This window comes from Scleropages formosus, chromosome 23 (assembly GCF_900964775.1).
Source record: "Scleropages formosus chromosome 23, fSclFor1.1, whole genome shotgun sequence".
Classification (NCBI taxonomy): Eukaryota; Metazoa; Chordata; class Actinopteri; order Osteoglossiformes; family Osteoglossidae; genus Scleropages; species Scleropages formosus.
In genome coordinates, this window is record NC_041828.1 from 2,552,109 (window position 1) to 2,696,287 (window position 144,179).

Sequence of the window (144,179 nt, forward strand, 5' to 3'; positions counted from 1 at the left end):
GGATGTACTGAATTTCAACAACTTATAAACAGCAATGTCTGTTGGAAACCACTTCAAAAATACAATGAGATGCACCAATTTTTGGTCATGTTTAATTTCATACATATAGATTCCCTAAGATTTGTATCTCACACAATGCAAAGATTGTTCGAATAACAATGTCTGCTGACCCAAAGTCAAAATTCAGACAAATGCTTTCACCCAAAAATAAATGTAATTAGGGACAATCTGATTCAATCATTTTGACAAAGCCAAAGTTTCACTTAAGTTCAGCTAAAGAGAAATATGTCAGTACAAACAGAAAAGTTATCATGTAAAATCGAAAATCATCTGCTGCAGGCAGCTTGTTCATAGGTTGTATATCATTGAGATGAAAGCCTAGCTGAAATGCGTTTCTGTGCTCCGCTTGGCCAGCCTCAAATCACATAAAATGACAGTCACGCATTTTCTGTCACGGATCTAAAACACATTAATGAGCCAGGAGAACCTCTGTGGCCCCATGTCAGTGTGTCAGTGACTAAGAAACAACAGCCAACAAATCATACAGCATGAGAGCGGAACAATGGCAGAGTGATCATTTTGCTGATTCTGGACAGCATGTGTATGTGTGGATACCCTACGAGTCGGATTCCGCCACCAGAAAGCACAACCAGTGCTCTGGATTGCTCTCGTCCTGTGAGCTGGAGCTCTTTGTGAGCAGGGTAAGGATGACATCAACAAATGTGGAGTGGTATATGTCAGACTTCCCCCATCTACCTCCTCCTGATGCACCAAAGAGGGCCTGGCGAAGATCCACCAGACCAGGCAGAACCCTATCTGACTGGCTCTTCTGCATGAATCTTTCAGCACAATCACATTACCCACCCACCCTCCTACTGCCTCAGTGAAAACAGAACTCAATCTGCCTGCAAATTCAGGCCCGCTCTGCATGTATTATTAACCAAAGGCTGCAGAGTACCAGGAGGGATACCAGTCCTTTTCACTACTCTGCAGTGTAGAGTACAAAAAACTGACCACCATGTTCTCATCCTATGCACCACAAACAAAACATTGTTGCTTTTGTCTTTTTATTCCCACAGGTAATCCACGTAATTCTTTGTCAGCATGGTAATTTATTGACAAGGTCGACAACTGCTGCAAGGGAGTTGTCTGACTCCAAGGAGCAGCCCTTTTCACGGAACCGGTGCAGCCAGCAGTCATTGTGTTCACTCTCACTGTGGCTGGTATGGCCTTAGGCACACTGCCTCCTCTGTGCTGGTGAAAGTTCCTTATTCTTCATCAACAGCTTTCTCCATCATCAATAAATGTTTGCTTCTCAATGGCTGTTTTATGGTCACGGAAAGTGCGAGCTGGTCGATTTGAAAGTGTGAAGGAATCAGGATCATCAGTATTAATGCCTGACAGCAAAAAGGTATCAAAGCAGCAGCATTTCGGTTCACAAGGACAGGAAATGTTAGAAACCCACTGAAATTCATTACTTCCAGATTATAGCATTTGAGCCAAGAAGGATAATGTAGACATGTCACCTAAAAGGTTGCTGAGTATAGTCCCAACAGGAGTCTTCTTGTTGTACCTGTTAGAATGATGCTGAACATGACATTTCTTCTGTAAAATATCGAGGTATATACACTGGTAAAACATGTCACTTTATAGCAATTTACAGAATCCCATACTTTCAACAACAAAATTTCCCACTGAATATTTATCTTTCCCTTTTCTCATTTGAAATCTACAGCACCTGTTGGGCGGCTTGGCGGGAGTGGAGTGGCATATGTTGTGGTTGTTTGGTCAGAGGCTGCCAGCTGGAAGCTGAGAGGATCTCCAAGACAGCACACTGACTTGGATTCAAGTCATTAAAATTCTTCAAATAGTGGTATTTGGGTGGTAATAAAATGCAAACACATTTGGCCTTCAACTTCTACTAGCATGGGAGGAGATGTCACTGGTTTGTCTGGTCTGAAAGGGCTACAGGCAGTGACATTGTTAGGCTATGTATTTAATTAAAACCTTCAGATGTTATGTTGACCACAAGACAGAAAAGTAAAGCATAGTCTTGCATTTGAAGATGGGGAGAGAAAAAAAAAAAAATGCAAGAATCCAACACTAATAACTACATTGCCCTTTTTCTTCTGCAGGAAGGTTGTTTGCTCTGGCAATATCGTTCGCATATATTTCACTGGGTTTATTTACTTTGATGGACATTGGTTCGAAGTTCCGGCATAAAATATAAGCAGTTTATCTTGTGGTGGAGAGGAACTCAATACAACAGAACTATTGTATGAGTGCTTCAAGGAGTTTTAGGCAGTTGATGTTCACTTTTGTTCTTCAGGATGTAGTTGGGTTGAACAATCTCGCCACACCCCTATGACCAACGGAGAAGTCAGCATTGCCAAGTGAACTGGGCTCAACTGGGGGGCCCTGAAACTTTGCTAGCATGATGGTTACAGTCCCCCAACCGATGTCCGACTACTCGACTCTTAAAAACATGTGAAATCTGCATCTATAAGAAGCGCAATTCCCCTGGGCGCCAATTAAAAGTTCCCTGGGCAAGGAAGTTGTTTTAAATTCACCATTGCTGCTGCTAAGTTGTGCCTTCTAACAAAATCTATGAACCTGCAAAATACCGACACATTAACAACAAGACACTGTTATAAAGCGAGTAAAGCCATTAGTAATGCATTAGGCAGAAATTAGTGAAAAATTTCAAACATTTACATTGTAATCGAACATCTGCTATTCTTTAGTCACTGTCACATGCTGGTATAAAATTAAGGGGCTGAATCCAACTTCCTGACAGCACCACTTGTTTAGTAGCCAGCCCTTGTGGAGTTGAGCAAACTTTGCAGTGTTTCCATGGAAACCATGCATAGGCTTGGGCAGATGATGCCCAATCACAGGAAATGGCCTACATACCTGTTGCCTTCAGTACAGATGAGCGTCCAGCACTAATGTAAGTCAAATATCCTACCTCTGACATTTCGCCATTATGAATATTCACCATGGAACCCCTGGAATACTCCAGAAGGAGATTCTTCCTTTGTTTTTGTACAGTGGCCTTATTACTTACATTTATTCATTTAATTGATGCTTTTGTCTAAAGCAACTCAGTGTTAAGGTTGAAATTATTTACCCATTTATACAGCTGGGTAATTTTACTGCAGCAATTTAGGGCAAGTATCTTGCTCAATGCTACTACAGCCAGAAGAGAGTATTGAACGTGCAACCTTTTGGATCCAAAGGCAGTAGCTCTAACCACTACGCTACCAGCTGTCCGACTTCTTCTTGGGTTGTAAACTTTAATGTGAACATTTGTACAACTTAATTTTTGCGTAACCTTGCATAAAATTATTGCTGAAGCATTATGTAACTATACATTTATTATACAGCAACAGAAGAGCTCATGCATGTTTTTGGTATACGATTTGCACAGTGATAAAGCTACACATTTAACAGTTTTGCCTCATACCTGTAAGTGAAATTCACAGCAAAGAAATGGCTTGATAAATATGGTATTAGCATCCTTTTCATTCAAAGTGCCCAAATCTGATAGCGACATTATGATGACTGATTGCGATCAGTTCACATTTTCCTGCATTTCACACAGAGCTGCTGGAACCCCTCCTCAATTTTTTCTTTTTTTTTTTATAAAGATGATTGCTTAAGAGAGATTGGCTGTAAGCACAGTATTGCCAGTGATTGCTTCGTACTGCAGCAGTTTCATTCATTGTTTACAGGGTTTTTCTGTTCGTCACGATGGGTTGGGTGAGGGGAGATGGGCATACTTCATGACTGACACTTCTGCTGATGGGGGGATGACAAGAGACCTGACAAAGCTGTGTCAGAGGTGATAGAGATAAGGACCCCGAGAATAGATGCAGACAGTGAGGCTGGTAACTAGAGCAAGCTTATCGCATCCGTAGCTGCTCGCACACTCTTGCCGAGGGCCGGTTCCAGGGAGAGACCCCCACAACATGCCACAGGTGCCACTTGCCACCCGAACCTTCTGCCACTTGCATCCTCTACCTTCCCCCCCCCCGTTGACTTCTCAAACTGAAAGGAGTACAGCAGATGTTCTTCCCTACCACGTGTGTGTGTATATATATATCCCTACCACGTGTGTGTGTGTGTGTGTGTGTGTGTATGTGTATATATATATATATATATATATATACATACATATATACATATATATATACATATATATACACACACACACACACACACACACACACCGCTACTGACAGGAAGCACTTGGCACACTTGAAAATGTCACTCGGAAATTTGGCAGGATTTCTAGACATTAGATGAGCATCTCATCCAAACCTCCCTCCCTCCCTACAACCCCTCCTCCTCTTGTACCTAGGGGTGGGGAAGGGATGGTGGGTGATATCAACAGAAATAAAATGGGAAAAACTATCCACCGAAGGGGAAGGATTTATGTTCATTGGCAACGCAAGCTGACCTGTTAAATAAGAGAAGATGCAGACTGATCTTCAGTAGATGTAATATATGTGATCTCAGCACGTTTATGACTTCGGCACAACAGAATCCACTGTTAATTATTTTATTTCCTTTTTAGGTTTGTACACCAAGCCAGCGATAATGATTTTTCAATTCATACTTGAGGGTCATTTTTATTCTATCATTTTAAGGTAGGAACTTTGATAAAAGGCACCAGAACAGCATTAGAACCCAGGTCCTCTGACTGAAAGACAGTGCTTTTAAGCACCATCTCACCTGCTTATTAACAGTGAAACCACCCAGGAAAGAGAATGGGGTTTGACCTTTTCCTTTAATTTCAGCTTTTCCTTTATTTCAGCTTGTTTATTGAGTTGATGCATCCTTTTTAGACGTTTTTCATATGAAATCAGGCTTTTTAAACTCGTTACATGGAGGATCATGTGGCATGTAACAGAAAAAATCCCAGTCTTTGGAGCTCTTAGGGTTGAAAACTCCCTTCAAATCATATTTTCAGAATACATAGAAATGTGCCACTGTCCATGAGGAAGCAGTCAGCTAAATAAATGCAGCCCAGTGAACATTTACATACATTTATGGACAGTGTAAAAATAAACATATGAAATATGTTTGATTTATAGACAACTGGCAGCCCTGCTCTCTGCTGCCAGCTCGTGGAGTCACCAGAGCTCATCTCCATGTGCACCGGGGCCGCCGCGACGGCCTGTCAGATGTCAGCGCCAGGCGCCAATTTAACAGCCATGCGCTGCATTATTTAGAGAGTGGCTGAAACGGAGTAACGACCCTTACTGTCCACACGGTGTAAACAACAATGGGCTTCACTGCGAACGTCGGAAACCCAACCCGGCACAAAGGAGGGCTCGCACCTCTGCCAGCGATTGCTTCCAAGTCAAGCATGGCCCATCAAGGCAACACCAAAGCCCCTCGACCCAAATCAACCCAAGTGACCCCACACACGGATTCAGCCACCCAGCTGAGGAGCCACAAACAGTACTTCTTACCGCCAAGTCACACACACACACACACACACACACACACACACACAGTCTTTGATTTTACCCCTCGAGAGGTCAGATCATCCAAGTTAGGAAGGGGTGTGTGTGTGTGTGTGGTTGCGCGGTTTCCTGCCGCTTAGTGCTCTGTGAGACGGCCCACTTTCCTTGAAAAACGCGTGTGCTGAGAAGCTCAGCCTACACAGGTGTCACACACTGATCTCCCTTGAACATTGACCCAGCACGTTGAGAACTTTCATTGGGTGTATCACAGCTTTCATCCCTTACAGTGTAAAACATCTATTCCTGCAAATAAAAATAGACACACACATATACACACACACACACAGGCAACAGTCTTTTCAGACACTGGCAAGTTTTGCCTATACTACTGTATTTTTACATTCAACAGCAGGAAAAAAAAAAAAAAAAAAAAAAAAACTTAGTCATAATTGGGAAATAACCCCACCCCCATATTTGACTGATTATTTTATTTATTTATATATTTTTTTTTTTTAATTCTTGCAACATGAGTGATGAGGTAAGGATGGTATTTGCAAGTAAACCCATTTAATTCAGCCTCTAACAAACTTAATATTTGCATATTGTAAATTGCAGCATTTAAAAAGCAGCGCTGAAAAATGAATAGTGCATGAGCTGCATGAACAAGATACGAATCGCAAACTTCAAACGTAAATTCTCAAAATTCAATTCATTGTCATTTTCACTTTTACTGAAATTCTGGAATAAGTCTCCCTGGGAAAAAAATCTTTAGTCTCAGAAAACATAGAAATGGGGGGGGGGGATCTCAGATGAAACTAAAAGCGTTGAAGAGGATGAACCTCCAGAGTTGACGAAAACTGCATTTGCCAAGTTCTGCTGAAATTGATTTCAACGACAATTTAAAAACATAGTTCTGCAGGTAAAAACAACTCAACTTATTTTTGTTCGTTTCTAAAGTAAACTCGGATGTGTTAAGCAACATTTCCCATCTCCACTGAATCTTACAATAAGCCTTTCAGGGTGAACAAGAACAGCAGAAATGAGGTACAAACTAAAAGAAAGGGCAGAAAAAAAGAATTTCAACACACAGGAAGAAAGCAAAGGTCACAGTAATGGAGCAACAAGGGCGCCGTTATTCTACAACATTAGAGAATAGGAGTAAGGCTGAAGAACGCACGGTCTCAGCCTGTTTGATTACTGGAAGGAAAGGCAGTCAAGGTTGAAAACACGGCAGGCCACAACAAGTCGGAAAAGGAAACAATATGGCAAAATATTATAACAGAAAGTGGTACAATAGAATATTGTTCGGTCCAGATTATTGATCCATAAGGGAACTGTACAAAGTTATCCATCTGTTTGTGTCAATTTTTTTAAATTTTTTTTAACATGTACAAATCACCCCATTTCATGATTAGATTCGCAGGTGATGTTGAACTGCAGACAAAAACAGGGAAGTTCATCAAGTTCATGAATACCAGTTGTAATCATTAAGTAATCATTAACATTATCATTAATCATTTATTAATCATTAACTAATATTTGCTTTTATGCATTATGCATTTCAGTGACACTGTTCTCTGAGGAGACTTACGGTGCAAGGTTTGTACACGCAGCTACTTTGATTTACCCATTTCTACAGCTCGGTAATTTTTACTGCATCTGTTCTGGGTAAGTACCTTGATCAGTGGTATTGCAGCAGGAGGTGGGATTTGAACCCACATCTTTTGACTTGAAAATGACCCAGTACACTGGCTGCTCAACCCCACAACATTTACATTTATTCATTTGGTAGATACCTTTTTCCAAAGCACTATTCAATTCAGAGTAAATTAAAGTGCAAAATCCAAAATGTATCATTACGTCATCACTGAAATCTGTGAAAGAAAATGGAAGTAAATGGAGAGAACATTCCAGATTACCCTTGGTTCTGAACCTGGTCTGCAGGGTTCAAAAGGTATGTGGACCAAGGACAGGGTGGTAGGAAACATCAGGCAGGAGAGAGGAAAAAAAAAAAAAAAAAAAAAAGAAAAGCGATGGTGGATTTGAAATCACAAGAAAGCTGGCAGATCATCAAAATAAACAGAGCGGCTTTAACGGCAAGAATCGTTTAAAAGTGTTTACACCGGCCATTAATAGTCATGCCCAACTGGCCCTGCAGAGATATCCACAGATGGACGAGTCATGACTAATCAATAATAACGATAATTACCATGGCCGTGAAACCATCAAGGATCCCCCATTCGGTCCAAAGAGGAGCAGATGTTAGGCTTTAGTTTCTTCTAAACAAAACAGGAGAGCGTAAAGCCCTCTGGTATCCGGTGAACTCGGCTGACCTGCGCTCCTTTCTTCCGTGTCTCCAACATTCACCTTTAAGGCCAACTGACCTCCTCTGTTAACTTTTCTCTACCAAGGGGGTAGCTATTAGGCCAGCGGCTGCTTAAAAATAAAAAAATAAATAAATAAATAAATAAACGCGGTGAGGGCACAAGTAAAATAAATCCAGACATAAATAGCAAAAAGTCAATATAACAGCAGTATGTTCAAGCCAGTAAATATCGCAGGACAACTCAATATTTCCCTGCCGTCCAACAAGCAGGATTTTTCCGTCCTGGGGAGCTTGTTACAATGCATGATTTCGAGCATCACGCCTGTTAGTGTGACATCCCTGCAACTCCTGGGTATATTTCATAAAGGGAGGGCCAACACAGAGGCAAGGCAGGGAATTAAAGTGTCACTCAGACAGACGGATGTTTGGGAGGTTATTTAATGGGGACAATTTAGCCATGCCATTCAGCAGCCAAGCACATGTCAATAGGAGCTCTTCGAAACCATGCTAATAGGGTTAGGGGTAAATGTTGCCCATCTGAATCCGATGCATGGTAAGCACCCGCGTGGTTCTCATGCTAACGAAGGGGAAGAAAGTGTTGCCTTCCTCACATATCCTCATCACGTGTCAGATCGGATGTTCCCCCCCCATCTCCGCAGTCTCCGCACACCTCGAGGACGTATCGCACCTGAGGTACCAGCACTACTGCCGCACCACCGTGCCACTAAACCACATCTATAAAGGCGGCTTAAATTTTGACGTTTATGCAAGTAAGGCGTTTATGTCATGAATTTGCAGCGATGGACACCACTGAGAAGAACAAGTCTCAGAAGCGAGCTGATAAAACATCCTGGCTGCAGAAAGGAGCGGTCTGACTGGTGTAAAAGCCGATTGGTCGATAAAACCATAGCTGCCAGCTCATGAGAGTCAGCTAAAATAGCTTGACTTTGAATTGCTACACAAGTTCAGACGAAGCCTGCAGATAATCCTGGTTACATCACAAGACCACTCATCTCAGTCCAGACCACCACCGGCTGAGCACCGCAGGATTTAGGGGCTAAATCCACATTCACATCATATCATAACAAGCACTGCTGAGATCCAATTAGGAAGAAAAGAGCCATTCACCTTGTTTTGAGGTGTTACCAAGAGACATGCTACTGTTCTTTGTTCTATCAAGAAGAATTATTTAAAAAAAGAAAGGTTTTTTTTTTTCCCCATTGCAAGACACATCTATGTGGCGGCATGTAGTGTCGTGGATGCATGAGCTTCCTGTGCACCCAAAGGACCTAAATTTGAATCCCACCTTATGCTGTAGTTCAAGGTCCTTACCCTAAACCATTACAGTAAAAATTTTACCTTCTATATAAGTGACTAAATAGATATGTAGGTAGCTTAACACTGAGTCGCTTTGGAGAAAAGCATCAGATGAATTAATAAATATGTAAATATGAATCTGATTCCTGAGATAAGCAGAGAGTTGGTCAACTCCTAGAGTTTTTGTGACACAGTGTAGTGAAGCGCATGGCGAAAGACAAAGGATGATGCGAACACACACTCAGCGGCCAAAGGTTCATTCCTCAAGAGAACGTAATTACATTATGGGGAATGGAATCACCATGTCTGGAAAGGCAGCAGTTTTCAACCGAGAGCTGTGGAGCGTCGCACCCACTAAGCTCAGTGCACTCCTTATTCAGACAGTGTAATTATGTGGAAATGTCTCCATGTTGCTGCGTCACAGGACAGCAGAAGCTAATTGGAGGTGGGCACCAAATCCACAGGTGCACGGCTCTACATCTCCAGGATCGAGGATGTTCAGCTGGAGTCCCACGGCTGAGATTCGGAAGGCAACGCTGACTTGGGTTGTGGGCATCAACCACCGAGCACACCAGCACACACATACTCTTCTCCATCTGCCTCAATATCCCGCAACCATCTCTCTGCCTTATAGTTCTGCAGGGTTTGGCCTTCAGCTGCATCTCTGCTTGCACTGACTACAGAGGAGGTAAAGTCAGAAGAGCCCAGATCACCTTCTGGGGGGGAGAGAAAACTGAAGAAAAAAAAAGACCAGAAAAACTGCATTTGAATTTGCGCTGCCAGCATATATCTCCAGGTTCTCTCCCTCAACGTGTGTGTTGGGGAGGAGGGGAGGTGTGAGACACCACCGAGCCCAGAACCCAATGGGTGACAGCAGTCGATCCGAAGTGGCGCAGCTCTCCTCACTGCACTGCGTGTGGCCCGTTCACCTGTTGGATTCCTCCTCTGACTGTCTAGCAGTACCGCGGTGCCACCAGGGCCTCGCTGAAATCTGGAGCCCTGGCCGGCAGCCCCTCGCTCCCCGTGTCACGCTCACCGTCAGTAATCGCCCGCACACAGTTTGGGCACAAAGCGGGTGGTGCGGCCGATTCCAGCCAAGCGTGGGCGCTGCATTCGGAGCCAGCCGTTCCACAAAAGCGAGCGCCGACACTGAGGATTTGGGCTTGAATCCCGATGAAGGGAAAGCTGATATCATTCTGAGCACGCTAAACATCCCCAATAAAACACAAACATCTGAAAGAGCAGATCACCTTGCTGAAAGCTTTTATTGATCTGTTAAGAGCCGCAATAAGAGGGAATAGAAATCCCATGGGAAAGAAAGAAAAAAGGAACATAAATACACTGTTCCTTTACATTCCGCACTGGAGGCGGCTTCAGGCCTTCAGGTTCACAAATACTGTAAAAATCTTTTGGTGGAGAAAGTGTCAGACGACAGACCAAAGCAACACAGTAGCAGGGAAATAATGAGAAAAATCTGTTCACCTGGCATCAGTCAAACGGAGTCAATCCAATTTCAGATCAGGCGAAAAACTGGAGAATCAGAGATGAAAATTATTTAAAAAAAAAAAACTTTATAATTGCCATTTGCTTTATGACAGAATTCATTATTGTGACCTTTTGCTAAAATAGACCGTGAAACTGACTCTGAGTATTTTATTTATTATTGCTTCTCTTACTATTTCAAGAGTGTAATAAAAGTATTTAAATGAGTTCTTAGCATTCTTTCTGGGAGGCGCAGTGGCCAAGCAGGTTTGGCCAGGGCCTCCTCTGTAGTGGGTCTGAGGTTCAAATCCTGCTTGGGGTGCCATGCTGCGGACCGGCATCGCGTCCGGGGTGTGTCCCCTCCCCCTCCGGCATTGCGCCCTGCGTTGCCAGGTTAGGCTTTGGTTTGCTGCAACCCCGCTTGGGACAAGCTGTTGTAGATCTTGTGTGTGCGCGTATTCTTTCTGCAGATACAATCATGAAGCCAACGGGAAGACCATGGCTGAGCCCTTAACAGAAAACAATGACACCTTCTGAGCGTTCTGGGCTCAAGTAAATAAGAATGACTAAAATATCATCATCATCATCATCATCAGTAACGTGAGCATGGTGCAAAGTAGCAATGTGTTTGACGTCTCCAAATCTTGGCCCCTGGGAGCTCTTGTTCAATTGCCGCAGTTTCTTCACAAGGAGCTACATGTTCATCGCTCTCCCTTCCTCACCAGTAAGGTGCCAGTCAGATGTCCTTAACTTAGAGCATTACAGTGCATTCAGTGAAAATGAACAATGAAAATTAAAATGAGGTTGGTGGGTGCTTGTACCTTTTCCCAGTGTGGATGTTGTCGAGTTGGAATTCTCTCAGACACAAGAGAACTTTCCTGCTTCACCAAATAGTTTCCATTGAGCTATTGACTCACTCGTGTCTCCATGTTTATTCTCTTACAGGAATGATCTCAGTTCACTTGGGCAACCAATGCCTAAAACAGGTTTCCTTGGATTTCGAGGACAGTCTCTCGGCTTATCTACCACTGCAATCCCCCTCGAACGATGCCGCAAATACCAGAAAGTATTTATAAAATAGAATATCGTGTAACGGTAACGCACATACACTCAGAGTGCATCTCCCCAAAGTCAGGGAAAGAAAAGGGAAGACAGACACAGTATATCAGACTAGCTGTTGTGTGAGGTACACTTCTGGCTATAAGTTCCTGAAGGAAGGGAGGATGTCAGCAAAGGAGAAGAGCAGCCACAGGCCATGTCAGAGATGGACCACCATGAGCGGCATAGTGACGGGAGCACAATATCACTGATTACATGTCTTGCTCTGTGAGATTTATTGTCAGCTCAGTGCTTGGGCAGCGGGGCAACTGGAACCATTAGCCATCCTGTTAGACAGCATTAATACAGGACTGGCAAGAAGCTCATGGCGGCAAAGATAGCATCGACAACCTGAGCGGACATCCGAGCAAGAAAATCAACCGGCTTTTTATGAGTGTTTGTGGACGGCTGAAGTAGTTTTTCCAAGTTCGGAATTGTACTCATGGAGGTTTGCCGAAATCTGTTGGACGCCTCCTTCGAAGGCAGTTCACACTGAAATAATTTCAACTTCACAATGATTTACCTATTTACGCAGTCAGTTATGTCAATTCAGGTCAAGTACAGGACCTTGAGCAAGTTCACTGCAGCAGAACGTGAATTCAGATGCCATCACCCATCAGAAGATTGCAGCACAACAGCTCTAACTGCTATGCCACCCACTTCCCCTTCTGGCTTTACAGTGAACCTATTAAAATGAACAGTTACACCCTAGGATGTAGCCATTCAACTAATCAGAATTTCATTTCAACACCCGTTTCATCTCATGGGGTATTTCTTCGAATTTACGAGGACCGGATTCATATTTTGCATTGCTTTTGATAGCTGAGTGACACAAGACATTTACGTTTGTTCATTTAGCAAAAGCTTTTCTCAAAAGCAGCTCGATGATTTTTAACGAGTATTTACTGCTATTCATTTACATTGTTTTCATTTGTTTCTTTCGTCTTCACTCCGTTTTGCTGTTTGTATTAACAATGGTATGAATACAAAAACAGAACATAATACGTATTTTTTGTCAGCGTTTATTAATTGTACAGTATGTAAGAGGTCCAACAAACAAACGTGAAATTTCTGATAACATAGAATTGTGTTTAAATAGATTTGGTGAGATTTTAGCAGAAAAGGTATCAAATTTTGGGGCTCAGCAATGCAAAAAAAATGTTTACCATTCAAACAAATCCTAATTACATCCTAGATTTATGGGAATTCATCTTACAAAGGGTTTTTCAGAAACAGATTACCTTTGCAAGGTGGGGGAAGAGTGTAAGTAAAAATCACTTTAAAAGCTCTACTGATGAAAAGTGCAGACCAGCTCAGTCAATTACACTGATGGGTAACTATAAAGGTTGCCTAACATTTTTCCCCGTTTTTAACTTGGACATTTTTCCCTCAAAGATACTTTAAAGAGCTTGCAGTCCTGTGCATTTATCCAATTATTTTCCCAAATACTTACTGAAGCTTTTAAAGAACTTTACTCAAGGTTGCCTGGAATTTAAACCAATGACATATGAGTCAGTCGCTCATGTGTTCTTGAACAGTAGACAAAAAGACAAGAACAAACCGCTAGTTGGTACAGAGACATTGAAGGTAATGATTTTGTCTTGCTTCTATTTGGAATTGCTTAAAGATTAGGTTCATTCCTTTCTTTTCTGATTTATGCCACACATTACGTGTCCTGCAGAGCACTCATGCCCACATTTCCACAAAATGTCATGTTCAGTCAATCCATCACAGTCATAAACAGGGAAAGGAAATTCTTGTGATTTAAGAAATGGGCCTATATAGATAACAATGTCAACGTCCTTCCTGGAGCAACAAGGTTACTCTTTCTGTGGGAAAATGTGATTTATATGGACTATATGGAAAATACTGTATAGCGCTTTTTGTAGGAAAACATGATTTATATGAGCCAAACATAAAATACCATACAGTTCTTTTTGCAGGAAAGTGTGATTTATTTGAGCTATATTGCATGTACAGTTACTTTACTGCTGCTGTTACGCCACCATGTAAAACATCAGTTTATTCAAATGGCCCATGACATTAAGAGACAATGTGAAAATTTGAGCATCTAGAAGTAGTAGGCTACCAAAATGTAACAAGCATGAAGTCAGAAGGTGATTGAATAAATCGAAAGCGAGTTTACATTTATCTGATGCTTTTCTCCAAGCGACTTACAATGTTAAACTACTTACAATTATTTACCCATTTATACAGCTGGGTAATTTTAGGGTCAGTGCCTTACACAAGGGTACTATGGCCAGAGGTGAAGATCAACCCTGGGACCTCTGGATCTAAAGGCAGCAGCTCTAACCACTATGCTACCAGGTGCCCCCACTTGGCTAGCAAACCACAGTATGGATGTTTTGGAAAAGTGGGAGGTTATTGTAATGTGACACCAGTAACATCAACAACTGGTAGACCAGACCTCCAAAAACCCCTCCAGCAAAATTCACACACTTGGTGTATAAGTGGTGGAAATGCCTTCTGAACATCCATCATCATTTGTTATATCTTACCACAGCATCATGTTAGAACAGCACTAGAATTTGCCTGGTTTAAATAAAACGTAAAGAAATTAAACACTTTTCCATGGTGTTACATTTTGCACGACTGTCTTCCCCACAACAAATTTTACAGACGTGTTCAGACAAAACAGCGAGAGCCAAATAGACCCCTTTTTAGACTCCACTTTGGAAATTCAGTGCATGGGTGGTGGTTTGCCTGCTGTAGCACCTCCAGGTCAGAAGCCTGTGCCAGGCGAGTAAACTCACTCGTCCAGCTCGGTCCCACTTGTCTCCACCTTTTCTCACCAAGAAACCAAAAGAACAGAGGGAAAGGTCCATCAGCTTTGCTTTATCTCCCACCAAAACTCAAAATTTAGGCATAAAATCATTGCACTTTGAACAAATCCTGGGCATCTTCACAAAACCCTGGATTTCATTCGTTTCATGTCTGAATTACTCTATACCCATCTAGTGGCGAGATGTGTGGACTTTGCATTTCTTCAAGCCGTCGCACGTGCACCTCGACCGCAGTTTTTCCTCCACATAGCAGCAGGGTATATTCAGGGTGTGTTTATGGGACTGATGACCACTGAAAACACCAAGAGAACATTCATCTCAAAAAAACATTAAGCTCTAACATTTGAGGGTCTACTCTGCTTTGTAGGTCACCGCCTGCAGGTCATAAATTAACATATTAATAATTAACGCTTAAAGCTGTTGTAACAAACGAGGAGATGCCAGGGAACAAAAACACGTAAATTGAGGTCCCCCCCCCCCCCCCCGGCACCTCATATTGTTATAACGCCTGCAAAATACGCAAGAATTAAAGATGTCATAGCAGGTACACCGTTTCATAAGTGACGCTTTAGTCATTTCTACTTTGGAATTCGTTCTAATTATGGTGAAGAAAAGACAACTGTGCTTTAGCTTCCATTAAAAACAGCATTAAATTCTATTTTAACTCCAAATTAAACATGTCCGCTTAGAAGCCCCGTTAAATCAACTCCACTTCATCGCCTTGGGAGGCTGCAGGAAGCTATTAGGAATACATTTGACGGTAATAATTGATCAAAACAGCCCAAATTAATAATTAATTCTGGTAATATTCATATTGCATGTTTTTTCCTAAAGAAAAAAAGAATTATTAAACCAAAGATTTATCATCCACATTACTTAAAAATGCATGGCACATTTTAGATCTCTCCTGCATTGATTAATGTTGCCCCCCAGGCGCCCAGCTGCGTAGATTGCAGTCTGGCCTGCAATAAATTAATGCCATGATGCCAACGTGCACGTAAACGCTTTCTACCGAGCATCTGCAAAAAAAGAGACACGCCGGGCCTCCCGCGAAGCGCAGAAATGGGCACCGCCGATGCATCGCCGAGCGGCAAATATTTTGAGAGGTGGACAAGTGGGGAAATTAGCAAAAGCGGAGAGGTTCGGTCTTGACTGAACAAAGTCATTAAGTAGGGGGCCCAAATATTTGGAAGTGTCAACAGAAAGCAGGGCTTCCGTGCTTCTACAAGCGCCCCAGTGTCGGGTGCCGCAGCCGCCGCGGTTTTTCTGACGAAGAGCAACACTGCCCCCAGAAGGTCGAACCAAGAAAGGGGTGGGAGGGGAAAAAAAAAAACAGAATTTTACATTATTAATAACCATTATTCATCCCACTGCTCTGTCCAAAGTCACTTACACTGTAAGTAACAAAGATGATATCAGAAGGTATGTAAGCTTAGTGTAGAAACTCTGCATGTGTTAAATACCATAAGTTATTACATTCATTTATTTATTTAGCAGATGCTTTTCTCAAAACCGACTTCCAATGAACTCTGTTGTGTTATCAGCCCACACACACACACACACACCTTACTCGCCCTTGAGACTTACACTGCTAGATACATTACTACTTACAATAGGTCACTCATCCATACATCAATTAGATGAGATCAATTATTATGAGCACATGAGGAAATTCAAACCCTCACTGGGGTTTGGAGATCTGTCTGAAGTCTTGAACTTCAAGTGCATGTTAGATGCTTGGCTGTGGAAGAGTGGCTCAGTCACTGTGATAAGGAGTAGTAAATCAGTGCTTCAGTTATTGCACATCACTTTTTTATTAAGGGAAAAAAGACCTTACTATAAGTTCCCCACTGGTTCTGCAGCAGTTCTAGTGTGGTCAAATGTGCGAGAACCGCCCATTCTCAAACTCTGTATTTTCAACATGGGTACTGGTGTGACAATTCAGATACTGAAGTTTGCATATTTAAATTTAAATATAAATCCTGAGCACAGAGCAAACGAAAGAAAGCAGGCATGGGGGGGGGGGGGGGGGGGGGGGGCTGCAGACAAAACGAGGTGGAAGAGAAGCTCGGGGTGAAACTGGTGCAAAGCAAGGCCACTGCTGCACACACTAGAGCGGTTAAAGATCACAGTTCACATGCTGCATGTTAACCGCCAAGAGCGGGGGGGGGGGAAAAAAAAAAAAAAAAAAAAAAAAAAAAAAAAAAAAGAAAAAAGCCCCTTCAGCAACACAGGGTTCATTTTACAATCAGCTGAATCTAGACTAGTGCCTGTGATCTTATCAATGTGATGTTATGGAATTTCATCTTTTTGTGTAATTTATAAAATCACATTTCCCTTCCCTTTATGGTCAAGATGCATTTATACCTAAAACAAAATATTTGTCATATACATGTCATACACTGCATTATGCAAACTATAGAGATATATTTACGTGTATTTATTTAGACACTTTTCTCCAGAGAGACATCTCATCGAAAGCACAATGTGTTCATTACAATCGCAAGAAGAGACACTTAGACGCTGACGTGTGATTCTTAGGTACCGTGAGAATCTTTCCACCATATGAAAGAATGTTCATCATACAAGGAGCTGCATAAAAAGTATAGAAAATTTTCAATTTTAAATTGTACAATAAACTTTATTTTTTCTACAAGTTTTACAAAATTCAGTACAGTTTTATAATTGTATTGCCCCACTTTTATTTTCAAAATCTAAATATTTCACTTTTTTCCAGTGGCCCCCAGAACACTCACTCACCCAACCAATGCGGGATGAGATTAAGTCCCAAACACAGCTGATAGTGGGTGAACCACGATTTGCCCACTTTGCATTTAAGGAAAATGGGGGGAGGAAAAAAAAAAACCCAGCAGAATACAACTAGAAATCACAATTTAAATGAATAAATTACTAGAAGAGTTTGACAGTAATGTATAGTCTGATTTCATTTGAATGGTACAAAGATTTCCAGTTGCTGAACTTGCATTTACGCTTATGAATTTTAGGTGATACAAATTTGTTTTTGTATACCTTGTAGCACTCAGGTCATCTCGCATATGCTCGCATGATATGCACATCACAAAAGCAGAAGGTTGAGGGAATGGAGAGGGTCCATCTCATCCAAATGCACCCCTGCAGGGGAACATGGTACTCCATCAGAGGTCTCCTCTCCACACCGTGCAGGGGCTCATTAAAAATGTTATACTTTCCAAATGATGTCCAATAATTCATAGATGACAAACTGTCTCCTAAACTCAACTTTTTAAGTTATGCGCTTCTAAATCGTGTAGGAGAAAAATACAAACATAAGCACAGGGCTTTATTTGTTTGGCTGCTTAACTGGATACAATGGTTAATGAGCAACAGAAATCAGTAGCACGGTGGCACAGGAAGTAGTGCTGTCGGCTCCCACTGCCTGGATGTGGGAAGAGGGCGTTGGTTTGATCCCCACTGGGTGGAATTTGCCTGTTCTTTGTGTGGGTTTATTCCGGGTGCTCTGGTTTCCTCCCACAGTCCAAAGACATGCTGTTCATGTCCCCCCCCAATCATCATGTGTGTTCCACTGATGCATAGATGAGTGATCCTTTCCACGTAGTGTATCTAGCAGTGTAAGTTACCAGCCCACACACCTTATTCACAGTGGTAACACTAGAGTTCATTGGAAGTTGCTTTGTAAAAAAAGCATCTGCTAAATAATTATAAGTGTAAACCCTGGTTTTAGTTTCTCCAGAATAAGATACCTTAACTTGTGTCAACATATATTGCAGACTGAAACCTCATGGTGGCGCCGAGAGACTGTCTGAAAGACCATGTTGCTCGAAAGGCTGTAAACGATCAGAAAATATTGCAACAGATCACGTCAAAACTTCAATACGAACATGGAGTGCTGGCTCAGCAGGTAACACTGGTGCCTCACTCATTGGCTCAGGGTTCAGACTTTGGGGACTTTTTTCCCCCTGACACCAGTGCAGTTTGTGAGGACTTTGCCTGCATTTGGATGCTCTTGTTTCCTCCCACAGTGGTGGGAAACTTCCCCTTAATGTGTGCGTGAGAGAGAGAAATAACCCTGGAACTAACTGGTGATTCACCTCAAATTATCCAGCTGTTACAACTGGAAGAAATAATTTCTCGTAAGAGTAGCCGTTAAGGAAGTGTCTACATCCAGGGTGTGTCCTGCCTCACACCTATATTTCCATGACAGGCTCTGGACCACCATGTTCCTGTGTTTGTTTATAACAAAACAATTGTAAAGGGGGTTTCAGCCACACAAAACCAGAAACACTGAACCATCCCACACAACCTCCTAGTTTGTCAAGCACCGCCTTTCATCCCACGTCCAGCAAAAACATTGACGCTGCGCCACCCAACGTCACACCAGCTCATCTGATCTCCTCGGGTCCATCATCGGCATCCTTGTGAGCAAACAAGGGTCCGTCGCAAAAGGAAGCCTTCGCTGCCACCTGCAGCACTTAGACTGGATGCTGCCGTCTTTCTTATCCCACAAGTTCCAGCAAAACCAGTTCAACCGCTCCCGTTTGAGTGTTTCACCATGAGACCAGTTCCATTCCAGTCCCTGCAGGTCATGCATTAATACCACAATGTCTTTGTTGGCAGCTGCATTGTTTACCTTTTATACTGTTCAAGAATACAGTGACAAAGTAGGAAGAAATACTACAAACAAACACACATACAAACATTTGTTCAGCTGACACTTTCCTCCAAGGAAACATATTACAATCCCCCCCAATTTAAACAGGGTTTTCCCCCCCCGCCTTCTCCTGGGAATCCTAATGCCACAAAAATGTAATATGTCAAATATTAAATTTTAATATTTACAAGCTATTTCAGCATTAAAGATTCACCAACTTATACAGTCAATTCTTTTTTTTCCCCCAGGGTAAGTACCTTGCTCAAGAGGTAAAGAGGGGAATTCAAACCTGTGAGTCAAAAAGCAGCAGCTCCAACCACCATATTGCCAGCTGCCCCAAGAAATGATTACTTCCAAGCATCTATGTGTGTGTGTGTTGCTAAGCAGTATGAGCACTGAAACAGAAATACTGGAGTGAAAAATAACTTGACATTATGTAAATTAATGAGTAATTGGCAACTACATTGTAAAGTCTTCATGGGATTCTGCAGCGTTGAGGAAGGCCTAGAACACACAATATCCCATTTTCTCTCGGATGGGCAGGGAAGCATGGAATCGCACCTCCTTCGTGACTCAACACAGCACTTACGGTCAGCCGGGCGGCCCAAGGGCTCACGAAGGTTGGATCGGGCGAAGAGTGTGTCGTGTGGCCCGATGGAGCCGCCAGCCCATGAAGCAAATTGAAATGTGTGCAACCTACACTGTAGGTGTGTGGTACTTCAAAAGCCATAGATGACGATGTGTTGACTGCCTGTAACTCAACTAGGAGAAAACAGGTCTGTAGAAAAGGAGGGATTTTATTAAGAGCAACATCATTAGCAGAGACAGGACACCTGACGAGGTAATTGACTCCAGAACGAACCCGTCAAGCTCCATGTTACTTATTGTCACGTGGGAGGAGTTTTGTTTAATAATTATAATAGCGGGTGAGAGAAACAATACAATTCGGGCTCCTTGGAGGCTATTTCTGAATGATAATAAATAGCCACTGATTCCATTATTGTTATGACGGGTGTGTCTTCCCAAAAATCTCTTTAAAGCACAAAACAAAACAAGTTTCACAGATTTCTTCTCCAAGTGGTTAAGTTGCAGTGGTAAAGGAATGCGGTTCCTGACTGCAGATACAAATTACCGCTAAAAAAAAAAAAAAAAAAAAAGACTTTTACTGAATGAATGTATATTGGAAGGAACTTCCATATTATGGATTGTCTGTACTTATTATTAAACGCATTATAGCGATTATGTGCAACATGGGAGAGAGCAGGATGTGTTGTCTTAATAAACGTCCACGTGTGGTAAACCGTCAGGTAAAAATGCAAAAATAGCGAACTAAGAAACTATGGTAACGTGAAACACCCTTCTCTTCAGCTGAACTTTCAACTTTTGGGTCAAGAGCGGAATGAAGCGACCAAAGAAATTACTTAAAAGATGGTAGAATGAAAAGATGGGATCGGTGATTGATGGGATCTTAATGTGTCGTATGGGGGGGGGGCGGTGGTGTGGTGGCGCAGTGGGTTGGACCGGGTCCTGCTCTCCAGTGGGTCTGGGGTTCGAGTCCCGCTTGGGGTGCCTTGCGACGGACTGGCGTCCCGTCCTGGGTGCGTCCCCTCCCCCTCTGGCCCTACGCCCCGTGTTACCGGATAGGCTCCGGTTCTGGTTCTAGGGTCAGTGTCACTACTGGTAGCATGAGGCGATACCTGGACCCTAGAGAGGTTGCACAGGCAGTCCGACTCCTCCAGGACGGCACATCAACACGTGCCATTGCCAGAAGGTTTGCTGTGTCTCCCAGCACAGTCTCAAGAGCATGGAGGAGATTCCAGGAGACAGGCAGTTACTCTAGGAGAGCTGGACAGGGCCGTAGAAGGCCCTTTACCCATTGGCAGGACCGGTATCTGCTCCTTTGTGCAAGGAAGAACAGGATGAGCACTGCCAGAGCCCTGCAGAATGACCTCCAGCAGACTACTGGTGTGAATGTCTCTGACCAAACAATCAGAAACAGACTTCATGAGGGTGGCCTGAGGGCCCGACATCCTCTAGTGGGCCCTGCGCTCGCTGCCCGGCACCGTGGAGCTCGATTGGCATTTGCCATAGAGCACCAGAATTGGCAGGTCTGCCACTGGCGCCCTGTGCTTTTCACAGGTGAGAGCAGGTTCACCCTGAGCACACGTGACAGACGTGAAAGGGTCCGGAGAAGCCGTGGAGAACGTTATGCTGCCTGTAACATCGTTCAGCATGACCGGTTTGGTGGTGGGTCAGTGATGGTCTGGGGAGGCGTATCCATGGAGGGACACAAAGACCTCTGCAGGCTAGACAATGGCACCCTGACTGCCATTAGGTATCGGAATGAAATCCTTGGACCCATTGTCAGACCCTACGCTGGTGCAGTGGGTCCTGGGTTCCTCCTGGTGCACGACAATGCCCGGCCTCATGTGGCAAGAGTATGCAGGCAGTTCCTGGAGGATGAAGGAATTGATACCATTGAATGGCCCCCACGCTCGCCTGGCCTAAATCCAATAGAACACCTCTGGGACATTATGTTTCGGTCCATCCGACGCGGCCAGGTTGCACCTCAGACTGTCCAGGAGCTCAGTGATGCCCTGGTCCAGATCTGTCGTCTCATTAGGAGCATGCCCCGACGTTGTCAAGCATGCATACAAGCACGTGGGGGCCCTACAAACTACTGAGTACCATTTTGAGTTTCTGCAATGAAATTTCAGGAAAATGGACTAGCCTGCTGCATCATTTTTTCACTTTGATTTTCAGGGTGTCCTTGAATTCAGCCCTCTGTAGGTTGATAATTTTCATTTCCATCAAACGATGTGGCATCCTTTTGTTCCTAACGCATTTCCCAGTCCATATCAGTATAGATATCCAGCATGATTTTTTTCCCCATTGAGATCTGATGTGTTTTCAAAGTGTTCCTTTAATTTTTTTGAGCAGTGTATATAGAAACGTCTGTTAAAAAGGGCTGGCTGAACCTTCTTGGAATGCAGACATACAAGCCATGTTCAACATGCAGCAGGATACTGCATATCATTTCAATAGGAAACACACCACACCTCCCTGAGAATCTCTCCTAAAGCCGAAACATTCAGGTCTATGAACGAGGAGGGAACGGAAGGTGTTGCACCATGTTCACGAGACCCAGCCTTAAATCTGTTTTGTACTGTATATGACATTACTGACTTGGAAAATAGTGTTTGCATCCGAGGGTGCACCTGGTCACATTCCTTGAGCAGCCCTGTGCACCAATGACTCATGCCAGACAGCTGCACCTACCATTAAAGACTTGCCTCTATGCTTAATGGCAACCAAGAGCTGAGGGCATTTTTAGACAACCCCCAAACACAAAACCGACAAAGGAAATCAAGACTATATAACTTCTCCCCCCCAATGAGGGATCCAGGTTATGAGTTTTTGCACGTTGACCTTGGATACCAGCAGTTGTCCAAACTGCAGCCTTACCATAAATACCAGATTTGTGAAGCTCACACAGTTTTGTTTAGACTGGGTCAAAGAGGTGTTGATTCCATTCTCTGGTAATTCTCAAGGCCCTTATTCTACTGATTTCACCATCTAGGCTGTTAAGTGTCCCTCTATGTCTCTTGGGCAGCTTTGACCTACAGTTTCTGTGTTGCAGTTTTTCCTTGCACCCTTCCCCTTGAGTGAATAAATTTAGCCATTTTTGTGACTGATCCATTGCAAAACGACTCAAAGAACTCAATATCAGAGCTCTTATTGCTGATGTATTGGGAAATGGAATACAGTAGACCCAAGTCGCAGGTGCTTTTGTGCATGTACTTCAAGGTCAAATCTTTGTCCGTTAGCACGTCGACCCCCTTACGTAGAAAATTTCCAAGGGTGCAGTTTAAATTTTAAAGAAAAATCCAATCTTGACTTAAGATGAATGAAATACTGTTCAAACTCCTCCAGACCTGCCAAACCACTCATTAATGGTGTAGTCCACATAATGCAAACACCAAGTCTCTTTCTGCTGATGGAACATTTTATTTTAATAAACATATCCTTCTCCAGTAATTCTACTTGCATTAGCCCCATCATAATGCAGCTAAACTGGGTCTATTAAAAATTAAGGGAAAACAATACAAATTAAAAAAATTTCCAGGGAAAAACTTGATTCATTCCAGACTCATTTTCAGAAATCCAAAGTTCATTCTGAGCAACGCATTCCTCAAGATCTGGTACTCAACTAGGATCTGAAACAGAAGCTACCTGCTAAACCACTGATAAAACATATGTACGGGGCTGAAGATTAAAACGGTCACAACCAAGATGAGAATTTACTACCTTGGAAGGTGATGTAAAACTCACCCACAGCGATTCGAGTGGTTTGTTGCGCTGGATGACAAATCTACAACTTGATGACAAAAGAAACATCAGAATTCAAAAAAAAAAAAAAAAAAAAAAGTTGTACACCTGTTGTCAAAACAGGTTGCCAACATGTTTATCTTCACACAAGTTTACAGGCTGAGAATGAAACTAGTATTTGCCTAATTTACATTGATTCACTGAAATTATCCAGCTGTTACAACTAGAAGAAATCATTTCTTGTAAGAGTAGCTCTTAAGTGTCTACAAGCTGTCTGAACGAGAGCTGCTGAACCAAGTAGATGGGCACAGGGGCCCAATGTCCCTCGGGGATTTTAAATGCACTTATCTGAGAATAACAATTTTTACATACCTTCCCACCTCATCTGCTCTGCCTTTGAAACAAACACTGCGAAGATGTAGAGATTAGACGTTCCTTTACAAACCATTAAATAACCAATCAATGAATACCTTTGGTCTTCATGGAAGAAACCTATTTGTCGTGCACCCATAATTGGGACAAACTGAACCCAAGGACATCTTAAAAGCAGAAAAAGTTCATTTTATTTCAAATTTTAAAAGCAATAAGAAGGGGGAGGGTTCGAAAGGGACAAAAATTCATAGGGGATCCAATCATTTTCATACATTTCACTTGGTTCCCAAAGAAGGACTCAGGGTTTAAATTAGTTAACAGGATTTTTTTTTTTTTTGTTTTTTTTTTTTTTCTTTTTAATATTGTGGGGAGGGGGGAGAGACAGCACAGCTGTAAGTGTGTCCTATAGTGAACCCAGCAGGAAGAGTGAGGTTACAGTGAGCAGGAAGTACCTAAACATTGCAAAGCATCTTCCCGTGAGGAACGCGGGTGCTCTGTAGGACGGTCACAGTGGAGAGGCTTCCCAAGGTGGGCTCAATATTGCACTCCCAACAGAAGCATCAAGCAAAAGTGAAGAGGGGTGGAATGTTCCCTCCAAACCCAACAGAGGTGCCATGTCTGGTAAACACAGTTCATTATACATAAAAACCCTGGAAAACCTAACTTTATAAACAGGACTTGAAAAGGGGGGGAGAAGGGGGAAGGAAAAAAAAAAAAAAAAAAAACCAAACTTACTGCATCCGAGAGAAATTTTGTTTTGTGCAGGATGGAAAAAATGTCCCCAAAGTAAATAAGACATTGACATTCTGTTTGAACTTACGGGTTGAGAGAAATGTATAGTGTGTATAATCCATTCGCCTGGACCATTCATATGATAATTTATATTTATATTTAGATAAATATAAATTATATATTTAATATAGAGGCATCTCTACATCTCTTCATCATTGTTCAGCTGTTACGTATGAAAAACAAAATGAAAAAATAAAGCTCCCATGACTAGACACTGGTTACCAGACGGAACTGTGCGGAAAACTCTTGCCCATTACTGGACACTGGTAAGCAGGTGGGCCTTCCTGTGTGCTTTGACCTTTGACCTTCTTGTTCAGCTGGTGAATCCACAAAAAAAAAACCTTTGCCTTCGCTTGTCTGTAATCAACTGCCATGTGAATCATTATTACAATTATAATAATTAAAGTTGCATTCTTGTTTTCCTGTCATCTCACTGACACCCTACTGAATGCAGCAGTTGGGAACATTGCCATCTTTGAACTTGAGGCGCATCTTGGGCCGGTACTTCTCGAGGTAAAGCAGTTGTTTGGAGTTGAAGGCGCCACGTCTTTTCCTCAAGTGACGATGAGGAACGGACAAAAAAAGATGTAAATAAATTTGACATTTTCATGGCATTCGAGAACAGCAAGTGCATCATGGGCGCAAAACCAAGAGGAAAAGGAACTTACTGTCGGATGAACTGCACCGCATCTTCGTACTTCATCCCACACTCGATTAAGGCTAAAGCCACCAGGACAGGTGCTCTGGAAGAGATCAACAGAGAGCAAGGGCTTGTTAAAAGAAAAAGAAAAAAAAAAAAAAACTTGCTAAAGAAAATAAAAGGTCGGAGCACAAACAGGAACATCCGTTTCCTGAAACTTCACGGCTCCTAGGGAGCAACAGGAACAAGCTAACCATTTGTGACCTGCTTCCGAATGTGCTGCTGCCCTGTAACTCATTGACTCTTCTGGGTCTTGCCCAGAAAACTTAACTTCAAATGTGACCTTTATTGTGCAATGATGCATGAAGGGTCTAGGTCAAGTCTCCCTCCACCAAAGATTAAAATACCTATACTCCTGATACCATAAAACCGGAAATCAGAGCCGTAAGGAGGCAGCAGGCGGCACATCGGCTACAGAGACCAGAACTTGTAACTTGAAGGTTCGGCACCCGCTCACAACCACTGCTTTAGTACCCTGGAGCAAGTTCTTCACCTACATTACTACAGTGAAAACACCTAGCTGTACAAATGATTCAGACATACCTTAACTGACAAATTCTGTGAGCTAATTAAACGTTAAGATGACGAGATGGTCAAATGAACCCAAAATATCCATCATTCAAATGTTTATGGAATTTGTTTCTCCTCCCCCATAACCTACTTAGTAAATCCCTAAAAATTCTGAATGAGAAGTAGATAACACTGCCCACAGCAATACTAATCTCGGCTAACTCAATCACTGCAGAAATGCTGAAATCATGTGATTTGCCCTCACCTAAACGTACTACTTAATAGCTTCCACGCCTTCACAACTGAGTAGTCCCCAAGGACGGTTTTCTTCTGTTAAGTGCCCTTGGGGTTTTTTCCAACAGAAACGCATAACATCCAAAAGGTTTACGGCCACAGAGATGGTGAAAAAGTAACCATAACCATTCTGAAGGACTTTAAAACACCAATGGTGTTTTAGACAGATAAAAGAACGTGTGACCAGGAACTTCCCCATGTGAAGTAAAATGCCAAAAAGACTAGTAAAAAACAGATAAAAAGAAAATAAAGGCATCAGATCAAATGTTGGATACATTCTAAGGACTAATATGAAGTTTCAGAGCAATAAAGGACTTTGTGCAGACAGCCAAATGTTCGATCTGGATAGTTATGGTTAGCTATGATAGTTATGGTTTAGGACGCAGACGTTTTGGATCATGAATGGGAAACAAAAAATAAGCATCAAGCCAAGCCAATGGTCAACTACATCAGCTGTCTAGGCATATTAAAAAGCTTGAGGGGTGACAGCTATTAGTGGTCTTCAGATCATTGTAGATCGATACAGAATCCTGAAATCAGCAGCACAGCAAGTAGTGCTGCCATCTCACAGCGCCTGGGAGATGATCCCCGCTCAGTCTGTGTGGGGTTTGCATGTTTTCCCCGCGTCTGCCCGGGTTTCCTCCAGGTGCTCTGGTGTACCATTCTGGTACACCCATAGTGTGTGAGAGCGACAGAGTATGTTCCACTGATGTATGGAAGAGTGACCCATTGTAAGTAGTGTATGTAGCAGTGTAAGTCACCTTGGTGAATAAGGTGTGTGGGCTGATGACACTACACAGTTCATTGGAAGTCGCTTTGGAGAAAAGCATCTGTTAAATAAATGTAAGTGAAATCATTTACATTTATTTAGCAGATGCCTTTCTACAAAGTGACATACAAATTAAAGATTTCTGGAAAACCAGGCATGCGAATGCAGCACCCAACCCAACATGCCGAAAGGGTGCGATCAAGCTCTGCTCAAATAAGCGAGAAGGGCACCATAACTTACCGGCCCAGTCCAGCAACGCAGTGCACAGCGATGCAGCAGCCCGGCTCCTCGCGGAACTTCACCTTCAGCAAGTTCAGCCAGTCATCGACAATCTGGGTTGGAGGGGGGGCACCATCGTCGAATGGCCAGTCCTGCAGAAGGAGGGGTGCAATGAGGCTACAGGCTTAATACGTAGCCTTAAGAGAGGCTAGTTAAAGCTTGGCCTCAAGATGACAAACTGACAATTAAACTTCAGTCTACATTTATTCCCCAAACAAACCTGAGGTCATGAGGCACAAGTATGTTCTCTCACCAGCAGCTGAACAAAGATGGGAAAACCATCATGGACAGTAGGAAACAGACCCTGTCACCTCGTGATGTGTTCACCAACTGTGGTTTTCGTATCATTTAAAAAGGTTTGAAGAGTCTGACCTCTGACTTCGTTAGTAAATTCACGGCTGTCAAGCAAAATTACGGGTAACATGCAAATGCACAAAAGCCATATAATCACAGCATCTCCAGTGAACTTAAATTGTGCATGTGGCTGTCATACTTCATCGACAAGCAGAAAGGTCACTCGGGCCACCACACACCATCAGCATATGAGCGCTTATGATTATCCTCCAGCTTAGTGTAGCCCAACCCTGACATCAGACGAGAGCTGACACTGTGGGCTGGTGTTGGAGAGCAAGGCAGTGGATAGGGGGAGACAACTCCAGTCCAGCACCGGTGGTGATGGCAGAATTCCCATTCCTGTTCTCATGGACCTGCCCCAAACTCTCACACACATCACCATTAGACAAGTCTACGGGAGACAATATCTTACAAAAAGAAATGGCATAAGAAACAGACAAGACTGGAGGGGCCAATTAAAATGCACAAAAGACTAGTATTTTCTCCTTCATAAGTGGTGAAAATCCAAGTAAGAGACCCAAGTTCACCATCAAATATCAATGCAACACTGCTCACCCTACAGGAACTGGATGAAGTGCTCATATTTCAGATCTCCAACCAAGGAGATATGCAGCATTACACATGTCTTTATTATGTTTCTTCACTGGGGCCCTTCCCACCATTCTCATACTTACTGTTTCATTCTACGCAATGGCAGTGTTTCTTATAGCAGGGACCAGTAACATGGGTTGAAACTGAGATGGTGGAAAAGGGAAAAGAAAGGGGAGGCCTGGGGTCTTGTTTTTTTGCTGTTAACAGTGATTCCCACACTGGGGATTCCCTCTGGAGGAATCCCTATAGTTCTGGAACCATCTTAGGACACAGGTAATGCATGGGGAGAGACTAAGATGCACACAGTGCAACTGCGTAAACAGTCGGTGTTGCAGCGGACCCCCAGCAAAACGGCCACTCTGTTCCTTTTCATTTTTAATGGCCCCCTCTCCTGTGTTCTCAATTCAAGACTAATCCTGTTGGGAAGTTGCCAACTGCTCTAAAGGAGGGGGGGGGAGCATTATTTTCTAACTTCAAGCTTGTCTTTCCTTAATCCCTTGAGGCTAAGATCTTCGCAGAGCTTTGCTTAATTTTTTGCTAGGAAAAACAAACACACCAAAGTATTTGTAACCCTCTAAGGAGCTATAATGCAAACAAAGCATTCAGGTACCAATAGATTAGTATGACTGTACAGAAACTAATACAGTTCATATTAGGCAATATTTTTAAAAAAAAAAAAAAAAAAAAATACTACTTCAACATAGAAGTATAAACCCTGCAGTTTGATGGCCACAAAACCACTTCCCCTTGCTGGCAAGAAGCGAGTATCTCATAGTACGTTGCATGAGATCCGGCAGACTGCTGACAAGCAAACGCTGGCCTGATACCACACACACATCACTTCTTCAAGAAGAGGGAACGACAGCAATCGGGGCGACCCCATGATGAGCTGATCCGAGCAAGAGCGTGTTTGCGCACCTTTAGAAGGGCGTGACCACCCACAGAATGGCTGTGTCTACGCACTCCTGTTGTCACAGTAAGCATACAGGCTCTAGGGGTCTCTGACTCAGACACAAGATTATTTTGAACACATTTTGAATCATGCCTTGATCTACACATCAGCATATTCGCACAGCAAGGACATTCAAGATGACTCTGGGTGAGTGGGTGCAATGCATGCATGAACGTGTGAGAGAGGAAATATATATTTACATTTATTCGCTTGGCAGACGCTTTTGTCCAAAGCGACTTACAACAGATACTATGTAGTGTTACTAGCCCACACACCTTATTCACCAAGGTGACTACATTGCTAGATTAACTCCTTGTAAGTAGTGTCTCATCCATGCATCAGTGAAACACACACACACACACACATACACACACACACACACACACACACACACACACACACACAAGAGAGTTTACATGTTTGTGACAGCGATGCTTGTGCATTTGCCCTTCTGCCAGGCAGAGTAGGGGTGTCACGAGCACAAGGGGGAACGCTGTAAGAGACCAGCGGTATGTGTTTTGGGTTGATGTTGCAGTAGGGATAGCTACCGTGTTCAGCTTCATGGATATGTGCCATCATCCCGCTCTCTTCCTTTCCACCCCAGACAGAGAAACTCAGTGCCGCCACAACGACAGTATGGAAGGGGCAGAAGGACAGCTGCTGGGCGGCTTTGCTCGCTGCTGCATCCTACTTTGTTTAAACAGGCCAGGATTTTCTCCTATGCTGCAGCGGCAGGCTGTCGGTGTTCCCGACTGACCCAGATCTGGGCCAGGACAGCAGCCTGCAGCCAGCAGCGCCAGTTCAGATTCAACGCAAATCTTTTACTGCACGAGTGTCACACTACTGAAATGTGAGCACCCTTAAGTCTCACTCCATCCACTTGATTAAACCCCATTTCTTTTTTGTGGTGTAAATCACCACAAATAGATCACAGGTGCCACACCAAGGGCACAAGACACCCATTACAGAAAGAAACTGACCAACATGTACCATCATTCAAGTACATTTAAAACATATGATATATTTTGAATGGCATTAACATGTATATTGTGACATACTATTGATACATATTGGTATAAATTGTGTGTATGATGGAACGTCTTGTATATAGTGAAATGTGTATTTTGTGTATCACCTGAATATTATGTGCCCCACAATAAGTGCATAGTGAACACTAACCCCGGTTTACTACGCTGCCACTTATTGTGACATCATACATGCTTGTATATAATTAATGCTTGGAGAATTGCCAAGGCAAATTCCTGGAACAGTTGGTGATCTAGGATAACAACATGATTCCGATCACTTGTAAAGGTGAGTCGGACTAGAACTTGGAGCAATGGAGTACAGCAGAGCATTTCTTGTTACAGATTCTGGATTGAGCCTACAGGGGTAAGGCTATTAAAGATGAACTTCAGTATTCCTCAGTTCCAGCTTCACCGAAATGCCACTGATGTTACACCTGGAATTCTCAAGTGTGACTTTTTGTGGAAGGTGAACTGCTCAGTTATAAGAAATGTTCCACTGATTTGCATTCCTTGATGTTCCAAAATTCATTGCTCAATTGAGTATAAGAAACATAGCAGACATAACATAACAGAAGTTAGCATGATCATTTCTCCTTTCTAGTAGAGCAACAGTCTGCAGTGAAAAGGAGACTCACCAGGACCTCAATGCCTTCCTTCTCCACAGGTCCTTTGTCATAGGTGGCCTCACATACCCGGACCAGAGTGCTCACCTTGAACTTTTTCAGCTCCTGAGTGAGTAAGAGACAGAAGCACACACATTTAAGCATGGAATGTTTCCAATGAAGGAAACTTAAGCAACTCTCCATGTGGAAGGATCCTGCTTTACTCAAGAGCAATCTCCACAGTGGACACATGGAAACTTACCTCAGTGAACTTGTTGAGCGTTGCATTGGTGGGGTTGTGGGTGATGAGGAACTTCATGCAGTCATGGGTGATCTCAACGGCTGCGGGGCGATTCATGTTGGCAAGACGTCTGCAGACATCATACACAGATTAACACAAACTTAAAATGAGGGAGAAAAACCACATGGACAGTGGGAAAGTTACACATTATTTCCACAGTTCTCAACACAAGTACAGCACGGAGAACAGTGCAGTTTAGAGCAAATCATTTAACTATTCATCTAGATTACTGCTGTAGATTACCCCATTCAGGAGAGGTGTTCCGATTGACTGACGACAAAGAAAGCAAGAAGCAGTCAACTTTACTGGTAGTATATAATGCCTGAGCTGGGAACTGGGGAAGTTCTGGCCAAGGACTACGCGTGATCCCAGGGGGCAGTAGAACAGAGCAGCTTCAGTCCAAAGAATGCTGGTCTTCAGGGGGGTTTCTGGGTAGCGTAGTCCTCTGGGGGGCCAATGATTCACTTGTCCGCAGAGGCGAGGTGCTGTGCCTGGCAGAAGTCTCCGCTGACACTCACAAACGCCATAAATGGGCGGCCCAAATCAACACAGAAACGCTGCAGGAAGACAAAAATGAAGACAGCGGGTTAAAGAAAAACACTGACCAAAACCAGGCAAAACTGACACTGTCACAAGATCTTTTTAAAAACAAATACGAGTGGATAGCACCCAAAGGTCACACTGTACGGAGTGGGCTGCAGTCTAGGATTCTTTGTGATTGCTACAAAGGCCATCGGTCACGATGGTCTTTTCAGTGTCACTGAAAAGGCATTAAACCTGAATCCTGAACACAGTCTGCAGGAGTCCTATTAATCAGGCTATGGCATGGTCCGGGTAACCAATATCTGCAGAAGACGAAGACACTTTTGCAACAGCAAGAACCTCACCCACCCAGCGTCAACCAGTTCAGCCAACTTAAAAGTTTCACGACATTTAAAAATTCAGGAACTATATGTTCTCAGCCTAAGTCATCTGGGTCCACACCGAGCTCTGTGGGTACCCACTGGAGTCTGAGCACAAAGAAAGGCAGTGTCCCGCTAGCTGCTGTTACGAACTGCACGCACATAGAGGGACAGGGCGCGCCTGAACTCCCTGAACTACGGCTCAGTGTCAGAAGCTGTCACAAGGTGAGGATTATATGAGCGCAGGGCTTCAAACTGGTCCCACGCTTTTCATGCGCCCCCACCCGCCAGCTCCGCTTCTGCCCTCAAGAAACGCAGTGGACTTCCTTCGAAGGAGGGGAAAAAACATCTACACTGAAGGGTCTTGTGATGAGTCTGATTTCCAGTGAGTTGGCCCCACCAAAAGGTAAATTCAGAAGGGAAACTTTCCTCCCTTTCCTTAAGGTAACAAAATGTCACACGTGAAACAGAAGCAGTAGGTGGCAAAACAACTAAAGAACTGGATACGTTCCACTTCCAGCAAAATGCTTGTCCTAGTAGCTTTGAATTAAAACATTTACACTTTAAGTGTGCGCACTTTTCCCCTTATCCTTTTCTCCCCAACTCACAATCGGGCCTTTGAGACACACTCATACTTGACACCAGGCGCACTGACAACTTATCTGTTGAAGAGCACATGAAAGCAAAAGGTTGCGCTGTGCCTTCTTGTCTGCTCAAAGGAGGCCTCTGGGTTGAACACTTTGATGGAACTGCCATTGTACAGAGAGGCCCACCTACAAGGGGCACAGTTTACCTCAAACTGCATCATAAGGACAAAATCTGAGCACAAACCATTGTTCAGCAGGTGGTACAAAGACATTTTTAAAATGACTAGAAGAAAAGTTCACCCAACACAGTAAACGTTCTGCCCAACAGCAAAATAGCAAGCAATGGTTGATCACACACACGAACATAAATTCCACAGTGGCTGACTCAAAAAGCATCAATGCTTTCGACATCAAACTAACATCTAAATGCAAATGTGCCTGCTGTGTAAATTTGAAAAGTCTGAAGAGAACCAACTGGCAACCAAGAATGGCTGAGTGCGTTTATGACAGTAAGAGCAGAGCTACATCCTCCCTTTGCTCGGAAAACCATGCAAATCAGACAGCGACTAGGAAGTCGGCTCACTGCTGCAGCACAGCAGGGCAATCTGCAGAACGCTCTCAGAGAATCTGCCTCAAACCAGAAAAGGCAAAGTTACCACCACACACATACACTCGATCACTTCATAAACGGCAGCAAGACCCAGAGGATCAGCGGGGCAGAAGCACAGACATCAAGTTTTTGCCACTGTAGTCTCCACTTGCACTGTAACTTGTACTCATCCAAACTGAGGGAGAAGATAAGTCCCGTCTCTTCTTCGCAATAAGCTAACACAAAGAAGCCCGGACGGGTTCCATCATTTCACAATATGCTACACGATCAATGCTCTGGGCTAGTCTGAACCAACGTGAACTTTCCCCACAGCTGGCAGGATTCGGCAGGATTCAGCAGGACATATCAGTAAACCAACGGCTTTCTGTCCTTGATCACGAAAAGCACATGATAGCTGACATTTGATTAGAGAACTTGGAAGAAGTACTAATTACGTCAAAGCGCACATTTCACAAAAACAGAATATTGCCACCGTTCCAAATACAGCAGTAGTAGCAAAATCAGACTGGGCTACAATTGCTTTTATAAAATGCCAGACCAAAACTGAAAAATATATTCTCAGAAAAATAGCTAACTGATGAGCTGAAAAACAAATTTAATCACATACTACTACAGACAACTGGCTTTCAGATACAAATATGAGGCAACCGGTAGCGTAGTGTTTAGCGCTGCGGCCTTTGGACCCAGGTCTCACCTCGAGCTGTATGACCCTTGAACAAGGCACTTACCCTAAATTGCTCTAGCAAAATTACCCAGCTGTATAAATGGGTAAATAGTTGTACGTACCCCAACATGGTAAGTTGGAGAAAAGCATCGGAAAAATGCAGAATTTCTCCACATTAACATTAGGGACCGAATCTATGTACTTGAAACTATTAACATAAATTTAACCACACAAAGTTAAGGCCTAAACATGGTAGCACACAATAGCAAAGATGTCAAATTCATTACATTTTGATTTATCCAGGATCAATTACTGCCAATTTGTACTTAACAGGAATTTCATCTACTTAAACCACGCATAGACTGCTCAGTTACATTAGTTAACACCACTTTTCACACTTCAGACACTTTATTAGTAGTTACATTTTTCATTTTCTGGTTGCAACATTGTTTGATTACTTGCTTTGGGAAAGCAAACGGCTCGGCAGTGAAGGACCTAAATTTTGGCCATTGGCCGAAACCTTAGAATTTTACCACAGGAGACTTTTCCACAGCCTGAAAAAGCAGTAGAAAATGGTGAATTAAAAGAAGCAGGTACCACTGTGATTAGTGTCACTTCCTTCCAGGTGAAGGCCCAGACTCCAGTCTTCACTTCTGCTGTAAAACCCTTGAGCAAGGCACCTAAGGGCACTTAAGCTGACAAGAATTTCCCAGCGTAATAAATGGATCAATCATTTTAACAAGTTTTTTTTTTAAAGCCTCAGCTAAATAATTGTTGAGTTGTATTTTTTTTTTTTTAAAAAAAGATTTTTATACAATAGATGTAATTGTATTTAGGCCCGTACATAAAATTACATACTCGCCCAGGGGTCTGAGAACATCCTTTAGCACCATGAGTATGATCTGGGATTGCTGGGGCCTTTTCCGACGCAATAAATTCCACTCCCAGTCTGCTGAAAAGTCCCAGGACTGAGCTTCAACACTGCCAGGCTGCCTAAAGGCATTGAAAGGGAACAGCACCGACACCCCCCTGTACAAGCAGGTGACCTGGCAGCACTAAGCCAAGTCCTTGGCTCTGGGGTAAGGGGAGGGGGGCCGTGGGAGAGATAGGGTGCCTGCCAACCAGCCCACCCTCTTGCAATCCACCCCGCCCACTGCTGTGCACAGCGCCTTGCTCAAAGTCACCAGACAACCGGATCAAACAGGCAGAGACTCCCTCGCTCTGTGGGCAAACCCTACTGGCAGTAGCAGGCTTTGAGTCACGGGGATAGTACATTTGTACGTTCCACCCGCTTTCCTACAGCGTGCCAGTTATTTCACATAGTGCTGGGCTTATAAATAATTGTGCGAAGGGAAAGAAACGGACGTAGGATTACAACTTCAAGAACTCCGATATAAAAAAAAAAAAAACATTATTCTACAATTAAAGCCTTTAAAGAGGATCCCCTTCTAGTAAGAACATTTTAACTGTACATTATTGTTCATGAAACAACCTACAATACTGTACCAGCTGTAGCATAAACTGGTCTTGCTGGGTGGGGGAGACAGACACCCACAGCTTCATACTGTCCAAGATCAAAACACCCACACATGACGTCAGCCTGCTCCCAAACTCCACACTTCTCGAGCACTCGTGCACACTTCATGAGTGTGGCACAGTATCAGGCCACACTTTTTAGCAACCCACACTGAGCAGAATACAGCAGGAGGAAGCTGTGCCATGCTTGCTGTTGCAGAAGGCCACAGATCAGATGGCTTTGCCGGGCCAACCACCTCCAATTTCCTTCCACCCTTCATCGGGCGAGTGCTGAGTGATGGAATGAATTCTAACTTCAAAAAGCTTCACACCACTACTGGTGCCTCACAGAGCCATGTAGGGGGAGGGCTGGGCTGGGCTGGGCAGGCGGTGAATGTTCAGGACTTCCGACGTTACACTGGCAGGAAGTCACTCATACAGACAACTAGCACATGCAGGTGTCCTTGCCAACGGCAACAGGTGAGTCACAGTTTCACATGCAAAGTGACTAACATTTCATTTACACAACAGAAGCATGAATGAGTTGCACAACGCAATCATGCTGCAGACACTCATTTGGCATCTCTAAAAAGGCTACTTCTCTGCACAAAAACCAGGGCGGTATGCTAAAACAGGACATGACCACCAATACACAAGGTTGTGTTAGTCAAAGGTGCTAGAGAAATAACTCTCACCCTTTACAGCAATGGGTATACAGAAGGGATTAACTACAAATTAAAAGTGTAGTACAACACTGGCTAACATTCTATGGGCCACTGTTTTGCCCTCCATAGTAATTAATCGATTTGACTAACAACTAACTGTCTTTCATCCTCTTACCGTCTTATTGGTCCTACTGCCTAACACCATCCCGAGTACCCTCAGGGTTCAAACGGCCTAGTGCACCTTGCTCTAGGCTGCTCAGGCTCCTTCCAGCCAATCAATGTGCAGCAGCCCCTACCCTCAGCCAATGACATTTGTGTAAAATTGAAGCGACAGACAATCCAAAGCACCTACTTGCTCTTTACTTGGAAAAACTGCATGCACTGAAGATGCTAGTCTACTTAAGAGCATAGAGCAGGTAGCCATTCAGTGCTATTCAACAGGGACACAACACAACTCAAGGAGGGTCAGCAAAGGCAGCCAAACTCTAAAGAATGACTGACAATAAAACATCACTGAAACATAAGGAAAACTAACCACCCAGCAATTCCCGCCACCACAACAAGGATTAACAGTTAAGCACACCTTCACAAACATGTCAGAACACTTAAAACACAACTAAAAAAAAAAAACAAGCAGAAAGGAGTGATGGGAACTCCCTCCTCACCAAGAATCAATACAATATAAACCCTGCAATCAAAATTAAACCTTGGCTCCACAATTTCTATCATCCATGAAGGTAGACCAATTCCAGGGTAGGGATGGGAGATAAATTTAGGTTTATGAATTTTTATGACAAAGTTCTTTGTTTTCATCAATTTTACATTAGCGAATTAAAGACACCTTGCAATGGACTGGCGTCTAATCCAGGGTGTGCCTCCCACACCTTCAGCCTTGCACCCAATGTCTCCGGGATAGGCTCCAGTTTACTGCAAACCCACTCAAGTGGTTACTGAAAGTGGTTGGTAGAAATTAAAGACAAACAGCGCACATTTTCTGCGTTTTAAGTTGTTTATCATCATTAAAAAAGAACCGGGATCTTAATTTTTGCACACATTAGGCCATTTACAGGGTAAAACGCATTTTGGCTGACGTCTGAATCGGTTAACATTAAATTACTGAATGAATTAAGGACTTCTACGAGGGTACTACTCTATCTTCAGAACTTCCGAAAAACACAATCCAGTGTCAAGGAGGCATGCAAATGGTAGCAACCAAACACCAACACGGACCCCATGCAGATGCGCATCTTGGAATTTGTGCAAGTCCAGCTGACAGTCAATAAGGGCAAAGAAAAAGACTAACTGGGAGAAGTGTGACACTGACTAACGTACCACTTAAACGTACAATAATTGTAACAAACCATGTCTGAAGAAACTTAAAAGTTAAGCAGGAGGATTCCAAAGTAAATATCCACTCCACTCCCTACAAAACATCATCTGATAAAAGCAGGTGGTTCAAGTTACCTGCTGATCTCTCAAATGTAACTTCAGGTGGAAAAACATTTCTCTGGAAAGGAAAATTTGTCAGTGGTTACATTCCAAAGAAGCCCTAGGAGCCCATCCTACTAGGGCAACACCCAATCACCATAATCTATGAAACCTTGTCCAAAATGCAGTCAAATTCAATCACTGGCTGTGCATAAAATGCCACTGACTACATGGAATTGTAAGAAATGGGTAAATGCACTAGAGGAAGGGTGAGCCACAGACCTAGCCACTGTTTCCTAGTGCTGGACCAAACCTTCTGTAAGCCACAAGACACCAAACTTAATAAAGAATCTTTGCAGACAAGGGTTATAAGATTGGGGTGTGCAGGCATTGTGGGTACTGAGGTTACAGACACAGATTCCTTGGAGTCATCAAGGCAGGATTAAGGATACCATGTGAGGTCCAAATCAAGAATCGGAGTACAGGGAACTAGCACCAGAATCAAGAAGACAAGAGCTTCTCCACTTGTATCATGAGCCTAAGCAATTGCTTGAAAAAGTAACCCTGCTAACTAGATAAACATGTTGATTAAATCTGGAATGTTCCACAGGAATGATCCTGCAGTGAACATGTGAAAGTTCACTTAATAGCTAAACCTGATCTGGCAAATCACAGGCAGGTTTGAGATAAAGAATTATGCATCCAGGCCAATGACTAATGACCGTCATACTACCAGTTTAATAAGAAAATAAATAATAAACATGGAGTTGGAAACAGTAACAACACTCTTTAGGGACTCTGAATGGTCTGAAAATTCACTACCACTAGGAACATACTGAGACGACAACAGACAACATGGTAAATTCAAAGTGTGTAAACATTAATTGTAACGTTTGCAGTCTGAGCTACTTTTCAGTAACACCAGGCAATGAGATCAAGATGAATCACCAACAGTTTTGAAACCGCCAGACCCCCATTAACAGCAAGGACCAAACAAATCATAAGCTTGCACCGACTGCATGTTTAAGAGTTATTACTGCTGTGCCAGCCTTATTCTGGGTGCAATTACACAGCTGTGTTCCTTGCTACAGAAATGTAGTGTACATTGTGAAAGACAGCAAGAGGAACTGACAGTGGTAACTGAAGTATCTCAAATTCTTCACTGCAAGGCAATGGAAAAAAGCACATAGAAGTGGTTAATCAAGTCAAAGACAACACAGAAAAAGAGCAAGCAGCCGAATTTAATGGGGGGAAACCCTGAGGAAACACAAAAACAAACCTACAAAGCTGTTGCCAAAAAGCAGATGAGTAAGGGCTGCTATGACGACAGAGGGACTCAACTGACTGCAAGCTATTGGTAAGGCATAATCTCCTGTTGCAAATCTAATCAGCTCCTTTGAGAAGATCAGGCACAAGCTACGGCACCAAATAAGGGAGGCTGTAGGCTATCTTTAATGGGGGGATGGGAGGTGGCAGGCAGTAAGGTGATGGCAAGCTCAAACCCAAATCTCACAGCTCAACAACAACCTGGCACATAGTGACCATTTGCAGGGAAGTGGGAGCACGGCATTAAGCAAATGTTGGGCAATTCCTTCCTATCCTTTCTCCTCTGAGAAGCAGCTTTTAACCAGAGAATTTTAACCTGAAGTCAGATGTTACCACCCCAGGTTTCTCCCAGAAAATGAAACTCTTATGGGTGCCCGATGTATAATGTAGAGTGAAAAAAGAGGAAAAAAACAAAAAAGGGGGGGGGAGGCAATGTCTTCTCAAACAATCACTGAATGCTTACCTCACTGGAAAGCTTAAAATGAAGCTTAGGAAAAAAAGTAGTCTCAAAAACATAAGTCAGCTAAAAATAATCATTTTGTACTGTAATGATGCCAGTGGTCACTGCTCTGAAACAATAATTACTGGTACTGTGTGGCCATGTGATACTGGAAGAGGCCACTGGCACAGTCTACACCTAGCACATCATGCAATTTTTTCGTCACACAACAGCCACTGTCCGTCACTGGGTGGACCTGCTGACGCTGATGCATGGCGTGGATCACCGTGACCCTGGCTTAATCTGCAGCTGGGGCAAAGTGTCTGCAACAGCTTGACCCAGCTATCAGAGATACGATCCAGCTGGTCAAGAGAGGGCGGCAAGGAAAGCAGCCATCAAATTCAGGGCCATAAAGAAAGCAGCAAAAACCTCATATGCTGAAGCAATCTGCGATTGCTTCTGCTACACATCAGGGTTGTGCACTTCCCAGGAGACAAGCTGCTAATGCTAGAAGCAGAACACAGCTACAGGTGAGCACTGTTCCATACCTCAGACGAAAACTCGCAGTATCTTTAAACACAGAAATCTAGAAGTTCCTCATTGTGAACCACCTAGAAAACTCTACAAGGCACAGTTATCAGCTCCAAAGAACTAAGGGTTTCAAAATGAAACTAAACTTTTAGGGTCTTACACTCGCGCACACCAAAAAAAAAAGAAAAAAAAAAGAAAAAAAAGCCAGCTGTCAAACTGTCAAGAGTCAACTGATGTAGATACTTTGAGTACACAGCATGTTTAAAAAGATGTGATGAAAAGGTCAGCGACAAAGTGGCCTGCCAGATTAGACACCACCTGAAGAATACAATTTGGGCAAACGCTCATACCTTCCTGAAGAGGTTACCAGTGAAGTGTCAAAACCGCAAGTTTCTGTTGCAAAGAACTTCACAGGTAAGACCTACTAAGCAGGTAGTGTGGTAGCTCAAAGCTGCAGTTTTGAGTTCATACAAGACCTGGCAGAAGTACACCTGAGCAAAGGACTCCCAATGCAAAGGAAGTTAACATGCACATGCTCTAGTAAAAGCTGAGAAACTGTTCACAAATGCATCTCTCAGGACTTGCTGAGTGCACTGCCATTTTCTAGAAAATCTAGCAATTACACTCTTTGCAAATGTCAAGTCACCCAAACATTCACTCCACTAATGCTGAAGACCAAAAGTAAGATGTCACTACACATTATCAGGAACAGAGACTATTTGGTCCTTCTAAGCATTTTAAAAATGGTTGATGAAATGACTAGCCTTCAGGAACACAAAGCCATTCCTTGCTCCCTGATCCCGTGACTCACTTGACCAACTTCTAGCCATAAAGTAGCAGCACTACAGCTTCGACATCTGTTCACAACATCGACAGGGAAGATAAAAGAAGCATAACTGACTTATCAGGAGTAGCTGCAATTGCCAGAAAATATTTTTACAAGCAGTACAGGAAGAGATGTCAGACAGTGACAATCATTAACACTATGCTGTATTCACAGATATTTATAATGTGTATCTCTCTCCCCCCCCCCCCCCATAATTAGATTAAAAAAAAAAAAAAAAAAAGGAAGCTGCTGAGGAGTTCACTCTTAACAGAACATATAGCTCAGGCCTATTTATGACACAGCAACCAGCTGAGGAACTAAGTGCACTAACAAAAGGTAATAAGGGGTACTGAAAACATACAAATTATATGTTCTGTTATTTTACAACCGTTGAAAGTCGTAATTGATGGCTTTCAAAAGGTTGAGAGATCCCTACTGTTCACAACAGAAGGGTGTGTGTGTGTGAGAGACCACCATCACTTGAGATGATCAAGTTTGGGGGAATTAAAAGGTACCGCTGACAGCAATAATCTACTCTTAACGATGTACCTCATGAACAGTTTTAAATGTGGTTATGAACACAGATCATGGAGGGTTAAGAGTGCTGGTGGGGTTCATAACTCAAGTCAGCATCTGTGAAACAAACACCAGGGTGAGGAAATCCACTGAGCTGTTACAGTGAAAGCTGGTAAAATAATGGTTAGGACTGCTGCCTATGGAAACAGCTTGAATCTCACCTCCGGCTGTAGTACCCTTGAGAAAGGTACTTACCCTAGATGGCTCCAGTAAAAGTTACCCAGCTGCACAACTGGGTAACTGTAGGTCGCTCTACATTATAAGCTGCTTTGGAGATAAGCATCAGCTAAATAAATGAATGTAATGCTAACACTAAGCGCACAACAAATAAGATATTACCTTGTTCTGTCATTACCTGTACACTGTAAAGTTACACAGTCTTGGTCAAATTACAGTTTACAAATTAAAAACTAGGTCTTACCACAATAATACATGAGATAAACACACAAAGACAGACAATATAACAGCAAAAATGGTTTCTCTTCTCAGCCAGCAGGTGTGCAATGGTTAGAGCTGCTGGCCGTTGGAGCCAAAGGTTACAGGTTTGAACCCCACCTCAAGCTGTAGTATCCTCGAGCAAGGTACTTACCCTAAACTGCTCCAGTAAAAATTACCCTGTTGCATAAACTGGTAAATAACACTGAGTCACCTTGACTTGAATTAAAGCGTCAGCAAATGTCCTAATGTAAATGGAAGGTACTTACCCTGAACTGCATTGGAAAAAAATTAACTACCAGGTGACCTGTCTAAATGGGTAAATTAGAGTAAAAATTATTATTTACATTAAGAGGCAAGCTTTCGACAAACGTCACGTGTGAGGTAAAGAGTAATAAGCCTATAAGGCAGGATCTGTCTGATTTGAGTTTGGAAAGCCGGTTCCTGTCCTTTGAGCAACCATTTCAACACAGCGGTGCGGTGGCCATGTGCTGTGCTGTGCTGTGTGTGTGTCGCTGATCCAGTCCAGACGCTCGTGTCGGGTTACGCTCGTGTCGCCCGTTCCGACAGCGCGCGAGCTTGTAACGGCCCTGCCCTCGTGTCACTGGAGACGCGACCCCGCCGCCCGGGTACTATAGCGTCACGCATGTCATCGACACGCCACGCGGGCTCGTGACAGCGTGGAGCAGGGCTGGGAGTCGCATCGGCGCACGCGCGCAGAGACAGACGGACGGACACACACACACGCACACACACACACATTCCCCAGCCCACGAGGCTGCTCCGTCGCGCCGCGAGCAGCACGAGCCCGGCGGCGCGAGCCTCGCGCGCTTCTTTCGCACGCGGTCCGTCACGAAACCGAAGGACTGAATCAAATAACGGGGAAGTTGTTAAAAATTAAACAAATAGTAAACAAATACATAAAATCAAAAATGTCAAGACAGGAGAAGTGACTGCGACGTCGCACGACGAGAAGCTGACAAACCACTCGAGAAAAAAATTAAGACGAAGGAACACGCGCAAAAATCAAATCATGTCACCAATTTCACCGGCAGAAAACACAACGTCGTCGAAGAGAGTCATCATCATGGCTGAGTGAGTAACAAAAAATTAATACCAACCAACCAAGTATGAACAATTGAATATAATATCCAGAAAGCTGACTAAAACGCCATTACTGATTACAACAATAAAGAAGGGATTAAAAAGAAAAACCCCGAACGTTTTCCGTACGAATATGACAGAAAGTTCACCGTGCGTGGTGGGACACGTTCTCAGTTCTGTGGAAATGAAGAAGTGTTGTTAGCTACGTAGCTAAGCTAGCAGCACTTGGCGTAAAGTACACACACAGCAGGTCGTCAAGGTGAACAGTTAGTAGTAGAATAAACAAATTACTTCAACGGCCATTAGTGTAAACTAAAACGGACCCGTCACCGAGGGACTTTTACGTAGAGTATGGCAGGCGACAGGGAGATTATTAAACCAGGGGAGAGAAGCTCCTGCCGTCCATACCATGGCATGGCCGCCCGACACCACCCGCCTCTCCTCCCCGCGCCGGCCGCCAAATTCGACTCTCCTCCAACAAACTAAGCGGCTCGTTCGCTCCGAAAAGAACGCAGAAAACCCGCCGGGTACTTACAAAGAGCAGGCCGCACATTGAACTCCCGTGACGGAGTCAGAGAAAGCGGACAGACGGCAGAGAGACAGCGATGAAGCGCTGCGGTTTCTTTTTGTTCCCCCCTTTCGAGTTCCCCGGGAGGAGCTAGCGGGGCCGCGCACGGCCTGCACACGTCATCCAGAAGCGTGCGTCAACGAAGTGCAACGTCACACCCGCTCAACACGGTTGTGATGAAACCTCGGAACTGGAATTTCAAGGTGGAAAATAGTTAACGTAGTATTGTAAATACAAAAAGAATGTGCTTTAGCAAAGGAAAAAATATTTTTGTCTTTTTAGTTAATATTTTCATTTTCGATGTTGTATTTTGTTCAAGTTCATGTACTGTTCTTCTATGTGTTACCAAATAACTTCCTCTGTAAGTAACAAATCAACTATTATTAACAACAAAAACAAGTCTGTATGTCTTGATAGGAGACAAAAACAAGGTTTTTTTTTTGTTTTTTTAAGTTCTGAGGAAACTGACTTTTTCAACAAAACTATTAACATTTTAATAGATTATATTTGTGAAATAAAAATTTTAATAAAGATGCATTTTAAAGTTAAAAGTGCTCTAATACCATAACTAGGCCATGTTTAATGTGTTTTTCAAAATCGGAACCAGGTTGAAAGATCATATCAAAAATTTTCGACTGGTTTGGCACAGGTCACATTATTTGGGCACGATGAGGATGATAGTGGATGTGTGTAATTTCTCCAGACCCACCATTTGATCATGAAACATTGTGCATCTTAAATCTACTTACATGTCATGTTCCTGCACTCTAGGCTTTGACTTCACAAAAATTCCCATAAGAAAGTTCTTAAAACTCACACTCATTAAAATGAACATCCCTCACCTGTCACTTTCACAAACTGTATATTACACTGTGATGAGCACAATATTTAAAATTATTTTTAAAAATTTAAGAAATACCCCCCACACTCACCTTTACTCCTTTAAAATGGTATAAATGTCTGTAATCTGAAGGTCCTTGGTTTGAATCCTACTTACGTATGAACAGGTAAATCACTGTAAAGGTGACTCTATATCTCTGTAAGGTGCCTTGGACAAAACAGATAAACAATGATAATGTCAATAATGAGTGATCCCAACCAGCTCCAGCAGGATCCGGAGCACAGAGCAGAGTATATTACACAGCACCGCCGGTTTTCCTCACCTAGAGCACCAGGTACAAACCCCCCAGGTGTGTGGAATCCACGTTGAGAGTCATTCTGTCCTCTACTATCAAAGATCAGAATCACATTTTCCCCTTTTTCCTTATTTTCTAGTGCTTTAACTCTCCTGTTAACAGCTCCTTTCTATGTATGTAACACGCTTCAACACCAGTATTCAATACAACACCGTACCCTAAACATAGCTTAAGTAAAAATCGACTGTTGCAAAGCTTTAAATGTTCCTCAAGCGGTTAAAATTAGCATCAGTATATCGATTCACTACATACAGTACCATTGTGTATAAAGAAAGCACATTAAAACACCCAGTCATACCAGAAAGTATTTATTGATGTTGTATCAATACTATCAACTTCTTTAGATTTAGTATAAACAGACAAAACATCTTCAATCAAACAAGAGTGCATTTATACCCAGAATCTATTACATACAGTGTATGTAACGAGCATTGACAAAGAAAAAAAAACTATAGTTTGATACATGGTACATGAAACACAAAAATGGGAAAAAAAAAATAATGTACACAACGATTATCCTTCACTTCACAAACAATGCTATAGTGCTAACTAATAACTGTAAATGCACTGTACTTGTCATTGTTGTTAAATACTGTATTTATCTTCTGGGTTCGGTGGTCATTCTGGGTATTCCTGTTAACTTACCACAAGTGTATAAATAAGCCTTTATTTCATCTCATGTGCAAAATGGGAACAGCCACTTCATTTTGTATATCAAAAAAAAAATCCCTTAAAGCCTAAGCAGGCACTTAAATTACCTTTTTATAAATTTCTTCAATAATCAAGAGATCATCGCTGTTGTGTTGTGTGTTGGGGCTTTTTTGTCTCCTTTCCTTGTGCACATCTGTGGCAAAGAATGCAACAATTCAACACTGCATTTGGTTATGTTGGTCATTAAAAAAGAAAGAAAGAAAAAAGGAGCCAACGTGGAAATGCAGTATTGCCACTTCATATTTGAAAAGACGACGACAAAAAAGGTTTAAGGTACACAACAAGAAGAAGCCCTGCTTTGTCAAGGAGATTCACAACAGTTTTAATTACACATTTGATGCTCAATGCAAGAGGCGGAGGGAAATAGACGGGCAAAGGAAAAGAGGAGACAGTGCAAAAACTGAATATAAATACTGTCTGTATGGCAGTGGCTCTGTTACACCATCAGCCTTTTTGCAAGGGTGTTTTTGGTCACTTTAAAGAAAAAAAGAAAAAAAACACATGGCTGCCTCGTGAAATATTTAACTGTAATTAAGTGGAAATTACAATGTTCTCAGGGAAAAAGTAGAATCCATCTACAGGCAGATGAACATTTTCCCAAAGGAATATGTTTCTCTTGAAATCACCGAGCAAACGCTGATATTTCATATTATAGTTTAAAACAATATAAATGATTGGTGGATACATCTGTTCAAAACAGGAAATTATGGGATTGATAATCCTGGGAATCCAGCCCGATTTGTTGACTTCAGCTGTCTTCAGTCAAATTTTTTGCATTTATTTCTTAGTGAAACTGGTTTAACGGGTCCTTCCAAAGTATAGCAGAACTTTTCTAGAATGTTCTTTCCTTGCACCAAAAAAAAATAAAAAATCCTCTTCTCTTGAGGTGAGCTGGCAGACCGTTTTTAGCCTGCCCATAAACAAGTGTGCGAATGGTGAAGGTCATCCTGAAATAACCCAGCCTGCAGATATGATAATGCAGGCGCGATCCAGCGCTGCTATTTCCGCAGGTTGGCTACAAGGGCCTTCGTCTACAGTTCATTCATGAGCAAGATGCACCTTCGAACGGTCTTTTCCTTGAGGTGTTTTGTGAGTGTAGAAGTTCGTGACCCTAACCAGCCTATTGTTACGAGCGGAACGATCTCCGAGGCAAAACGCACATTCATATCGACAAGAGGAAGGTTCGGGATACAGCCGATACTAAGCAGGAAGCGCAGTGACATGGCTATAATAAAAATGACACTTTAATAACTCGTACAAGTGAGTTAAAGGTGAATCCAGATATGGATCGGCTCCTCATTTACAGTGAAAGTTATGAAATGTTCTAAAAAAGAATCACAGACTAAAAACAGCAATAGCAAACAAGATTCTTCAAGGAGCTTCTACAGCCAGCTTCCCTTTTGGAGGGACTCCTGGAAACAGGTGTCAGGTGGCAGGAGAGGCTCTGGCAGGGAAGGTCACTGGGGTTTGTAACACATGCACCTAATACTGAGCATTTTTATATCATTATTATCATCACCATCATTTTCAAAAAGTTTACATCTTTTAGTAAAACAGCTGTTCCTCATGACTTCCACTCATCTGAATGGAAGAGCTGGTTCAGACTAATCAGAGAACCGCAGTCCGGTTCTTCTTGCTTTGATAATTCATGCTGTAAGATGTAGCTGCCAGATCTTTTTTTTTCTTCTTCTTCCCTATTTTTGCAACCTTACAGGATTCGGTAAGTGCTGGTTTGCGTGAAGGTCACACAGTATAAGACCAACGACCATGCGAAGGAAAGAGGACACAACCCGGAAGACGTGTGAGGGTATCGAATGAAGGAGAAATCGGGGTAGGTCTGGGGAGAGGAGGCGATCAATCCTCTGCTATCCCAAATGTTCCTCTCCACATTTGCTCAGCTCAGCTACAATTCCACGTCCCGTGTTTTAACGTGGTGTTTACCTGTGCTCATGACTTCCTCTTATTCTAGCAATTTTGTGCCATGAAGTTTATAGTAGACACCTCCCTTATTTACCTCACTCTGCCACTCCACCCTTTTCTTGCTTAAAATCCCTCTGCACAGTTTTGTTCTGTACTCCTTACTCCAGGCTAAGGAACCTCTTGGATCAGATCATCCATGCTTGGGGTTTGCCAAACGGTCATGTTGATGTGAAGGGTATCCTGATGTACGGTCCATCTAACGAGCATCTCAAGATCTGCTCAGCTTCCCTGTTGCAAATGGACTGAAAATGGAACATTAGCTTCCTGAGGGACTCTCCAATGACCTTTCCTAATTCCTGTAGTTACTTGACCGCGGTGAAGGGGAACACGGGCAATTCAGGTTCAGTGCAATGCTTCTGGGCTGCCTGGGGATCTCCGTTTCTGTTCATTGGTTGTAAATTTTCCTTTAAGGGTAACTACCCTGAAACACACACATATGTTTTTATTTAGGTGCTTCTAATTAATTAAGATTCTTGGGTCAGTTAAGTGTTACGGGTTGGTTAACTACGATCCCAACCCTAAATAGTACAATTATGATTATTTTTCTAGACTGACGCATAATGGACTCATTAAATATGTCCTCAGTATTTTGCAGAACAACGATAGGTCCGCTCTAACACAATAGACCCATTACAGAGAGTCCAGGGTTTGTCCAAATCCACTTTGCTGACAGACGCAGGATCGAACCCGAACCCAGATGCAAGACACAAACAAGAAGCAGGCGCAGGGCTGCCTGCGTCTTGCTGCAGAGCAAATCTGAGTTACACTACATTAGGACCCAGGCTTCACAAGTGTGACATGGGCAGAACCTGCTGTGTACCTTGCATTCCATCTTGGCATTATCTCTTGAAAGTCTGACCTGCTCCAGAACTGGGCTCATGGTTCAAGACACCGAAGACAGCAATCAGATGGGCTGAGAAATCTGTGCACACAGCTACTGCGTTCACAGGCAGTGCTCAGCTATAATATTTCAGAAGAAATACCGTTAAGATTGAGGTTAAGGTTGTTGTCAAAATAGCCAATGGATGGTGTGTCTTCTGCAAACAGGAAGTTGTTGTAATGACAAGTGACTTTGTAGGTACCCAACATGTTCCCATTGCCTGAATGATTGGGAAGGCAGCAACGGATCTTAAATTTTTTTTTTTTTTAAAAAAGGCAATAAATAATGATTTATCTGTCCAGACTTACAGTACATGGGTCAGAAAGGAATGCGCTTTACAGTACAAAAAAAAATAATACTTAAAAGAAAAATCAGAACAATGGTGGGAAAGAAGGTCACTAATCAGAATAAATATGATCAACCCATTAGATAATCCATATTTACTGGTTCATGTATGCATTTATTAAAGTATTGCTTGCAATGTAGCATCTAAATGTCATTTGTGACTTCAAAAAATTAGGCTGGGTTACATTGCATACAATGGTACTGTGGTGAGTTCTGCTGCCTTTATACTTGCGATGATGAAAAAAGCATTGAAGTCAAGTACTATACAGTAATCACAACTTTCAGCGTCCAGCATTGTCAGACTAGTTACTGTGACATCAGGCCAACGGCCTTTAAATACCTTATAAATACATCCCAAATGTGTATTTGTAATCAAGACCTATCCCAGAATGCAATCTTGGAATGACCAAAAATGCATATAATATACTGAAAAAAACACAATGGTGTAAAGACTGGGTCTGTTTTTCTAATGTTAATTGTATTTATGTGTGCAAATTTGTAACATACACGAAATTATAATGTACAGATGGAGGACAGAGACACTGGGTTGGTCAAATGTTTTTGACTGCAGTTAATAAAATGTATTGCTGTTATTTATTTTTTTTTTAGCCCTCAAGTTGTGATCATATGGTTCTAAAGGAGTCAAAGGTCAGGCGATGTGCAGTCACATGGGTACATCTGCGAGCGGTCACATGCATATCGCAAAACAAGGTCCTCAGTTGTCTGATTCAGCTGGATTTACCTAAAGCAACAAAAATATCAATGTTGTCCAAAAAAAAGAACAACAGCAAAAACCAATAATTATAACAATAATAATAATAATACAAGCTAGAAAACAAAACCAATGCTGGAAAACAAAAGTCAAAGCCAACACTGAAAAAGGGAGAGAATAATGGACTCGGTATGAAGAATTCCTCCCCTGCTCTGAATTGTTTTCTTTCTTTCATTCATAAAAGTCACTTTACGCTGTGGGTGTTTTATGGCTGATGGTTGCGGCACTGGAAGCAGGGCTGGGAGGGTGGCGTTATGTGGGGCACAGCAGGAATCCTGAGAAAGAGGAGTGGATGTACTCGGTAGAGTAGAGCCCGTTAGCCTGGTCGGAGGGCATCTGGACCCACACCTGGTCATTCTCTTTGAGCTCCAGCACAGCGCTGCCTGACGCCTGGTCCATGTACCCTTTCTTGTACTCGTCGTAGGTATATGTGGCAGGCACATTGTTCTTGTACAGTGCCACCCAGAGGCTGGTCCCCTTTACATGCACATGGTAGGAGAAGTAGTAGACACCAGGGAGTGGGCTGGTGAAGATGCCTGTGGCAGGGTTATAAGCATTCTGCCCATTGTGGAGGGTCCTGTCGAACTTTATGGGCATGCCAGAGGGTGGGAAAGGCGTGGTCAGGATTGCGGTGAAGGCTGGAGCCACTGTAGCAGAGAGCACGCCACGTCCAAATTGGGGGCTCCCATTCTTGCCTTCTGGAACTGTATCCCCACCGATGTCAGTCCCATGAAGCCCAGCGACCTGCGTTTCTCCATTGATGATGGCTCCTGGTAATCCAGGTGGACCTGGTGGACCTGGGGGCCCTGGGACACCATTCAACCCAGCAGGTCCTGGTTTCCCAGGTGGACCCTGTGGCCCAGGGACTCCTTGGTTCCCCTTCAAGCCCACTCCTGGGGGTCCCGGCACACCAGGTTCTCCCTTTAACCCTGGAATGCCCTGTGGTCCCATAGGCCCTGAGGGGCCCTGGAGACCTGGAATTCCTGACTGCCCTCGAGGCCCTGGTGGCCCTAGGATACCTGGTTCCCCCTTTTGTCCTGGTACACCTGTTAGTCCTGGGTTCCCAGGCAGACCTACATGTCCTGGTTCTCCTTTAGGACCTGGCTTCCCTATTGCTCCGCTGGGACCAGGCAAACCCCTTTCTCCTGGGACACCCGCCTTTCCTGTGAGTCCACTGGGACCCTGATCTCCCCTAATCCCTGGTACTCCAGGGGGCCCCACAGGGCCAGCTTCTCCTTTCAAACCTGGCATCCCATGCTTACCTGGGAGACCCATAGGGCCCTGAATTCCTGGGGGTCCCGGCTGTCCATTTAAGCCAATCTCTCCTGGTTGTCCATCCATCCCAGGCTCCCCTTTCTCCCCGGGGGCTCCTGGTAACCCAGAAGGTCCACGGTCACCCTTCTGTCCAGCTAAACCTGGTTTTCCATAGCCAGGGGCCCCTGGAAATCCGGGTGCTCCTCTCAACCCTGGCTCTCCTTTTGGTCCAGTGGAGCCTGGCACTCCAGGCAGGCCATCTACCCCAGGTTTTCCTACTCCCATTGGTCCTGGTTGACCTTGTAGTCCGGGGGGGCCTGGTTCTCCTGGTTGTCCTTGGTCTCCGGGAAGTCCTTGCTCACCTTTTGTTCCGACTGGCCCAGGTACCCCATTTAGTCCTGGTTTCCCCACGCCAGGGATACCAGGAGGGCCTGTAGCTCCTCTCAAGCCATTAGGTCCCCTCGGTCCAGGAGGTCCTGGAATTCCATTCCCATTCTCTCCCTTCAGCCCACGCTCTCCAGGAGCACCTGGCACCCCTTTTGGTCCCGGTTCTCCCCTGGAACCTGGGGGGCCCCTAGTGCCCGGGAGGCCTGGTTTACCATTCAGCGACAGGCCTGCTGGACCAGGAAGGCCCGGTTGCCCCTGTAACCCCCTTGGGCCAGGCTCCCCTTGTAAGCCATGTTCACCCTTGTCTCCAGATATGCCCTTTGGCCCCTGCTTTCCTGGAAGGCCTGGAAGGCCTGGCTTCCCAATTACAGAGAATCCGGGAGGGCCCTGGGGGCCAGGCTGACCATTCAGCCCTGGTTTACCAATGCCTGGCTTCCCTGGAAGTCCTGGGGGACCCGGTGGCCCTCGAGGACCGGGTTTACCTTGTGGGCCAGGCTCTCCTTTCACCTCTACCATGGGTGGAACATCTGCAATGAAAGCAGGGGGAAACATAAGTCCTGCTGTCAATGATTAACTAAGCATTCACCTGTTTCAGAACATGATATCTGACATTTATACATTCTGACATTTCATAATTAAGGGACATATGAATCAATTACACACACACACACACACACACACACACACACACACACACACATTTTCTGAGCCGCTTGTCCCATACGGGGTCGCGGGGAACTGGAGCCTACCCGGCAACACAGGGCGTAAGGCTGGAGGGGGAAGGGACACACCCAGGACGGGACGCCAGTCTGTCGCAAGGCACCCCAAGCACGACTCGAACCCCAGACCCACTGGAGAGCAGGACCCGGTCCAACCCACTGCGCCACTGCGCCCCCCTCTGAATCAATTATAATTGACATTAATTCAAACCTCAATTTTTGGATGACTCCGGAATCCGGTAAAATACTGTTTTATGAGATAAGGGTCATACGGCAATGTAAGAAGTGAATAATCTTCTTTGCACAAAAAAAATGCATTTGATGAAGTGAAAAAAAATTCTTGGTTGCGCAGTTATGTCAGTTATTTCATAACGTTAGAACTGGGATCCAAGGAGAGCTGTGAGCTCCACTATGACGTTTGACCGCTGTGGAATTCCAGTAATGACAATAATGATATTTACTGTGATGCTTGAGGGAGACATGCTGCACTCCACCACACCCCCACTGCAGACAGCAACCCAAACTACCTGTTTCACTCATGGGGAAACCTTGCCCCTTATCACACTTTTATGACACACTATAAACCCTTACCAGAAGTTCATATATCTTAGTTATACTCATTTCCAGATACCATTGTAATTCACATAAAGTAAAATAGGTCAAGGCTGAAGGAGCATAGACTCAAACCTTCTGATGTTATTAATATCTAATTAATATCTAATTTAACTGATGACTTACGGTGTCATGTCTAAGTCAGTACAGTAATTTCCCCTTTCAGAGAGCAAAGCAGTTTTTACTATATCAATTCAAGGTTAAGTACCATGATGAAGGGTATGACAGCAGGAGCACGGATCCAAACCTGGGTCCTTCGATTGTAGGGTGACAACTCTGAGTATTACACTACCTGCAGCCACTAATGTTAAGTACAGGTTCTTATGCTACTATTGTACCTGCTTTGCTCTTTGTCTCCTTCACGTGAGCACCCAGCACAAACGATAAGACACATTGAACTACAGGATTAAGAAGACGACTTCGGTTATGACATATTAGTCATTATTTATAGACGTATGACATACTAGTCACTTCTAAGCCAATCCATGTTATGTAGCTTCTGTAATTACACCAAAGCTAAATGCCAGAGGTATATCCCACAGTGAGCGACATAATAGGTGGTGCGTTTAAAGGTATGTATCATTTAACTGAGGTAATTGAGCTTGGAGAGTTGTGGTATTTGTTGAGGGTGAAGGGCATCTAACATGTGTGTGGAGGGGAGTGGGTCTGGGACGCCAGACTGCACTGTTGAGCCTTGTGGAGATTTTGTGGGCCTAATTCAATGAAACACCGATGAAAGGAGGTACCCACTTGACAGTCTCAATGAAGTACTCATGTTGGTACCCTGTAGCTGTGTTGGGAAGGGAAGGAGTTAAGCTTCTTGGTCTCGGGTTATGGAGATATATTCATTGGCAAGGCTGAATGTTGTTCTCTGTGGCTTCAAGGAGATGTTGGTCGGACTGGGTCTTTGTCCATAGCCGTTGTAATATACGCATGGAGTGTAACATCTATGTTATGTTATGAATGTAATGCTGCAAAATTACATTCTGTGGGTAGACTCGATGAAATGAATACGTGAATGGCAGTAATACTGGAGTGAAGAAATGCATCACGGGAATTTTCACAAAATCTCAAGTCACTGAGGACTGGATAGATGATTCGAAAGTTTTGACTGTTTGGTCTTCTGATGTTAGGAGGAACAGCGCTCATCCATCTGGACATAACCGAGGTCTACTGTTTATTTCTGGATTCACTGCACACCTCCACTACCCCTTCACACTGGTTTCTCACACCCCTTTGCTGAAGTTTGGCATCCCACTCTACAGGAATGAGGCTCCCTGAGCCAGAATTCCTTGAAGAATCTTGGCCTTTCTGAACCCATGACCCTGTGCACTACCACCGTCTTCAAATTCCCGATCCCTAGAACCTTCTTTACTTGCCCCCCCCGCCCGATCAGCTAATACACAACCCCTCTTCGGTGAGATGAAAGATAAATAAAAAATTAATAAAGGAAGGAGGAAAAAGACAGCTCCAAAAGTTTAATTTCCGGTAGGGATGGCTCTCAAGCAGACAGATCATGGCCGGCAGAGTGCATAGGGGAATTTGCTGCAGATGGCTCAGCTTCACACATCTCATGCGGCAGATCACGTCTCCCTGATGTGTCTCAGGTTAGCTATCCCTGGGAAGTTTGTATCACAGAAGCTTTTTTTTTTTCCTCTTAATTCGCCTGACAATGGAATCATTGTTCCTCGGGTAAAGTCACACCTGTAAATCTAACTGCTGTGCACTAACACGGCTTCACGGCCAGCTGCTTTCTTTGTCATATATAAAGCACATGGTAGGACTATGCTGCTACACCAGCTACCAGAAATGCAAAGAATGTCACACAGCTGCATTAAATGTTCAGCTGAAAGTTGGATCACATTTATATGAGTGTTTTTTTATTCATCTTGATTCTTTGCCTACATATGACCACAAATGTTTACCAGGATTATATCCTTTCATGTATTTATTCTGCTTTTACTTTTCGAACATGAGGCTTGAGAAGACCCAGCCAGCTTCACTAATGCACTATATGAAAATGGAAACAAAGTTAAAAATAAGTATTATTCTGTCATTATGATTATGATTATTATAATTAGTCAAAAGACATGTATTTCAAATGGACCAGACTCCAAACTGACTGTAGTGTGTGTGTGTGTGTGTGTGTGTGTGTGTGTGTGTGTGTGTCTAACCTGTGACTGGTGTCCCGTCCAGGGTGTACCTTGCCTAGACTATTGCCCTCTGCTTAGGATAGGCTCTGGACCCCCATGACCCTTCATTAGGACAAGAAATTAGTGATACTGAGTGAATGGGGATGATGACAATAAAGATGATGATGATGACCAATTAATAGAGAACCATTTCTTCTTTATGAGCCTGGACCCTAATGGAACAACCCGATTACACCCAGAGAACTTCAGTCAACAGTAAACTTACAGTATAAACTTAACAGCCACAGAAAAACTCGAGGACCTCTCGAGGACCTTTGTCCATGAGTGCCATATGATATCCATGGGTCAGACCTTCCACAGAACTTCAGCCCCTGACTCGCCTCCTCATAGCAATTTACAAAACCAGAAATTCCTCAGAGGTCATCAGTGCAGAACACCAGACCTCTGAGACAAGCAAAGAACCCCAAAATGACATGTCTACAGGGATCCAGTGCTCATGAGTGCACTCCCAGAAATACAGCCATATTGTAATAAATATACCAGTATTGCATCAGTATTGTGTCTATCAAATTACAGTATCAACTGCACTTCTTACTTTCATCTCTAATGAAGTCATAATATAAATGCACTGTATTGCACTGACGGGGGGGGCGCAGTGGCGCAGTGGGTTGGACCGGGTCCTGCTCTTCGGTGGGTCTGGGGTTCAAGTCCCACTTGGGGTGCCTTGTGACGGACTGGTGTCCCGTCCTGGGTGTATCCCCTCCCCCTCCAGCCTTACGCCCTGAGCTGCCAGGTTAGGCTCCGGTTCCCCGCGACCCTGTATGGGACAAGTGTTTCAGAAAATGTGTGTGTGTGTGTGTGTATTGCACTGATTGTTGTGTATCACTTGTCTTTATTTAGGTTTTACACACATAGATTGTCTTAAGCCGCTTATCCCAAGCGGGGTCATGGCGAGCCGGAGCCTAACCCGGCAACACAGGGTGTAAGCCTGGAGAGGACACACCCAGGACTGGAGGTTCTACACTATAAGAATAAATACACACTTTTAATGTACTTAATTTTGTGGATTCCGTGTACCTATCTCAACAACATTCTGGAAATGGGTGAGAAGATAGCAATCTGATTTCCACTACATTTTTAGAATAATTCATATCTTTAAAAGAAAGTCCTTGGGAAGTACGGAGTTATGGTAAAATGTGTCTCGTCAAATAAGTGGGTATAGATTATGGATTCTCCCCGTGAAGTCCTGCTGAAGCACTGAGAACCCCTTGCTCAGCAGGCATTTGCAGTTAACGGTCTGCATGGCGCTCAACAGATGGACGTGGTAAAGTTCCTGCGTTAATGATATGACTCTGAAAGGCCCCCCAGCGGTGTACCTGTCAGAAGTGCGCTGTAATCCTGTGTTAATCTGCGAGAGATCCAGAATGTTCTCGACAGGCAGCTATGCCAGGCCATCTGGTAAATTCCATCCAAATCGACGGAGCACTGCTGACAGAGCAGCACCCGTGGCACGATGGACATGGATATCCGCACTGACTCTTTCACATGACCATCATCCATCATTCATGACTGCTATCCATCTCCCATCCTCAGTAACCCTGTCACATGACCACAAACTATGTCACATCCCTCCTAACCATCTGACATTCCCACTAACCTCTTCACACAATAAAAAACTCGCACAAGGTCCTCCAACTGCACCTTAAGGAGAGAAAAAAAAATCTGGCCTCTGCACGTTTTCCCAGGTGTTTATGCAGAAATTCTGCACTTTTAATAAATTAGTCATATTCCTCAGCAATACAGTGGCATTTCTGACATGCAAAACAAAAACTGATGTGCCCGTCGCATTCTTATTCTCTCATTTATTCACAGTTACAGCATGAGCATCCTCTCAAGTGCATTTACCCAAGTTAATTATTCCGCTATAGGGCGCAACAGAAGCCAACCTCTTCTGGCTATAATCTGCAGCTTTGGGTCTCGTCGTGTCATTTATTCCATTGCATATTAAAACAAAGTTAAAAACCACCTCCAGAAATCCTGCATGAGAAAAAGCATTAATCTCAGTTCATTCCATCGATTTCGGATTGGATTTGAATTGCTTCGAATGAACCTTTCCTCAAGACAAAGCAGGATATTGTTTCACAGCCTGCATCATCTAATTCTTGCTCATCAAAGTAATTTTTTACAATTAAGATGCAATGGTAAAACATGAGCAGTGTGGAGCCACAAAGTAACTGAGGAGCCGCATAATGTGCTTAAACAAACAAAAGCGGAAATAATGTTTAGCTCATATGCAATGTATCTCTGAGTCCAGTAGGGGGAGGTAGAGACATGCACATGTTTGGACTTCGCAATGTAACACTTGCTCGGTGTTGTCGACTTGGGTCGGGGGGGGGGATTCTGTACTCCTAGCAGGAACTTGTTCGTCGAGCGTGTTTGTAAAGGCCGACTGCGCCCCATCGTACCAGCCTTCCCCATTGTGATGCCGATGACCTCACCTACCGCAAAATCGAGGAATGTGGCGGCAAATTGGCCCTGACATGCTTTCCCAAAAACAAGACATAAACAAGCTGCACAGATTATGAAATAAAACCAAGGGAGAAAGATCCAGAAGCTCAGCCAACACAGGTTCCACCGTTGCAGAAGGTGAACTTACAGCCCACACACCTTATTCACCAAGGTGACTTACACTGCTAGATACACTACTTACAATGGGTCACTCTTCCATACATCGGTAGAACACACATACACACACACTTTCTCTGTCACTCACACACTATGGGGGAACCTGAACAGTATGTCTTTGGACTGTGAGAGGAAACCAGAGCACCCATAGGAAACCCACAGAGACATGAGGAGAACATTCAGACTCCACACAGATTGAGTGGGGATCGAACCCACGTCCTCTTGCACCACCCAGATGCTGTAAGAGAGCAGCGCTACTTGCTGTGCCACCGTGTCAGCCACCTTGTCTGTTGCCGTGAGTGACATATGGAGGGGGTTGAAGTGAACTGTGCCAAGACAGAGGTCACTGCATGATCATTTGATGACTGTTTCCAACAAGAGGGGTCTATGACAAGCCCCGCCTACATGGCCTTAAAATCAAAGGATCTGGGTTCAAATTCCACCTCTTGCTCTTGTTCCCTTGATCAAGGTACTTAACCCTGTACTGATACGGTAAAAGTTACACCTCTGCATAAATGGATAAATCATAGTAAGCAGCTTTTTGTATAAACCTAACACTGAAATTCACCTTGCACAAAGGCACTGGAGAAATAATGATTGATATTAATACTCAGGAGGAAAAAGTGGGGTATGGAGCACGGTGAAATAACAGGGCCCCTGAATGATACCCTCAAAAGTGACAAGAAAAGGCACACACTCTCAGACACATGCGCTGCTCACACACACACACCCTCATTCTGACAAGTGTACATGAAAAGAAAAACACTGTTAAGAGCTACCAGATGCTTCCGAAGGTCCGGTGCTTGTTTGGCTCTCTGATTGGAGGGCAATCGTGGCTTTGTCAGCGGGCCTTGTATGCCGGGGAGGAACAGGCACACACACTCGCTCATCCTGTTCTGAGCCTCCCTCCATCCGGAGGAAAACCCAACAACGGGTCTGTATGCTTCCATCTGAGCTCCTGGCCCATCCTCGACTCCATTCGCCATTCACTTCCCACTTAGAAGCGAGCGGCTGGCACAACGGCTGAGAGTCCCACTTGGAGCTCAGCGTTTCAAGCCCTGCTGGCTGTACCCTTGAGGAAGATAACTGACCCAAATTGCCCTCGTTAGGTATCTAGCATTAAAATGAGCAGAGCTGTAAGTCATTTTGTTTGAAAAATGTCAGCTGAGAAATAAAACAGTAACTTAGATGATGCTCTCGACCAAACTGATGCACACGATCTCATGCAATATGCACTGAATACTATATGTATGAAATGTGTCCCAGTACTTGCTGGTAATCTAGAAAAATACATCAGATACATTTTATTGTCAGAGTAAATTATAACCGGTGGGACAAACCCAAGGACACTGTACCACCACTATCAGACTATATATCAGAAGCAATTAAACCATCACGAGCAGTAGATCCACGAGGTGACTCCTTAGTTGCCATAGGAACCAGTGCTATAATCATTTCATTGACTCATTAAACTGAGGGGACACAAATGGTGAGTAAAGCAACCTCTGCCGCTGGTTTAGTGAACATGGTCGTGAGTATATATATATATATGTGTGTATACATATATATATACACACACCCCACTTTTCCTCCTCAAATGTGTCAGACACATATGAGGAGGAAAAAGTAGGGTATGGAACACGGTGAAATAACAGGGTGCTCGAGTGATACCCTCAAAAGTGACAAGAAAAGGCATACACTCTCACACTCTCTCTATATATGTAGAAATGCCTGGGAACTGACCCAGGCCGGCCCCCCACCACTACCACAAGCACAGCTCCCTCCCCCCCACTGTTACCTGATGAGCACTGCAAAACATCCATAATGTTCATCATTAATCTATCCAGCACGGAAAAGGTCAAACAAAGGATTTCATTCTTCTCGTTGTTCATCTGTAATCCTCTCTCCTTCTCTTTCTCTCAAATTGATGGCTTTGGTGCCCGTCCCAGGTGCTGTACTGGGATTCTTTGTACTCAAAGCCTTTGACCCTTTAGGACCTCTTGTACATTTACATTTATTTCTTTAGCAGACACTTTTCTCCAAAGTGATGCACATCTCAGGGAATACAAAGAGCAAGTGCACAGACCACAACAGATGCTGTTGGACTCATTATGAAGGGAGCTCTGAAAGAATTAGGTTTTGAGGCCCTTTTTGAATATTGGGAAGGATTCGGCAGCTCTGAGGGACAGAGGGAGTTCGTTCTATCACATTGAAGCTAAAACTTTTTTTTTTACTGAGAACTGACTGAACTTTGACATCTGATTTTGAATCTTTCATGAGCGGGACTAACAAACGGCGAGAGGTGGACAAGCACCGTGCCCTTGCTGGGGTGTAGGAAGCGATCAGGTCCAATCGGTACCTTTGTCTCTTTAGGCACTTGTATTTACGCCACTGCTACATTTCATATGTGCTTCCACCTTATCATCACGTGGTTCCACATAGTCATCATCACTATTATTATCATCATATGCTTGCAAATGAGACGACCTTCTGACTACAGCAAGAAACACTTACCTAGATACTGACCCTTTCCTTCCCGGAAAGGAGGACCAATTGGCCCCTTCATCATGGGTTGCATGTACTTCATCTGAGGCACAGGTTGGTATCCTCCACCCCGTGAGCTCCCTAGCAGCGGCAGCAGCACAAACACAAACACCAGGAGCATGGTTGAGAGCCTCGCGAATTCAGGGTTGGCAAACCTGGAGTATTAGGGCAGAGAGGAAGGAAATCGTGGATCATTAATCAAAATCATGATGACATCTCATATTCATGTCCATTATTATTCATCGTTAAGCATATATCACTCTTGCATTAACCGTAATATTAATACGTGTATGCAATTTCAGCCGCGATTTACCTAAAGCACATAAATCATGTATGCAACAGCCTTTGGCGTTTGGGGGAACTTTTCATGCCTGCCAGATGGATTAATAATAACGATGGGCTCCAGAACGAATTACTTCTGCAGGCGGATCAACACGTCTGATAGTTCCCCCAGCAGCGTTAAAATCTGATGATCTTATGTAGCATAAGCAAATGGTTTGACCTTTGACTCCAGCTTCAGCTGCACATGGGGCACAGCGGTGTGGAACTGAGCTCTGGATCACTGCAGAGGCACACCAAATGCTGCACAAAAGGCTTCATGACGGGTTAGTGGAGGGACTTGTCAAGGGCTATTATCCTGAAGGGAGATTATTCTACTGAAAAAAGAGTAATAGCTAGGCTGCTAATCGTTCCCGTGCAAGGGAAGAGGTAGCAAGCGTGTAACAGTACGGGCCCAGAAAAACAAGCGCTGGGAGACTGGTGATGTTGACTGGACCACCTGGGTTAGTTTAGAGCCTCCCTCCAGGATGGCATAGCTATCAGATGCTCATATTGTATGCTGGGCATTGCCAAGCCACACTTTCCCTACCCTCCCCGACACCTGGATCCATTGACCTCTGTTGATGGAATGATAATTCCATTCTTATGTTACCCACATCATGTATTTACACAGGCCTGATAAGGTGCATGGGGGTGCCTGCTGTTTTTTTGCTGTGCTCAGTTAACTCATGGTCTCATATGACAGGTGAGGACCAGAACTGGTTTTAAGGGGTTTACTAAATCCACGTGGACCTGGAAGTATCGTCCCACTCTCTTCATTAAGTAAAACACTCGCTTGATTGACACCCACCCTCATCTGTTCTTCAAAGTTTCAGGTTTAACCCTCCCCTTCCATCACCAACAAACATTTGTATCTTTACCCTGAGTAAGTGTGACAAGTGCTGTTGCAACCAAACAGTAGATGGCACTCAAACCTATCTCATCCCTCGACCCCAGTCCAGGAAGGGCTTGGCTTTAGAAGATCCAAAGAGTTCCATGCTTTGGAAACCCACTGGAATGAGGCGAGGCAAAACGGTGGGAAACAATCCCAAAAGGATTTTTCTAGCAGATGGACCCCTTGCCATTACCTTCACATGGGGAGACTGTTAAGTACTCTTATTGGCTGCTGCTGCAGAGGATTTCCCTCCCCTTGAACCTGAGAAGATCATGCAGATTAGTTGCCAAGGTCAGATATACACTACCAAACACCTGCAGAAATCACAGATGAGCTGCAGAGTTATGCTCATTCAGCTCTGCATTCCTTCTGATTCTCCTTTTGACTTTACGATTTAATACCTGGAGTTACTAACTTTTGGTTTGGATTGCAAGGCTGACAGTACTAGATGAGATGAAAACCTCATTTTCTGCAAGGAGAGGACACAGAAGAATAATATGTGCTCATTACACCTACTGAGGAAATATTACTATGGAAGGTGCTGGATCCTCGATAAATACTGAACTAAAGTACAGCTGGTGTGAAGCGGTGACCTGAGGCTGAAACACATTTGTAGTTAAACCTCACATTACAATACATGCGGTTACAACTGTGAGTACTGCCCTAATTATACCTCATTTCTTTAAAGATAGGGGGTATAAAGAAATACATTTGTTCATATTAAAACTATTATTCCAGATGCAACTATCAGTAGCTGAAATTAAAAACACACCATTTTTATAGTGATAAGCAATTATGAAGCTTTTAGTTTAGAAGCTAATTTTAAGACTTGACTGGGCCAGTCTCTTCAAAAGACCATGACATCCAGAAGAGAGGGTGCTTGGGTAGTCTGCACTGGGATGTACAGTGATGCATGTGTTTGAATTGAAGTGTAGGCTATACCTGGGCTCACCATGCTCAGTGTGTGTGTGTGTGTGTGTGTGTGTTTGTGTGCTCTAAGGGCATGGGGGGTACATTATAGGGACCCTACCAACCCAATAACAGAGACCTGGAATCCTGTCCTCGGGCCCCTGAGCATGAGGGAAAACGAAGGCAAAAAATCCTTTGCAGATCTGTTGTGATTCCCCCGTCCCTTCCCCTTCTCTTTGGTTACTTTCATTTTTACTCTTATTTTTGCTGGAAGCTAGAACCACCACACTGCTCAAACCTGGGTGTGAGACAAGCCCAGTTCTTGTTTTAGACTTTTTATTCCTTCCAATTTAATCTTTGATGAGCAAATCACCTTGCGGTTGCCATCTTAAATCTGTCTCCATTTGATCGATAGGATTCAAAGACTCAAGTGGGGACACTTGACCCGTGTCGTTTTTGAGGACAAAACTAGCCCTCCGTCCAAAACTTCAGATACTGAACACGTGACAATACTTCAACAATAAACATGGCGGCTGACATGGCTTTAGAAAATTCTGAGAAACTAAATAACAAACTAACACGAGTTTTTTTGCTCTTTGACACACCCCCTGCTGTTCCTCGTTCTGCTTCTGAGGGCTGCGGGTTTCCGGGAGAAAGTAGTTTAGATCTTAACAGCGTATCCATCAGTGAGCAGTCTACCCACAAAGTCAGACATGTCTCGTGTTTCTCTGAATCTGTTTATCAAATGTTTTCCCTCCAAAAAAGCCTGGGTGAAGCCGTTAAAATGTCTCACGCAATCTGTCTGGCCAACCGTTAGCTCCCGTAGCGCGGCACTCGCTCTCTGAACCGCGGTGGCATGCATGCAACACCCACATGGGTAGTCATAAACAACTGTGAGACAATCAAATTTTAAAACTGCGGTAAGTAAGCTGCTGCCTGCTGACCACAGCAAAATAATAAAGAGAAACAATGAAAGGTATGTTGCATCTAAAATGAAGAAGGAAGCCTCTTAGCTGGCAGACAGCAGCTGGAGTTTATTTAAAACAGATTTCCGAAGAAAGTGGGGAAAGAAATCAAGACTTGTGTGGTAACAACTGCCAAAATCCTAAACAGCGAAGAATACAGCTTTAAAAATGAAAAGAAATGATAAAAATTAGGTTGCCCCAGCGAACGAGCCACCACCCCTCGCCATGGTCATTGAAAAAGAGCCACACTTAACACAGTTAATGGCCAGCAGGAGATGAAGTATGAAACAGATGATACTCATAAATTACCTCAGCTTAGACCCATGAAGCTGACTAACATCTCCACTAGGATGGCTGCAGTGGTGAAGCAACTGAGCTGCTGGGGCTCTAGGCTAAATCAAATCTAGGATCTGAGGTGACACTTCTCTAAGAGGCTGAAGACTGAGGAATGACCACAGAGGGGGCTTCTTTTTTAGAAACTGCACCTACATTTGTTTCTGACATTTAAAGGACTTATTATGAACAAATGATCCTTTTAATGCTGTTAGGACCCAGGACAGGCATGACATCGATGCCAACACAGCATCCCAAGCATCACCTCTACAGGAAAAGCTGTTTCATAGCGCCGGACCGGTTGACAAATAAGCCGTCAAAGGAGCCACTTCCAGGACTACATATTATTATGAGCGTAAAGTGTCACACAAGAGGGCTGAATATTTTGAAAAGCGTATATTTTTACGATTCATTCATGTTGTCAAATCCGCTGGTGGTAAGATCTGGCCTCTATTTTAAATAAGATGCATTATTGATTTATGGGAGACAGTGATTCAGGGCTTCTAAACTATGGCATTTAACCGGTGAATCTGATGTAGATCTTCACTCATAATAGACCACTTAGAAGTATGACACCAAATACATTGGCTTCACATTCATGACTCTTTTCCAGGCCAGAGCAGACGACCGAAACCCGTCTATTCGGCAACTACTATTCCTATTCCCTCTCACAGTCTCACAATGTCATTGCCACCACTCTCTATCCCTCTCTCATTGTTTTTTTATTTCCCCAACCCTTCGTCCTGGATCTACAGTTAGACTGAGGGGTAACATTGAGAACTGATAGAGGGAAACGGGTGGAGGGAAGATGATCCCTGCCTTGGAGCAGTCATCTAAGGAACCTTGAGAAGAAGCCACAGATCCACAGTCTCTCAGAAGTGGCCACTTTAATTCACTGCATGTACTGCAAGAGTGAAGAAAACACTCCCCGCACTGCCAAGATCTCATTACAATGTCAGCTGGATCTCTTTGCCATCTTTCAGTTTCCCAGCTCTCAACCTTAACAGAATGGAAACTGAACAACAACTTGCACTGGAAAATATTTACAAATAAGAAATAAATATATAGATGAGAATTTACAACACGATGGCTGCTTTTTCTCACTGCCTCTGAACCATGGAAACAGAAAATCAAAAATCATGGAACTGGAAAATATGGAATTGCTAAATGTGAAGGTCCAGCAACAGATTACGTGATGCTACATTCAGGCCAGTCGAGACTTGGTCATCAAAGGCCAAGGTGCTAATTCTCTAATCTCTGGCTGGAAGACCAGTTCACTAAATCCTTCTTTTGGTCAACAAATCCCTGGACAGGTTGGGGTCCCATCACCCTGCTGACTCTAGATATGATGTTGCTGCTCGTCTTTCTTGTTTTCTAGCCACAAATTGGCCAAGACGTGTGATAATCCCCCTCCCTTCCCTCTCACTGCTGACTGGCAGGAGAAAACTGACCCTCTAATGGGGTTTGAGAGCTGGGTGGGATTATATTTTAATAAGAGCCAGGAAATCTTAGTGAAATCCCCTGAATGGGATGAAATGCCTTCCTGTTCCAGGGTTGGAATAAACCGCCATTTTGCTGTTGCTCATCCAACGTCAGGTTGGAGGGGGTCAGAGAAAAAAAAAAGGAAATGTTTCAACAGTCTTCATGCAGAGATAGAGATGCAAATGTCACTAGTGTTAATCCATCAATGATAACAGGAACGTGTGGTGATAAGAAACTGACATTCTACACAAATCCTGCCAAACAGAAGAGTCTAGTACACAGGCCCTGGGTAGCCAGAGGTCTGTATATTAAACTTGAAAGTTAACGATAGGCATTACAGTAGGAGGGGAAATACACAAGACAGAGTTGTGTTGTGAAGTCACCTGAGACTGCTTCTTCCATTCTGGTCTTTATCACCAACACCCATATCAACAAAAGCAAAGAAAGCTGACTCTTGCATGCAAATGCATAGATTTACCATCCATCCATCCATCCATCCGTCCATCCATCCATCTTCAGTGACCATTTGTCCTGATCAGTGTCGTGGTGATCCAGTCTCAGAAGGACTGGGCGCAAGGCTGAGGGGGGTACACCTTGGACAGGACTGCACTAAGAGCAATTTAGTCACAGTTCACCTGAACTGCATGTCTTTGGACTGTGGGAGGAAACAGGAGCACCTGGAGGAAGCCCACGCAGACACAAAGAGTACATGCAAACTCCACGCAGACTGAGTGTGGATTGAAAACACGTTCTCTCGTATCACCCAGCTGCTATGAGGTGGCAGCGCTACTCGCTGTCACCCTGCCACCCTGCCACCCTGCATTAATTTCTCTTGGCATTCAAATGAAATTTGACATTTCTGCTTTCCAGACCCTTTCTAGTTTCGCAACACTGCTGTTTCACCCAAAGTCTGATGTCATTTCGAGCAAAGCGACCAAAGCTGTGACCGACATGTGCACAATGTTCACACCTCAGTGCAACCCTTACAAATCTACTAATATCCTCATTAAAAACGCCCCGTCTGCTGGTGTATCATGGAGGTGGATAGGAATTCGGGAACTCAGAAATCTTCCTTAGTACTTCAGGTGCATTGGCATGCCTTACAACAGATCACATACACCGTTCTTTCAGGTGCCCATAGAGCCACGCCCTCCGCTCCCACACACTGCCATGTATTGTTGCTCTTAGGACGCAGAGCCAGTAAATGGACACCGCTAGCCTCGTCTTCACCCTGTGCTAAAAAGGTTGTGAAACGCTAATGTAAATAGCGAGGGGAATGAGATCTGTGCCATCTGTGCTCCCGGGGCCGAACAAGAGAGCATTCCAATGAACTGCACTACATTCTGGGAGATGTTCCAATGGCCGGCTTACAGTGAAAGACCTCAGTGACATGATACAATGCTACTGTCTGTGTTTGTGTGTGCATTTGCTTGGCATATGACAAAAAATATTATGTGTGATCTTACTTATTAAAGTTACTTCTGTAACTTATGGCTGGTGTCCTGGGTGTGCGCTTCCTCATATTCTATGTTTCCAGGGTAGCCTCGGGACCTCCACAGCCCTTCATCGGAACAGCAGTTATTGATGATGGATGAATGTATAACTCGTGGCATTCACAAGTCTAAATTTTAGTGAAGCTTTGAAGAGAAAAACCAAATATTTGAAAAAAAAGGAAGTGGAACAAGTATAAGATGATGCAGGGGGTGGGAGATAAAGGAATATGCACTGGGTACAGAGGAAGCTGCAGGTGTGATCTGGAGGTGTTGATCAATGTCTGCCTAGACAGTGCCAAGAACTGCTGACAGCATGAAGACACATCACGACTCATGTCTGTTGGGGTCTGCAAGCGGAGCAGAGTTAAGTCTGAGGTCAAGAGCAAAGAGAAGGAGTCCGCCTGCCCTAACTGCTTAACACGTCCACCGAGGATATGATGATCTGCTGTCTTTCTGCACCAAACCTCTCACCTTCCCAGTGTGACATTATAGACTCTATTGTTATGGTCTGGGAAACTCCCAAAGAAGACTAGATATACACTTAAAGAATACCTGGGACCTAACCCTAACCCTAAGGAACAAACTACACAAAATTTTTGTTTTAACACCTTTTAAATTTTTAAAAAAAAAATTCTCAGGATACACAAAATTTTTATATTCCATTTCTTCAGTCAGCTTAGAATAAATTTTAAATCGTCCACATTCGAATACTTAACTCTAAGAACAGATTACAGAAGATGGAATTCACCCAGAGCACTGCTCTTTAGATGAATAATGTGACTTTACACATTTCAGTAGCTAAACAAACACGGGTGAACGGCGGCACTGAACCGCAAACCCTGAGCAATTACTGCTTCTGCTGAGCGTGGGCCTGCAGGACAAGGGGGAGCCCCGCCGCTCCGCTGCTTCATGGCGAACCAACATGCTGCACAACGCTGCATCCAAGATAGGGAAGGAGATGAGATGAGCCGGGACGAGACACACGATCGGGTGAGATAAATCTCAGATAATGGCCAGGTGAAGCGTGGCTGCAGGAGTGAGGGGAAGTTGGTTTTTGGCTGCAATAACGCAAAGCAGGATGGTTGGAAAAGTGTGTATGGATGAGTGACCCATTGTAAGTAGTGTATCTAGCAGTGTAAGTCACCACGATGAATCAGGTGTGTGGGCTGATAACACCACATAGAGTTCATTGGAAGTCGCTTTGGAGAAAAGCATCTGCTAAATAAATAAATGTAAATGTAAAAGTAGGACAGTTAGCCCTATGAGGGGATGGAGGGAGAAAAAAGAAAATGACAAGACATTACTCTGATAATGGGAAAATTGGCTAAGGGTGACATCCATGATAACTCTACTTTTTTTACGGGTGCTCAGTGGAATGGTAAAATACTGCAGAGGTAAAGGGAAAAAGTCAATCCAAGACAGGCCAATTACAGAATGGGTCTTTAAATTTAAATGTGCTTGGACTAATAAATAACATTATTTATTTCACAGCCACAGGTGGAATCATTTTCACATCTGCTCTTGTCATAAACAGAAAGAAATTAAAACAAATTTATGGGTAATGGGGGGCTAAAATGTCTGGGCCACACCCAAATGTGTTGCTGTCTGCAATGAAGAAAGCAGGCAGGAAAAAAAAAAGTTTTAATGACAACAAGCATAGAGAGATAATTACACCTCTCCCAGCCTTTTCCCACCTGCACCACTGTATTTGCCAAGAACCAGCAAAGCCGGCGAGCTCAGCCACCAAGCAGCCAGACAAAATAACATGTGTGTCAGCTTATTTTTCCTCCAGACTTTTGTCTGATTAGGAAACGAAGGAAAAAAAGTACAACCGGAGGACTGTATTTTCTTACAATTTTTAAGCAGCTCAGAATGTGGTATTAAACCTCGTAATCGTAGTTTGAAAGAGCGAGAACTGCAAGACACCTTCTTCGGCAGCCCAAACATTCTCCCATCTTAAGTTTAAAAAAAAAAAAAAAAAAAAACTGTGTGTTATTCGGCCCGAATGTAAGCCCCGTCCTACCAGGCCGAGCGTTGGTATGGCAGATGGCCGAAAAAATTGACGAAACGTCAAATTTCCATCGTTAAACTTCCCCCTCCCCTCCGTCCAGCAATCTCAAGCATAAATAAGTACTTTCTTGCCCTGGTAAGGGGGGAGGTCAACTGGCTACCAGCCTGAATAAACTGTAAATTGGGAGGCAGTGCTGGGATGATCGATGGCACCAATTATTGTATGCAGCAGCCCGCTTTGCGAGGGCTTGGCCGGGAATTATGGAAGACCGAAAGGACTTTACGGCGAAGAAGAAAGGAAGCAAAACTTCAGACTCATACTGAGATTTACCACAGTTAAGGACACCCTGGGAATAAATTTAGCAAAAAGAAAAATTGCTGAATGAATAAATAAATGAATAGATAAATAAAAACATGAAAGGAAACATTTTGTTAAATGCAGGGCCAAAGAGCTCTCCCAAAAAGCAGTGTCCAGAGAGCATTTCCTGAAGAAGCCGCACATATTCCAACCTCAGACAAGCCATTGGAAAATGAAAATGGTTCTTTTACTGAGATTCCCCTTACATGAATGCCTTGGCTCTCCAAAACCCAAAATGTGCATGTGCTGCTTTTTGTTTTCTTTTTGGTGTCATTAGTTAAAAGTTTGTCAGGAGGCCAAGGACTCCCAGACAGGATTTGGGAAACAGGGCTCTTGGTCTTTGGCCCTATCTGATTTACTGAGATGACATTGCTAAGGAAACAGGTGAGCAGCTCTACTTAAACATGGGATATGCAAAGGTCTTTGTCGTCGGATAAATGGTCTGCTACACCCTACCTTCCTGACTGTAAATCTCTGCGAGCTGAGAGTTTGAGCTCTCCAGAAAGACCTCAAAAGCGGGACCATTGCCATCTAACCTTCTTGCTGTCACTCAAACGCAAGACCCCCCATGGGGGGCCAAAACACTATCACCCCATCAACTTACACACATTCTGTGATCATCCCAAAGGCAGACCATGCACTGCAGTCTCTTCCGAATACTTAGGGGCTCTTCTGAAGAGCCCTGATGATGCTGCAGAGGCAGATTTAGTAAATTCTAACAAGTCAAACATGGAAGGCAGAAATTCAGAAATGTTTACTCAACTTTTTTCAGATTCCTCTTTTTAAAATTTTTCCCCTGCTCTGATGGCCAGCACTTTCCCTCTTGTGCTTGTTGTAAAATTCTCCCCGTGATTTATAACTTCTTATGTGAATCCCACCATAGCGTTTTGAATGAGCGCCTAAACATTGTCTGCCAGGTGCATAACTGTTTGTTGGCCCTTACACCCCTGTGCGTCGGGGGAAAAAAAAAAAAAAAAAAGTCGGAATGTCATGAGAAATTTCCTCTTCGGGGGCTTTCGGGCCCTGCCGATAACAACGTGCTTCATGGATCAGTTACGTAAGAAAATACAAACAAAAGAACAGAGAACATGGGCATTTTCGTTTTCTTTCAACTTTTTTATTCTGGCAACCTGCTGCAGTGGTTTATGTGAGTGTTGCTCTAAAAATAGAGAACGCCCACCCCAAGCAATCTGAAAAATAATATGATAATTTGCACTTCTGCCACAGGTTTTGAATGATTCGACATATGCAATTCAGTCACAAGCATCTGTAGTGTATAAAACGCAAAGATGTGAGCAGAATATTTTTCCAGATCAAATTGCTTGCAGAACATGCAGCCTTTGTCCTGTAGGAGAGTGCCGTAACTGTGTTGGCACGGCTCATTTTTAACTGTCAGAGTGCCTGCACTCGCTTACTACTACGACTTTTTAATATTAATGTGTGTATAAATATTAATAAGCATAAATTTTTGCAACAGTTCAGGTGCTTTCTTGTAGATATTTAAGACGTAACTGTGTCCAGTTGAAAATTTCTGCCCCAGAGCATCATAAAGCACAGCCCTGACTGCACTTTTTTTCACTACAGCACATTGTTTAACATGCAATGGTGAGAATATGGCTAAACCAAGCACCTCTTAGTCACGGGTGTTGAACAACCGCTACCTCTGACCTTCTTCTGGGCAAGCTTTTGACCTGTCGTGACCCAGAATGTACTGCATATTAAAATAAACTTCCAGAGCTCAGGGGTCATGGCAGCCATACCTTGCAGTTGTGAGTGAAAACTAATTTCACTCTTTTTCCACTTGTTCGTTTAACCTCTTCTGTTCAGTTTTACCAAGGGTATCACGTAATATATGGGGTGTTGGAGGTGCACGTGTTTGTCTTTCCTGAAATGAAGGAAGGGGTGTTAGAGCCATCACTTTGTGTTCATCATCTGTTCTCTGTTCTGGTGACTTTTTCTTGCTCTGTGATGACAGCTTTCTTAGGCCACCCAAGCGATGCCAGACATAGAGTCTTGGATCCAGCTGCGAATCCAGTTGCTTAATACCCAATAAAGCGCTCTGTTGACAGTCGTCATCCGACTTCAGTTAGTCATGGACAGGAATGTTGTGGGGTATGGGTAACCGTTGTGATCATAAATGTAATATGGTTACCCAAGACTGACACCAGGCACCCAATTAAAAGGAAACCAGCTCTGTTTCTCATAGGAAAAGGGTTCCATGGTTTTCTCCTCTTCCCATACACTGAGTCCTTCTTCCACTCGATTACCTTGAGAACCATTTTATGTATGCAGTCATTGCAACCAGAAACTTTAGTGGGAAAATGCCATAAACTAATTGCTGCAAACGTCTAATCCCCCTCTCCAGGCCACAAACCCTGAATGCAGATGAAATCAGTGCATAGCTTGGGGAAGGAAGTCTGACCCTTTTCAATATATTGAAGAAAAAAAAAAAAAATTGAGAAAGACATAAAATTGCCCTAGTCTGGAAGGGGAATCATCATAATGGGGAATAAGATGATTATGATTCCTTTGATGTAATAAGGTTGCAATAGGCAGAACCCCACAAGCTCATTCCAGATATATGGATTTGCATGTGACGGGGTGTTTTGGTCCACAGCATTCCGCTGGATTTGATCTTTTCCCGCAAAAATTTTCACAAGGGCCAGTTTTTTTTTTTTTTTAATTCTGCCATCCAAATACCTCTTAGCTGAGACCACTCATCAAATGGTGGTTCAATTTACTTAGTCTAAACTGCATGCAATACTCTGGTCTCCACCACTTGGTCCAACAAACATCATATGTTGGTCTAGGTCGTTCAGTTGCGACCACAAGCTATGAAACGATGACAACTTGCCTTACAGCCATCTTGACAATTCTGCCTTGAACATGTGAAATAGTGAAAGGTGGCTACCAGTGTGAAACTTTGATCCACAGCCTCTCAAATCATAACTGAATATCTTATGTCAGCATGGAGGATTTGGTAACTGAGATCCATAACTTCCAAAAAGACAGAGCCACTTTTAATAAAGAATGTGAGCTTGTCTCATTTTGAATCCCACTTTAATTCTTCCTGAATCAGACTTTTAAGCAGCTTTTCAGAGTCCTAATGCATGGCTAAGTCTACCTCACACTTGCTTGCGAGCCCAGAATTTGCTAATCTAAATTGCCTGAGGTTCCCTTTCTACCCTGACTTTCAGGTGTATTTTATAGTAGGATTTGATTTTTATTCGGGGGGGGGGGGGTGTTGCTAAAACCATAACCGTCACAGGTTTCACTGTGAATTGAAATAACAACTCACTGCCAGGGGAAAGATCCATCTGGAACTGGGATCCTATCTCCCTAATGGCAGCTTTGTCCAAAGGGAAACTGAGAGGTGGCAGGACAGGGACAGGGTGTGCATGGGAAGGGTATTAAGGGGTTCTGTTAGAGCGATTATGTTCGTCCAAAATAATCTGGCATTTTATGGAAATCCATGCCCAGTGCCAAACTGCACCCCTTTGCCCAGGTATGAGCTATTGAGCAGACTACTCTTTTATTTGCAGCAGAGAATATGGACTTCAAAGGATCTTCTTGTAGGGACTGAGTATTAGTTCCACAGGTGCTTTGAAAAGAACTCACTTAAAATCCCCCCCCCCCCCGCCCCCGCATTCCTTCACTCCCATTCTCTATCCAACAGAAAAGCGTTCCTATCAGCCGCGATACTTCTGGAGCTCAACGACAAGGCTGTGAGGTCATTTTTTATGTTCTGGTTCACAAAGTTGAGAGGGAGTAAGTCCACCGAGCCGAGCGCCTGCCATCATACAGCCGAGACAGAGGCGGTTTGCGGCCTAGTTGCGTCCACAGCTCGATTATCGGACCTTTGGGCTCACTCCAGCAACAGAGGCACAGGATTTGAGCAGACGCCACATCAAATAGTCAGCCCATTGTTCTCCAATTGAGCAGCAGAGCTCCGGCGAGTGAGAAGGCAGAAAATGCCACCGGCAAACCCATGCCTCACATAAATACCCCCCGAAGAAAGGGCGGCCGGCATAGAGAAACACGCACATTCCAAGTTAGTGGACTTGGAGGCCAGTCAGACCACATCATGAGCAAGATAAATACCACCACCCCCGCCCTTCTGGGAAATGGGCTTCGTGAAGAACTTGAGGGTTGAGGGATGCTTGTGGGTGTTCGGAACCAGACAGTAATTACCTGGGGACAAAAGGGTCCAGTCCTTAACTATCTCATCTGCACATGACAGCCAGCACATGAAAATTACCCATGAACCTCCTTCAGGCCTCAAATCATTCATCTCAGCTTAGAAAGCATTTTGATTTTTTTTTATAATGCCGTGCTTCAGTGTGATTTGGAAAAGATCGTGGTTACTTAGGTTAGGGAAGCAGAGGGTAAAAGAGAAAAAAGAAATCAATAGAGGATTTTGACAAAGCACTTCCCCCTGTGCCTGCCATGAGGTTTAAAGGAGTGATATATAGAGTCCTGTTGGTCCCAGAAGGAAAATTATCGCTGGGCAAAGATCAAGGCGCCTGTCGGCAGTGGGGGGGTGCTTAGTCTCCCCATGTCTGCGATCCCCGCCAGTCCAGCTGCCATGGAGACAGATGCTGAGAGAAAGCCACTCTACATTTCTGACAGATTACCTGGTTATTCAAGGTCCAGTGTAGTTGCTGGTGTTGAACGTCCATTAAGTTGGATCGTTTCATTGCAGGCCACAAATCCAGCTCCCCGGTTGCTACCCTGGCAGCATAACCTCAAGACTAAGCGGAGTAAGAAAATGGACCCGGCCTCCTGACCACATCATTTTGCAGCTCACTCTGTAAGCTGTTTGAAATGGTGCCGTGGACCTGACCGCTCTCAGAACATTGCGGAGAGAGCTGACTGCAGCTCTTCCGTGGTAAGACTTTATATTGCCTGAGGTTTTCTCCTCACCTCAGCAGCGAGCAAACGAGTGGAAAGTGCAGCTCTCTCTGGTATGTGCTTGCTCCGCCGTTATGTAACCACGCAAGCCACACCTCAGTGGTTAATGTACACAGGCTGTTTCTCAGGTGTCACCATCTCCTCTGGACGCTGCAGGCGGCTGAGAGGGTTGCGGGGGTGTTTGCCTCTCCGAGGCCTCGGGAAATGGATATCCAGAGAGGACAGAAGAGGGGACGGGGGGAGGGGGGGACAACGACCACATTCTGGAACAGAACAGCTGCTGACACTTGCATTTCTAGGGTCTGGAGGTAGAGAAGGATTTGGGCCGTCTGGTGTCTTAATCAGATAACACCGCTGCTGTTTTTGAGGCCTTGACCAGACTTGACGCGAATGCAAATGGAAGTAGACATTTTGTTTCGGTTCCCCTTTCCGACACTGGCTGGGGCCATTTCTGGGTCCCTGTAAGGGGGCAGGGGAAGGCTGCAGCCCCAGTTGAACCTGACCCATCGCAACCCTGAAACTTCATGCGAATAACCAAGAGGGTCGAGTCCATTAGGGGACCCAACGCAGAGGAACCGTAGCATCACGTAACTCAAGAATGTGCATCAGTTTGAACAATTTATGTGGTCCGAATTAGGTCTTGACTCGTGGCAAGCACTGCCTTCTAGAACACCTCGGTCAAATCAGCGCCAGCTCCTAGAGGCTAGTTGAACTGGTACTATTATGTTTAACCGCAGGTCATTAATAAAGATGACAGAGCTATGCACGAAACACTTTGATTGCTCGATTGGAGCCGGATTTCCAGAACGAACACATAAAAACACGCTTGTGGCACTGATTGCTAATGGAAGGATTTTGTGGGTGGGCCACATCATTCACTTTGTGGAGATTTATTCCTCTTCTGTACGCACAGCGCTAATTAGCCGCGATGGAGCAGAACCGTTTCTTCTGCCTCAGCCAGGATGAAGTTTTAAGTGACTTAGAATTTCACCCACTTGTACAGCAGGATATCTAACGGGAGCAATTAAGGTTAAGTGCCCTACTTAAGGGTTCTACAGCAGTGCCTCTTCGGATTAAGTCAACATCCTTAAGCGCCATGGTACCTGCTAGAGTGAACTCAACGATCCACATGGGGGAGGTACCAGCAGTACCAAGGCCCAGCAAAAAATCTAAAGAGCAGAAGCAGGCAAATAAATTTGTCACCGTGCAGTTGGTTAATTTTTTTGTCATTCCCGTTCTAATTTTCTTTGTGTGGTGCAGTTTTCAAGTACCTTGGCAAACATCTTTGACCCTTGAACGGGAAGGCCAAATAAAGCACATCTGAATGAATGCCTGGAAGACAACAATTTAATACGCGGCGTCAGGATTACGCTGGCTTTTTTCTATCCTCCCCCTGGAGAAAGAGGAGCAGAATTACTGCAGGCTCGGTGAACTCCTCGCACCCTCCCACGCACACATTAAATCTCACAGACACCATTCAGCACCTTGAGAAACCGGGGGTGGGGGGTGGTCGGGGGAAAAAGAGGAGAGCGGGACACAGGGGGAGACAAGAAAACAAACACTGTCTGACTTCTACTTTTCTTCTGCTCTCCACAGCATGCGGTCCAGGGAGACTGCTGCTTTCGCTGCAATGACTTAAACGGCTCCTGATAATTCGCTGGACCAAGTCGGTATGAGTCTAAGTGTTTGAGCAAAGCTCTGCATGTATGTACCGTATGTTTGCATGTCCAAATTTATGTGCATGCATGTGTGCAGCAGGTGGCGCAGTGGTTAGAGCCCTCACCTTGCACTCAAGGGGCTCAATTCTGATTGCCATTCCTTGATTAACCCCTTATCAAGAAACTTACCCTGAAAGTTAAAAAAAAAAAAAAAAAAAAAAAAAAAAAAAAAACTATTTGCTGTAAAAATGGGTAAATTTCTGCAAGTGGCTGAGCGTAAAAGATGTCACATTGGAGAAAAGTGTCATTCAAATTAATAAATATAAATAATGCGTGACCTTGTGAGTTTGGGTGTCTGTGAGTGAGTTGCTCTGCAAGAGTGAGACTCCTCACTTTTATTTTGCAGATGAATTCTATAGATATGAAATATGAACAGGCTGCAGTCAGATTTAGGGGTAATATAATCCGCTGACTAGGGGCATCCAACCACCTACTGCACCGCCGTAAGTGGGTTCCACATGCATCTCGTTTCCCTGTATAAACAAACTGCTGGGTGAGCCCGAGTGCCAGCTGAACGTGGCTTTTTACATATCCGCTCAAGTGTGGCAGCGCTCTCAAACTCCTCTCTCTCATACGCACATGGCCTGAAGCCACTTAACCAAATTTCCACATGGTGGTGGAGGAGAAAGGTCGCAGTAGGGTTATGTCTGAGATGCTGTGTTACACCGGTCTTTATTAATAAGCCCCCAGCCAGCCCCTTGCTCCTTCCCGAATCTCACCAGAAGCAGACAGCTGTCTGACCTGAGGAATACATTTAAAATAAATTAATTAAAGTTTTGTAAAGAATGAGCTAAACTCTGCGAAATCACACCGTTCACTGCAGAGCCCCTCGTGGCGGGACTGTGTGTGTCTGACTCTGTGTGAACATTAAATTCATCTGAGCGCATTTAATCAGTGCTTCATAAGCAAAATCTTATAATGTAGTCTCCTAAGGAGAAAAAAGAAAACGATGAAAGGAAAAAGTCAAAAGCCAAGAAGGGACAATGCGATATCTGTTACCAGCACGGTGAACAATGACTGCATGCCTTGCATAGCCGAAGGACTGAGAGCGCTGGGACAGGAGGACCGCGCAGGCCGACCCCTCAAGGTTCACCTCGTCCCACATCCCAGGGCAACCACATGATATTGAACCAACGCAGGCAGCAGGACCACGCTGGACATACAGTATCTAGGGATCTTCACTTTTTGCTGAATGTTACCAGGCGCCTTGACCAAAGACAGCAAAAGGAGCAACGAGAAGTGTGCGCGCGTCCTTGTGTGTGTGGTGGGGGTCACAAGAAGCAGATTAGCATAGTGATTAAATCGGCTTCTCTGCCCTGCATTCCTTCTCCTTGCTATAAACTTTTTTCCATGGCACTGCTGATTGAAAAATCAATTTGGATCGTGCAAAATCAGACAGGTTATATCTCGTTAAACATATAGACAAGAGCAGGTGCAGCTGAATCGATCACTTGTTAGGTCATTACACACACACCTCAATGAAAGTAGAGACCTGCCTCTGTATGTGGAATAATACTAAAAACATGTATGAACTCCACAAATACTGTACATTAATTTGCCACGGTGTTGACAGAAGGACATTAAGGCAAAAAATGCAAAATTGGGTGTTAAATGACACCAAATGGAGTAGGTGTCATTTTGATATGGTGACCTCTGGCCATTGAGGCCTGGAGTGAAGATTTATAAATATGAACCTGCCACATCTTTCTGTTCCATTTCTCCTCCATTCATCACCTCTGTGTGTCTCCTCGGTCCTCTTTCGACTCTCATCGACATTTGACATCGTCAACCACTACCATCCTTTTTTTCCTTCATTTTGACATCTTGGACTCTAAGGCATGGATCCCTCAGAAACTGTTTTGCAACAGCTTTACAGATCTTGCTAAGTATATTCGGAAACTTTGGTCATTAGAAGACAAATAGATATGTACCTTAGGTAAACAATGGCTGAAAAACGGATGAAGAGAATGAAGGTCAACCAAATTAATGTCATTTTGTTATGTCATCTCTGCGACTGTGGATATGTTCTTTTCTCTTAACAAATATGATTATAAAAAAGGTAACAATACATTGTTTTTTGTGCAATTTGTGTGTGAACATGGCAAGCAAGCATCCTGCTATGAGTGACAGTGGTAGCAGTGATTCAATGCATACATGCATGGATGAGTGACCCACTGTAAGTAGTGTATCTAGCAGTGTAAGTCACTGCGGTGAATAAGGTGTGTGGGCTGATAACACTACATAGTATCCACTGGAAGTCGCTTTGGAGAAAAGTGTCTGCTAAATAAATAAATGTAAATGTAAGGACATTGATACCTTTAACAATGAAGTTAGATGTGATAGCATGTTATGAGAAAGGCATGCATAAAGAGAACACAGTCTGAGAAACATGCAGCAATGGGATAGTTGATGTATTCTGTGTATGACAGATCCAATTATTCGTGTTTATAGGGTGTAAGTAAGGTCAAAATTATGTGCATTTTCCATCATTTTTAATGGGAAAAAGTGTTGAAAATATTAAAATTTGAAATATGTTTGGGTTTCCAGGATGGAACTCTCTCACAAACTGAAAATCACCTTTACTTTGTTTTGGAGGAACGCATCTGCCACATGAAGAAATGCACATGCATGACTATTCTTCTTTTGAAACTATTCAATCGGCTAATTCTAAGATTTCACGCAACTGTTCTACAACCCAAGCTGGTTATTCTTGTATTTACTTTCTATCCAGAACAGACTCATGAAGCTACCACTGCCTACTGCCAGCCTGCCCACAACATCTCCACTCACATCTGGAATCCATAAAATCCTTTTGAGATTCTGGGCTCGTCCAAGTTTCAGGTGACTGTTGCACAAGAGGCTCTTGTAATGCAATACGCTTCATGCAGTTACAGTGTTAACCTGAAAACAAGGTGGGTTGCGATTTCTACTTGGGTGGTACCTGCCATCAGTAGCTGCCATGGAGCGTAGCTCTCTTCCCTCCCTTTAAAGAAATGGAGGTGCAAGCTGCAATGAATTCTAGGACGGATGAAGTCTGTCTCTTTGGCCTGGTCTGCACAACATCCTGTAGAGTTCATATCCTCTTACAGAGTCGTGTCGGAATGTGGATAGCTTAAGAAGAACATACAGCCTGACTCACAATCCCCAGAGCAAAAGGAAAGCAAAGAGTCATGAGCCATGTTGACCACAGTAAAGAGGTAAACGTCATTCAGTTAACATAACGATCATGCTGCAGAGAGCTATGGAGGTAAGCAACATGGTGCTTCAACACAACATACCTGTTTCACATCATCCATGACTTGATAATAACAAGCGGCAGGTCTGGCATGGCACCTGGTAAATTGTTCCCCTTCACTTCCTCTCAGCTATCCTGCACAGTTGACCTATCTGCAAAGGAATACGGTACACCACTTCCCTACAAGAAATTTCAGATGGTTATCGTAATCTCATCAATCAGTTGACACTTCACATGTGTGACATGAAAAGAGAATACCATACTAACAGAGATTCAGTGTACTGGTACAGTACTAGATGCTGAGTTGCTGATGTCACCCCTTCCCAGCCTGTCCCACTCCTGCCCAGAAAGGCGATATGCTCTTTAGGCTAATATTCCTGAGGGCAGCTGCACAATACCTGAAAGGGTGTGTACTTGTTCTGGGAGGGGTAGTACATCAGACCGGCCAGGTTTGCCCTTGCCCTCCTCCCCTCTTGTTCCAAAGAAATCTGATGGCTATGTTTAAACTGTAACAGCAGGCACTTCTACTCCAGTAGGAAAAATTTCAACAGGTCAAGCTATCATGAGAAGACGGAGCGATGGAGATAATTTCTTGTTTCTGTCCTCGAGGGAAATCGAAGGGGGAATAGCGGGCAGGAGCAAAGCACCTGGTTCAAAGAGGCAGTGTTTTGGACCAGAACAGGGCAGACAATCACACCTTTGTTGTCCCTGGGGGGTGTAGCACAGTCTAACGTTACAGGTCACTTTCATCCATGGGCAACAACCCTGGCAAAGGTTTGTCATCAATTTAACAACGTTCAAGTGATAAATTGGTGGGATCAAATTTAGGCCCGGATGTGGAACAAACACGAGGCGTAGAGAAACAGGCAACGACACAAGAGTTATTGTACCCTTTTGACGATTGTACTCCACATGGTATGGCTGGCTGAAGTACTGATCTAGAACATGGCTGACTTCTGCTGTGTAGGGTAGCTGAGCAAAATTTAGCAACTTTTTGCAGATCATCTGAATGTATCATCTGTATGTCTTTTAAAAAGCCCACGTAATAGGAAATGAACCTGCCAATTACACTGGCAGCTTACACAATACTTGTGCCACGTACCTGATAGCTTTCTTTGCCCACTCCAGATTTTGAAATTAGGGTGCCAAAATTGTTTTCCAGCATACTCGCAACTGTCTTGTGCAAGAACTGTAATGCTGTAATTCGGTTATCTCTGATTCTCCTGCAAATCTGACCCACACATCTCCTTGGTTACCGGAGTGTCACCACAAGCCGAAAGGATGGTTCTGCAGAAGCCCGATAGGCAGTGAAAACAGTTAGGACTCATGTTGAACATTGTCTGGATCATGATCCTTTTAGCTTTAACAAGTTAGGGGCAACGGACTATCCAGTTCTAACAGGAGCACCTGTGAGATGGAATGGGACATAGTCATAGCAAGCTCCTGTACCTATCCCTCTGTTGGTGTATGGGAAAGTTATGAAAAACATGGATATGTTTTCACTTCTTCTTCCTTAACTGCTTGGATCTCATTCCATTGGTCATGAAGAAAGAGAGGGGCAGACAGCAGGACAGATATCGTTAGAATGAAACAAATCAAGAGCAAGGAAAGCACAGGAAGAAGTGTTCTTGACTTAGATTCACCACATTTTTGTCTTAACCGCAAAGTGCAACAAATTTGCCAAACCGTAGACTCAAATAACAAATTGTAGGAAACAGAGTAATGAGAGGATGAACCTTTAATCAGGTTACAAACTTTGGTAATGGGCGGAACAGAATAGCATGGCACGATGCTCCTGATAGTACTTTAAACCTTTGGCCAGTCCAAAGCCAGCACTCGCCACCTGCCAGCACACCTTAAAGACGATTGTCTCTGCGATTTCCGAAACATGGGTGCATTTCCCGTGTCCCTACTGCTGGCCGTGCAACAGGAAGCTCAAGGTTGGGTCTTTTTCCTGGGTCAGTAAAGGCAGCAGCCAGGTGAAGAAACCAGTCCGTGTCTGGGCTTCTGGTTTGCATTAGACCCATAGCAACAAAACAGGGTTTTTATTACACATAGTAAAGGGAAGAGAGGGAAAGTGGAGAGCACACTGCCATCTGTAAACCACATGAAGCACGCCAGTAATTGACTCGAAGCTCTGACTAATTAACCATTGTGTTTGTTGGCCAGAAGAAGGTCTTTATGTATTATTGTAATTCTTTTTAACACAAAAAAATGGCTAAAAGATTCTTGACTGAAGGAAGAGAGACAAGGGTAGAGAGCCACTGCATTCCATAAGTTCATCCAGACAAGATTAAACTTTGGCTGGACATGTGGTGCAGCATCATTTCTGGAATTTCCGTTCCACAAACATTCCTTGATATCACAGTTGCTTTGACAGGAATGTTGAACCGATTTAATTAGATCAGACTGTAGGGTACTTGTTCAGAGAAAAAGTGGCTGTCCCACGACATCCCGGGCTATCGCAGCAGCTGCAGAAGTTTGCCAGTCCTGCTCCATCTAAGACAATGTACACCATCTGCCGCACAGTAATCTTACGTCATTCGTTGTTTTGTTTCTTCCACTTTGGGGCCATGGTTCTGATCTTCTCCAACCCTTCTGCTTGTTTACATGGATTCCATATGAACGCATTTCGTGGAGGACCTGAGCATGTATGTCACTGTTGGATACAGATGGTCGACAGCCTCTGACCCTTGATTTCTGTTTGGATGTGCTCTTGGAATAGCATCACGCTAAATTCTGTTGAGGCCTCAAGATGTCAGCTTTTGCAACCTCAACCCTCAGAGTTGTGAGACTTGATCATCAAATAAGGTGTCTCTGTACTGTGGGAACACAGTATGCAGTACAGTGTAAAATTGTTCAAGGCAACTGTTCACATCCTGTTCTTGTCCTGCAGTGTTCAGGGTGAAACACAGAGAACATTGCATGCAGTTCAAAAATTACCATTAACCTGATTTTCTGTATTAAATATCCATCTTGGAACATTAGTAAAACGCAAAAATCTCTGAGTTGCCAAAGCATGCCATGTAATTTCACATTTCACAGCGCTATGCAAATTATGCATCCAATTATGTCTAAACTCAGCTTTAGGAAAAGGTTAAAAATTTACACGCAATCCCACCATTTACACCTATTTCTCCACAGGCTAAGCAGAAACAGCTGACTGTACAGGAAGGAACAGTGGAGAATATGAATTCCCCCGCCCCCACCTCAACAGATTACAGGAAATGGACACAATTAGCAGGGAAAACTAGAACGACTCCAAGACCTCATTTGGAACGGCCTTGCTCAATATGTGGAAATGCTGAATTCTCGACAGGACCAGTGGTTGCAGAGCTTTCCCTGCAGCTCACCCTGGCCAAGTGCAGTCCTTCTGATCTTCTTGTGTTTCAAGGTGCTGGAAATCATCATGTAGCCCTTCAGCTAATGCCGAGGCCTACGAAGTCTACTCGGTAAATCTCAACACCAGCCAGGACCCATTTTTCCACAAATGATCACCCACTGTCTACTACCTATCCTCACAAGTGAAACCCTCTGGTAACTGTTTTTGTGACTTTGGGTTCACATAATTCAATTATTCCCAGAAGGCAAATCAACATCTGAAAAATTTCACATGAGAAATTACACATATCTCTCCTTGACATCTGTTGAACTATGACGTTGGATCCATGTCATCTGACAACTGAAATACATCTCTTAGTTAACTCTTAAAGTAAAGATTGGGGCTATAATCAAACTTCTGGTCCTTTTGATATTAAGGAGTACTATCTGAACCTTCCCTGGCAAATCACCTGCAAGATGTACAGACAATGTCTACACGACAAGGAAGAGGACATCTTTGACTCATTGTGGGAATACTTTGAGTCAATAAATCATTCCACAGTACCCACAGTGCACCTATCATTTAGCAACTCCAGCAACTGTTTACTGTGGAGAAAAATAATGATATTGTATGTGAGACCTTCTAAAGAGTGTGTTCTTCTTTTGAACAATGCATGTTAGATACTGCACCTGGTCAAGTGCAAACATGGCCTCAGCTACCAAGTTGCACATTAGTGGAAGTGTCCACTTTAAAAAAGTTCCTCTCTTCAAAACTGTGGTTAAACAGTAGCTGGTTGAGGTCAATAAGCAAAATATTCTGAGGGAAAAGGGAGAAGGTGGGATTTCAAATTTTGGAATTGAGAAAGTGGTAGAGCACAGGTTCTGCAAACTCAGTCTGTTGAGGGCATGGAGACCCATGAGCCTATACTGTGTCTTGAACATTGCTCAATGGCAAGATAGAGTTGAAATACAGAGATGTGCCCACAGGAAAGGCAGGATGGAGTGAACAAGAATCCAGGAAAGAAATAGAGTTTAGTTTTTTTTAGCAGGACCCATGTACATGCATAACAGAGAACTCTTCCTTTGCAGCCCAGTTCTCAGTGAAATGAGGGCCTCTCAGCCCTTACCTCCTAGAGACACCCATCTGTTAATCTGGAAAAACGTTGAAAGAAATCACCCCTCTCCATCTTGCTGTTAAGGCTGGGACATAAACAGTGGAAAATATTTCCATGTACATTATCACCTACTGAGCATATTTATTCTGAATAGTGTTTCTGTACCAGGAAGGACAAAAAAAACTTGGCCCTCAAGTGGATGGATGTGCACTGTACACAGTAGAGCACTTAAAGCTAATATGTCTCTGAAGCAGCTCTTTGAGTTTACTGCCAGACATTGAATGAGAGGGCAGGAGAGAAGCAGAAAACCAAAGAGACACATCCCCAAAAATACACCCTTATCCCAGTAACCAATCTGAAATTTGTTCCTTTGGTTGATTTAGGCTCTCACGCACAGGTAGAACTGTCTCAATCTGGTGTTGAGGTCCCATTATGCACCCCAATTGTCACCAAGTCCTGTGACACACACAATGTTTATGACTGTTTATCCCAACCGGGGTCGTGAAAAACCGGAGCCTAACCTAGCAACGCAGGGCGCAGGGCTGGAGGGGGAGGGGACACACCCAGGACGAGATGCCAGTCTGTTGCAAGGCACCCCAAGCAGGATTCAAACCCCAGACCCACCACAGAGCGGGCACCGACCACACCCCCCCCCCCCACCCCCATCAAGTCCTGTCTCCACACCTAAAGACTCCTTCTAAGGATAAACATCGTGACCACAGTAGTCCTACTAAACCTGTTGTCACATCAACCTGCCACATCAAATCCGATAGGATAGCAGCCTCATCATTAGTGTACTCTTCCTGTTTCTCAGGAATGTGTACTTGTATTGGGCTTCTCAGTTGGTACCAGCTGGAAGTCAGTGTCACCTTGAGGTCTCCTGCAGTTTTGTCTCTGCACCACATGGCAATCTAAGTACATAATTATAAGAAATGTGCTCTTGACCGACAGTGAGAGTTAATAAGTTCGCAAGGACAGCTTTTCTGTGAGTACAGGTGCTCATACGTTCGAACGAGAAGACCAGATTCCGTGCATTTGTTTGTTAGTGATCTTCTCTGTGTAAGCCAGAGGGCCCATATACCGATACTGACGCAGGTGTCTGTTTGATTCAGAATGCCTTGGCTTGGTTAAGTGCTTCTTTCAAAGTTCCAACAGCCAGGATCCCATTGAGCATTTGGCAAGAACTCCTCAGGTGACAGTGCTGAGGCCCAGAAACACTCTTTAACCAGTATGATCTTTGTGCGAGATGAGGGAGAGGGTGTTTAGCTACAATGTGGGACCCTTCCCGTTGGCTGGTTCAGCCTCATTTACAGCCAAGGCTCCACAGAGCCGCCAGAGGACGGAAAGCTGCTGCTCTCTGCTCTGTTTCTTCAAGGGCTGTTCCAATCCAACCCAACCAGCCAACCCCCCCTCAAAACACACGCACTCCAGCCACAGTTTGCCCGATGCCCACGTGTCCTCTTGTCCCATCCCACCCATCCTTCCAAAACACTTCCACTGATAAAAGCCCCTTTGGAGTCTTGCAGCAATGATGTTTAGAAGACCCGGCAATAACAGAGTGGCTGCTGACAGACCCAATGGTGAGCAAAAGGAAAAATAATAACAGCCGCCTGCCAAGCACCCCCATCTCCTGGTGCTGCCAGCAGAACGGAAAAACACTCCCTCGTCCAACATGGTGGGGTGACAGAATTGGGGGGGTGGCTCTATGAGGAAAGGAGAGGGAGGGAGTGATGAAAGGAAACAGGGAGAAAGAGAGTGAGGGGCCAGAGTTCCTTTACCGTGCTCAGTCTACCTACACTTTGTCTAGGTGTTTTCCAGGGAAAGTGACCGACCAACGCCTGTTCACTGAGGCGCTATGACTTACGGGACCGTTTTGGATTCCACCCTATTCTGAAGACTGACAATGCAACATGTTTATTCTCCTGTTGTCCACGTGCCCATGCGGTGTACATGTCTGTCAGAGCAACGGAAGGATTTTAACCGACTTTCTAGTTCCATGATCAGTTTTGCTCTTGGTCCTGCCACTTTTCTCTACAAGCCTGCCCCATAGTCCATCACCATCTCAGTCAAAGGCATGTCAACTTTCATGCATATCCTACATGCATTTCATCCTACCCTTGCGGAAAGGATTTGTGCAGCCAGGACTACTAGCTTCTGCTATGCTGCCATACACTGAAATGACCCCAAATTCTGAACAGGATCTAACTGAACATCAGAAAAATGGTAGCATAAAACATATTGGGAAACCAAGAGATACATATTACATATGTAAATTAGCTGTCATGAGGAGCCATTGCCCACGATGGAGGATAACGCGTCAGATTTACAACGCAGCTTGTGTCGAAGAACAAGGTTTTCTAAATCCTGCCAAATACACACAAAGATATGTAGACACACACAAGGCAGGAGGAATTGAGCACAGCGTCTAGGGCTGAGAAAATGCCTGTGGATCTCAGATCCTCGAAGGCAGGCGGGTGGGCAGACCGGGCATTGGTTTCCTCACGAAGAACAGTAGGCATTTTGCTTAATTTCCTGTTTCAGCTGCACGACAAAACACATGAGTTAGAGAGGCTCTCAAAGACACATACACACACACACACACACACACACACACACACACACCAACACACTGACTCTCACATCCTTGAAGTCTCCCTATCCATTTTCACACACATATTCACACTGACATGCCTTGAAATGCAAACTTTTTCAAACTTTCCTGATCTGCTTTTTCTGACGCTCATCGGACTATTTAAAAATATGCTGACAACTGGACCTCCGCAACAACTTGTGTATAATTACCGAAAACAACTAGGATCAAAACTTTTCTAATGCGTTCCTGAATTAAGTCACTCTATTTAAAGCAGATTCTGAAAGCATGTGTCAGCAGCTAGCTGAAAAACATTAGAATTGATCCCAATTTTTGCAGTTTTTGGGTGCTGCTCACATTTGGCTGATGGGTTGTAAATCTGTTGTAAATACTGATTTCAAAAGTTGCACACACCAGCTAGGACAGTGCCAGTAAAACGTTTCCACCAGTCCCCCAGCTCCGACCCCGTGCGGGAACTGAAAACAAAAATCTGTGTTCAAAATACTGCCCCCTCGTGGCACCGACTGGAACGGCTCCACATGTCCAGCCAAGTCGCGTTTCATACTGAGCTGTAATGAGGTAGAGGTTCGCTACCGCAGATGTGTCACTGTGCACATGCCTGGCAAGAGATCGGCGATGGCAGGAAATCATAGGGTTTTGCGGCGCTGAGTGGGCGAACACCGAGCCCCACTGTGTCCAAATCGCACTAGACAAGGCCTTTATGTGCCTGCTCCACCTCCACCCTGCTTGTCATGTTCTTCTAACACCCTCAGAGCTCAGGTTGTTAGAAATATTCTCAAAAGACCCTGTGCACACTCCAGAACCACTGCTAACTTCTGTTTCCTGCTTTTAACATCTTGTCAGACATGGTTTCAAGCAGTAGATATACTACGCAGCTGATAACAAGATCTGTTGCCAGTGGGGACCCCCGAAGTCAGGAGCTGCTGGACGGGAAACCCTGGTGAAGACAAGGCCGCTGTCTCAAGCCAACAGTTGAGAAGGGAAAAAAAAAAAAGCAGAGTCTCTAGTGGTGTCTATTGCATCGACGGAACACCAGTGCATCAAATGTTTACCACATGCTTCCAGACGCAGAACAGACTGATTTTCACCCATCTGCCTTGCTGGACTGATCGGGCATGTGCAATGAATTTAGTGTCATTCTGCCGAAATGTGAAAGTGAGAAACTACTGGGACTGGGACCTGCAGTGAGTTGTTGCAAAAAGGGACATGGATGTGGAACATGGATGTGGAATATAGCCTGGGGACTATTGACTCAGTGTACCTTAGAGTGCAGAAAGCTGCTCTTTCCTGGTCCAGCAATAGTGCCAACAGGCTTTGTTTTGAGGGGTCAAAGGCCAAAGCCACCTTGCCTAGGACAAAATGGACAAACTGTGTAAAATTGATCAATGCACATGTTCAGCGAATACGCAGACAGCAACAAGTCCAGCAGTTTGAGGTTTTGCCGTAACCAGAACCAGAACTTGTTTGTTACGATGTAGATTTTTGTGACCTTGAGAGTCTACAGCACTCTTTAACAAAGGGGTGGAAAAAGTGCCCAGCAGACCACAGCCGGGCCGAATAGCAAAACCAGGCTGCCTGGTAATGGCCCGTCAAAAGGGGCCGGTCGTCGATGGTTACCACACGGTCCCTCAGTTACCGCTTCCCAGTGCCAGAGAGGTCCGACTCACAGTGTGGTGGGGGAGAAGAGAGAGAGCCTGGCATAGTTCACTAGGGCAAATGGACACCCTATATTAGTTTTATAGGCTGAGACATGTCTGTTGCATTATGACTGTGACATATTCCCATTGCAGAAGCCAATTAGTGGCTGTACTCAAACTCCGCCCACCTTTACTGGCCTTTATCCAATCATTTGTAAGGAACAGAGTGATGCATTTGCATACCTCCTTTCAGCTTTCCTAAGCCCTCCAGTCATCTCACCAGGCCTCCTCTAGCCATACCTATCCCAAATAGGTGTATATATATATATATATATATATATATATTTTCTTGAACCTTCAGAGTGTAGCTGTTATGAATCTGGGTCTGTTTCAGGTCTGGAGGAAACCTCGAAACCTCAGGCCGCCACTAGACGAGAGGGAAAAGAAACAAAAATGCACTGCCGAATCTTATTCCCATGTGTTTGCGTTGGAGCGCATATTATGAAAGCACTTTATTTTTTTCTTCTCCAGGCGGAGAAAACAAAAAGAAACGTCTGTCTGACCTGTGGCCTGCCCAGGCGCTCAGATGCAGAACGTATCACGAAAACGGTTTTGTTTTTCCCGGTGTATGACAGATTCCGTGAGAGCAGAAGAAAACTAAAAACCTGAATTATTGTGCCAGCATTGCCTGGAGAGCAAGGAGCGAGCAAAGGGTAGATGGGAACAAGGGGGTCCAGGCAAAAGAGGATCAAGGGACATTTGGTGTCATCTTCTAATAGAAGTCAACCCGCCATCTCCCACACATACAAACAGATGGGGTTTGTAACAAACCGCAGTTTCACCTTGACTGAGAACCCTCGCAGGACAACATGCTGAAAGAAACTTTTGAGAAAAAATAAAGACCCAGCAAGGCAACATAATTAAGGGGTAGAATCCTCTTCCAGCCCTGGGAGTGAGCCGTCTAAAATATTTTTGTGATATTAAGGGGTCGGCTTGAGCTAGAAGTCCAGGTGGCACCTCTTGAAGCCCAGGGATCCTCAGTGCGGTGGACCAGAGAGGATGGAGATACGAGAATGTAGGGTGCCATTATGTAACCCCAGAGACCCCCCCCCCCCCCCCCCCCCCACCAAGACACACCTCCCAACCCATCACCCGATGCTCAACGTGGAACATCTTGTTGAAAACAGCTCGTTCTCGAGTCTTCCCCCCTCCCCCGTAACACCCACCCCCCCGTACACACACCCACCCACCCACCCATCCAACTGCACCAGATGCATCAATTGCATCCCTTGACACAAAGCTCAGGCTGAAGCTTAATTACAGAAAAATAGACAAAAAACAGATGATGACGGAAACAAGTGAGATGTCAAAACCGCAGCCCCATAATCAATACCATCTCCCAGCGGAGGAAGGCTCCGGGGCCAAAGACAGAGGGGAGATGGGGCAGAGAAGCAACTTTGAGAAAATTTTTTTTCCTTTAAGATTGACAGGAGAAAGCAGTGCAAAGAGGGTTGCATTTTGTTTTTAATCTTCTCAGAATTATTCCTTGCCTAGAATTACCGCAGCGCCGAGAATTATGCAGGTCCCATGACCAAGGAGTAAAGACGTCTGTTATTCCTTTCTCTTTTTCTGTTGCCTTTGGCTTTTCTTCCCTGGCTTTGGGTAGCATGTGATATTGGGTAGAAATAGGAAAATGACATGAATGCAGATGAGAAGAGAGAAAGAGGAGCAGACACGGCGGAGCTCTTACCTTTCGCTAACTTCTAGTGAAGGATAATCAATACTTCTTGATCTATCAGTTGGCTTTTCCCACCAAGTCTCTTCTGTACCTTTTTACCCTCTCAAGGGCTTAACTGTCCAAAAATTTAATCTATGAAAGGAAAGAAAAATGTATATTGCTGATGCCAGAAATTCAGAGGAAATGAAATAGAATATTCGTATACTGAAGGAGAATAAATCTTGTTTACTGCTGCAGGTGGGAGTTTTTTTTTTTTCTTAATTTGTTTTTCTTTTCTGAAAGTTGAAAATTTAGTCCATATGCTTTTTGCAGCTTGCAGGTTTGTAAAAAAAAATAAATTAAAAGTTTCTGTTAGTTCTGTCCTCGGGCTGACTGCAAGTCGATTTGAGACGCACCTTCGGAATCGCGGCTCTCGCTCGCTCGCGGGTAGATGTAGGAGAGAGAGGGAGCGGGCGAGAGGGAGAGGGAGAGCGAGGGGAGAGAAGAGTGAGAGAGAGCACGAGAGCTGGCGAGGTGCTGAGGCTGGCCTAGCGGCGACTGCTCCTGCTGTCCACTCAGAGACAAGTCCTTTTACGGGTCTTTTAACAAGGGGCCAGGCACCTCAAAAGTCCAGTCTCCCCCTCGTGTCTCTCTCTCTCTCTCTCTCTCTCTCTCTCTCTCGCTCGCTCTCTTTTGAGAGACCTCTAAAGGGTTGTTTCTTACATTGCTTTAATACAAAAGACAAGTGTATGGGGTGCTGATGAAAGAGACTGGGTGGTGGGTGAGCGGGTGGCTGGCAGGAAGGGCAGTAAGGTGGGAGTTTCCCCATCTCAAACACAAACACCCTCAAACAAATACAAACACACACACACACACACACACACACACACACACACACACACACAAACGTGCACACACAAAGAAATCTTTCCCAGGAACCCACTGTCTGAAAAACACAGAGCCTGTTGGCACCACTGAAATCTCCCAGATTTAACTTTCCTGGACATTCCTTTGCTGGCATTTCTTAATAGGCTCAGAGCGTCAGCGCGCGCGCACGCGCACACACACACGCACACAATTGCTCTTGCCTACTGAAACATGGAATATTCTTTTCCCATATTTGCACCCTTCCTTACAGTACCTCACAGCATTACTAGAAAATACCCAGAACTCATGTAATGAGCAGAAGAGATTGATTCCCTTAACCCAAAAAGCAGTGTAATAATATTATATACTACCTGATTCTACTAAAGTCAAAATTCAAAAGCCTTTAAGAGCCCCAGGGCAGAGGCAGCAGGTGATTTAATGGTTTGAGCATCACCTTAAAACCCAATTTTCAAGGTTCAAATGCCTCTCCTGCTGTAGTACCCTTGACCAGGGTATATACTCCAAAATGATACATTAAAAATTAGCCAGCTGTATAGATAATTGTAAGCAGGCTGGTGTATAAACTAATGTCGCCTTGGAGAAAGGTGTCAAGAAAATAATCATGGCACAACCTAAAATCTGAGGTTTCTAGTCGAAGTCCTTGAGAAATTATCTGAAATTGTTTTTGGTCCCGCCTGACTTAATGATGTCTTATTGAGCTTTTGCATTCACAAGCCTTCGGTAAACACAATGCAGATACTATCCTTATATATAAATACCCTGGTTGTTTAAGGAAGTATACGCTTTCTTATTACAAATTCCTTTATTTACACCCTTATTAATTTTGTTCAGTGTGTATGCAGTTTGCATGTTCTCCCCGTCTTCGCGTGCATTTCGTCCCATAGTCCAAGGACGTGTGTGCTTCAGGTTTCCTAGAAGGTGAATGAGTGTGTGTGATTGTCCCATCTAGGGTGTGCCCTGCCTCTCACCCTACGCTTCCAGGATAGACTCCGGACCACATGCTTGAGCAGCTGCTGATAATGAAGGAGCAGAAACACCATTTAAAATATTTCACATTCCACAAATAGAGACAGACCATCCTCAGAATCCAAGAAAAATTCACACACAAGCATTTTAGTTTGATATCAGCTGAAGAACTGAGTCCCGATCTAAAAATCTTTCCCTGTAGTGACCTAAACATTTAAAATGCAATGTCATGTACTGGGAGCGAGGTGTTCGATCTGCTCTGCAGAATAACTGAAGATTCCTGTCCGCAGCTTCTCTCCACCATTTCAGAACAAGTCAGTCAAGTCCAGAGTGGGATTACACGCCTGCTGTGATACGGGTGACGGTACTCTCTTAACCACATTATGACAGAGCGGCACGGACCAGAAGCTGTGCAAACGAATGGCCTTTGACCACAAAGAAACAACAAGTCTTCCATGACTCAATGAGCAATGGGTATGAACCATGTCGGAACACACATTGCTGCGGACTGCAGCAGCGGAAGAGGGAGCGTCTCAAAAACTCGACTCATGGAACCCGACCCTTGTCCTTACCATTCCACCTTATAGCTCCAGGATTGGAATTGAGTTCTGCTTCAGGCAGAACCTGTTTTTGTGCACTATCCCTGTCCCTCTGGCTCAAACCGCACTCATATCGCGGGCCGCTAATTTGTGCACGGCCTGTGGAGGAGCCAACAAGTAAGCGCGGGGGAAACCGCAGTGATGTTTGCATGTCGCTGTGGTCTGGAAGTGGACCATGAAGGCAACAGTGGAACACTGGACGGCCAGCAGGAAAATGGCCGGGTTGTACTGCACGACCCATGGGGACTTGGAGCTGGCAAGACCCAAGATCTGATAGTGGTGGAGAAAATTGCCAGCCAGTTGGAAATCTGGCCTAAGACAGGGAAAGCGAGACCAATGGAAGGGGGATGTTTTTTGGGAAAAAACACAAAGAGAAGTAGAAGATATTACACAGCTTTGAAGGTACAGCATGAAAAACTCAACCATGAAGCTTCACCAATATTCAGCTCTTCCTCCTTGGGCCCTTCATCCCAATCGACCTTTTTTCATGCAATTTCTCGGAACCCTGTGCTATTTGTCTTGCACCGAAAGCTCATGAGCCTGATGTGTTCCTGATTACACAGATAGTCAGACCCAATGTGGGCCATTTTTGCGCAAGGCATACTTGTGTAATGACTGCTCTTTCCAGTGGCTGCCATCATGAGCCCAGACATCTAATGGCCACGTTTTATTTGTGGACTCTTGCTGCCCCATTTGATGTGTGCTGGCGGGTTTCAATGCTACAGCTGCACATAGATGGTCAACGGATAAAGACCTGATTGTAACTATCAGTCTAAAATTAAATAAAATAAAAATTACACATCGAAATTTCATCGACATTAAGTCAAAACCGTCTGATTTGGGGAAAACTGTGCAAGGGTGTGCTGGCAACAGAGACGGGGATTTTAGAAGCAAGGCATGCTTGTTTTCCAAAAACGAGCAACGCAGTAAAAACAGCAACAATGTCGTGATTAATGAACCGGCCCAATGATCCAGCGACTAAAGGGTGCACTTGTGAGAAAGGTTATCCGCTATATCAAATGTAAGCACCATACAAAGAATGACTTTAACATTTACAGACAGATATTATTTGTTCTTGAATAATAACAGCACTGAGCCAGTGAGTAAAAAAAATAACTGATCATATGACTACGTTATATAAGCACAGAGACTTGCTCACTGACATATCTGATGTTAACCTTAAATTATTGCATGCAAACAACATGCTTGTTCTGTTCTGTGTTTGCTTAATGCATGAAATAAGGTGTGGGTCATCAAAACTCCAGAAATAAGCAGTCATCGAATACCTATTTCTAGAACTCTGAATGACTTAAAATAAACTGCCATTAAGGGCGGCCATACACCATTGAGCCGAATAGCTGTGCTGAATGGATTCCATTTAGACGTTTACAAGGTGGAGGGTGGGGTGAGGTAGCCTGGCCTCTGCTGGTGATGTCATCAATGGGGGTCTTGTGCCGCCCATGTTTCCTGGTAGCAGTACGTCAAGGTAGTTCCATTCTGCCAGTAACAGCCTCATTTACAAGGCATCACCCCAGGGCAGTAGGGTTGCTGGGCGGCAGGGGCTTTGAACTCAGCCCCTTCTCTGGCACAACTCTGTTTTTCTCTTACTCAAGATTGTTCTGTTAGACACGCCTCAGACCACATGCCTTCCACATCTTTTCCATTCCTCTCTTCTGCATGAAGATGCAGCGACTAACCAGGATGTCGTGCAAATGGAACTCTGTGCCCTTAGGTCATACTTGATGTTTTCTTTATTCTGTCACCAGAAAAAGTGGTTTTGACTGTGCCCCAATGGGGGTCTGTACCCAGAGCCTGGAACAGAAGCTCAAAAAGGCCTTATGTATTAGTAAGGACCCCTCGCCTGGTTGGGCACAAGGAGCAGCACTGTGAGACCAAACAGTGCATTGGTGACCAATCAGCCACTAGGAGTGCCATGTTCTGACTTGTTTAGAGGGCCTCCAAAAATGACTACATGCTCGTTTGCTTTCCGTCATGTATCGATGACCCCGAAAAGCAGGCCAAAACAGGAGAAATAAGACATAACTCGGTGCTGCTCTTGATCAGCGAACAGCGGAACTTGGTCATAATGACCATTTAAATTTGCACCGGGCAAAATTGTGAGAGAAGCACACAAATGATTAAACAGTTACAAGAAAGTGGTTTCATGGGTGTGCCGTTGCCCTGTTGTCGTTGGGACAAAAGACGGAGTGGAAGAGTTTGGAAAGGTCAAGGGTCATGTGATGAGAGGGAGGCTAACTCCCTCACTCCCTCCTTCTGTTGGCCTGGCTTAAATAGGCTGCTTCATGCAGCTGATCTGCTCCGACTTCGTCTGCTGTAACCTTCCCCAGGAATGCCTGGCATCCAGGCAGATCTCTGGTGCTGCGGCTGCTGCGGCTCATGGGGCAAACTGTGGGTAGTTGCCACTGAAACTGATATACATTTTAGACAAATTCCTTGGAGGAATTTGAATGTTGCCCGAAGCTTCTGCTGCCCTGTAGACCTGGTAGGCTGGGGAGGTGGGTGTCGGTGTTGCGGTGAAGCTCTGGATGAAGCTCCGGATGAAGCGCCGGACTCCTTTCAGTGGCATTGCAGCCGCACTGCTTTCCTCCAGCCCATCCTCTCGTACTGAGAACAAGAGCAAGTGATGACAAAGGGTTTCCCCAAGGGTAAAACACACCTGAGGAGAACTTGACTTCTGTCTGGCTAAGGAAAGGGCACAATTTGCTGGGAAATAACAAACGAGCAAAACAAAACAACTCTTTCAGTTTGTGTTGAAGGAATGCCCAGTCACTGCCAAGCAGCTACCTACCATCCTGTAACTGGTGCACTCCTTGTATTTTACATGACATTTATTCATTTTATTTCCCTTAGTACAACTACGTTTTCATTATTAGCTTATGCTTTTCTCCAAATGGTCTTCCACTGTTAAAGCTACTTACAGTTTTTATACCTAATTTACACAGCTATATTTTTTACTGGAACAATTCAGGGTAAACAGGAGATAGGATCTGAACCTGCAACCTCTGACACTAGAGGCTGCATGTCTGCCAACAACGTGACTTCCTTCCCCAGAACAGGACTTCCGTGCATGGAAGAGGGACATTAATTCAGAGCAGCTATGCTATTCTCAATTAGCTGCTTGGCAGATAGACACATGTTATCCAAAGCAAGTTAAACACCTTTCATGCTTGATTGAGGGTTCAATGGTAGGGAACGCTTTCCAGTTATGAACTTTCAACATTTTGATAACAGGCCAGCTCCCTCAACTGTCACTGAACCGTTTGCCTGCATCGCTACAGGAGCAAGCAAGACGGCTGAGAAGAGTATTCCAACAAGTTATAGATGTGTAATTAGTTAACGCCCATTTAATAAATTTTGCTTTGAGGGTAATTTAGTGAAGCTGGGCCCTTTTGTTCCTCCGGAGTGCGCTCTTTGAATTTGCTTCACTCCCTGAATTAGCATGGCGGCTAACAGAAGTGAAGTCAACATGGCAGAAAGTGGACTAACAAGAAGAACAAAATACAAATGTCAATATTATCCAGAATGAAACACATGTTTAAAAAACAGTGGAGAAAATAAAAAAATAAAGTGTCTTAAAAAAAATAGCTAGCATTTTTATGATACATCTGGTTAACACATGTAGATGTATAAATATCATACAACTGCAGCATAAACGTAACTTTTTGTAATATTAAAAAAGAAATACAAAGCATGTTTTTTTTTTTTTTTTTTAACTGGTGAAATCTGGGGAACCTGAAGAGAATAAAAGATGGAAAATCCTCAGACAGAAGGTTCATCTTGATGGAGGAAAGGTCACTTTGTGCTGCTGCAAACTCTAAACTATGAGAGGTATGTGACACATGCAGGTAGATGGTTCTGTGGGGGAAACGGTGGAGCTGGAACATGATCTACTGCAGGCCAGCATAACTACAACACACACTAAGCCTCAGCTTCTGATGTTTGACTTGGTTCTGGTAAAAATGATCAGAATATTCAGGGAAAAATGAGTTGGTAAAATGTGGACCTTTTTGTCCCCCGATTTGATCTACAGAAACTCACCTGCTCACATTATGGAACAATGCAATGACTAACAATAGTGGATAATTATAGACAGGGAAGCTATAGTATGGACATTTGTCTGGCAGTGTTTATATTGGTATGAATGATGCTTGTTTTGGAGCGCTGGCAATGGGGAAGCAGCATACATCATCATCATAATCATCAGCCTCATCATCATGATGATTTTCTCCTAGAAATCAGAGCTGCGGGATTCAAATTATAGCAGCACCACAAATTCTGTTTCAGTGGGATGGTTGGCATTAGACCCATGGTGGAGGAGAAATCACCATGGCCAAACTACAGTTACCCTTCATGTTGCAGGTCCCAGAATAATGGTAGTTTGAAAAAAATGCCACTAGTGGGTGTTGCCAGGGCTCTGAAAGGAGAAAAAAAGAGGGGAGTAAGAGGAGAGCGATGGTGGCTTCATGTACCAGCGCAGACTTAATCAGCCAAGATCTTGGGATGAAAGAATGTAGAGATTATTACATTGTAATTGTTTCCAGAAGGAGGTGTACTGTATCGGCCTCCATTCACTGTCGGATTCCAGACTGGGGCTCGGACGAAAAGCAGATTTCCATGGACAAAATTAAATAAACACGTGCAGAAAGAGAGGGGTAAATAAATTGGGATGGGCTATAAGGAGAGTAGGAGGTTTGCGGAGGGTTCGGGAGATGGACGGCCGATCGGACAAGATCGTCGCGTTCCCATTTCGTTAAATTTCTCTTCCCAAACAAGAAATGCCAGAGAAGCCAGATGACCAGCACCTAATTATTTTCCACACAGAAAACAGCATTCCTACCTATAAATTGCCTGCAGACTACCATTCACGAAAAAAGAGTCGGCCCGCCTCGATAAAGAGGGTGATCCAGCCCGTTGTTATTCTTTGGCGATAGCGTCTGAGAAATCACATCAGCCGTATTTCATCCAGCACATGGTATCTGAAATGAGAAGTAATCAGCAGATAAACAAGATTCTTTCTATTGTTGTGCTGTTTTTTTAAACAAAAAAAATAAAATAATAATAAAAAAAACATTCACTTTCAAAACAAGTTAGCAAGGGAACAATTTCCTCCAGTGCGGGGAAAAGAAAAACCGAAAATCCAGACAATCATTTCGGCACAAAAAATAGCATTTCACTGCATGGTAAATTCAAAGTGCACTGGATGGATGATGAAAATACAGTAAAACACAGTAAAGGCTCGTGTGCCCCTTATGACCAGAGTGCTCAGAAGAGAAGTTCTGCCACAAGGGGGCAATATTCTGGTGGGATGATATAGAACATGTTTTTTCTTCATAAGAGTGAATATATATATAGTGTTATAATTTATGTAGACTGTGATTATGCAATAATTACAGTAATGTGATCATTTTTACAACATGTCCTGGGTTGTTTTGCAGTGTTTACAAGCAAGCCATTCCTTTACAGCTGTGCAGTTCAACCGCTGTGTCGACCAGGCGGCCTTTCAGGGATTGTCTGCTCTGGAAGACCGCGTGACGCTGAGTGTGACCATGTGTGACCACTGCCCCCCTCCAAGGGGTTCCCACAATACCCTTCTCAATGGATGCTGCACAGGAACCACTCCCTGTGTATCCATTTCCACAGTTCACAAATTTCTTAAAATAAATAAGTAAAAAAAAAAAAAAAAACTAATGCCAACTCATAAGTGAACACAAATCTGAAATGGACAGCATTTTCCTTGGAGATGAGTTATTTCTTGAGGTAATCCATACTGTGACACACTGACTCATATTACATAAGCAAAGAAACGCATAAGACAGACATGCAGTTTGACAGAGTACAAAACAAGACATTCAAATCTGGCTCGAGTCCTGTACACATGTTTGCAGATGATCAGAGAAGCATGTGATTTATGTTGGGGGGGGGGGGCTGCAGTTAGTAGAAGCGGTACATGTGTAAGATGTCACCGTCCCGGTCCCATTCCCGGTCCCAGACAATCAAACATGGATGACAGCGCTAGAAGAACCTCCTTCTAAACTGAAATAAACCAAGAGCAAGAGTGAGATGGAGAGACCACCCAGAGAGCAGGGAAGTGAACCCAAACTATGCTTTTGGTTCTCAATGAGACCTTTCCAGGCACAAAAATAAATATTAATTTATAGATAGATAGATAGATAGATAGATAGATAGATAACCAACTTGGACAAGCCTGTGGAGACTCCTTGTGTGACAGTTTTGTGGCTCCTAACATCAATGTCCCCTTTGGAGTTTGTGCTCAGGTCAAATTTGACCCATTTGAACCCATTTGAATATTTTCTTCATCGTAAATGTGGTTTCTGGAATCTGATTCCCGTAAAGCTTCTTCGCACAATCCACACAAGGTACATAAAAACGTAAAATTAATGATTAGCAGTTTCAGAGTTTTGTGTTTTATTCGCAGTTGGTACATCTGTGGTGTATGTATCGATACCTGACCACCAAAGGAAATGAATGTGTGAGGCTATAATAAAGCCACATTCAGGACCACACACACACACACACTCACTCACACACAAGCGGTACATTTCCATTCATTGATTTAGCAGATGCTTTTCTCCAAAGTGACGTACATCTCAGGCATGGGGGCGTTGGTGGAAAGCAATATGAGGGGGAGGGAGATTGGGAAAAAAAAATAAAAGATGTAGCCTTGTCATTGTATCAGCTTGTCATTGTTCATTGGACTACAAAAGAACTTGGACCACCGACTGCCAGGTTCCAAGTGCTTCAAGACAGCAGTACCTGTCTCCTGCTGGAAGGGTTGGACGAGGAAAAGACCACATGTGGGGGACGGTCCAGTGCGTACATTTACTCAATAGGTTTCCTAGCCACTGGTCAAGCTTTTGTGTGTTGAGACAGGCAAGTAAACATTATTGTTGGCACCTTCTCTCCGCAGAACTACGTATGGATTCAGCTTGTGAGTTCTGTATTCACGCACGTGTGTGTTTGTGCATTTCTGGAGTGGCGAGACAGTGAGATGGAAAGAGAAAAAAAAAATGGGAAAGAAACGTCGAGAAAAAAGAATAACAGCCCATAACTCACGGTCTTTCCGTTCCAGCGATGCGGTCCGGGGTCAGACCAGTTTGCCAGTGGTTAACCTCCCTGCACCTAATGGTGAACCTGAACTGTGGGAATAGTTTTGAAGCTTGGGAAGAAACCTCATACATCCGTGCTCTTGAATTCAGTACAAAATCTTGTTTGCATTTAAAAACGTCCAGCTGTCCAAACATCTATAATGCAATTTAACGGATAAATGTTGACGGTTCGTATTTAAAGAGTAATCACTTAAAACATGGGCTTTGCTGACCATCCAGTCCTTTCTTGCAGACCAAGCAGACACACAACACACTTCTCTATTTTTTCCTCTTTCTTTGTATTTGCCGGTGCTTGGCTGAATAACACGTTTCAAAAGTTCTTCACTCGTCTGCCGGGACTCCGACACTCGCAGCTACGCCTCTTACACTCTGGGCCACGATGGGCAAATCCCTTCCACCAGAATTTCAGAATTATATATATATAATTATATATCTCCCCTCCCATTTTCTCATGGGAAGAGAAATGAGAAAAGCGGATCTTTTATTAGCAGTTTCCTGGCATATCAATGTGTTCCTTTCATTATGCCAGTGTAGACATAGGAATGCATCATGCAATGTGTATGGGATGGTGGGAAGCGATAGGCATCCATTTAAGTCTGGTCATACTACTTACTTGTGAATGTAGTTTTCTGTCATCCAGCTAATGCCTTTGAGTGTGAAAATTGCACACTAAGCTACTTACACTGATTTACCACATTATGCAGCAGGGTAACCACTACTGCGTCAGTTCAAGGTTTTAAAGGGTAATGTAGCAGGAACGGAAACCAAAGCCCTTCGGGTGCAAGGCAACAGAACCAGTGTGTCAACAGCAATTTCACCTTGGAGACAACTGGTAACATAGCAGTTTGATATTTTGCCTTTGGACCCAAATGTTGCAAGTTCAAATCCCAGCTGTTGTACCTTTGAACAAGGTACTTACCTGCTGAAGTAAAATTACCCACCAGTATAAAGAGGTAAATAGTTGTAAGTGGATGCAGTGAGAGGTGTAATAATTGTAAGTTTCTTTGGAATAAATGAATAAATCTACAGTAAAATTGTACTCATTCTCCATGACACTTTCATGTATTTATTCAGGCAACACTTCTCTTGAAAGTAACGTATAATGTCAAGCTGTTTATGCTGATCTACCTATTTATGCAACTGGGTCATTTTCACCGTTTCCGTTCAGGGTCTACATCTTGATCGAAGGTACAACAGCAGAGGATGGGATATGAACCTGGATCTTTCAGGGAGGAAGTGACAGTCGAACCCTGCAAGGCAGCAGCTCTAAGCTCTGTGCTCTTTGTTCGTGCTACAGTGGGAACAGCATGGAAGAAACTCCACAAGTCTGGCATCCGTGATCCCAAAGGATTCTGGGTCATATTCCAGCATCTTGACCATAATTTCATTTAGGTGCCTGGTCTATGGACTTCAGAGTTTTCAAAGAGTCCTTAAAGCAGACAAAAATTAACTAGATGCAAATCCTGGTGTGTCAGATCAATCCGAAACACGGTGGTTTATCTCACAGTACTTGTTTTGTTTGGTAATTGCGGGGGGAGTGGAAGTTCTCATCTGCGAGATGTTTTGGTTTTACTCGTTTTAGACGTCAAGCTGTAGCCCAACCGTTTGGGCTGCGCTCCTTCCAAACTGTTCACATGGAACTGGTTATGGAAATTCCTTCCATCCAAAAAAATAAAAAAATTTAAAAAAAAATCTGGCCCACATTAAAGTATTTAAAAAAAAAAAAAAAAAAAAACAACTATATATATATATATATATAAGTATGATGTCGTTGATAATCACGGCTGTTGTCACCCCTTACCTTGCTCTTTGAATGCCATACAAACAGGAAAAACTTGGGGGTCATAAACTAAGCAATAGGTGATGTGAGCATAAGAGGCCCGGGATATGATACTGTAGTACATTTCCCCAGAATAAGCTTTTCTCGCACCCTTAATTTAGCAGAGGTACACGGCACAGGCAAAGCAGTAGACCGGCATACTGCAGTCGGCCTGTGTGTTTTGGCCGGGTGAGCGCAGCGCTGAAAAATGTTCCTGTACCCAGGGCGAGTGGGCCGAGAAATGTAACACACAGCGGTTAGCTCAATGAAAATATACAGAACCCCTAAAACGGTTCCTTGCTTTGGCGTCACGTTGGCATTGCCAAACAGCCCGCTCTTTTAGTCGCTGGACGGAAAGCTGCTGAACGCATTTCCCACACAGCCCACAGCCCTATTCCAGTTGCTTAGCAGACAATTTGACAGAAACAAATAATTTGACACCACTGCCACTTCTTACAAAGAGATAATTAACAAAATTGTTCAGGATAAGCACCTTGCTCAAGGGTACGACAGCTGCATGCCTGCACTGCTGAACTGCTTGGTACTCCAACCTTTCACAGATGTATGGATGAGTGACCCATTGTAAGTAGTGTATCTAGCAGTGTAAGTTACCACAGTGAATAAGGTGTGTGGGCTCATAACAGTACATAGAGTTCATTGGAAGCTACTAAATTAAGTAGTGTAAGTAATAACCCGGATCGTATGTTTCGTTCCACAAACCTGGAATAGTTCCCTGGAACTCCTGGGGCAGTCTTTGAAATAGAGGCAAGGCACCAAAGAACAAACTAATAAAATGAAACATTTATATGGAGGCATAATGGTCAAAACTGCTTCTTTGCACTTGAACACAGGTTTGAATGCCACCTCCTGCTGCAGTAAGAACTACCCTGCTGTGTAAATAGGTAAATCCTTGAAAGCAGCTTAGCGATGTAAGTTGCTTTGGAGGGAAAGTGTACACTAAATGAATAAATAGAAATGTAAGGGCATATATGCAACACGCCACGTCCGCACGGGGGAAGCTTCCAGCGGACCTCCGCCGCAGCTGGTGCACAGCAGCAATCCATCTACCTCAAAGCTTTGTCCGTCTGTCATAGACCTCCCCATCGCAGGCTGAAAACCTAAAACTGCATCCTCAGGAACCAAATGGATCCAAGCTCCGTGATGAACTGAGCACGACTCCCCGTTTCCTACTTTTGCTGTTCCCACTATGGCACAAGGAGGAAATAGTTTGGTGGCGTCCACGTGTGTTTCAGCTGCTCCTGTAAAATATAGAATCCATGAGTAATTACATGTTTCTGATGGACGAAAGAGCTATTAGGGGCGATTATGGATGCAGGCATGCATGCGAGGGGTGAAAGGTCACTGTACTGCAGGGTGTGGTTCAGCCAAAACCAGCCTGCGGTTGAGCAGAAACAGAGGGGCTTTGTTACTCGGTCTGCTTATGGCACCGAAGCAGTTATTCCACTTCAGCACTGGTCTCTAGCTGTGACCATCCCCCTTACACTAATAATGTATGTGTGGGACATTTACCTACTTCGCATGTAGTTTTCCCAGATTAAGATGATCAGTTACCCAGCTTACAGTTCACCAAGGCATGTTGGCCTGCACCCGCTTGGTAGCACTGTGGCTCAGCAGCTTCGAAAAGTGGCTTCTGCTCATCACCGTCTCTTAGGGTGTCCTCCCCGTGCTCCTTCAGGTTTTGGAAGAAGCAAACGAGCAAATATCCTGCGTGTGTCATTTCATAAGAGTCATGAGGCACTGGTGATGATGCCACTGGCAGGAACTTCAAGGGAGCATCAGTCTTGCCAGCAATGAAATCTTTAATCCTAATGTCATTGTAATAGAGATCAATGAATGCATCATTTCAGCAAACAAGCACATGTTCCTTCTCTCGTTCATGGAAAAAGCACCAAAGGCAAAGGCATATTTTTGGTCATACTGGAAGCATTATCACTGGAGGCCAACAAACTGCTGAAGTCACAGATCAAGAGTACAAGTTTCAACACAGATCTAGAAAACACCCAAAGTAGTGCCATTAAGCAGTATCATTCGTTCTCCAGAGGTTAGAAGTATATAGCTTTTCGAGGTGTTTATCTGCTCAAGGAGTACATAACCACACAGTCTGATATTCGAAGACGACTCACTCCAGCAGTACTGATGGGAGAGGATCCTGGTCCTCTTTTCCCTTATCTGTATTTCCACAGGACATTGTCTTCAAAAGCTGTGTTGCTGCTGTACATTATATGGGAGAAATTACATTGTATGCTCTCCTAATATTAAATAATTAAAAATTAATAAGAAAAATTATAATTGTTATATTACTGATAATAGTTGAAAACTGTGGTGGAGTTTTCTAACAAGTATGTAGGCAGTTACCTATCATGGTGTGCCTACCTTTAGAAAAGCAGGCCTCCGTGCCTTGTTTCCCTGAGAATCTTACCTCAATTAGTTCTATGAAACCAAATATAAACTGAATTTTTTAAGTTTAAGCTCCTGTTTGTCTTTTTTTAAATATTACCAAATACTGTATAACAACCACAAAATACTGAATTAAATACCAAGTTCCAATAGTAAAACACACAAAAAAAACTCTTGTGCGGAAAACTTTAAATATAAAAAGCATTCAAAACCTGAACAAAAGCAGTTTCAGCACTGACCGCAAACACGTAGGCACTGCTCGATTTGTTTGCGTTTCTCCTACAAGTGTTCACAGTCCTCTTTTAAACACTTTCCTTTTGAAACAGTTTTTTTTTTCTTCATTCTTTCTGTTGCCTTCAGATTTCTTTGCTTAGAGTTACCCTGCCATGTAGGACGGTGCAATAAAACAACTGCATAGATTTGGACACAATTTTAAAATTTAAAACTATTATTGCTTTTGATGGCCATTTTCCTACAGCACAACGGGCTGCAGGCTCCACACTATTAATAGCTGTCTGGGAAATGGCCCAGTGTGGGTCGGAGGTTCGACATAAGCCTCAACTTGAAGGTCTTTCCAGGGACAGAGCTGATGGTGCTGAGCAAAACCTCACCTTTGATCACAGTCACTGAAACGGCAGGGTCTGCACACATTCATAGATGTGTGTCTGCTTCCGTTTGTGTGCGGCAAAGGAGTCATGAGGGGTACCAGGTTGGTATGCCCCTGTAACAATGGCTACAAAGACTTATTTACCGTGTCCTTCTGGAACCTTTTAGAAACCTCCGGGCTTAGGCATGCACCCCGACCCCCACCAGCCTTCCTCAGTTTGCCATGCTGTGCCACTCTTTGCTCTTTCGCCAATTAAATCACACACGGTAACTCAGATAAGCATTCCTTGTAAGGGATCCGATTAATCTAGAACTGGGTTCTAATCCCAGACTGGTACATGCAGGAGAGGAATATGGCGGTAATAACAACCCCCCGACCCTCATATTTCTCACGCCCAGGTTCACATGCTTGGCCGGAAGGCCATGGGTCAATCCAGCAGCCGGCGTGCGATGGACACGGTTATTATGTGTCTGAGTCACGGCTGGTGTTAGAAGATTCCAGAGAGGTTCAAAGTGTCAGAGGAGGTCCTAACCAAATAAAAGTTTACATTATTCCAATGGAAAATGTCTTTTTCTTTCTTTTTTTTTCCCCTCAGCCAGTCCACGATAATATGGTTTCTGTAGATGGGTGTCATTATTAATAGACGTGGGTGCAGGATGAGTTACATCAGAAAACATACTTGTCCTTGTACTCAAGAAAACCTGACTTTATCACAACATATTCAGTAAAACTTTCTTGTCTGGGCTCAGTGGCGACCCCCTTGTGTGTCTTCTACACTGGCGTTTTAGATTTTTTGAAGGAAACTGTTCACTGTGTTACAGAGAAGGAGTAGGCACAGCAAAACAACAGCACCCTTGAACATTTCCCTCTTGTTTTCTGTGTAATAATATTTATTTTGGCTGGTGTGATGCAGTTGATTTTTTGATGCTTGAATTTGAGGGCATGTGTGGAAAAGGGGCCAAGTTGAAAGTACCAGTCTCACATAGCAGTTGTGGGGGGAACTCGGGGAAGTATTTACGGCAGGGTTTGAATAAAGGGGCTTTACTCTCAACAAAGTCAAAGGGTTTATTCAAAGAGGCTCACCCATAGGAGAGCAAGATAGACAAAAGTGGAAAGTTCAGCCCTGGAGATAGGTGGACCACAATCCATGATCTGCCTGGAAGTGGTACTGAAGTCTGGATTAAAGTCAATAAGTCACACCTACGAAGACTCGTGAACTCTTGCTTGCACTTGGTTGGCCAAGAAGGGCACAGGATTGTAATCGAACTTGGCTCCCATGCATCTGATCTCACTGAAGCCATCTAATCTGGTCTAAGATCTAGAGAGAGAAAAGCAGAGTTGGACCTCTCATCTCCCACCAAAGTCAACAAGGCAGGATTCCTGGTAGGCATTGCAGACATTCTTGAAAGAAGTCTTCTCGCCCCTTAACTTAAATTTTGGGGGAGTGTTCCTGATGGTCTGTTGATGAAATTATAAATTGCAACCACATTGGTGCGATTCCCCCAGGCGTGGAGACTGGCGCAAGAAAGCCATGCTCAAAGGGGGCGTCGAGGAGATTTACTGTGGCCATGGCAGAGGCCTCGTATCATCGGCCGTGTGTCTGAGGTTTCCTCCCCCCAGAGAGCGCCTCCCGCTGGCTCGGGGTGAGTTAAGTGCCTCAGGAGTCAAATTATAAAAAAACCACCACTAAGGAAAATGATGTTTGTTCATTCATTAGAAGCACCAAAAAACCTTAAAGCAGATCACAGTTCCGTGCCAAGCGCCCCTAATGGGCACCTGTACCCTTGCCCTGCCATCCTGAGCAACCCGGTTATCACCAAGAGTGGCACAGCCTTCTCCACAGGCAAGGAAGAGAAACAAATCAATAGGACAGAAGACGGGAGAAGAACAAGGGGAAAAATCCCGACCGAAGACTGCCAAAAAGGAATCAATGAATAGCTTGGCTCTCGCTTTTGTGGTAAAAGCAGCAGAAATTCAGCTTGAATCTACAGCCCACAATGGTTGGCCCAAAAGGCCCGCTTATTAGCAGTTCTGAATGAGAGCATAAGGGTCAGACTCCAGTCGCAAAAGTGGTTATGGAGGGCCTTTAAAATTTTTTAAGAGCTCTAGTTCTGAAGTCCGTTTTCCCAAAAAAAAAAAAAAAAAAACAAGCTGGAAATGCACAAACATACAGACATAGTCCGACATGGAGCAAACGTTTCCTGTTTTAAATTCTCCTTTGAGCAGATAGGAATGTCTGCGCTGCACAAACAGTCTTTTATGATTCAGGGGGGTATGTGCTAGACGTTACCGTTTTGGCAGAGAGGATGACAGAAGAGAAACAGAGAGAAAATATTACAATGTGGGGTCCCGAGTTAGAAGCTAATTACAGCTTTTCTACAAAGAAGCGATAAACTCCCATTTTAGAGCCAGTCAATAACTTTCCCCCATTAAGTGAGTAGACGAAGCACACCAGGAAGTTGTAAATTCATGGAACTGAGAAGACGCTTCAAGATGATGAAAAAAAGTCACATAGACACATTATGGTCAGATCCCACATGACATTTCCGAAAATCACCTGAGCTGCTTCACTGTGTAGTTCTTCTGGACCTCTGGACTGTACCCTAAAATAGGTGATTCATACAAGGAAGAGCATAGACCAACCATAACATGGCAAATTTCAGTTCTGAATAGCAAACGTTAAAGAGATGCTGTCCCTTCTCTACTGTTTAAAATCTATGTATGCTGCCTCTCGCGTCTCAAGACAACGTTCCCAACCTAAATACTGCCGCTGTCTCCAACAGTCAAGCTGGCCAGTTTTAGGACTTCAGATTACACACAGGACAGTCTTAATCATCTTACCAGGGGTTTGGAACCAACAGTGTGCCGACTGACTGTAATTCCTAGTACTGCCATTGGCACGATTCCCAATCCACAGACTGGGTGAGGATGAGTGGCGTCAGACTATAGCGAGGTTCAATAACTGAACACTGCTTTCCCTCATACCCTACACACCACCAAAACCATGTTTTACTCTCTGCATAGAGACATGAGGATGGCTCATACCACAGTTCCAGTATGTACAATTACTAAATCTACAAAGTCATTTACTGACAAAACCCCCATAGTAACAGCTCCCCATAGGGGCTGGAGGGGGTGGGGGTGGTACCATCCAGGTGGTTTTGTCAGTCCACCTCTTGTACAAGGGGTCTGGTTCGCTTATAATTTATGGGTTGATTGCTTGAATTGTTTGTGGATACAGTGTCTGATGGGTAACTGATTAATAATTTACAACCCCTTTCGAGTCTCCTGACATCAGGATTGACTGTTCACCATGGCTAAAGCTCCTGGAATTGAAAGATGTATTATGAGAAACTGGACTGAACCATGGTTACAGTTACTGGCTCCTTTAAAATCATGCTGACTGCCAAGCTACTATACAAATAATTCCACCCACCTGCAAAATTTACCATACTATCCATTCTATCAGCCATAAAGTTTTCTTAAATTGGGTGCTTGTGACATGATTGCTCTTCTGAGACACTCCTGAGCGGCATGTGCCACAGAGTCTTCACAAGCAGGGCTTTTCATTTATGAGTCCCTCAGGTATTTCTGGACCCTGTTCTGGATGCCTGCACAAGCGACCTGGTCGAACACAAGGGGACATGCACAATTGTAGGCCACAAATGGAAACATTTTCTGATTGTAGGTGCTGACTGGCGTGAAGGAAACAAACATGAATTATTTGCAGCGGGGGCAATATGTGCAGTGAGTTTGGTATGAAACAGAGGCCAACTGTGAAGTCTGAAACCGGGCCCATTAGCCACTGATCACAATTAATGTAAACAGAGTAGGTACAGTAACTTTATTCAAAGAGAAAAGGGGATCTAGAGCAACGGGGCAATATGTTTGACAAATTAAAACCCAAGAGAAGGACTATGAGGTGTATTGCTGGAGAATATGTTCAGCTTTTATATTTTGACAATCTTGGAACGTTATTTTGGACTCTGGGGAGAATGTGGGTCACCCTAGACTCAAAGTGATGAAAGAAGCTCACTCCAGACTCAAAGGGATGAAGGAGGCTCACCCTGGACTCAAGAGGGAGACTAAGGGTCACTTTGGAATCAAGGTTGTGAAGGAGGTTCACTCCATGCTCAAAGAGATGAAGCAGGTTCACCCTCAACTCAAGAGGGAGACAAAGGGTCAGTCTCAGCTCAAGAGAGAGACAAAAGGTCACTGTGGATTGAAAGAGGAGACCAAAGGTCACTCTGGAATCAAGAGGGAGACCAAAGATCACTCTGGACTCAAGGTTGTGAAGGAGGTTCATGTCAGACTCATCGGGATGAAGGAGGCTTACTCTGGACTCAAGACGTAGACTAAGGGTTACGTTGGACTCAAGGGGCTAACACTGGCCATGTTCGCACTTCTGGCCCAGTGCTCACACCATCAAGGGGGGTTGTCTTGGTTGCTTCCTTGCCTTCAGAGGAGCAGAAAATACTCAAATAAATCATATCTTCTGATCTCATTACCAGAATTACGAAAGAGTATCCATTATGCTGAACCCCCACGACCTATGCAAAAGGGAAATGGTACCACGCCTTCCTGAGAATCCTAGGAATTTATGGAGAATCCAAGGTTTGATTCCATTCTATTTGTATTCGAGAGCACAGAGCTACTGAACGTGGGCCATCTTTAAAGATGAGCACGTTTTCTTTGCTTAGAGCACACTTGCAGAAGAAAGTGATGGAAAAAGATTATATTGGGGTAGGAGGGTGAGTGAGGTAGAACATCATAATTCTACTGACTCCACCAATGAGGAAGGACTGGGCAGAAGTATAGTGTCAACACCAATAAGGCATGGCATGGAGCATGCGATTAATAACAGCACATTATATCGTTTTCCATTTTAATTTCAATACTCCAGGATCTCAGCTACAAATAATGTATCACCCACTCCAATGTATCTCACACACACACTCACACACACATTTTCAGAACCGCTTGTCTCATATGGGGTCGCGGGGAACCGAAGCCTACCCGGCAACACAGGGCGTAAGGCCGGAGGGGGAGGGGACACACCCAGGACGGGACGCCAGTCCGTCGCAAGGCACCCCAAGCAGGACTCGAACCCCAGACTCACTGGAGAGCAGAACTGTGGTCCAACCCACTGCGCCACCGTGCCCCCCACACCAATGTATCACATACAGGATTTTTCAAATAATTTTGAATCATTTAGCTAATCCTTTGACAAAACACAACATAACATGACAAAAGAATGCAATAAAATAGACATTAGATGTCAGAAGACAGAAGTGTTTACAACACTTCCTTATGAAAGGTTTTCTGCAAGTAAATCACTTTAAATATTGAAAGTAACATTTTGCTTTGCCATTTTTTGTTGTAAAATTCAGTAAAATACATTTAAAAAATATTTTGATTCACTTGACTCTGTTGTTAGTCCAGTATGTGGTCACCTGATGACTGCTCACACGTAGATGACCTGTATATTGTTTATTAAATGCTAACATAAGTAGCCTATGATTTTCCCTGCAGTACTCTGAACGTCTGCAGAGCTAAACAGTTCCAAATGCTGTGGCAAAAGCACTTTTGAATTTTTGGAGGGGGTGTTATTTCAAAAATTAAAAACGACACCCTAGACAGAGTCACACAAGAAGAATTTGTGGAGGAACGGGTCGACAACACAGACAGAGGAGCTGATCAAACACTATCTGTGGGACATCTGACACCCCAAGTTCCTCCCAGAGTTCTAGTTTTGGCCTCACATCTTTCTTGTGGCCTCCCTCTCCCTTTCAGCCCATACCGCAGCCAGTGCAAGCCCAAGTTCACCATGATCACACCTTGATCACTCCTATCTGATTGGACTGTGAAGTGTGAGAAGTCTCTTAGCGCGGACATTGGGGACCCATAAAAACACTCCTGAAAAAACTCACTCAAGTCACATCCAACTTCTTCCACACATTCTGCATGTTTTCCTCTTTCCCAAATATAAAACATCTCAATGATGTTGGGAACAGGTCATTGGCCTTCTGAAAGACGATGCCGCAGCCGGTCTTAACTGGAAGTGACCCTGACAGGCAGCATGAAGTTGAATGTTCTCATTTAGGGTTAGGCGGTCGCCGTCCAGCGGGACGCTTCTCTTCTCCTATGCAGCAGCCAGATATGAGAATTGAAGCCAGAGATGAAAGCCGCATCAAATGGAAAAGCATTGGATTTCAGACTGCTTTTGTCCAGCGGCTAAGACATGACTTGGTGTTTACAGTGTAATTGCTCTTGGCATTTCCTTGAGCTGCATGGTGGGATTTTCTTCTTCCCTCTTGTCTCTTGGCTGGATAATTAATCCTCGGTCAACACAACGGTGCAGCGGGTACTGGATCTTCACAGCTACTGGACTGGGGGTTTGAATTTGGGTTTGGATCTGGGTTTGGATCCAGCTCTGTGCACAGTTTGCATGTTCTGCCCTTTTCTTCTGTGTTTTCTACCGTAGTCCAAAAACATGTGTTTCATGTGAACCGGTGACTCTAAATTCCCCTTAGTGGGTATATGCGGAAGTGAGTGTATGTGTCCAGTTGGCGGGTGCTGACTGATGTACCATCTGGGATTTACCCAGTCTTGCACCCTTTACCTCCCAGATATGCTTTAGAGCACCGGTACCCTGCACTGGACATCGGTCATTAATAATGCACTGGACAGTGGTTATTGATAATGAATGGAAGATTAATGCTCCACTCAGACACAAGATGTTTTAATTTAATTTTTGAGTTCGTCAAGAGGTAAAATGAAAAGGTAGAATCAAGCTGGATTGTGTACTTACTCAAAAATTGCATCTTTGAATTCTTTAATCATTTATTGTGAGGTTTTAACCATTTTGAACTTCATTATTCCTTATGAAATGATTTGTTATAATCTTTCATCCAATCAAGTAATGTGCACTGAATGTATAAGACCATTTCTTTTGCTGGATGACACTGATGCAGATTAATGTATTATGTTTTCTAATTTTGAGCATTGTGGATTGTTTTTGTAGATGTTATTTTGCCAGTTTTTACACTTCAGGAGGGAAGTTTTTCTGATATTACTTGAAATTTATACATTTACTTGTGTTGGGGGGGGGGGGGCGCGCTTTGGGTTGGGCCGCAGTCCTGCTCTCCGGTGGGTCTGGGGTTCGAGTGCGGCGGACTGGCGTCCCATCCTAGGTGTGTCCCCCTCCCCCTCCCCCTCCGGCCTTACGCCCTGTGTTACCGGGTAGGCTCCCGTTCCCCATGACCCCGTATGGGACAAGCGGTTCTGAAAATGTGTGTGTGTGTGTGTGTGTGTGTGTGTGTGTGTGTACTTATGTTGGACTTGAATTAAAAAATTAGTCATAAGATGTCATGACCAAATTTTACTTTTTTTTTTTTTAAAATGAAAAGTTAGGTGTTCTGTCTTAAAGATGGTTCGGTGCCCTTAGAGTGGACAGTTTTGCAGCACTTTTCTTTTGCCGTCCTGGTTTTCTGCCAAAGTTAACGTTACCCAATCACATTTGGTAATAACACACCATTATGCTGACCTATGGCATAAAAAGGTTGTGATGTGGTGGTAAAGCATTGCTTACCGTGGTGTGAAATGGGAGTTTACAAAGTGATTGAGACACCTGCTAAAAGGTCAAAAAAAAACCATTAGCTTCTACTTCAACAAACTCTTTTTGACCTGAAGACAATAACCGTCACTGGTGCTACGTTTCAAAAGCAGATAGTTTAAAAGAGCGAAAAAAGAGGAATACTTTGGTTTATTCCACTGTCACATGTTTCCTGGCAGTGGTGTAAACAGAGTAAAGCTCAAGTGATCTTAATGGCCAGCACCCGCTGGTGACCCTTAGTTGACCACTTCTGACACACTTCCGAAGGTCATTTGGGTCAGGTCACGGGGTCATTCCAGTTGAGTGGCCCACGGGTTTTTTTTTGCTGTGGATGTTAAGAGGAAGCAATTGCCTCACTAATGGATGGGACATAACTACTGATGTTAGGAACCAAGGGGGAGGGGGGGAGACAACGGAAAGCAACCTGATTTTCTTTAAAAAAAAAAAAAAAAAAAAAGAGGTTTTTGAATATTTGTTGAAAAGTGTCACAATGCCAAACAGAAGCTTCCGTGAACTAAATTAAACCACTTGGTGGACTCTGGAACAAACGTCAAACACCCCGCTGTGTGTTAGCACATTAGCAAAACATATATCATACTCAAATCTTTAAACCACACAGCCTTTTGCGTGTTGAACAAAAATAACAGTGTGGAGGGAAAAAAGCAGCCTTAATCCATGGAAGTGCATCTGTGAGCTGCATTCTGTCATTCTTGGACTGTGACTCGCCAGCGCTCATGCATCTTCCGTCCGATTGCATGGAAAAATCTGGATCACGGCTGCAGCGGGAAGGCCAAAGAAGTGCAACACAGAACACAGAACATGGGGGTTCCCCCCTGTTTTAAATCAGCTCCAACTCTCCGCCAGATGGTTCAGGTCCACAGGGCTGACTGCTGTTCTGCTCTCTCAGCTCACGCCCCCCTTTACCTTTGTTGGCTCTCAGCCTATCGGACATTCCTTGCACCGATAAAGAAGGGATGAGGGGTGTAGGCCGGCCAGGTACAATTGAGACGCAGACATTTAACTGCACCGCTCAGATCTCATGTTCGCTCAAGGAAGCACGCCACGATCTGGAAAAGGCACAATTTCATAGTGTGCAGATTGTACCGTAGGCATCCAGCCGACCCCCACGCCCCCGTGCCAACTATTTCAGGCCCTTCTCAAGACTCTTTAACAGTTTGTTTAGTGTAGTGTAATTCATGCTGATTTATTTGACTTTCAGTCCTCTGCAGAAATCTAGATCCATGATCCCTTATTGCTCACTGTAGAGTCTTTGCTTTCCCGAATGAAGACAAAGTTGGCGAATAGGAAAAATGCTTCATGTTTCTTAAAAGGGAAGAACAAAACACATTTCTGCCATAGTTTTCTACAATCGTGAAAGATTTCACAAAGCATGATGGATTCTTTTCTGAGACCTGTGTGGGTTGACCTGGAAAGCATGGGTTTGGAGCTGCTGCAAGTGGCCCAAAAGAAAGGAAAAAGAAAATGATAAGGTTAAAAATACACAAATAAATAAAGGAATGAATGAAAAATAAAGAATCACAGTCGGCCTTAAATAAAGCAAAGTGAAACTGATTTTTCTTGACTGAAAGAAACAATGTGCTGACTCCCATTAATGGCGGAGGCCAACCAGCCAGGTCTCGGAGAAACATTTACAGCATGTGCTATAATAGTGGAGTCTAGATTTCCGCCGTTTTCACCATCTACAAGGAGACTCGTCGAAATACACCCGGCATCACACATACATAAGGTACCATGATTTATACACCATGCTCAAGACCGTGGGAGCAGAACGTGACAAAAAAATGTAAAATGCCGAATTGTTAATTCTTCACAGATGCTTTATAGCACAAAAACTGCAGCTCAATCACAGGGGTCTTTGTGTGTTCAGCAATTTTACGTTTTAAAAATGTCCCTCAAAGAGCAATTAGGAATGAGGGCAAAAACCGCAGACCAGACCCTCTGACATGTTATTACCTTGATTTGTCCAACAAATAAAATGTTCCCTTGTTTAAATCTTGAAAAACTTGTTCAGGTGTTTAAGGAAACTTTTCAGGTCATACTGTATGAACCAGTTTCAACTGTATCATGTTTTAACCAGGATTCTTATTCACTGTACCTGTTCATTTTGTTTGGTTTAGCATAATCTGTTCAATTGCACTATAATGCAAAGAATTAAATCAATTATTTTATCCATCTATATTCCTGGGTGTTTTTGCAGAAGCAGTTATTAATATAATTTAAATAATATGGTTAAATAATTAACAATACTATATGGCACTATTAGCACTGTTCGTGGTTTTCATGGACAGGATATCATGGTGCAGCTGAGGTCAGGAGGGCATTCTATGTGGGGGCCAGAAGGTGATGTGTCTGCTTTTTCCAGATGATTTTGTCCTTTTGGCACCGTCACATGGATGCCTCCAGCACGCACTGGAATGTTTTGTAGCAGAGTGCAAAGCGGCTGGGTTGAGGATCAGCACCTCCAAGTCTGAGTCCATGGTTCTCTCAAGGAAAAGAATGGCATGTCCTCTCAAGGTGAGGGGAGAGAATTTGCCCCAGGTGGAGGAGTTTACCTGTCTTGGGGTCTTATTCACGATTGAAGGGAGAGCGAGATCGGCTGCAGACTGGAAGCAGTGGCAGCAATAATGCGGTCGCTGTACTGGACTGTAGTGGTGAAGGGGGCGCTGAGCCATAAGGCAAAATTCTCCATTTACCAGTTGGTCTACATCCCTACCCTCACCTATAGTCATGAACTCTGGGTAATGACCAAAAGAATAAGATCGTGGATACAAGTGGCTGAAATGAGTTTTCTCCGCAGGGTGGTGGGACTCACTCTCTGTGACAGGGTGAGGAGTTCGTCCATCCGAGAGGAAGTCGGAGTAGAGCCACTACTACTCCACATTGAGAGGAGCCAGTTGAGGTGGTTCAGGTATCTGCTAAGGATGCTCTCTGGGCACCTCCCTTTGGAGGTACACAAGGCATGGCCAACTGGGACGAGACCCTGAGGTCAACCCAGGACCCGCTGGAAAGATTATATCTCCCAGTTGGTCGGGGAGCGGCTGGAGATCCCCTGGGTTGAGCTGAAGGAAGTTACAATGGACAGGGACATCTGGACCTGTCTGCTCTCCCTTTTGCCACTGTGTCCCTTGTAGGACAAGAGGGCAAGAAAACGGATGGATGGATGGATGGATGGATGGATGGATGGATGGCACTATTAGTAATAATAAATGGTACTAGTACTATTGTAATTGTAAATTTAGTAAGAATTTTACTCCAGGGTTAAAATGCAAGGCCTCTCCTGGCCCCTGTAATGCTGTCCTTCTGGATACTGGGTAGCATAGTGGTTAGAGCTATCGCTATGCGACCAGGAGTCTCCAAGTTTGAATCCCATTGAATACCCTTGAGTTATTGTCTAACTTTCACCATTTGTTGACATACTTTTAATAATTTTAAACATTATATGATATGTTTTATTTAGGATACAATCGAGATGATCTTTGAGACAGAAATTATAAACGCAAGGTCATGGATACAGACAGGCCTTTAGCCATTCAGATTTGTTGGACATTCGGCCCAAAATCCCGGATAAGGAGCAACGAGGAGGAGTGTTCCAGCAAAGGTCTGAATCGAACCATCACACAGTAAGTCATCTTCCCATCCCAGCTGGACAACCCCATTTCCGGCACCGGCGAACAACATCATAGATGAATTTTGGACTAAGGACGAGGGAAATGTTTGTCTAGTGTCTCAGAACAACGGGGAGCAACTGATGGGAGCAATAGCAAGAATGTTAACTCACCGTTGAGCGACAGCAAGGGAAATTGCACCTCGGATCACTTTCAGAGTTTTACTTCACTCACATACCTGGCTGCAATTCCTGGGTTCCCTCACAAAAGAACATCTTTATACTTTTATAGCTGACAACATGGCTTAGTATGAGCCGATATGGCTTAAAAAAAGGCATTTTGAAAATCTTAATATTGCAACTAAACAATTCCAAGGGGATTGAAACAGTTTAAACTCATAAAAGTCACTGTGTTAAGTCCAACAAATCCATGGGTTACTTTAATGTGGTACTGAAGCATAATTTATTTAACAATGGCAGTTTTATAGTAAATATGATCTAGCTGCAATTACAGGTGACTTGCAGATTTACAGTGCAGGTATCACGTTACGGCACTCAACAGCCTGTTATGGGCCGAGGGCTGTGACCCACCCCTTTGGTGACCATGTTGGATTTTTATATATTAGTCCAGGTCACAGTGCACAGAGGGGGTAATAACGGACTAGAATAGTGAGATAACATATGCACATTATATTTAAGGATAAATGACTGGATGCTGTATCATCTTCTACCAACAAGACCTCTCGCGGGTTCGGCTGCAAAAATCAGGGATGTTCAAGCCCTCAGACTCTTCCTGTGTATATCAGTGTGTGTGCCTGCATTTGCATGGGTACACACATTGGACCCAGCCAGGTAATAACTTAATCCATGGGTAGTTTAGAAAAGCTATAAGCCATCGAGTCAGCCAGCCATTTTTGGAATGTGGCGTGGATATAAGATAGCCCTAGATTGCAAATCCAAATAGCCAAAGGAATGCTAATTACTGTGGAAATCAAACACCATCAATTGCAAGGTCTCAGCATTTCTTTGTGTGTGTGTGTGTTTGTGTGTGTATGTGTCTCTGTCCATTCACTGGACTTTAGCTATGTGTACACAGAGCTGTTGCACAGGAAAGCCCCAGGGCCAGGAGAAATATGGTTGTAATCGCTGAAGGCTGCATCTGCCACTATTTGTGTTGGTCCATGTCCTCTCTACACACAAGCAAACCAAATCCACAAACAAAGCCAGAAATTTCAGGGAGGAGGATTCCTCGTGAGAACATTTCCTGGGCTGTATTCGTGAACGGAGCAATAATAAACAGCCCGGTAATGCTGAAAAATGGACAAGGATTCTGGCAGTATAAATAAAATCTTCATATTAATCTGCCAAATCAACGACAAATAAAGCCCCGTCTTGTCGTAATAGCCCTGAAATGTATGTGTGATAACCAAATAAAACTGTATATAATATTTTGGGGAATCAATACTGTCAGTTTTTTTAAAACCTGAAGACTAAATGCCAAACAACTCCATGATTGAGGACAATGATATGAAGAGGTTGTCTTACAATATTTACTAAAAAAAGGTCAATCCCATATTGGTCTCTGCGAGTTTTATCTTGAATGCAGACAATTTATACTTATGAAGTGATCATTATAAGATTCTGCCAAATTGTATGGCACCTCCCTCTTTTGTACAGGTCAGCACAGTTGCTTAGCAACCTAGGTTCAGTTCTTAAACCCTACCAAAGGGGGCAGGTGTCCTTGTCACATTGTCAATCCAATTGACCGTAGTAATGGCAAGGGAAAAGGAAACATTCAACAGGACTTTTTGACACTGAATTGGGAAGGGAGGCTCTACGTTACATGGCAGAATGAGTCGAGTCCACTAATGGATCACCGGCCTGGGCCCTTCGCCCAAGCCATGCATGTCCGGTCATTAGGCAGCTCTACAGTAAAGCAGGAACATTAATTGCTGCTCATTTCTCAGATGAACAAATGATACTGTCACAGCTGTGCCCAAACCGGCAACAGCCAAAGAAAAGAGGTGATTTTGTACTTGTGGAATGAGCTTCTACAACCCCATGTGAAAGGCAGAGGGGTGAAGTAGCCCTTGGAAAGACTTTCGAGCAACTGGGAGTTTAACTTCAAATGAGAAAGTGCAGAACCCACAGCCATCCCAAAGCAGTAGCCATAGCAGTCCAGTTGTGAATGAGGCAGGAAACGCAACAGGAAACGATGAGAAGGTCATAGCAGACTTCACTTCATGTAACGTATCAACCAGGATCTCAGATCAGAAGACAGTCAGTCTCCTCAAAAGCAAACAAAGAGAAAGAGGATCACAGCCAAAGTTCATTACACCCAAAACTGCCAAGTGTCACCAAGCGTTATTATACAACATGATGTGAAAGCTACTCCATGACTGCCATTTCCTGTTTTCCATCTCGGATAGCCGATCAGACAATCTGCGGAAATCACTTTTGGCTACTGCCGTGCAGTAAGGTACTCGAGCAAACAGGAGTCCAGGAAAAACGCAAGCAGTTGAAAGAAAGTGGGGTGTGAATATAATGTCAGAGAAAACAGGCACCTTGATAAAACTGCTGCACATCCGAGGCATCCTGCTGCCAAGAAGAGCCTGAACTAATGGTAGATCTAAATGTTGGAAGGGTGGATAAGATTTTACCACACTGAAAGCACAATGCCCCTCCAGCAAAAAAAAGAAAAAACACAAGAAACTAACAACTTCCACAGGAAAAAAAGAATGTTTCCACTCAACTCCTGACTGGTTAGGGCTGAAAAAAGGAGGGAAAAAAAAGGAAAAAAAACTGCGTGAATTCAATCAAATACTCAAAACACAAAGTCAGCCAACATCCTACTCAAAGAAAAATGTCTGCAGATTTAAAGGCCCTAACATCCATTTTTCATAAAGAGAAGGAGGGAGGGACAGAAAAACAAAACCACAATTTCTTTGCAATATGACTGATGGCCATGTTGCTCTATGCTGTATAAACAAAGACATGATCATGAACATCCTCTAGTTTAATTTGGAGTTTCATTCGTATGAGTGTAACTTACACCTGAGCGCATGGCACAGCTACAGTGTGTTTGGAGGCGTGTATTCCTTTCATTTTAGAATAGTGGTTTGTTCCCCAGTGTACAAGTGACAATGGCGTGCACTACCTTGTACTAGTACAGTGATTCATGTGTGTTTCCCCCCCCCCCCCAGACTTAGACTCAATGAAACAGCAATTTGAAAAATAAGGTCTAAATGAATCTTGAACGGGACATCCGCATTCCTTTGCGTTTTTCTGTTTTTTTTCTGTTTCGTTGCACCCCGAAAATCATCGCAGGTGCCAGCATCATAAGCTAGGTAACATGGGAAATCGGAGCAAACTTTTCACTACCCCAAGTCGGCCTCTACTGTATCCTGCACTCTCCAAATAAACACAAAATGCCAGAAGAATTTCTCACTGATTTGTGGGCTTTTTGCTTCTCTGATCCCACATCATTTGGGATCTTTTGCTGGGTGAGTCTTCTCATGGATGGCCTTGACTCCATGATTGGCTGGAACAGTCAACAGCAGTCTTCTGATTGGATGTCTGGAGTCTTCAGATTGATCTGCAGGTGGTTACATTTTGCATCAGAAATCTGACCCCATTCTTCAGCCCTAGTCCTGCCTTCATGAACCAAATACAATATATGGACCTGGTCCTCCAGCGAAGACAAGACCTGCTTGTTTTTCTGGCCATAAATTCAGGAACAGACCAAGGTACTGCTGATGATTTGCACGGCCCATTCATAAAGCTAAAGGCTATATATTATATTAAAAAAACCTAAACCGCCCTGCCACCCCCTCCCTGGTCTCCCCCACCCTGAAGCACATGTGCAAGTCTACAGGACTTACATTCCACTCCACTGATACATGTCTGAGGCAAGAGAGGAATAACACAATTCAGGGCAAAACTGTAAGAGACATTAAACACTCGTGTTACTGAGCAGTATTGTGGAGCTCCAGTTGATGTGGTCAAGTAGACCGGAGAGGCTGGGAGGCTGCGTGGAGTACTGGTTTATGAGGAGCAGTAAGGAGTAGCAGTCGATGTCGAGCAGTGATAATCGTTGAACAATGTCAAATGACTCAAGGACCATAATTAAACGATGCATAAAAATAAAACTAAAGTGTCTTGTAAAGGTGCTGCTGTTGTTGTTGGTGCCGAGGTGTAACAGGGACATGCAGAAAGGAGTTTTTCTATCAACAGAAGTGCTGGAATTCCATGGTAACAATTACAGAGCTATAAACAGCAGTCTCACTCATGCCTGTTTTCTCTCAGCACGGCTAAAAATAACAGCTATTTAGTAACTGGCGTCAAGATGTATTAAGTTACCTGTTAAACATTAAACGCATGGTTCAGAAACCCAACAAAACTGGGTGGTGTTATCATAATAAAGATGGTACACACACTCCTTCCAGACTTCCAGGAGAAGGTGAGTCAGCTGCAGTGCAGATGTCTGGTTTCGATGATTGGCTCTTGACACCGAACCATAGTGGATATGGTGACCTGTAGTCAGAAACCAAGACAGGCCAGATCTGGAAGCCCTTGGGCTGCAAATGTGAGCAACATGGAGTATACAATGAAGCAAGATGGAACTGAAAAGTGAATGCCAATGAGACAGGAATGGGAGAAAAGGCAACACATGATGTGACCTGCATACGCCTGTCCAGAGTGAAGGACCTTCTCACAGAAGTGGAATCTGGCGGAGAACCCAAGCCGCAGGTTTCAGGTGGTAGAATTCGCAACCGTAAGCTATGTGATGTAACTAGAAAACACACAATTTCAAGCTGCTCTGGAACCGAACACAGACCATTAGCAAACATTCACACTGTTGATGGAAATTCAAGAGCTCTGGCTACACTAACAGCGGCCAACCCTCGTCTTGCCAATCCCCATGGCACGAGACGTGTCCCAGCCTTCCTCAAGAAGCCAGCTGTTAAGTGAGCTTATAATTGTTTTGCGTGAAATGAACAAATAAAATTGCTTAAAGTACTTCAAGCCTCTTCTAACAGCCAGAGCACTACTAATAAACATAAAAATAGGTAAAAATGCTTGCTTATGTGTAGCAAGGAAGAGACTGGAACAACTGCACACATTCCCAGCCAGAATGAAGGCTGGCAAGCGCTGATATCACCTTTCTGGCATTCCACACATATTTCCTGATGATGTAAAAAGAGCATGTGGTTGACTGGACACGGGGACGTAGGATGAAATAAAGACGGCTTAACACAAGCATCAGTACGCTGCTGCAAAACTGGTTATGGACCCTTCAGAGAGCTCTACCAGCCTGTAGCACAAACAAGGCCAAGAATCCAGAGTTCTGGAGGTATGAACTTTCCATATTCTATAGATATGTTGACACCAGCGTAAATACACCTGCTCTTCACTTTGAGGATTGGGACCAGAAGTCTGTAAATAAATTTGCTTGTAAATCCAGAGCCACTTTCAACAGCAACTCACAGCCATGGACTACAGCTCTGTCTTGAGAGTTGTTCCGGTCTTTTTTGTACTAAACATATCCGCACAGGTCCCCTTTTCTCCCATCACATTAGTGTAGCCAGGAGGGTGTGTGGCACTTGGACGCCCAGAGTTTCATTTTATTCCCCTTTTTTAGACAGTCAGGAGTTTTTTTTCTTTCTTTAATTTATTTATTTTTTGTTTTCCTCTCCTCAGCAGCCAGATGTGTTACTTTAGTTCTCTGGAGTAATTATGGATCAGTTACAGTAACTTCTTTTTCAGCACTATGAGTCACTCTGGTGGGAAAAGTGCTGTATAAAGACAAATTCAATTGAATTCAGCAAATCTTGCTATTGATCTCCAACACCACAACACCAAAGAATAGTTGTGAGAAGCAAGCTGAATTAACATGGTCCTGCACTCCTATTGTGTATGTGATTACGGCCATCTGTTATTTAGGTGGACAACAAGTCCTATTCACTGTGCTACAGACAGAAATGCAATTTAAATTTTTTTTTTTAAAAAAAAGAAGAAAAATAACTAAGTATATGAACTGTAAAATTTATACATCTTCCAAAATCTATAAAGTGATGTAAAACATGGGGCCAGTGTAATACAGCATTTTTGTCCATCGAGGCACCCCAAGTTAAAAAATGTTTCACAGATAATTTATGGCTCACCTTGGGCTCCCTGTGACTGTTGAGGAAAGATGGGTTTGGTGAGCGTGGGAGGTGTTCCCATCTGGAGGAGAAGCCCACCATTAACACACTTCTTCAGAATCTGGGACTGGAGAGCAGCCCTCATGGGCGTTTAATTGTTTTCTGAATTCAAGTCTGTTTTCAATTTTGCCAGAAATTAATCTCATATCCGCCGTCAAAAGGCAGGAAAACACGCACTTCTTTCCGACAAGGGGAGCCACTGCTTCTCCCCTTTCAAGGCATCCACAGAAGGAAGGCGTCCAAAATGTCAATCTCCTCCATAGGGGAAGCTGAGCAGTCTTTGCCTTTTGTTACGAAGGGTATGTGTAGACAAAATAATGGCTGGACAGATCAATAAAAGTAATTTTCCTGGGATTCATCAGTCAGACCAGGAAATTTCTTGTTCACGTCTTGCTTACATTTGTCAACCCTTCGGAAATGTTCATCAGACTTCAAAGGTACATATTTTCACACATCTTATTACCAAACTGAGTCGTGGACATAGAGTCTGGGGCTTTTATACACCACTGTGAATGAACAGCATTAGCAATTCAGTTATAATGGAGTTATATACTGTATATAGTGGAGTTTTTCTCTTCACAGCACAGATTGCCATCACTGCTGTTTTTTACACACTGGTTGCTCCACAAACAGAGGTACACTGGCTTTGACTCAACAAGGAGTCCAACTTGCTAAGGCTTAAAGAGAGAAGGTGCTGCTGTTTGGTTTGATAGCATTATATCAGCTCCACAAACAAGAGCCAGTGAACCATTTCCACCCTGAATAAAGTTTCCACCCAGAGTGGTGGGCAATCTTGCTTGGCTTGAGGGCTTCTACTACCGAGCTACATGTATGTGTATATACTTGCATAAACACACACGTACTATATAACCCAACTCTGTTTCCAGACTGCCAACAGCTGTTGATTTGTCAACATTGAGCAGCTGCAGCTAATAATGCAAATCTGATCAAATTTAATTCTACATTTAATAAATATACTATAGATGTAAGTGCATGTTCTTCACAGACATGATGCTGAAGAGCACATGGAGCTCTGGTTTCCAGTATAGCAGAGATCAAAATTACATTAAATTTATTCATTTAGCAGGGGCTTTTCTCCAAAGCGATACACATCTCAGAGAACAATACAAAGACTGAATTTCATCAACAGAAGAGAAGATTAAGAAGCAGACATGCATCTCTTGAGTACAGTCAATTTGTCACATACCACTGTATAGACCAGTATACACTATATGGACCGGTAGCTGCATATAGTTTTTTTCTACTACTTAAAAAAAAATTGTTAAAATTTAGACTTAAAAACATTTGTCATATTTATTGAGCACTTCATTTAGCTGATACATTTCTCCAAAGCAACTTCCAGTGTTAAGCCATTTACAATTATTTCATTAAGTACACTGCTCACTGCTTAATGGGACAGCTGGTAGCGTAGTGGTTAGAACAACTGCCTTTAGACCCAAAGATTGCAAGTTTGAGCCTCACCTCCAGCTGTAGTACCCTTGAGCAAGGTACTTGCCCTGAATTGCTCCAGTAAAATTACCCAGCTGTATAAATGGGTAAATAATTGTAACCTTAACATTGAAAGTTGCTTTGGAGAAAAGTGTCAGCTCAATGATTAAATGTAAATGTACTATAGCTGGAAGTGAGACTCAAACCTGTGAACTTTGGGTCTGAAACGAGCAGCTCTAACCACTATACTATGAGCTGCTCCCATATGGGGAGGAGTGAGTCCAAGACAGACTTCCATTCTGCAGAAACCTCCCTGTTCTGTACAGTATATGGTCTAATTAAATGTCAGTGGAGTGTAATGTTTGTTCATAACTAATAACTGAGCAACACTTTATTATGGTGGTCGCTTCTGTTTGCTGTTAACACAGCGCTTTCTGGACAAGGATCCCACATTTCCAAGACATTTTGGACTTTTTCCTCATGACAAAGACATGTAACTCATTCTCAAGGCTAATTCCACAATGGCGAGCTGCAGGCCTATGGACCCGCAATGAATTCCAGGCTTAATTGGATCCAGGAGCCCACAGAAGAGCAACCTCACTGAAGGACATTGTCATCTAAAAGACACATACCAGGGCTAAGGAGAGCAGAAATGGGAAGAAAAGGCACAACCTAAAGGAGGACATGGTTAAGGAATTTGACAGCATCAAACAGAACAATGGTTCTGATCTCGGATGGAGTCCTGCTGTTGGATTTTTGAGGGATCAAAGCAGCTTCAGTGAAACAGTAAGTTCGGGAAATTCGTATTGGAGAAAAAAAATGTCAGCTTAGCAACCAGAATAACAAGTCCCTGCCTCCAGCATGAGGCAGGCTGCAGCCGTAAAGGACAGGAGTGCAAGAAAAGGATTTCAAGGCCTCACTTCTGTTCTGACTGCTGAATACTGAAAGATGACACCTTCCCCGTGTGAATTTTCGAGCAAGAAGAATCAGCTTGAAAGTTTAACTGATCCAGTTTTCAGTTGGCAGGCAACTTGTTCAGTCTGTTTTAAATATTTCTTTTAACTCCTCAGCTTTCATAACTGTAAAAATAGCCTTCATGCTTTAAAGTGCTGCTTGGAACATAACATCATGTGACCGCATTTAAAACATCTTCGAATATGGCGTAACATTTAGAACCTTTGCCCCATGCGGCATTTAACAACAAGGAATTCAGCATAAACTTCTCCCCCAAAACCGTTGTGGATGAATGATTACCAGGAGAGAGATATTGGCATCGTGAACTTTACAGTAAATGTATTGTAGCACAAATAAAGGCTAGCACAGCTTGTAGTAATGCGTCATCACACTGCGAGACAGACGACTAGGTCATAGTAAATAGTTTTATGCTGAACCCCAGAGAAAGTTAAATTAGATGCATCGGAGAGTTCTCGCAATCTGCAATTGCTTGAAATAGACCGTCCTACTCAGTGAAGGCAGAAGGTGGTGTAGTGGCTATTGTTGGTACCTTGCAAGTGAAGGGCCTGGGTTTGAAAAGTACCACTGGAATATTCCAGCAAAAACTACCTTTTTCTTCAAATGGGTCCATCATGGTAAAAACAGATGTTCCTCGACTTATGATTTTTTCAACTTTACGATGGTGAGCTGGCGATAGACATTCAGTAGGAACCAAACTTCGAATTTTGATTTTTTTCCCCGGGCAAGCGATACTCTCTCGCGATGCTAGGCAGTGGCAGCGATCCGCATCTCCCAGTGTGTCACCCAGAGGTGTGTATTACGTGAATTAAATGTATTTTTTACTTACAATATTTTCAACTTACGATGAGTTTCGCGGAACATAACCTCATCGTAAGTCGGGGGACCATATGTATCAATGTACAGACATTGTAAGTCACCCGAGAGAAAGTATGAGATAAACACAGTAACAACCCCCGAATTTAAGCGGGAAAATGTTTATTGTAAATAGTTGGATTCTGGGTAAATTGTAAATAAAGTGTTCAACCACTGGAGAGAATTCTGGGGAATAAAATGGGGCGGCTGCGTTTGTCGGCGTGTGGAGAGAAAGCCTGGGATGCTAAGCAGGCTGGGAAGGCTGGCTTGAAGCGCAGATCCTTGAGGAAACGGGGTCCTCAGACCAAGTGCATTATTTCCCTGTGTGCCGGTGTTCTAATAAAACGTTCAAAATGAACGTCGCCTGTGCGTCCTTCTTCGCCCATCCAAACCCAGAGCGCAGCGTGCCGCAACACTACACGTATCGCTTGATTGAAGCGAAATCTGCTGTGTGACATTCTGATGTTATGTGATTCAGGAAGGAGACAGATGGCCAATTTTAAGTGGAATGCTGACTTGCTAATGAGTATCTTCAAAAACCATCTTTCATTTTCACTTAGCACCGATACCCACACACTCTCATGCACATATGTACTTTTACTCAGAAATGATTTTTTTTATACGTGAAATTGAGGGCTGCCCTCAACCACATCTGAGAACAGGAGGATGTCATTTCTATTTTAATCTGTTGCCTGGAGTGTGTTTCTGTTGTACTTCCAACACACCACCATCATGTTCTTGAGGTTGACACTGCCAGAACAGCAAATGCTTCTGATGTTCAGCAAGAGCAAGGCAATGACACATTTGCCTCCAAAATATAAATACATACATGGACCTATGATACAGATTTATTAATGTTCAAAGACTTCCAGAACAGTAACTTGTACTTTACTGGCCTCCCACTGATGTGTGAAGTATGATGCTTTACTTTGGCAGAATGAAATGCTACCGTCAAAAAAAACCCATGGGGGAGTGGGGGCAAGCACATGCATACACAAACACACACCCCCTACATTAAACGCCATTATCGATCATGGAGCAGACAGAAGAATCCATCTGTTTCAACCCACTGAGGCCAATTCCACCAAAAGAGCAGAATGGCAGTATATTTGGACAGGTTGTTGCCAAGCGGCCAAGGAAAGCAGGAATTCATGGCTGCCTCAGCAAACACGCCGATTAAAAGGATTTGCAGTTGCATTCTGGGTTAAAATTACAGTGGAAATATTTGCACGAGAGGCAGCCGTCGTTGTGCATTACCGCTGGCATGTGTGCACGTTCGCAAAGGCAGGAGAACAAATTTGTTTGAGCTGGACAAGGCTGAGAAGAAACAGAAGGATGCTGGGTGTGCTGGGGAGGTTAGCACAGTATGATGGTTGGGGTGTTCGAAAACCTCTTGTTGGCAGGGGACCCTCCTTGTCTACGTGCAGTTTTCAAGTTTCTGAATAAAACCAAAGCTGCTGTCCTCACACATGGGAACCAGAGATTGTGTTTGGATCTGAGCCAAAATGAGACCAGGTAACCGAAGAGGCCCAGGTAAGCCAGATAAATGGTAGGTTCCCGGGCTGTTGTGTGGTGCCCATTGCAGGAAGCTGAGTGGGGGACTGGCATGTGAGTGGCTGAGATTAATGGTCACAATAGCAACGCTGATCAGGTTACTATCGGGATCAGGAGCAGGAGAGACAAGGGGAGGGAAAGAGAGCGGTGGACCATGTGCCGTCCTGGTATCTTGGCTGCCATGGAACCCTCTTTGCGATTGCTTCACTGTAGAGAGAAATGTAACAGGTCCATGCTGGGTCCACTATCAGAGCAGGAGGGAACAATCTAAGTCATTCAGCCCAAGCAACCCCCACATGGATGAAACCGACCCCCATTAAAAGAGGAATAAAAACTGAAACATCACTAATCTTCTCAACCCAAACAAGAAGTCTCCACCAAATCCGTAGCCTGCCTCCAACCCAGCTCCATCCTATCTCCAGCTCATTTTCTGGTTTACGACATCCTAAATGCAAAGGATGGCCAACCACAGTGGGGCTTCCAGGTGTTTCCAAGTCAAACAGGATGGACCTATGCTCTGACCCGGCTGTGTCCACATGCAGCAACAAATACCTCAGTATCTTTATCTGCTAACTAGGGAAACGTTATGTATGATTTGACGTGATTATTGTTGATTTACTTAACTTTTGTTCAATAAAGTTTGAGGGGAAAAAACCTGCATCTGCTAACGCTACAATAAACCCAAACAGACATCCAGAGTGCACAGTTTTGTCTGTTTATCCAACTGTACAGCCACATTTTTCCTGAGCCCAATATTAACTGCTAAATGGTACAACAGCAGATCTGTTGATTACAACTGGAAACTTTTCTGACAATTACTTCATTTCCTTAACTGCCTCGCCATTTTCTCGACACATGATTAACACTAACGTGAATGGATTTTCGTAGCAATTAAATATTCTTCGCAATGCAGTGTTCTGTCTACCAGACAAGACAGTCTCCTCGGGGTACTGCTGTAACTTGACAGACTGTCATTATAAAATATTTTGAAATGTATTCAAAAAAGCAAAGCCCACTGAACGATCCAGCCAGGGTTCTGAGCTGCATTTGGAAGGGGATACATTTGATTCAGGTCCCTATTTCTCTACCAACTACCTACAAGACAATCTGCAGTTCCCTATAGAGAACCAAGAGTTTCCATAACAACTGTTAACAATTTTGTTGCACCACAACATCCAGCAATGCAATACAGTCAGGATGGGACAACTACTCCTCTTGAAGGAAGTTCAAGTGAATGAAGCATCACAATAAATGTTTGTCTATGAATGAGGCTAAAAAAGAAATGACTGCCAGACAAGCCTGGTGTATAAAGAATGTATCCAAAAGGCTGGATTCTGGGGACAATTGCACACTAATGCAAAAGTCCTTAATTCCAAAATGTAATTACCTTTGTTTTGCAAACGGACACTGCAAAAAAATTGTGTTTGACAAACTTTCTAAAGAAAATAATACATAAAACACTGAATAACCATTCCCAAAAGGGTTTTCCTTCTTCTCATTTCCTCCTTTTTTGTAGCCGATTTTGCAGAAATATTTTATCGGCCTGTTATATTTTCCAACTTGTTTTTGGGACAAGAGCAGTGTGAGGAACCAAGCATGGATTCCATAAAATGCTCCCCATAAAAATGTCTTTAAAAAATGGCCAGCACCTGGCTAAATATTTTCTCTGTTATGCTATGGGGACATCAGACAAAATGGGTTCAAAAGAGAGGCTTGCTGCTGAAGTTCTTGCCCCCAGTAAAATATTACTGCCAGATCGCCATGGTGAGCACTTGAGCTAACAAACAAAATGGTTTGAGTTCGTAAAACTCGATGGACAGCGTGCCCAGAGCGGAATGTCTGGTGTGAAAACCAAAGCTTGCCCCTGTGCCAGAGAAGTTCTCCAGTGTGGTTTGTCTTGCCTTGCCACCAATTTCTATTTTCTCTGACTCCCTTCCCAACATCCTATAGCATCGTAGGGGCCTAAAAAAGAAAAGGGGCATGGCTTCATCAGCCTCAAGGAACAGATGGAACCTGAAGTACTAGTTTCAGCAGGATGTTTAAGCCCCTTGAAACGGACAAGTCTGAGTTGCAATTACCTGAGTGAACTTCTGTGAAAATGAATGACTAAAGATTCAGCCTTCACAGAGACTAAGTGAAACCTAGTGAAACAATGCAGAACCACAGATTTCTTCCATTGTAGATTGGTCGAAGCCCAGGAAACTTGCGTAGTCAAACCACATCCAAAATGACTTCTGGTGTAAGAATTGCGATGAGCACAAGGCCAGGGTCTTCTGTAGATCTTTTCTTCTGGATAGGGAGAAGCAGAAGAGGTGCTTTGCCAGATCTTGGCAATGTGCTGCTATATGATGTAGCTCTTTCAGAAATGGACCTTGGCATCTTTAGAAGAAAATTCCAGAACCTTGTTTAAGCATTTTTGGTGTGTGCATTTATATCTATGCATATGCAAATAAATGCATGAATGAGCACACCATCCTCGTCCACATGTATCAATACTGAATAACATAATAAAACTGGGCTATTGGTGACTTTCTTCCCTCAAAACACTTGCTCTGTTGGAAATGTAACAGATGTTGCAGCAGCAGTCATGTTAGAACATTAACCTGTTCTGGATATAGGGTGGTAGTTAAAGCCAAGAGGGTTTTTCAAGGATTCTGGAAAAACAGGACCACAGTTGCCCTATAATTAGATTGATGGGGTTGTTCCACAGTACCCTGTTTTGGACAACCCATTACCATTGCGAATACCAACCACAACTATTGTTGCACTGATCTAGCACCTTGTTCACTGGTTCAAGGTGTTTTTAATACCTTGAGTACTGCTCTCCTACCATTTTCATTTTCATTAACAGACAATATGCAGTACAAAAACCCTGTAAAAACCCTTGTTCAATGACTTTCGGAATTTATTAAGCTCTTCTCAAGACAAAAGAAAATATATCAGTTGATGGATCTGCCCTGAACAGAACGGAATACAGTCTTTGGAGAACATGATACATTCTCATTCTGCCTGTGAGAATGACTGCATTCTGAGCACAGGCACAATGTTCCTCTGGAAAAATTGTCTTTACAGAGGTTATTTGATCATCTTTGATATTAATGTAAAGCTTATAGAAGGAACTGCCTGTGTTAAGAATGAATGGGACAGGAATAACATTGGGAACACAGCAAAATCCCTGTCTGCTGGGCTTCAAAGAAGTACAAATGTCTAATTTTCCATTTTCCGTGAAAGTCAGAGGGCTTTGGAGCTACTGATAATGATACATAGTTCATTTGCTAATTCCCTGAAGCATAAGAGGATACCGGAGTATTAATGCTAGCTGATATCTAGACGCCTTTTGCCACGTCTGGCCATTCAGCCCGTTGCAACTCGGGCTCATTGTTGTAAACTGGGCAGAACTTTGGGCAGTGAAACTGATGGAGTGTGGCCTCCTCGCCTCATGTTAGAGGTCAGACCGAGTCTTCATTTCCAGGCGAGACGGGGAATAAAGAAAACAAGAGGAGAGGAAGCGGACATTTAATTCTAACACATGGTGTGTGAGAAAGAAATGTGTGCTCTGCTCTGATATTTAGCTGTTTTTCCTGCTCTCTCCTCACCTCCTCCAACACAACTACCTCCCTATGATTGAAATATGCAAGCATAATAGTCTGGGAAATGGTATTTTCACAGATTGCAAGGAAGGGAGGGCGGAGAGCGGACCTACTGCAGCCCCTGCAGATGCATCCAGGGCTTTCCTACAGTTTCTCTTTAGTACCATGTCACGACACAGAATTGAGCTTCTTCCACCGTTCAAAGGAGCTCTGTCTCCAAGAATCTTGTACCTTCTTCCCTTGCCTAGTAATGGAAATATCTGTCGTGACTAAAGAAACCCTGAGTAGATGTGGTTTCTCTATGGAGAACAATTTGAAACAGAGCAGGTTCAAAGATTATGACCATTTCTTAAAGGTTTTGGCATTAAACACCGTATCAAACATGACAAGGTCTCTACATTGATGGTCACCCCATGTGCACACAGAGACCTAGAGCCCACATCAAGGATACTGGCTGCCTTTCCTGTGGTTCAGAAGTCCTGGACTCCTTGGAGTTAAATCACTGAATTGGTCTGTTGGGTTGTACAAATCCTCAAGTCCAAATTTGTATTGCTTGGAACAAAAAGGAAGTTTAGGAAACTATTTTGTAAGACTGGATTCTATTTTTCCATCTGCATTTGACTTCCATTCAATTTTCACAAAGTACCTTAAGTACTTTCTAATCAATTTAAGAAAATCTCTATCCAAAACAGAATTCAGTTCACTTGATTGTCAACACTAACAGTTTTCCACTGTCACGTCTGGGAAAATGCATGGCAGAGCCTGCAAGGTGCGAAAGACCTTAACTTCCTGTCTGTGCAAACAACCCGCTGGCCAGACTGCAACCCACCCTTTCCCCTTCCCCTGCAATGTTCTGGCTGTCAGCACAGCTGCTCATCTCCTACTCTGCCAGGGACATCCAGAGCACCTTTAGGCCAAAAGAAAGGAGACGCCCTTCACGGGCCAACGGCAGGAAGCCATCACTCATGTACCGCCACAGTTCGAGGACACTTTTGAATAAGAGGCAGCAAGTTGCATAAGAGTTGCCCTCTGTTTGCAAAGGGAAGGTCCTGGGTTCAAAACCCTGCTCCTGCTGTAGCACCCTTGATCAAGGTACTTGTCCTCAGTTGACACATTAAGACTTAGCATGTAGTATTAATGGGTGATTCACCGTAAGCAGCTTAGAACACAAACTCTGTACTTGAGAGTAAGTCTCAGATAGATGAAGAAATAACAACAGAGCTGCATATCAGTTCAAGATTGCAGTATATGATCTCTTCCTTATAATTGTTTCTTTAGTCTTTTCTTAGCTATCCAGTTAAACCCAGTCAGAAGTGTTCCATGATTATTCCCTTAGCCTCTGCCTGAAGTTATTAGTATTAATTAAACTATCAAGTTGTGGAATATTGCATTGTTTGCGTTTTCGATATAACGAGAGCGCCCCTAGTGGCCAAGTGCTCTGCATCATGTGTACCGGCACGGCTCTGGATGTTTGACATTCTGAAACACCCAGAGGAGCCTCGGACAACCGTGATGCAGTAAGCAGATATTAGAAACTTGCATCTGCTCTGGTCTCCACCATAATAACATGAGGTCACCTCAGCTGCTCTGCAGAATTCTCTGGAAAGACCAGCAATATCAAAATAAAAACGAGATCAGAATAAAAAGCCAAAGAGCGCAAGCAATAGAGAGATGAAGGGGGGAAATCCACCCCTCAACTCCTGCTGTCCGATACAACTTTTTCCAGCTCCTTCCCTCCTCTCCTGGGTCTATGATGTCAGAAAGATATTTTCTGTGAACTCGTAACTTTTCCCACTCCGTGGTGCAATGTTTCTCGTTCATCAATCTCAAACAAGGCTGTCTTTCTGCAAGCCCAACCCCTGCAGACCGGTGAGGTCACACGGCAAATCTGCTCTGAGGAGGCATTAGGAAAGAGGGTGGGGACTTCGCAGCACAACCTGAGCGTACCCAAGACACTGGCAGGGATTGTTCTGCTACCGATCTGTCGTCTTACACCCTCCACAGTGCCCACTTCGCCACTGGAACCTGAGAAGGGACAACACCGCTGAGGGAGCACGGGCCCATGAGGAAATGACGACAGCGATGGGGTCAAAGGGCACCTTCCACGGGCCAGTCCACGAGCGATGCCCTCCGGGGAGCAGCACGCAAGAGTTGAGTGGCGCCAACGAAAAGCGACGCACGGGGTCAGTCCACGGTCATTAAATCAAGCCGCATCTGTCAATCTCTTGGAATTCATTAGAGTACCAGGCACACATTCACGCACAGAATTCCTCCCTCCCTCCCTCCCCTTTTCTGGGTCCAGTGGATATTAAACAGCCAAAAACCGCTGTAAAAAAGCGCCCCTTTCACTATTCTTTCGTAATTAAAATTCCGAGCCAGCACGTGCACACGGTAGCAAGGTGAAGTGCTCCGTCTCCCGAGCCTCGCCAGAACATTCTCGACTGTCCAGGTCCCTCTCGACAAGCTCGAAAGGCCTGAAGAAGGGGGATAGGAAGAGTCTCAAAAGACATTTTGCTTCTTTCCAAAGCGGTGTGGCTACCTGGGCAGAAAAGTGGTGCAATTCACTTAGGGCCAATTGGAAGGTTTGTTTAGCGGTGCACGAGGCACATTAGTGCCGTTTGTGTTGCGGGACAGCACCCCGCGCTGAAAGCAGAGCACTCCCTCCTGGTGAGTGCTATTGAACCTTAACAGGATAATGACAGTAAAATGGGATTTTATTACAGCTCGGAATGGCTCCTCTTCCCTGTACTCCACTCCATCTGTCAACCCCTGAGCTTATGAAGGAGGCCTCGAAATGCCTGACCACACCCCATCAAGCCCCAAACTTAACCCCCCCTTCCAGCTACTAGAACAATACACCACCCCAAGCTCCCTGCTCAGCCCATGGCCCATCCATCCTCTTGGCTTCCTATATCTGCAGACAGATTACTGCAGCAATAAAGCGCCCCTGAGCTGCTGAGACCGACTTCGAGGTGTCTCTCACCCCCCTTCCCCCTTCATACTGTATGTGCTCACTCTGCACCTGAAATCCAAACATATTAATAAGGAGATGGTGTGGCATGAGGGCTCAGCAAGTAGTGCAGTGCTTTTGTCTCCCAGACTTACGCTGGAAGCCACACCTGGGCACAGAGGCCCAGAAAAAGCGCGCGTGAACGCTGCCATCTGTCCTGTGCTGCTTGAAACACGACCACAGAGCGGCGGGCAGTCGGCTCGTGTCAGGAATGTGTTTGGAAAAGCGCCGCTCCCTGTGTGGCCCCATGAGAGAGAGCGCTGCGCCTGTCTGCGTGGTAAAACTGGTTTCGCAGCTGCTGTGGGAAACCTGGGGACTCAGCGGAGGGAAAGTGGACCAAATCGAAAGACCATTAAGGGTAAGGAGGGGGATAACTGACAGTATCAGTCAGTTTAAATACACATGTGCTGCTATAACTCAATTTTTCATTATTCTTAAACCACCACTTCGTCTTCCATGAAGGAATGGAACGTAGGCCGATACTCTGACCTGTTGACATGGAAATGTATTTTTTTGTTATGGTCCGTACTACATGTCGCCTCCGCAAATATAATATGTGGGTGACCAACGTGTTTAACTTTCTTTTCCTGGAAAAATGAACATTTTGATCTCCGTAATTCAGCCAAATTTTGGAACGGAGGGCCTTCTTGCTGGATCCACTTACACAGCGGTACATGATCACACTTTTGAAATATTGTAACCTCTTGCCCTTGTTTTATATATGTGGATTGTCATGGTCGGTCCCAGAAGGAAGTGGCGGACCCAAGCGCAGAGAGGAACAAAGGCTTATTATGGGAGATCCAAGAGACTTCGTCACAGGACAGGCAAAAGGTCTTCAAGGCGCAAACGTCGTTGAAGGGGTAATGCAAAAAGCAAGGGCGGTACACAAGCAAGAGGTCGATGATCATAGGGAGGCACAAGGACAAAGGAGTAGGGTCTCGGGACTGGGAAGGGCTTAGGGAGCAGAGAAGACGTAAGGAGGTTGCAAGTAACAAGGCTGAACAAGGTTGCGCGTCAGCTCCTGTTCTGATGCTGCCTTTCATGCGTCAGGCTGCGCCGCGCCCCAGGTGTTCCGCGTTGCTTCGGCGGTGTGGGCGTGGCACGGATACACTCGCAGCTTCTCCGTGGGCTGTTTCCGTCTGCGATGCCGTCGTGTGTAAATAAAAAATATTTTTATTTATTTTTTGCTTTAAAAGTGTAAGCAGAGACCCCCCGACCTTGTATTCATTTTTTTTCTAGACTAACAACCTCTGACAGCTGCGGAAACAATAGAATATTCAGAATATTCCAGAAGAGGCAGGAAAAGAACCATTTCATTGCACACATCTTACACATCTTGAGTCACAGCCAAACCAGGGAAAATATCCAGCTTCTAAATATTAACTAATGAATCAGTTTCTCTGCAACCTGCGGAGATGCATCTGGACGCCTCAAGCATGCCGCCATTTCCCTGGCTGAGAATTGGACTCGGGCGTTAGAATTTGAATGATAACTCATCTCTACATACTGTACGTCCCATTTGTTCACTGCTGCCCAGAAAGAAGCCCAGCGCTAGCTGTTCTATGTCATTACACCATAGAGCGCAAATATGATTATGAACGTTGCTCCAACACCAAATTAAAACAGCTGGTAGCATAGCAGTTAGAGCTGCTGCTTTTGGACCCAAAGGTCACAGGTTTAAATCCCCTCTCCAGCTGTAGCACCCTTGAGCAAGATCCTTACCCTAAATTGCTCCTGTTAAATTACCCAGCTGTGTAAACAGGTAAATAACTAAATACATTAACAATGTAAGTTGCTTTGGAGAAAAACCATCAGCGAAATGAATAAACACAAAGCAGTACAGCTGGACACATAATGAATGCTTTGTAAAAGTCACATATGGTAAGTGTGATGCAAATAAATGAGGTATTTTGTTAATGAGATGTAGTATGTAAATCAGAGAGGTTCTCTCACACTTCGTTTTGTAGTCAGGATTTTATATCTGAGCAAACTTTTGCTGGACTGTTTAAATAGAAAAAAAAAACTGAATAATATTTACTAAGGGCTTTTCATTTTTTTCCCCTCGAAAGCCTCTTATCACTGCAACAGAATTTACATTAACACCAAAAAGCAGGCTGATCAAGGGGAAAATTATGAACTGGATCATAAAGAATTATACATACATATATATTTTTTAATCAAAATGTGTTGAACACATGTAGACAGAGGAGCCTGAAACAGCTGGCAGTTAGAGTAAGGGGGCAGTAGAGAAAGCAGGAAAATAAGGGAGGAAAAAAAAAAAAAACACTTGACTGTCTGCAGCTCAGCCTGAGGACCAACACGTGCGAGGGGGTCTGCAGGATCCTGCTGGGTGATACAAGTTTCAGCTACTTCCAAGATGGGAGCAGAGGTTCAGGAGTCGTGGAGCTGGCAACCAGAGGGGAACAGATCAGGGAGGAATCAAGAGGTGCACAGCTGGGTTTACTGGTCTGAAAGCAGGGTGTGAAGAATTCAGCTGGGCATCATCATCATCATGACATGGGGCCATGGACCAGATTCCTCATCTCAGGAAGTGCAACACAATGCTTGCATAATTTCACTGTTCACTGGCAGTTTGTAGAGCGCCACCCGGTGGCCAGGCAGACTCAATGACACAGAAATGTGATATTTTGGTCATCTTCGTTTAATTGTTATTTCTCTCCAGAGCTACTTTTCATGAGCTACACTTTTGTACAGCTAAGTAACTCAATGCAGAGTGAAAGTACTAAAGCAGGAAGCAGAACATGAATGAAGGTCCCTCAAAGGGCAAGGAGGCAACGCTAACATCAAAACCACCTGCTGTCCAAAGCAACCTGTAGGTGGCCAGTTGATACAGCTAGGTATTTTTTACTGTATTAGTTCAGGATAAGTGCTTTGTTCAAGAGTGCTACACTACTGGAGTTTTATGGGACTTGAACCAGCAACCTTCAGGTTATAAATGCATGTCAATTTACAGAACTAGCTGCCCACGTTAAACTGGCTGGATTGAGCGATGCTCTACTCAGCTCGTAGAACATAATGCTCACCTCTCACTACCTTTTCATGTTTTTGACTTGTGGGAGTTTAACTACATTCTTGTTGAGGATTGTTTTCCCGTGGTGAGACTTAAGGAGGCCGGCCATGATACCAGCATCCCATGTTGACAGAAGGTGACAACTACATGCCATGGTGGACAAGACGTCCCTGTGTGAACCAGGACATCGACTTATTAGCACTTAACTGTAAATTGACTCTTTTTTTCTTTTAAATCTAGAATACCCAGGAAGGATGAACAGAAATTGATACTTAGCTTCCCAGAGGTCGCCCCCCCTCCTCGCCTTTCGGTTGGTTTTTTTTTTTTTTGGTACCCTTTCTCCGTAGCCAGTTGGCTTACTTACAGCTGTAATAATGACATAGTTATTGTAGCCATTTAATGTATAGCCAACATTTTATTATATTATGCCTCTGATCTTTTGTTCAGGGCTCTATAAAAAATTGATTGTTACTACTCAACCGTACATAAATACTCACAGAAAGTAAAACCATTCGTCACATCAGACTTGGAAAGCTGTACTTGTAAGGGTCACGCTACAACCTTTGTAAGGGGAGGTTTATGACTTCTTTTTGGTGAGGAGGTAAACAGGTGTGTTTAAAGCAAAGCCCAGACATGAGAATTGCCCTGTGCAGGGTTTGCCCCTGGGAGGGTGAATTAAGAAAGGCCAAGAAGAAATCACTGAAACAAGCTTATAAAACACATCCGTGGCTTTCCTCACTACATGGCCTGGAGTCTGAGCTGGAGACACCAGGGAGACAAGAACTTTAACCGGACCATGGACTGCATCCAAGACCAGAACCCGAATCAGTCCTACAAGCCAGTTCACACTCCATGGAACACTCCAGCCCATTCCCAGTCATGAGGTTGAGCAGAAGGGGAGCTTTGTTCTTCATTACCATGATTTTAATGGGCCAATTCTGCAGGGGACCTGGGACACGACTTTCTAACCTACGTGGGTGTGTGTATATTTGCTCATGACTAACATAAGTGCTTCCTCTTTCTGGAACATGAGGGATGTCTTTAACAGAACCTTGAAGGACCTCCACTGCAGCCTCGGGACATGAACGTGACCCCAACCACAGAGCTGGATTGGTGAGGACACAAATCAACAGAAGTCCTGCTCACTATGGTTGTTCATTCTAGCAGCAATACCAGCGCCTTTATACCCATTGAAAGACATTGATTTTTAAAAATCCCCGGTCAGTAGCCTTCAGGTAACAGCTGATAGACCTCATGGGTTCACCCACATGAAAGGTGAACAAGTTGGATGTACTGGGAGAGGCAGAGACTCAAATCCTGGGCTGGAATCAAAGATATTCCATTTGGTGCGGAACCCCACAGAGTGTTACTTTAGCCAACTGGCAAGGATGACCTACAACATACTGGGCCACACACTATATTTGCATTTACTCTTTTAACAGATGCTTTTCTCCAAAGTGATGAAGGACTCAGAGTATACAAAAGTGCATCAACAGCTCCCAAAGAGCTTTAGACACAGACACGCGACTGTCAAAGCACAACTTGTTTGTTTGATACCACCGTGTTGCTGTTTCGCACCACTCACGTAGCTGTCTACAGAAGTAAAATTCAAACAGCAAAGATACAGATACTCATTGCAGACAGTATTGAACTTCATGTAGCTGTTGGGAAGGGAAAGGGGCTGAAGTGGGTCTGATGAATCTGAGTTGATTTGAGATCTTTCTTGAATGCTGGGAGGAATTCAGCAGCTTTGAAGGACAGAGGGAGCTCATTACACCATATTGGGACCAAACTGAGAACCAGTAGGTATTTTACACCCTCCATAAGCAGGAAAAAGCAGCTAAAGGTAGAGGAGCACAGTGTTCTTACCGGCATGCAGGGAATGATCAGGTCATGTAAGTAACAGGTTGCTGATCTTTTGTCGATTTCGAAAGCCACAACCACAGTCTTGCGCTTGAACTACAGAATAAGTCATACTCATATTTGTACCTAGTGAAGTATTGTTGTTTCCACCTCCTGGAGAAGCTGAACTTCTACAGATGTGGCACTCTCAAACACCCAGTTACCATGTTGGTCCTGTACCTGGTTGAAGCTCTCAAGGAGGGGACTGTTTGAACACATAAACCTCATTTATTAAAGGGTCCCCCCTACTGTAATCTGCCCCAGGTTTCACAACTAAGATCATAGATAACATGTCCCCACCCAGGTCCCTTGCAACATAAAGGTTACCTTTGACATGCTTAGGGGGGGTCACAATAATTAAGCACTCAGGGCAAACTTTGCAATGACATCATCAGCCAGCTGCCAGGTGACAGAACAATCTGTCAGAGTGTGTTTGGTTTTCCAGGCATAGTGTTAATGAATGAAATTGGCTTTCAACCCTCCCCCCATTCTGGCAGTTCATAAGGAACTATTTCTATGTTGAAAAGCTGTGATGGAACACAAAGCCAATTTGGAAGCGTGGACGCCCCAAGGCTCACGCACATTAAGCTCTTGGACAGCCGGGTCTCTCAATGGGCTTTTATACGGTCCTGAAACGAGCGGCACACTCCCTGTGACCATTTCAGAGACAAACAGCGGCGAGTCGTGTTGTGGCACTATGGATTGGCGAGCGCCCCAGCAGCCGAGTTCCAGGAGAGGCCCAGCGTCGTTGGCCAGAACCTCAAAATTCCAGCGCTTCAATATGAGTTACAATAACCGTTATTATAGGGGAGATTGATACAAATGTATGCTTCCATATGTGCATTTCACAGGCACAACCTTGGAATAATAAAGCCTTATGTGAGGTGCTGCTCACCCTCTGGGTCTGTTTCAGGAAAAATTAAATGTCACTCCCCTCCCCCGCCTTGGACCAGTTACATAACACCACGTACCCCTGCGGGAAGGTCAGGAAAAGGTGTTGGGGGGGAAAGAGGGAAGGCGATGGCGGGTCAGGAGGCAGGTTGAAAAATGGATCGAAAACAATAGAAGGAAAAAGTAGACGAGGGGAACAGGAGGCCATCCACACAGGTCGAGTAGGGATGAGGTGTGCTGTCAGCGTCCATTCATTGCATGGGGTTGGGAAGGGGGTGAGCTGTCCATCTTCGAGAGCGAAGGACCAGTGGGACGGACTGGGAGGGAAAACAGGTGATCCATCATGACTTCAGTTGTGATATCAAGTAGATAGCTGAGCCGACGGTTTAGTGGTTTAATTTTCCAGATGATTCCCCAAAAGCCCGTGAACTTCCAGACGTCTGCATGGGCAGCAGTAGCAAGACACCTCTCGTCAGGCGCGAGGGAGCAGGTGAGGAGGACAAATTGGGACCCATCGACCGTTAGCCACTCAGAGCTATGTGCACATGTGCGAGATTTGGGGGATTGGGGGGGGTGCATGTAGACCGTGGAATCCACACACGAGACTTTCCATCATGCAGACAGGATCAGACCCTGAACTGGTGCTGTGCGGACACCTGGGACATCACATTCCAGGATCTGTTCATTTGTCTCTGCACTCCAGGAGAGGGATTGACCCCAAGGATTATCTAAAGGTAATCCTTAGGGTAGACTTTACCAGGTGGTTTGGCCCAGCTCCCTGACTTTCCCTCAGTCTCTCCTAACTAGTATTTCCCAGGGCTCGGAGCTAGACCCTTTACTCTTCTACACGTAGACTGATTCCCTCGACTCTGTCACTGCCTCTCACGGGTTCTCCTAATGTTGCTATGCTGATGATACCCAGCTCTTTTCTTGATTCTCGCCCCCCCCCGCTACTACAGAAATATCCTCATGTAGTGCAGCTTGATTCTCTGACAATCTCTGCTTCGATGAATGATCACCATCCACAATTCAATCTCCCTAGATCGAAATCCTTCACCTCCCAGTTAATCCATCCATCTCTTTGGGAATTCTTTACCAAAATGGACAAGTTGCTTCTGCATTCATATGATCCACTGTCATCTCAAAGCAAAGCCTACGCAGCTTCTAGTTGAGGTCTTGGCCATATCCTGTTTTTACTGCTGCAACTCCATCCTGTCTGGTCTTCTGGCCTCTACTATAAAGCCTGTTAGATCATCCAGAATGCCATTGCTTCAGTTGTGTTTGACCTACCACACCATTCCCATGTATTTCCCCTCCAGGTTTCTCTCCACTGGCTGCCTCTAGCTGTCCATATAGAGCCCAGCATGTTGTTTATGGCCTACAAGAGCAATGGATTTGCTTCCTGATGCCTGCGGCACTTAACTCACATCTATCTGCTTAGTGGTCCCATACACAAGAGGTCTAAAATTAAAATTTAAGCTAGCAAAAATGATGGTGTGGGACTAAATTGATTGCACAAGGTGATCTGTGTCTCTCCATTTATTGGTGAATCTCTGAATGATATTTTACTTTGGAGAAAATGTGCTGAATAAATAAATGTAAAGAATTTCTTACTGACAGAACAATACGACTATTGCACACTCATACCATTGAGCCAGTCTTCTGGTATTTCCGGCAAAGCATTATGGAATTGTAGCGCAAATAGAGAAAGTGGCAGAACGGTTAAAGATACAGGCTTAAGGTTACCAGTCCCTGGATGACTACTGTATCAACAGAGTAAGGTTCCTTCCTGAACTTCTTCAGTGAAATACCACTGTAAATATGGGTAAAAGCTCAAAGAAATAAAAACATGGAAATAACCAAGTGTAACTGCAATTCATACATTTTGTCAAACTACTAGATCTGAGTATTATAGCCAAAATGTGAGGTAATAGCATGCAAGTTTAGGTTTGGTACCAACACACTAGAACCTTTGAGAACCTCCAACCAATTTAAGAACTTCCGCTCTACAACAAACACCATCTTAAACTCAATAGACACTCAATATCATTGGGGCATAAAGTAACATAGCAGTTAAAGGAACTGATTTTTTTCCCCCCAAATTTGGGCCCTGGTGGTATAACTAATGACTTGTACTGTTTCGGTAAAATATCCAGCTGTGTATAGTGTCAGAATAAAATGTTCCTTTGGGTAAAAGGAACAGCTAAGCAAATAAGCGCAACAACTTTTGGTTAACACCATAACCCAGAGACATAAAATCTTACTGTATCACTGAGGAAATTTCACCTTAAGAAATATCTGCAGATTGTTTTACCCCAGGTATGAGACCCAGTCATTAGCTGATACATTAAAATATTACAAAACATTTCTTGAAGCATTTAAATTACCTTTCAAGGATGATCTGAGCATGGTACAACACATTATCAGAGCAAATTCAGCATATTTACAGCACCAAAAAACAGCAGAACGAATAAGAATGAGAATATGTAGAGAAGAACCCTTCTTCCCTTCGTATTAGCTGACACCATGAAACACCAACTGCTACAAACACTTTCAAACACCATACTCACAACACCTTCTGTCGTGTGCTTTGCTGACAAAACACTGGAGAGCCCACACAATCTACCACCAGGTGTTCTGAATGGAGACAACTAATTATGAACCCGATGAAGGCGAGCTCTGAGTACCACTTAAAACCAGCTTAGAGCTGTAAATGCACATATTCCTTTCACACACATAAACAATAAAAATTGCTCTGGCTCCTCAAGTGGGACTAGAAATCAAATTTAACCCATTTTGTTCTCAAATCCAAGGTCATATTTTACCCCCTATGCCACAGTTAATAAAAGATACTGATGTTTCTCTACTGAATTACACTATACCTCAGGATAGGTGGTGGAACAGTAGGTACAACCAGTGTCTCATACCTGCTGAGTGGCTTGGTGGGTTTGGGGTTTGGGTCCAGCTCCAGGTGTGTGGAGTTGACCTGTTCCTTCCTCTGTTTGGACTGGTAAACTGCTTTCATTCCTCCTGTACTTTGGAAATTGTGTGAGTGGTTGCTATGAATCAGGCTTGATTTGATGCCACTTCTATTCATTGTGGCATAGCCCTAATAAAGGTATAGGAAATACCTAGAATGGCAGTTTCAAATAAACAACCTGTAATTCAGTAAGTGTGTATTTAAGCTATGGGACATATTTTTATTTATTTTGAGTTGTATGAGAAAAGTATCTGGCCAATGCATGAATGTAAACAACTGTAGTAGACAGTGGTGCCATAGTTAATGCTCAGGCTTCTCCGTGCCTGGGCTGCGTGATCTGACATAGGTTTGAATCCAGCTCAGGGTGTATGGAGTTCATATATTCTCCCTGTGTTTCTGTGCGTTTCCTCCCATTGTCAAAATATGTTTGTGGAACCACATCCACACGCTTCATCAGCACAAAAACCATGCAAATGATCAACACGAGATTGATGCCATTTACCCAAAAACCCTATAAAAACTGTTTACAGCTTCTTAAGACATAATTAACTTCAGGATGTTTACACAAACTTCTATTAGAAGCCAGTTGTAGACTTTTAGACAGCTGAGTAATTTAGGGTAAAAACCTTCCTGCAGGGTACTACATCAGGAGGTGGGATTTGAACGTACCACCTTCTATGTACAAATGCAGCAGCTATAACCAGTTTGCCACCAGATACTCTAGCTTCCAACTTTCTTTATTATTTCCATCTTGGTCTCCATGATCACAGTTCTTAGTAGTACTTGCTGAAACCAACACCAACACTTACAAAGCTCAAGTGTTAGTTGCCATGGGGGCGCGGTGGGTTGGACTGGGTCCTGCTCTCTAGTAGGTCTAGGGTTCGAGTCTCACTTGGGGTGCCTTGCGATGGACTGGTGTCCCGTCCTGGGTGTGTTCCCTCCTCCTCTGGCCTTACGCCCTGTGTTGCCGGGTAGGCTCCGGTTCCCTGCAACCCCATATAGAACGAGCGGTTCCGAAGGTGTGTGTGTGTGTGTGTGTTAGTTGCCAACTCTGGAGATGGTAGGTTCTCCCTCTTCTTGAGTGTCATCTGTAGATGGCTGCAGAGTTTCTGTTTCTTATGACATGAAAAAATCAAATGGAAATAAATGTTTACAGCTCTGAATAAGGGGTCAAATGGTTTGCAAACTTTCATGTTCTCCTGCCTTAACCCACACCTGTGAATATGTGGACAGGTCCTCCTGCAGAGTTTCCTGCTTTTGGGGCTTGGATTGCAGTGACACGGCTCAGCGAGCATTTGCTCCTTGCAGACAAGCAGGGGTGAGGCGATCTCTGGAATGGCTCATCTGCATTTTTATTGGAACAAAATAGTTCATTGTGTTCGCAAATGAACACACTCAGAGAGTTGGAATCTGCCCTTTCTTTCCTGGCTGGCCACAAATCTTTAGCTGCAGTTAGGGTTAGGGTTAGAGTTAGGGTTAGGGTGAAGGATAGGGTTAGGAAAAGGTTTGTTTTGAGTCGCCGACTCACATTGCTGACCAATATCGCCACTCCCATTTCCCACTTTACTCAGCTGGAGCCGAATGGTCCTATTATTCAGAAAGATTATCAGCATCAGGCTTTCAAAGTTAGGATGAACTCCACAGGGATCAGCAAAACACACAATGAAGTCTGGAAACCTTTTATCTTCCGATTTCGACGTTTGTGCTCAACTGCTTTTCCTCCCATTTAATTTTCTTCTTCTTCCTCTTCCTTTGTCTCTTATCCACCTTTAGACCTGACCCTTCAAAGTAACTTACGATGAACCCGGAACAGCATGAATACGTTAGGCCTTCATCCAAAGCCTCCAAAAATAATCTGCACATTATTAAAATGCCCGATGTCAGGAAGTCACCAATGATACTCAGAGGTTCCGCTGCTTCTTAAAATGAACAAACTAAACCAGAGGTTAAATTGTAGAAACAGCCAAACTGAATGGGAGATCCTGAGGATGAGCAGAACCAGCCAATGTTTTCTGCAATGGTGCAAATAAACTTGAAGAGGGAACCAGGAAATAGCGCAAGACAGGAAGAGCGCTGCAAGTCCTTCCACGATGCCCTACAAGTGCGTCCATGGAAATAGATGGGAAGAACGGATTGTCGCAGCCCCCCACAATTAGTCATCTGCCATGTCAAGGCTTTTGCTATCAGACACTGTCACTATAGACCTAATCTATGCAAGACCTCCAACACATGTGAATCATGGCCTAAAAACGAACCAACGAATTCTTGGCTCCAAACTCATATTCATTGTCTCCACAGCTCCCCAGCCCAGGCACTGCGAGTTCTGGAGGCTCATCCGCAGTGCTCATGGACCCTTTCATACTCCCACAAGGTGTGAGTACGTTTTTTCCAGTGGCCTCCCTCTCCACATTGTGCCCCTTTCTTCCCTTCACCTCATCCCACCGATCCCTGCCTCCTGGCATGGCTTGAAAGTGAGCGAAGCAGTGGGAGGAAGGGTGGCGTGGGTGAGGTGGAATGGGAGTGGGGAGAGAGGGGGGGGGGTTCAATAAGTACAGGCCAGCACCCGGACCATGCATGGGTCTTTATAGTTTCAGCATGCCATTCCCCATTTGTTTCCCATAAAGACCACATGGTAGTGTTTTGAGGACTTAAAGTAGATTGGTGTGTATTCTCTCAGGTCTACAATGGTTGCTACTTCCTTGCAAGCACTGTGCTGATCCACTGAGAAGATTAAAGAAGTCCTTTGCGGATGGCACAGCTGCTCGATTTAGAGCAAAAGCATGAGAAGGACACTGGATGTTCAACCTATTGCAAGACAAAGTCTTGAGTTTGGGGGCTTGGGAGATGGTGTGAGCTCTGAGAAACTGAATTTGTTATTGTGAATTTTTGTTTTAGAATGAACGATTTAGACTAATTAAACTGAGGATGTATACAGATACTGCATGCCCATTTATAAAGTTCCAACACAGTGAAAGGTGGGACGAGATGTACACCCTTTTAGCAGGAGTTGGGTTGGATTAAGCTGTTGATACACTTTGAAGGACATGAGATTTGAAATATGGGTATTTCTGAGAGAATGTTTAAAGACTCAGGTTGATACCTTCTGAGGGACATGGGAGGATGGTGGGAGTTTGGTCAGGTTGAGTTGAAGACCGTTGAGGGACGTGGGATATGAGGTATGTGTCCATTCGGTAGAACGGAATGAGTTGGCTGAGCTGAGCTGACACTCTGAGGAACGTGAGATATGGGTCCAGTTGGGAGAAAAGCTAGAGATGAGTTAGGTTGACAGCCTTTTTGGGAGCATGAAATGTGGGTCCTTTCAGTAGAACGGTACAAAGTGGTTTGGACTGAGCTCATCTGAGTTGAAACCCTTTAGGAGATAAACTTGGGTGCATTATCGAGAAGCCATAGAACGCCTTTTGCACACTACACAATCCCATCTGTATATCCCTGATGTGGCAACTAATTTCGACAAATGATTTACACCATGATTCTGCTGAAAACCATTTCCTCCTTGTCTCCTACCAAATAGATACATCACGTAGAAGACACATATTTCATATGTAATACACATATTGCTTATTTCCAAATGA

At 43.9% G+C, this 144,179-nt stretch overlaps 2 protein-coding genes across 6 annotated transcripts; both read right to left on the minus strand.

Annotated features, from left to right (window-relative positions):
- Positions 1–24,018: 24,018 nt before the first annotated feature.
- Positions 24,019–43,302, minus strand: ptp4a2b (protein tyrosine phosphatase 4A2b). Of its 2 annotated transcripts, none has more exons than XM_018759864.2 (7): positions 43,166–43,302; positions 31,266–31,579; positions 30,984–31,092; positions 30,755–30,847; positions 27,156–27,286; positions 25,311–25,385; positions 24,019–25,195 (listed from the first exon to the last, which is right to left on the minus strand). In XM_018759864.2, the coding sequence occupies exons 2-7, from the start codon at positions 31,268–31,270 to the stop codon at positions 25,084–25,086; spliced, it is 525 nt and encodes a 174-aa protein (XP_018615380.1). In that variant the 5' UTR covers positions 31,271–31,579; positions 43,166–43,302; the 3' UTR covers positions 24,019–25,083. The 2 variants fall into 2 exon arrangements, with proteins under 2 accessions (XP_018615380.1, XP_018615381.1); XM_018759865.2 differs by lacking the exon at positions 43,166–43,302 and adding an exon at positions 34,644–34,747.
- A 2,602-nt stretch (positions 43,303–45,904) lies between these two features.
- Positions 45,905–89,050, minus strand: col8a2 (collagen, type VIII, alpha 2). 4 transcript variants are annotated; one of them, XM_018759860.2, is made up of 4 exons: positions 88,881–89,050; positions 88,498–88,617; positions 59,407–59,591; positions 45,905–51,250 (listed from the first exon to the last, which is right to left on the minus strand). In XM_018759860.2, exons 3-4 carry the CDS (start codon positions 59,555–59,557, stop codon positions 49,335–49,337), a joined length of 2,067 nt encoding a protein of 688 aa, XP_018615376.1. In that variant the 5' UTR covers positions 59,558–59,591; positions 88,498–88,617; positions 88,881–89,050; the 3' UTR covers positions 45,905–49,334. The 4 variants fall into 4 exon arrangements, with proteins under 4 accessions (XP_018615376.1, XP_018615377.1, XP_018615378.1 ...); XM_018759861.2 differs by adding an exon at positions 60,843–60,910 and having other exon boundaries at positions 88,498–89,050; XM_018759862.2 differs by having other exon boundaries at positions 59,419–59,591; positions 88,498–89,050.
- Positions 89,051–144,179: the final 55,129 nt, after the last annotated feature.

Coding starts and splice junctions, on each gene's coding strand:
- ptp4a2b (XM_018759864.2), bottom strand. Junction 30,848..30,983: donor CGCTCAACAAGTTCACTGAG/GTAAGTTTCCAT, acceptor TTACTCACTCAG/GAGCTGAAAAAGTTCAAGGT. Junction 25,196..25,310: donor GCGGTGCAGTTCATCCGACA/GTAAGTTCCTTT, acceptor TCGTCACTTGAG/GAAAAGACGTGGCGCCTTCA.
- col8a2 (XM_018759860.2), bottom strand. CDS start 59,557: ATGCTCCTGGTGTTTGTGTTTGTGCTGCTGCCGCTGCTAGGGAGCTCA. Junction 51,251..59,406: donor AGGAAAGGGTCAGTATCTAG/GTAAGTGTTTCT, acceptor CTTTCATTGCAG/ATGTTCCACCCATGGTAGAG.